Genomic DNA, 144,179 nt, shown 5'->3' on the forward strand with positions numbered 1-144,179 from the left:
ACGAATCTCAAAGTCGTAATCATTCAACAACTCAATCCACCTACGCTGCCTCATGTTCAGTTGTTTCTGATCAAATATATGTTGGAGGCTTTTGTGGTCGGTATATATAATACTTTTGACCCCATATAGGTAGTGCCTCTAAGTCTTTAATGCAAAAACAACAGCGCCCAATTCCAAATCGTGAGTCGTATAATTTTGCTCGTGAATCTTCAATTGTCTGGGTGTATAAGCAATTACCTTTGTTCGTTGCATTAATACACAACCGAATATATCATAAAATCATCATTCCCTTCAGGCAATGACAATATAGGTGTCGTAGTTAACTTTTTCTTCAACAATTGAAACGTTTTCTCTTGCTCATCCTTCCATTCAAATTTCTTCCCTTTATGCGTTAATGCAGTCAAGGGTTTTGCTATTTTGGAAAAATCTTGGATGAATCTTCTGTAGTAACCAGCCAATCCTAAAAATTGACGTATATGCTTCAGAGTTTTCGAGGTTTCCCAGTTTTCAACGGTTTCAATCTTTCACGGATCAACCTGAATACCTTCTTTGTTTACTATGTGACCGAGGAATTGAACTTCTTTCAACCAAAATGCACACTTTGAAAATTTAGCGTATAATTTTTCCTTCCTTAACAATTCTAGCACTTTTCTCAAATGTTCACCGTGCTCTTGATCATTCTTTGAGTAAATAAGTATGTCATTGATGAAAACAATGACAAACTTGTCAAGGTATCGTCCACACACTTGGTTCATGAGGTCTATGAACACAGCTGGTGCGTTAGTCAAATCAAATGGCATAACCATAAACTCATAATGACCATAACACGTCCTAAAAGCAGTCTTTGGAATATCATCCTCCTTCACCCGCATTTGATGATAACCCGAATGTAAATCAATCTTCGAATAAATAGACGAACCTTACAGTTGATCAAATAAGTCGTCGATTCTCGGTAGTGGATAGCGGTTCTTGATGGTAAGCTTGTTCAACTCTCGATAATCGAGACACAATCTGAATGTACCATCTTTCTTTTTAACAAACAAAACATGAGCTCCCCACGGTGATGTGCTTGGTCGAATGAAACCACGCTCTAAAAGTTCCTGTAATTGACTCTGGAGTTCCTTCATTTCGTTGGGTGCGCGTCTGTATGGAGCACGAGCTATTGGTTTAGCTCCTGGTACTAGGTCTATTTGAAATTCAACGGATCGGTGTGGAGGTAGTCCCGGTAATTCTTTCGGAAATACATCGGAAAATTCTTTTGCGACGAGAACATCATTGATGTTCTTTTCTTCGGTTTGTACTTTCTCGACGTGTGCTAGAACAGCATAGCAATCTTTTCTTACTAGCTTTTGTGCCTTCAAATTACTAATAAGATTTAGCTTCGCGTTGCTCTTTTCTCCTTACACCATTAAGGGTTTTCTCTTTTCGCGCATAATGCGAATCACTTTTTTGTAACAAACGATCTCTGCTTTCACCTCTTTCAACCAGTCCATGTCGATTATCACATCAAAACTCCCTAACTCTACTGGTATCAAATCAATCTTAAATGTTTTGCTAACCAGTTTAATTTCTCGATTCCGACATATTTTATCTGCTTTAATTAATTTACCGTTTGCTAATTCAAGTAAAAATTCATTATCCAAAGGCGTCAATGGACAACTTATTTTAGCACAAAAATCTCTATTCATATAGCTTCTATCCGCACCCGAATCAAATAAAACATAAGCAGATTTATTGTCAATAAGAAACGTACCCGTAACAAGTTTCGGGTCTTCCGACGCTTCAACCGCAATAATGTTGAAAACTCTTCCACGGCGTTGCCCATTATTATTTTCCTGGTTTGGGCACATAGTTTTGTAGTGACCCTTCTTCCCGCATCCGAAACAAGTAATGTGAGCATTATTTGTTCTTTTAGTCGTTGGTCCATAAGCTTCACACTTTGTCGCACCTTGACCCTTTCTATTACATTTGGTACATACTACCTCACAGTATTTACCCGGATGATATCCTTCACACCGATAGCATGGAATTTTCTGATTGTTGTTGCCATTGTTGTTATTGAGATTGTAGTTGGGATTGATGTTGTGGTTGTTGTTGTTATTGGGGCGTTTGTTGTAGTTATTGTTGTTGGGACGTTTGTTATAGTTGTTGTTGTTGCGATTGATGTTGCGGTTGTTGGGATAGTTGTTGCGATTGTGGTTGTGATTGTTGTTGTTGTTGTTGTATTGGTGACTCTTGTCACCGTTTTCTTCTCACTTTCTCTTGACTTGCTTCATTTTGGCCTCCTCGGTCGCCTGCTCTTTAACTCTTCCCTCAATCTGGTTTATGAGTTTATGAGCCAATCTACTTGCCTTTTGTATGGAAGTGGGCTCGTTTGAACTCACATCCTCCTGAATCCTTTCTGGTAACCCTTTTACAAACGCGTCGATCCGCTCTTCTTCATCTTTGAACACTCTTGGAAACAATAGGTACAACTCTGTGAATCGTCGTTCGTATGTGGTAATATCGAATCCTTGCGTTCGTAGTTCTCTAAGCTCTACCTTGAGCTTATTGACTTCATTTCTGGGACAGTACTGCTCATTCATCAAGTGTTTAAATGCTGACCACGATAGTGCGTAAGCAGCATCTTGTCCCACCTGTTCGAGATATGTGTTCCACCAGGTTAACGCAGTACCTGTGAAGGTATGCGTGGCGTACTTTACCTTGTCTTCTTCAGCACATTTGCTTATAGCAAACACGATTAGACCTTCTCTGTCCATCGTTTCAGTCCGACTGGTCCTTCAGTTCCATCGAATTCCAGAGGTTTACAGACAGTAAAAGCCTTGTAGGAGCATCCTACACGGTTTCCTGTGGAGTTAACTCCACTGCTAGACCCTGAGTTATTGTTGTTGTTTTGCATTGCAGCCTGTACTGCGGCTATGTTTGCAGCAAGGAATGCACGGAAATCTTCTTCGCTCATATTCAAGTTCTGTCGAGTAGTCGGTGCCATTTCCTTCAAAAATAGCCAAAAGAGTTAAGTTAATCATATAGAATATTAGGAGTAGTCAATAGTATTTCATAGCATAATATGAACTTATTTATAAAAGCCTTTTCTTCATATTAGCGTTTTATAATTTTAGTTCGGGTAGTACCTACCCGTTAAAGTTCATACTTAATAGCTAGCGCAAAAATTAACTACTACTATCGAAATAATATTCTATCATGAAAAACTTAATTCATTAACACTTCATGCTTAAACTTTTGATACAATATTTTACAATCATACCATACCGCTATTTTACATGTAGCATAAAAGTACAAGCACGTTATCATACATATATTACACAGTATGATTACAACTCTTTATTCCGAATCACTTGTTTCTTCTACCTCGGACTCGGTTCGTTTTGCTAATTTCCTAGGGATACATGGTGCTCCTCTAATACGAGCCGTCCTTTTCACAAATGGACTGGAAAAACCTGGTGGCTTAGATGTTCCCGGTTTATAGTTAAAATTTAAGAAATACGGGTGTTTACGGTACACCCCATCAGGGTATTTCATGTTAACATAGAGTTCATCGGGGTTAGGATCAGGTTTCTCTATTTTGATGGCTTTTCCCTTATTGTTTTCTTTTGCTTTATTAAATTGAGCATGGGTAATTTCTATAACATCATCGGAATCCTCATCGGGATCCGATTCATCAGAAAATTGGTAATCTTCCCAATATTTTTCCTCCTCAGCAGAAACACCACAAACCATTTTTAGTTTTGGTCCATTGGTTGAAGATTTTCTTTTATTTAACGGTTTTTCTGTGATTTTTATCATTTCCTCCTCCGAAACTTCTTCTTCTTCCGGTTCCCCTTCTTCCGGTTCCTCTTCTTCTTCGGGAATTTGTGAATCTTCCCAATATACATTCGACTCTTCATTATTATTAGGTGAGTCGATGGGATTTGTATTAGAGGTAGACATCTATCACACAATATCAAACACGTTAAGAGATTAATATAACACATAATATTTACATGTAAAAATATATAGTTTCCAACAAAAGTGTTAAGCAATCGTTTTTAAAGTAAACACGGTCGAAGTCCAGACTCACTAATGCATCCTAACAAACTCGGTTAGACACACTAATGCAAATTTCTGGTTCCCCAAAACCAACGCTCGGATACCAACTAAAATGTCCCGTTCATATCGATTATAAATGTTTCATATTAATTGGTTTCGTTGCGAGGTTTTGACCTCTATATGAGACATTTTTCAAAGACTGCATTCGATTTTAAAAACAAACCATAACCTTTATTTTATCGATAAAGGTTTAAAAGCATAACATAGATTATCAAGTAATGATAATCTAAAATATAACGTTTTACACACGACCATTACATAATGGTTTACAATAATATTACACATCGATTTAAATCTCCGAATGCAGTTTTTAAATAATATTATACAAGCATGCAGACTCCAATTCCTGTCTTTATTTAGCATGCAACAGCGGAAGCTCTTAATAATCACCTGAGAATAAACATGCTTTAAACGTCAACAAAAATGTTGGTGAGTTATAGGTTTAACCTATATATTTATCAAATCATAATAATAGACCACAAGATTTCATATTTCCATTTCTCATAAACATCATGCATGCATAAAGCAATCTGCATAAAATAATTCATATGATGAACACCTGGTAACCGACCTTAATATGATGCATATAGAATATCCTCATCATTCTGGGACTCTCATCGGATATGATAAATCGAAGTACTAAAGCATCCGTAACTCGGATGAGGCTTGTTGGGCCAAATAGATCTATCTTTAGAATTCGCATCAATTTGTGGCAAATATAATAAATACCAATTCTTAGGCTACCAAGCTAAAAAGGGGCATATTCGGTTCGATAATTCAACATAGAATGTAACTTCGATTACTTGTGTCTATTTTGTAAAATATTTAAAACAAACTAAATGTATTCTCATCCTAAAAATAATAGATTTTAAAAGTGGGACTATAACTCACTTTCACGTATTTTCACTTCGTTGGAAAATAAGACTTGGCCACGGGTCGATTCACGAACCTATAACAAATATATATATATATATATATATATATATATATATATATATATATATATATATATATATATATATATATATATATATACACATCAAAGTATGATCGAAATATATTCACAACATATTTTATTACGCTTTAACGATTTAAGTTGTTAAGTTAGCAGTCCAATGTTAGTAGTCCACAATTAGTAGTCCACGATTAGTAATACATAAATCAATATATTTTCTCGAATCAATCCACGACCCAGTGTATACGAGTCTCAGACTCGATCACAACTCAAAGTATATATATTATTTTGGAATCAACCTCAACCCTGTATAGCTAACTCGAGCATTACCGCATATAGAGTGTCTATGGTTATTCCAAATAATATATATAGATGACGTCGATATGATATGTCAAAACATTGTATACGTGTCTATGGTCTATCAAGATTACATAATATATGTTAGAATACATGTATAATACAATATAATTTAGTTAAGTTATGGTTAGTATAGATTTGTTACAAATTTTCACGTAGCTAAAACCAGCAAAAATATCCAATTTTGTTTTACCCATAATTTCTTCGTTTTAAATCCGTTTTGAGTGAATCAAATTGCTATGATTTCATATCGAACCAAAGATTAATAATCTAAACAGAAAAAAGTATAGGTTTATAGTCGAAAATATAGGTTACAAGTCATTTTTGTAAGAGGTAGTCATTTCAGTCGAAAGAACGACGCCTAGATAACCATTTTGAAAAACATACTTCCACTTTGAGTTTAACCATGATTTTTGGATATAGTTTCATGTTCATAAGAAATATCATTTTTTCAGATGAACAACTTTTAAATCAAAGTTTATCATAGTTTTTAATTATCCAACCCAAAACAGCCTCTGGTTTTACTACGACGGCGTATATCCGGTTTTACGGTGTTCTTCGTGTTTCCAGGTTTTAAATTACTAAGTTAGCATATCATATAGATATAGAATATGCGTTTAGTTGATTTTAAAAGTTAAGTTAGAAAGGTTAACTTTGTTTGCGAACAAGTTTAGAATTAACTAAACTATGTTCTAGTGATTACAATTTTAAATCTTCGAATAAAATAGTTATATATATATATATATATATATATATATATATATATATATATATATATATATATATATATATATATATATATGAATCGAACAGGGTTATGAACAACATTACTACCACAAGTATAGTAGGTAAACCTACTGGAAATGATGAAAAAATAACTTGAGCTTCAAAGGATCTTTGATGGCTTGGAAGTTCTTGAAGTAGAATCATGACACAAAAATAAGTTCAAGTAAGATTACTACTTGAATTAAGATATTTATAGTTATAGAAATCGAATCAAAGTTTGAATATGAATATTACCTTGTATTAGAAAGATAACCTACTATAAATAACAAAGATTTCTTGATCTTAGATGATTTCTTAGAATGGATTAGAAAGCTTGAAAGTAGAATTGCAAACTTGAAAGTATTCTTAATTTTATGAAACTAGAACTTTTAGAATTTATGAAGAACACTTAGAACTTGAAGATTGAACTTGAGAGAGATCAATTAGATGAAGAAAATTGAAGAATGAAGGTGTTTGTATGTGTTTTGGGTCGTGGTATATGGATTAGATATAAATGATATGTAAGTTTGTTTTCTTGTAAATAATTCATGAATGATTTATAATATTTTTGAAATCTTGCTAAATAATTCATACTAGATTACAAAGAATGGTTACCACATGTTTGATGACTCATTAAGGCTGCTAAGGAGCTGATCATTGAGTGTATATACCAATAGTATATACAACTAGAAGCTGGGTATTGTACGAGTACGAGTACCGAACGAATACGAGTAGAATTCTTGATGAAAATGTATGAGAATGCAATTGTAACCAATTTTGTTAAGTACAAGTATTTTGATATGTGTCATGAATTCTTTCAAAAGTGTATTAACACATCTTAATACACTACATGTATATGCATTTTAACTCAGTCGTTAAGTCATCGTTAGCCGTTACATGTACATGTTGTTTCGAAACCTTTAACTTAACGATTTCGTTAAATGTAATAAATCCCATTGTTATTATATCTGATGAGATGTTAAATTGTTACATTATCATGATAACATGATGTACTAATATATCTTAATATGATATATAAATATTAAGACGTTATTACAACGATAATCGTTACGTATAGATATCGTTTTGAATTTCTTAAGTTAGTAGTCTTGTTTTATGTATAAAGTTCATTGTTAATATACATAATGAGATACTTAATTATCATTTCATCATGTTAAACATATATATATGTTCATATATATAATATCATGTCATATACAAGTTATAACGTTCGTGAATCATCGGACAAACTGGGTGGTCAAACGTTAACACAAAATCCGTTTCAATTAATCAAGTCTTAACAAGTTTGATTGCTTAACATGTTGGAAACATTTAATCATGTAAATATAGTTTTCATTTAATATATAATCATGGAAAAGTTCGGGTCACTACAAGTAAGCATATCCGCAGGATTCTTCGAACCAAGGACTTTTTTCAAAATTAAAGTACCATCTCTTATATGTTGTCGAATAAAATGGTACCTCAACTTGATGTGTTTCGTACGGCTATGAAACACCGGATTCTTCCCAAGATGAACCGCACATTGATTATCATAATACAAGACGCAATAGTCTTGTCTTTTACCCAACTCACTTAAGAAGTCCTTCAACCACACAAGCTCTTTAGTAGCTTCCGTAATAGCCATATATTCGGCCTTCGTTGTAGATAAAGCAACACTTCTTTGTAATCGAGACATCCAACTAATCGTTGTCTTCCCTAATGTGAAAACATAACCCGTAGTGCTTTTCCCCGAATCATCACATCCACCCAAATTAGCATCCGCATAACCTCTAAGTATGACATTATTTTTAGTAAAACACAATCCCATATTAGAAGTACCTTCTAAGTAACGATGCAACTATTTGACCGCTCGCATTTTTTAAAAAGTGTCTGTTTTAAACGTACTTTTTATCGTCTTGTTCATAAAATTATTTCGAGTATGACGCTCATGTCGAAAAAACTTAACTCGCCGCGAGCAGAAAGATACAGGCTGTCGTTGTGTTTAGCATTTTTTGAGAAGTGTCCTTTCGCGTATAGTTAGTCCCATTGGGTTCGTAAGATTTTTTAGAGTTGAACGGTGGTCTCGGAAAAATTTAACTCAAACCGAGCGAAAAGATAGGGACCGTTATAAATTTGGGTGGAATTAGTTTATTTTATTTTAATAAAATTATATATTTACACTTTTTACCCCTAAAAAGTGTAAACTTAAGAGGCCGTTGTGTAAATATAGCCGAAGTTGAGGGACCGTGTGTAATGTGAACGCAAATTCAAAATGACAATCGGATATAACTAAAACTATGAAAATGGGCACCACTCTAATTATTAATTATTAATTATTAATATTAATAATATTAATATTAATATTAATATTATTAATAATAATATATTAATTTTGAAAGGTCCAAGGCCCCTTCATTCCCCCTAAAGATCCGCCCCTGATAGTATGTACACCATATCTTAATTTCTACCCTATCATAAGAAGGCTGTAAAGCTACTCCTTAACTATACGAAACATCATTAAAGAAATTCATTACATTTACTTTGACACAAATAATATATGATGACATTTAATAAATAAATTAATAAATTAAATTTCTTCATGAAACCCGTAAATTTACAGGTCTTTAATCAAAGTGAACACAAGTTGAACAATTGCAACCTTAAATCCTGGTTAGTGAAATTTTATGGTTAAATACACATCCGTATACTAGTGACTAGTTGGGCTCACAACAGCCCACTTACTAAAAACGATATTTGGTTTATAGGCCATAATACTCGGATCCAATTCATTTTGACCCAGTAGCGTCAAACCACATCAAGTTCACAAGTTCGCGCCCATTTTATCAGAACAACAACGCTACTTGGAAGCCTTAACTTTTAATCAGTTTCATCTATCAATTTGATTTGTGCCAAAACTCGATGGCAATTGCGGCAGTTAGAAGAGAAGGAAGATGTTTCACACGTCTTATTTCGTCCCTAAACCCTACTATCAATCCGATTCGATCTACCCGTATTCCCTCTGAGTAAGTCATTTCTTGATCTATTTCATTTTTTGTGATTTTATTTTATTTTATTTCAAACTATTTTATATACATGTTTATCAATTTTTATGTTCATGATTTATGTAAAACTTTATGTGACAATGCTATTTGAAACCCTAATTTTTGATGAATCAATTTAATCAATCGAGTTGATTTGTGCCATAACTCGAGAAATCAAATGTAGTTTGCTACAGTTAGAAGAGAAATTCACACGTCGTTTTTCGTCTCTAAATCCTACCATCAATGCAATTCGATCTAACGTTGCTGCCTCTGAGTAAGTCGTTTCTGGATCTACCTCATTTATTGTGATTTTATTTTCTTTCGAAGTGTACATATATTTTTATCCATTTTTAGTTTCCTAATTTATGCTGAACTTTATGTGGTTGCAAATCCAAGTGCTACATATAGATGTTGAACACATATTCAATTTATTTTTTTATTTTTTTGATTAATCTGACCTAATTTTGTTTTAATTTTTTCTCAAATTCATAGGAGATTTTGGTATCAAAAAGTTTTTTTAGGGACTACGAGATTGGAAGCTTCGACGAGCCTAACAAACATACTATTAGGGATGACAATGGATGTCTGATCCATCGAATATTCATCCGATCCGATCCATATAAACGGATATGGATGACTTAAATGGATGATAAATGGATATGGATGATGTGAAAAATTAGTGCATCGGGTATGGATGATAATATCTCATCCATGGATATATCCATTTACCACCCGAAATACATATATACATATAAATATATACATATTTACTTAAATAAATGCGTTTACATTTACATATCCTTACATATGTATACTATAAACTACTAAAATGTTATTAAAAATATATATTGTGAAGATATAACTATTCGAATAGTATTAAATTCGTATATCTTACATATATAATATATTACATATCTTTTGTTAAAAGTAATTTGATGATTTCATTTTATAATAGAAATATATTTGAAAAAACTTAACACCCAACGGACATCCGTTTACCCGCTTCATCCAACGGATATGGATATGGATGGATGAAATACATTTAAATGGATATGGATATGGATATGAATATGAATATGGATTTTAAGATTAAATGGATACAGATATGGATATAGGCTCACCCGATTCATATCTGATCCATTGCCATCCCTACATACTATAGAGGATCTAAATTATACTACACTCACTACACTAACACTTTGACGTTAGTTAGCCTTTAATTTTATGAATCCTTAGTGCACAATCATACTTAGGCGACAGTGTCGACCATATATCATTCATGTGGTATAACCGATCATATATCACTTAGGTGGCAGAGCCGACCATATATTAAGAACAACACAAGTGCACTAAGAACTTAAACAGAAACTAAGGCTTAACCGAAAAACTTAACAATGAACACTTTTATTAATAAAAAATACAATTACAATATTACTTGCTTACCACACTATCTTATCTTATCTACTTATAAGTTTTATTTCTCTAACATACACTCTTCTTACTTTTTCACAACTTATCAACTTACACAAATGAAATTCTCACTCATATTTATACTACTCTATGGAAGTTTCTACAAACCAGATATTTCCATGATTATATAAATATCTAGATATTTCTATATACAAATATCTAGATTTGTTTTTTACATATTGATATCTAGATATTTCTTCCACATATAAATATCTAGATTTTTTTTTAATATATTAATATCTAGATATTATACTCTATTAAATATGCATTTTATTTTAACATCCGATTTTGAAATGTATAATTTAAGATGACGGTTTGGATTTTATGTGCATGGTAAGGTATGTATAGGTTGCAGATATGTTGAAATTAATTTGATGTAAATATAGAAATATCAGTAGACTCAAAAGAAGCTTATTATGCGTCAACATTTATTTCATAGTTAAGAAGTCCAGGATCCCGTTCTATATTTATCTTTAGCTTAAGGGCCTGTTTTGTATCTTTTTCATTTTGAGTCTGTTTCTTTATATTGGATTTGAAAGACGGTGTGCTAATATTGTCTTCTTGTCCAATATTTTTTCTTTTTTAATAATGCTAGAACATTAGACTTTTTCCATTTAACATGGATGTAAAACAGTTTCAGTTAATATTGTCTTCTTGACTAATATTTTTACCAATCGTCACTCGTTGTTGGTTCAATGTTATCAAAGGAACACTTACATACAAAGCTGAGCTGGATATCAGGATAGGGTCCGGGCTTTGCATTGGTTAAGGCAGAGGGATGTGGTGTTCATTTTCACACATTTTGCCTTAGAATGTCCGTATAAAAGGTTTAGTGTCTTGTTTTTAGAGTAAACTAGTTGAGCGACCTGGCTTTGCGCCGGTTCTTCACCCTTGATTAACATTAAATACATAGCTAATTATTGAAAAAGTAATTATTTATCATCTTTTTTGTTATATTTTTCGTTTTGTCGAGGAATGACCAAAAATACTTATGTGATTGATTTGTAATAAGGGTGAAAGTAATTATTCATCACTTTTTGTTTTAGTTTTCGTCTTGTCGAGAGAAAAGACCCAAATGCTCAATCAAAAAAGTGAGACGTACATCAACGATTGGTACAAACTATTTAATTTTATGGTTAACTGCCTTACCCATTTTCCAATTCTACGAATGTATTAACCTAATATCCTACAGTTAAAGGTCACAGAGGACCCAGTTACTTTCTTGCTAAGCATGTCTAAACTAAAATGATTTATAATTGTGCTCCTACAAGCTTTGTGTACTTGTACAATCACTAGATGCATATATTGATGTAGCCAATTAAGGTTAACAGGCCAAACTTCAAGTTATTGACAGACTCTATAACTATCTCATTTCATGTTAAAAGATATTTACGTGTTTGTTCATTATCACCTTCCCTACACTACTTAATGCTGCCACAACAAAACGATATGGCCATGTCCCATTTTTAAAAAGTCAACTAGCAACTTCAAAGACCAAAATAAGGTAAGTAAATAGCAAGACTACGTTTTATTTGTATGCTAATGTCAATTTTCACGCCCCGAACTAGCCAAGAACTACACATTTGTGTTAAAAAACAATGGAACCATGTAACATGTAAAGAAGTGTGTGAAGATGAGTTTTTAAAGAGCTTTTTTCACTTGAAAGAAGTTGGGCCGTTCCTTGTTTGCATCATCGACATCATCAGGTGATGTCACTGCCACCACAACACCTTTATCCTTGATAGTGTTAACAATATAATTAAAGATTGTAAAATGATTTGTATTTGATCAGTTTTTGATAAAGCTTTGAATTGATACAAATTGTGTTAGTTTGTTCATTACAGAGTGTGATATTTATACTCTAAGAATGTAACGGCTATTTCTCAAAGGATGGCTCCATAATAACTTTTGGAACCCCTTTACTAAATTGGAAAGGTTGCTTTGTCTGCTGATATATCCGTTGCTATGTCTGTTGTTGCTAAGGTGCCCTTGTGACTTTTCTAAAAAAGGGAAATGATGAGAATACAATCTGATCCCAATAAGTCAAATAACCATTTTTTGTTATTTGACTTATGTTGACTTCTTTTATTGCTGCAGTCTAACACTCCCCCTCAAGTTGAATAGTGGGGTTCCCGATATTCAACTTGCCAAGAACTTCACTGAAGAGACTTTCGTTGACTGATTTGGTGAGGATGTCGGCCAATTGGTCTTCTGATCTTATATGTGGTAACGAAATTATTTCTGCATCCAACTTTTCTCTGATAAAGTGTCTATCCACTTCAACATGTTTTGTTCGATCATGTTGAACTGGATTTTCTGAGATAGCGATTGCTGCTTCATTATCGCAAAGGATCCGAATAGCTTCTTTTGGAGGGAATCCTATTTCTATCAAGAGTTTTCGAATCCATAAAGCTTCCACCACTCCCTTTGCGATTCCTCTAAATTCTGATTCAGCGCTTGATAAAGAAACGACCTTTTGTTTCTTACTCTTCCACGCAACTAAGTTTCCTCCAACTATTGTGAAGAAACCGGAAGTTGATCGTCTATCTCCTTTTTCTCCGGCCCAACTTGCATCTGTATAAACTTGCGCTTCAAGGTGACCATTCTTTTTGAATACAACTCCATTGCCTACTGTTTTCTTTAAGTATCTGATGATCCTCATTACAGCTTCCGTATGGTGAACCTGTGGTTGATGCATAAATTGGCTCACAACTCCAACTGCATGTGCTATATCTGGCCGAGTGTGAGCAAGATAGATGAGTTTTCCCACCATCCTTTGATATTGCCCTTTGTCAGCAAGATCAGCTTCGTCTTCCATATATAACTTTTGGTTTGGAACCATTGGAGTATCAGCTGGTTTGCAATCGATCATACCTGTTTCTGCAAGAAAATCAAGAACATACTTCTTTTGACAGATAAATATTCCCTGTTGGGATCGTAATACCTCAATCCCCAAAAAATACTTAAGTCTGCCCAAATCTTTCATTTCAAATTCTTTAAATAAGTTCATTTTTAAGTTAGAAATTTCCTCATTATCATTTCCTGTTATTATCATATCATCAACATAAATGATTAAGCATGTAATCAAATTTCCTTTTCGTTTAAAAAAGAGAGTATGATCCGAGTTGCTTTGTTTAAAATCGTATTTTTTCATAAACAGTGTAAATCTCCCAAACCAAGCCCGTGGTGATTGTTTTAACCCATATAAAGCCTTTTTAAGTCGACAGACTTCCCTGTTTTTAAAGCTGTCGGTGAATCCAGGTGGTGCTTCCATATAGACTTCCTCTTTTAATTCACCATGGAGAAAAGCATTCTTCACATCAAATTGATGAAGTGGCCAATCTTCATTTGCAGCGATAGAGAAGAGAACCCTAATGGTATCAATCTTTGCGACTGGTGAAAAAGTTTCGGAGTAATCAATCCCGTATGTCTGAGTGTACCCTTTCGCAACCAGTCGTGCTTTGTATCTTTCAATAGTTCCATCGGGTTTATATTTTATCGTAAATACCCATCGACATCCCACTGGTTTCTTTCCTTGAGGTATGACACACTTTTCCCAAGTGTCATTATCATTCAGAGCTTTCATTTCAACTTCTATTGCTTTTTTCCAGTCTTTCGATTTGAACGCTTGTTCAACAGAAGTTGGAATATTTTCAGAGTAAATTGCGGAATTAAATTTTTGAGCTTCTTTTGACAGATTTCCTTGTGCTATATTAGCCATAGGATATCTAGATCTTTGTGCTTCTTTTTCTGGAGAGTACCGTTCAGGTGGGACACCTCTATTGATTCTTTGAGGTAGGACATATCGTTGGGTGGTTTCATCGGAATTGGTGTCATTTTGTTCCTCATGGGGTTGAGGTTCATTGTTCGAGGAGGTTTCAGTAATCTCATGGTTTGGAGAGATAGTTTCTGTGGGTTCATGGTCTGGTGTTGGCTCGGGGTTTGGTGTTGGAGTTTGTATAGGTTCGGGGTTTTGTGTTGGCTCGGGCTCTTGTGTTTGAGGTGGTTCAGGGTTTTGAGTTTGAGGTATTTGATGTGGGACCCATGTCATCCAACTGTGAGTGTCATTACTTTCATTCTCCCCCTCACTCGTGAGTTGGGTGTTATTGTAAAAGTATTCAGTTTCAACAAAATCACAGTTCATTGTGGTAAAAACATGACGTCTTTTTGGACTATAACACCGATATCCTTTTTGGTTTATTCCATAGCCAACCATGACACATTTTTCCGCACATGGATCTAGTTTGGTACGCTCATGTTTTGGAATATGGACGAAGACCGAGCACCCAAATATTCGAGGTTCAATGCTAAATGAATTTGGAAGGGTATGGAATTGGGAAAGCGTATCCTTAGGGGTTTTTGTGCCCAAAACCTTAGTAGGTAAACGGTTGATAAGATAGGTAGCGGAAGCAAGAGCTTCGGGCCAAAAACTTTTCGGAGCCTTGGATTCAATTAATAAGGCTCTTGTCATTTCTAAAAGTAGTCGATTTTTACGTTCGGCTACGCCATTTTGCTCGGGAGTATGAGCGCACGAGGTTTGATGAATAATCCCATTATTTTCGCAGAAAAGTTTCATTGATGAGTTTACAAACTCACCCCCGTTATCGGACCTTAACATTTGTATGTTTTTATTAAATTGAGTTTGTACCATTTTATAAAAGTGAGAAAATTTCTCAAAAACTTCTGATTTGTGGGTTAGAAAATAAATCCAAGTCATTCGGGTATGATCGTCAATAAATAAGACAAAATATCGAAAATGTTTCCCCCCTATGACTGGTGCAGGACCCCATACATCCGAATGAATTAAAGCAAAGGGTATATCCTTCCTTGTATTACTCGGTTTAAAAGTATTTCGGTGGCTTTTAGCCAAAATACAAGTCTCACAATTTAATTTAACATTAGATGAAAATAAACTAGGAAATAAAGCATGTAAATATCCGGCTGATGGGTGACCCAATCTCCTATGCCATAACCAGGCTTCCCTAGTAGGTGTTCCGTGAGCCAGAGACACGGTACCTTGCTGAGAAACCTCATCGACATAGTACAACCCCCCTATCTCAGTGCCACGCCCAATTAATTGTCCTGTCCGAATGTCTTGCAAGATGCAAAAAGTCGGGTAAATCAGGACTTTACAGTTTAATTCTTTTGTAACATGACTTACCGACAACAACTTATGGGATAAAGTTGGAATATATAGACAATTAGGTAGTTTAATTGTAGGTGAAATTTCAATAGTTCCACCACTTTTAACTTCAGCAATCCCACCATTAGCCGTTTGTACTTTACTTTTCCTAGGTTTAGTTTTAAAAGGAATGTCATTTTTATCAAAAGTCATAGTGTCCGTTGCTCCACAATCAAGAATCCATGATGTGGATTTTGAATTATTTGAAACAACGTTTACTTTGGGTAAAGAATCTTGCATTTCGGATAAGACGGAGTACGTGTTTTGACACGGAATAGTGGAGACGGGTTTCATAACCGTTTTAATTTTTGGTCCAACACCTTTAGTCCAACCAGATTTATTAAACCCAACTGGTTTAGTGGGCTCACTAAGTTCAGTTTTTCTTTTGAATAGGCCCATCCCATATTTAAACACATCAGATTTACTATAACAGGCCATGTTCTTATCTTTAGAGCCCACCATCCCTAAATTCGGCCCAATATTGGCCCGATTGCTTTTAGTGGGTATTTTATTAGTAATTACCTTACCTGTAGGTGGTATCCCACGTGTATTGGTCCCCTGTGTACCTTTATTGATTTTTTCATTACTTTTCTTGGGTGCAGATATGTTATCTTCCCCAAATTTCTTATCCCTAAAATTCTTATCCCTAAAATTACAGATCTCTTTATTATCTGGGTTTTTATTCGTATGAACCCTAGATCTATTTTTTTCAATATCTGTAAAGAGAGAAATAAAGGGTTCGAGCTTTGTACCATCGGTTTCTGGTGTGGTGACAGCTCCGGCGAAGCCACGATCATTGATGGTGGTGGTTGGCTCGTTTGCCGCCGCTACCGGTGCTGCTTTGCCAGGTACACTCGATGATAGTCCTTTGCCGTCACTTGCTAATTTTGTAGCAATTTCATGACTGGTTGAAGGTACACTCGATGATAGCCCTAATTTTTGATCTAATTCTTTCAAAAACTGAATATTGCTTTTCAGGAGATTAGCCAATTGACCCATTAGGTCATTAATTTGGCTGATATGGGTTAATTGGGTTGAGGATGGTAACTGGCTGCCGTCCAATCTTGACATGGCAGCTTGATTTGAGCTGCCGTCAATTTTGGACATGGTAGCTTTATTTCCGGTAGATGATTGAGCCATAAACAAGAATCTTGATCAATGGATCGATTCCTTCAGCTCTGATACCATGTTAACAATATAATTAAAGATTGTAAAATGATTTGTATTTGATCAGTTTTTGATAAAGCTTTGAATTGATACAAATTGTGTTAGTTTGTTCATTACAGAGTGTGATATTTATACTCTAAGAATGTAACGGCTATTTCTCAAAGGATGGCTCCATAATAACTTTTGGAACCCCTTTACTAAATTGGAAAGGTTGCTTTGTCTGCTGATATATCCGTTGCTATGTCTGTTGTTGCTAAGGTGCCCTTGTGACTTTTCTAAAAAAAGGGAAATGATGAGAATACAATCTGATCCCAATAAGTCAAATAACCATTTTTTGTTATTTGACTTATGTTGACTTCTTTTATTGCTGCAGTCTAACAGATAGCATCAATTGCATTTGCAAAGTCTTGAAAGTCACTCAACCTAAAGAAATAACATAATATCAGATTAATATATTTAATAATAAAAGTATCTATCTTTCATAGTATTTGGATTGTACCTTGTAGATAGTATCTCCTCATGTCTTATTTGCCTTTCTTCCTCTGTAACTCCCAACAAGTATCGTAATAAGCTGTAAACCAAGAAATTGAAAAGTCATCCCAAATAGATTATCGTTGTAAGACAAGACATATATGGTTTTGCAGTCACTTTTAGCAAATTTCTTATTATCTTACCTACTATATCCTTTGGAATCGGGTGAGTTGTATGAATCTACATCACCAATTGTCCCAATAATTGCCTTTGTAAGCGTGTCATCATCCATTTCCATTTGACGAAGGAAATCACTGGTTCCGTCATATATATCTAGTGTCTTGAGCAAATTTGGGTCCCGGTGAGATAAGAATTAGAATATTCCTGTTTAAAAAAGTTGGTTATAAAAAAAAAAAAAACAGTAATAAAGCAAAGTTGGTAAGGGAAACACTAGTGTAAGCAAAGAAAATTGTGTGATTATATTTATACCTGAATAAGGGTTGAAATCACAAAACCCATTATAAGCCCCACCACTAACGCGCACACGGTCCCACAACCAAGTATTATTTATGAGCTTAGATATAACATACGCACTTCCCTTAAGTTGATACCCAGTTTCATACAAATTTGCTGCTTTTCCAACATAATTTACCTGCAATTATGTGTAATCAACTTAATGCTGACAAGTTAAAGGGTACAAAATGGAGCCTATAACATAAACCAACCTGGGTTGGTATCACGATAGCTTCATTTATTAATGGAATTCGTTTATTATTCCAAGAAGGTGATGATGCAACTTGAGATGATGTACTTGGAAGCCAATCAAGAAACTCCTCAACATATTTTTCAGAATTTTTAAGTGTATTATAACCAGATGTAAGATTCACAAGGCAATTGTTCTTTGACAACACGGTTTTACGAATCTCTTCAAGTGACGCCAAAATTGCACTCCAGTCATTTTCAACTTTCTCTTCAAGATTCTTAAATGTTACCAGCAAATTATTTATAAAATATAATAATAATAATGAAAATATCGAACCTGAGACCACCCATTTGTTCCTTGATCCACCCTGCACTGTTAAACTTTGCATCTATCCTTGCAGCTGCAATATCATGACCACTATCCTTCAACCGATTCTAAATAGACAAAATTACCAATTTACCCTTCAACTGATTATATGATATACGAATTGTCGACTACTACCATAAACAATACCTCCATAATAGCTTTACTTTGGGAGACAAACTGCTTAAAAAGCTTTTGATCATCAAATTGGACATCCTGGAGAACACAGTTGACCTAAAATAGAAGTGAATCAAGAGCGTGTTATGAATGTACAATTAAAAGCCTTAATTAAAATATAAATGTTTTATATTCACCCCCCATTAATTAAAAAAGCACATACCAGATCGAAAAGATTTTGAGTGTAGCATGGTGCATCAATGGCTTTTCCTCGAACAATAATATAACTGACCGGACTGTCTGACCCTCGTTTTGATGATGTAAAAGGAAATACGGATAAGCCCCTGGTCTTAATTCTAATGTTAGAATTGTAGTGTATTTAGATTAATTGATTAGTTTTAATCTAGATGTTATATAATAGTGATGGATGTTAATTTAAATGTTATGAGGGGATTTTTATAGAAGAAATGGTGAAGACTAGTTTTTAGAAAGAAATTCTTTATTGCTATTGAATTGTGTTTGTGTTTGTGTGTACATAGAATTTGGAAGGCATCAAACCTATTTATAGGCTTCAATGGAGGCTTCCATTTTTATCTAGAATCTTCTGATTTTTTTTGTCTAGCTATTCTTCTATTACCTTCTAGTTAACATCTTCTAAAATATCTAATTATCAATATCTAATATCACTTTTAATTCTAGATTAGTCTAGAAAAACATTAGTATTTTAACACTCCTCCTTAATATTTTTCGGTGTTACTCCGAGCATGTTACGTAGGAACTCGAACTTTGATCTTGGGAGTGCTTTGGTGAATATGTCTGCTATTTGCTCTTCAGTCTTGCAGTATTTTAATTCGATATCTTTCCTGGCTGAGACTTCTCGTAGAAAGTGATATTTGATGTCAATATGTTTTGTTCTGCCATGAAATACTGGATTCTTTGCCATAGAAATTGCAGACTTGTTGTCGCACAATATTTGAGTAGCTTCGTCTTGTTTCTCGCCCATGTCTTCAAGTATTCTTCTTAGCCATATAGCTTGATTTGCTGAGTTAGCGGCTGCGACGTACTCGACTTCGGCTGATGATTGTGCCACCGTTTCTTGTTTCTTTGATGTCCATGAGAATACACCAGATCCAAGTGTGAATGCATATCCGGAAGTACTTCTCATGTCATCCACCGTTCCGGCCCAATCACTATCTGTGTATCCATGAAACTTCGCATCTATAGTGGGCTTGTACCATATTCCATAGTCCATGGTACCTTGCAAGTATCTTAATATTCTTTTAGAAGCTCCATAATGTATTTGAGTCGGATTTTGCATGTACCTGGATAATAGACTGGTTGCGTACATGATGTCTGGTCTTGTTGCTGTCAGATAGAGTAGGCTTCCAGTGAGACTTCTGAATCTTGAAGCGTCTGCTTTCTCGGATCCATCTTCTTGTCTCATCTTCTCATTGGCAACTAGTGGTGTGGCGACGGTTTTACAACCTTATAGTTTAAACTTTTTCAGGAGATTTTCAGTATATTTCTTTTGGCATATGAAGATGCCTTCATTTTCTTGACTGATTTCGTTGCCAAGAAAATAGCGCATCAAACCAAGGTCGCTCATCTCGAATGTTTTCATCATGTCTTCTTTAAATTCTTGTATCATTCTCTCATTGTTTCCCGTATATATAAGATCATCGACATACAAGGAAATAATGAGAGTGTCAGAGTTACCTTGGGTTTTGATGTAGAGTGTGGGCTCACTTTGGCTCCTTCTGAATCCTGAACTTGTGAAGTAGCTATCAATGCGGCTATACCAAGCACGTGGTGCTTATTTAAGTCCATATAAGGCTTTCTTTAGTTTTAGGACTTGATTTTCTTTTCCTTTCTTAATGAACCCTTGTGGTTGCTCCACATAAATTTCTTCTTCCAGAAATCCATTTAGAAATGCTGATTTTACATCTAGTTGGTAAATCTTCCACCTTCTTTGAGCTGCTAGCGCCACAAGTGCTCTTATAGTATCAAATCGTGCTACAGGTGCGAAAGTTTCGTTGTAGTCGACTCCAGGCTGTTGCGAATAGCCTTTAGCTACTAGCCTTGCTTTATGTTTTTGTATAGAACCATCAGGGTTGAGCTTTGTTTTATAAACCCACTTAACTCCAATGATTTCTTTATTTTCGGGATGATCAACTAACTCCCATGTGTTGTTTTTCTCGATCATTCTAATTTCTTCGTTCATAGCAGCCACCCACTTTTCATCTTTGAATGCAACTTCATAGCTTTCAGGTTCTATAGTTGTGAAGTTGCAAGTCTCGTACATCTCTGCTAACTTTTTAACTCTTCCCGGTGTTGACTCCGGACTTGAATCTTCTTGCGCTATGGGTAATGTGGCCGTCGGAGAAGTTGGCGTAGTAGGGCTCGTTTCTCCGGTACTTTCATCTTGTTCAGACTGCTCCATTTGTAGTGGTTGTTGAGCTGGAGTTTCTATAGATATCCGTGGCAGATATGTTTGTTTTTCAACTTTGTCCTTCTCCCAGTTCCAAGAAGCGTCTTCATCAAACACCACATCTCGGCTAATCACGATGTTATTAGTCTTCAAGTTGTAGACTCGGTAACCTTTTGATTGTGTACTATAGCCCAAGAATATTCCCTTCTCTGATTTTTCTTGGAGCTTGTGACGTTTCTCCTTAGGAACATGGATGTAGCAGATAGATCCAAATACTCGTAGATGTTTCGTCGACGGTTTCCTTCCACTCCATGCCTCTATCGGAGTCTTGTTTTCTACGGCTTTCGTGGGACATCGATTTAGTATATATACAGCTGTGTATACAGCTTCAGCCCAGAAACTGTTTGGAATGCCTTTTTCATGTATCATCCATTTCCATTACAGTTCTATTTTTGCGTTCAGAGACGCCATTTTGTTCTGGGGCGTAACCAACAGTAAGTTGGCGTTTAACTCCTTCGTCTTCACAGAATTTGTTAAACTGTGTAGAGGTGTATTCTTTTCCTCTATCACTCCTTAGTGTTTTTATATGATGGCCACTACTCTTTTCTACAAAATTCTTGAACTTCTTGAATATAGTAAATACTTCAGATTTTTCACGCATGAAGTACACCCACGTCATTCTAGAATAGTCATCGATGAAGAGAATAAAGTACCTATTTTGGTTAAGTGACGGGGTTCTCATTGGTCCACAAACGTCAGTGTGCACCAGCTCCAGTATACCTTTCGCTCTCCAGGCTTTGTCACGAGGGAAAGGTTTTCGATGTTGCTTACCCATCATACAGCTTTCACACGTGTCGGTGATCTCTTCTATGTTCGGCAAGTCTCTCATCATATTCTTCTGTTGGAGGATTTTTAGTGCGTGAAAGTTAAAGTGGCCAAATCTTCGATGCCATAGCCATGACTCTTCAACTTGTACTTTTATGGCAGGGTCTCTGATATACTGCCAACGAAGCAGAAAGTTGCGGTTCTCCATTGGCACTTCAGCTATTAATTTGTAGTTGTTTTTCTTGTCACGGATAACGCATGATTTATCTTCGAAGAGTAATGAGTATTCGTGCTCCATCATTTACTTGCAAGGCTTGGTACTAGAAGAACATCATTAACAGATCGAGTGACGTTATTAGTTTGAACAGTTATCGTATGAAAGGATCCGTTCATATACATTATAAACGATTCACAATAGTTGATTACATCGCGAGGTATTTGACCTCTATATGATACGTTTTACAAACATTGCATTCGTTTTTAAAAGACAAACTTTCTTTACATCAAAAATTGACGGCATGCATACCATTTCATATTACATCCAACTATAATTGACTTAATATTAACCTTGATGAACTCAACGACTCGAATGCAACGTCTTTCAAAGTATGTCATGAATGACTCCAAGTAATATCCTTAAAATGAGCTAATGCACAGCGGAAGATTTCTTTAATACCTGAGAATAAACATGCTTTAAAGTGTCAACCAAAAGGTTGGTGAGTTCATTAGTTTATCATAATCAATCATTTCCGTAATAGTAATAGACCACAAGATTTCAGTTTCTATAAATATCCGTACACTCGCAAGTGTATAAAAGTATTCTATAAGTTGTAGGCACCCGGTAACAAGCCTTAACGTTCATGTTTTACCCTCTGAAGTACACCAGATCAGGTGTGTTTAAAATAACCTCGAAGTACTAAAGCATCCCATAGTCAGGATGGGGTTTGTCAGGCCCAATAGATCTATCTTTAGGATTCGCGCCTACCGTACATAGACAAGTAGTTTAATGTTACCAAGCTAAGGGTATATTTCTAGTTTAAACCCACATAGAATTAGTTTTATTACTTGTGCCTATTTCGTAAAACATTTATAAAACAGCGCATGTATTCTCAGCCCAAAAATATATATAAAAAGGGAGTAATGAAACTCACCATACTGTATTTCGTAGTAAAAATACATATAACGTCATTTAACAAGTGCAAGGTTGGCCTCGGATTCATGAACCTATATTAATTATATATATTTATATGTTGGTCAATATTTGTCTAACAATTTTTGGTCAAGTCATAGTGTACCACAATCCTAATGCTCGAGACTAATATGCAAAAGTCAACAAAAGTCAACTTAACCCAAAATGACTTCTAAAATTTATACGTGTTTATTATATAACTTAACTATAGTCATTTTATATATTTAAATATATTTATTAGATTTTATAATAATAAAAGTCATTTATTAATAAAAATTTATATTAACGTTTATATATGATAAAATATACTTTTATATATCTTAAGCAGTAAAATTTATAAAGTTCACTTAATATCGTAAAACTATAGTGGTAAGTATTATTAATGTAATTATATTACGCGTGGTGAAAAATATCTTTGTATCCCCTATTTATTTGATAAAATAATATTGATCATAATAATAATAAGTAAAAGTTGTATTATTTTGTAATAATAATTATTATTATTCTATACAAAAATAACAATATTTATATTTACTAAAAATGTTATTATGATAAAATGATAATACTAACATAATACTCCCTCCGTCCCGGATTAATTGTCCAGTATTCCTTTTTGGGACGTCCCAGATTAATTGTCCACTTCCAAATATGAAAAGTAAATTTGATAAAGTTTACAATATTGTCCCTAATGAATTAATTAAATTACAAAGGTGAGAGGGATTTCTAATTAAATATTTGAGGGTAAAACAGTAAAGTAAGAAAAAAGTACAGAAAGAGTACAGTGTGATAATGACATTTCTTAAACTGTGTGTTTTTTGTCTGGGGACAATTAATCTGGGACGGAGGGAGTAGTAATAATGATATTTTATAATAACAATGATATTTCTATTAAAATAATAACGACGATAGTAATAATAATCATTTTAACAATAATACTAAAATTCAGTTGACTATAACTTCTAATCCGTTCATCGAAACCATTCGATATCTAAATGAAAAGTTCTTAATTTTTTGCTAGCTTTCCAATGACATGCATATCATATACCCTATCTCAGTAGCATATGTATCTAATTCAGGATTCAACAAACCTATCTAAGGACAATATCGAATGTACAAGCATGCATAATCCTATATACTCGAGCACTAGTCAGGGATACACTATTGAAATATAAAAGTTAAGTTATGAGTGCTCACGTATCAATATTGAGATTCAATATTGCAGGAAAGTACGTAGACGAAACGAAAATGATAAACGTTAGGTTGACCTCACGAGCAATACCCTCGATCAATACCCATAACCTCCATAGCTATAACCCATAATTTCCTTAGCTCTATTCCGTTTGAAAACTTATTTTAAAATCGTCTGAATATAACTCCGTCGTAGTATTTTATGTATACTAATAATATCTTGAAATAATACAAAGAAAATATATATGTGTAATTCGATTGAGAGAGTTTAGAGAAATATATTTTCAAGTTTCTATGAAATAATAAAACCTATTGAATTCTATTTATAATAGATTTTTGAATTATTAAAGTGAATTATTAAAGTATGAATTATTAAAGTGAATTATTAAAGTATGAATTATTAAAGTGAATTATTAAAGTATGAATTATTAAAGTGAATTATTAAAGTATGAATTATTAAAGTGAATTATTAAAGTATGAATTATTAAAGTTAAAGTAAAGTAAAAGTAATTAAAAGTAAAGTTAAAGTATAGTAAAAGTATAAAACTATGTACGTATAATACGCGTATAAATATATATAATATTAATTTAAAGCGTTATATATATTTGATAAAATAAAATATAAATATCGTTATTTTATCATACTAGTTAAGTAATGAGTGGTCAAAAAGAATAGATTTCTTAAATCACAGTGGACCTCATAACATAGGCCCGTAATCATATCATAATGTATCTGATAATTCAATCATTTGATATTATCTCTTAATTCTGTCAATAAATATATCGAAACAAATACGTTCATGTAAAGTATCATATATCTAATACTTTGTTAATGTTTTCAGTTAATATTATATATTATATATACATATCTATATACACATAATTGTTCGTGAATCGTCGAACACGGTCAAAGGATAATTGATTACATGAATGTAGTTCCAAACTTTTTGAGATTCAACATTACAAATTCTGCTTATCGTGTCGGAAACATATAAAGGTTAAGTTTAAATTTGGTCGAAAATTTTCGGGTCGTCACAGTACCTAGCCGTTAAAGAAATTTCGTCCCGAAATTTGATCGAGGTCGTCATGGCTAACTATAAAAATGTTTTCATGACGAATATGAGTTGATAAATAGAGTTTTATCATCATTGAGTAATATAGATAAAACAATTTGATTACGCGAAGAGTATAAGTGAAGTTATCGCAAGAGAGTGAAATGAGTAAACGTATATTTATTTTAACCGATGACGTAGTTATGATTGATTTCCAGAATTCATTGGATTTAAAGAAAATCTTTGCAATAAGATTTGGTTCTTCGGCGATTAAGAAAATCATGACCTTCTTTGATTAAATGCGATAATCTGTCTCGATTTCTCTGTCTGATATTTTACTATAAATCCACCCCCTTCGTTTCTTTATTTCCACAGCTCACACCTTCTAGTCTTTCTCCCCAATTCATACTTTAAAGCATTCGTTAATATGCTTCATCCAGTATTGATTCTTGATATACTCTTAACTTTTATATCTGTCATTCTTCTTTTTCATCTACCACCGGAGGAAGTTATTTTCTTCTACCATTACCTTGGGGTTATTGTGTTTTTCATTCTCCCGTGTCTTTATATTTCTATACGCATTGATATACACGGTTTGTAATTTCGAGGTTGTTATCGGGCTTTATATTCTCCATTATATTTCGGAGCTTCATGCTTTCATTTTCTCTTCCCAGCCTTAAGTCAAGCGGATAATGGTCCAGAATTCGTAGATATGAATTTTTGGATGAACATAGTTAATGTTCCAAGAAGAAAATCGTAATGGCACGATCTTAATTTGGCAACTTACCAGAATATCTGAAAATATAGAGCTATCAAGATGATATGTTCTTAATATGTTTGGAAATTGGGTAGAATGTAAGAGTCGTGTAAATAGTACATGATGACGGTATGTTCTATGAATCATCACGTTCCATTAGAAACTCAGCATGACTTACTGTAATATAATCACGTTGATCAAGTGTCATTATATTATACTAACTCATGTTTCAGTTCCCAACACTGCTTTAAAAACATTCATATTTTAAATTCGAATTTTTTTTTCTTCAGAATTTAGAAACTAACACAGTTTCTTTTTATGTTGTAACGCAGATATTGCGAAGAGATAAAAGATTTCGGATAAGAATGGTTGTGAAAATATCTTCAGGAATATCGAAGATATTTATAATAAAAGATACGATAATATCTTAGAATTCTTAACATAGATGGATGATGAAGAAGATTTGTCTGTGAAGGTTTAGAATAAGAAGTAAGGTGTTTGCTAATGATTTCAGTAGAACTGAAACATTTGGATCCTTTGAAGGCAGGTTTAGTCTTTGTGATTTGTCCACAGCCTCCTTCATGGTCTGCTCAATCCATTTTCCAGTTTCAAACCTTCTCTTTTTCTCAGCTTTACCACCATACTATTCTTTATCATCAAACTTTTGACTGTTAAAGTCGTTTACAGTTTTTGCTGCTTCATCAGCATTTTTCCAATTTCGGAGAACTAGTTCATAGTTTGGGGATGTTTTTCAGAAAATTCACATTCGAAGTATGTAAGTCTAGGAGATAGACGTTATATGTATACATATAACTTTTAACATAAAATTGTCGCGAAATTCAAAATACTGATTGCTAATTCCCAGAGTTGGTGTGACAATTATTGTTACAGGATGTAGGTGAGTACATGATGGGGTTTTAATGAATAAGTATAGTGGATTTTAGGAGAGGCTTAAGTCGAAGGTTAATGAAGTTGTTGATAAGTTTACTGCTAATGTGACGAGATATGAAAGGTTCCCCGGTAACCATGATGAAGGGTTTATTCTTATAAACAAATGAAGGTGAGTTGCTGGAGCTGTGACAAACCTGTCTATTTTGGAAAGAGATTGAAAAATTATATTTGGTAATAAATATCAAAGGATTTGACATGTATACGTGTTAAACTATAACTTTGGTTTCGAGAGCTTTTCAGGTGCATGACAGTAGGTAATGTGTGGTTGGATAATCATCTCGCATGTCTTTAGGAATTTCGAAGTATTTGAACACATATTGTAATTGTTAATATACATATGATGTTCTAAGATTTTGAATGATACAAATATTTTTGTGAGTTCCATGAATAGAAATGAGGTTCTAGGACAGTTTTGAAGTCAAAGTATAGTTTTGAAAGATGTAGGAATCTAAGAGTGATGATTTCGGTTATATCTTGAATCGAATTCTGAGATTTTAAAATCAGAATATGTAATTAGATTTTGAATGAGTATGGTTGTTTTGATTTCTATAAAAGAATGTATATTGTTGTGAAAGTAGGGAGTATAATGGATGACTTGCTGAATCAGATTCGAAGAATGTAACATATTAATTGTGAATTTATATATCTCTCGGGTATTACCTACCCGTTAAAAAAAAAAATTCACAATTAATATTTTGTACAAAAGAATTTTATTACAGTCTTTATGGAAATATATATGTGTATATTTCTTCAGATGTAATATAGATTTAATGAGTTAATATTAAATTAAACTCATTTGATTTATGGTTAAGGCTAGGATAGATAATTTCTAAACTTTAGAAATTACATAATCACCGTAGAATGTTTCCCCAATGAAGTTATGAATCAATACTTAATCGTTGTGGTATTCCTTGGTATCTACATGGCATATGACGTCGATGCTCGTGGGACAGATTGTGAAGTTGAGATTTGCAATGCGGTTGTTGTTGGTGGTGGTAATGGTACTGTTGATGTTGTTGATGGTGGTACTGGTTATGCTGCTGGTGCTGCTGCTGGTGTTTGTAACCTTTGTACCATATTCTCCAAAGCCACTACCCGAGCGCGAAGCTCGTTGACTTCTTCTATTACATCGGGGTGATTGTCGGTTCGGACGAGCGGATAAATAAGATCTAGAATTTGGTGTAGTATATAATCATGACGAGATACTCTGGAAATGAGAGAGAAAATGGTGTTTCGGACAGGTTCGCCAGTAAGTGCTTCAGGTTCATTGCCAAGAGGGCAATGTGGTGGATGAAAGGGATCACCTTCTTCTTGTCTCCAATGGTTAAGTAGATTACGAACCCATCCCTAATTCATCCAGAATAGATGATGGCTAATTGGTTGATCCATTCCGGTCACGCTGCTTTCGGAGCTCATGTGGAAATCCATATCGACATAGCTGTCGGAATCCGAGGAACTCAAACTGGTTGAGGGATCCATCTTGTATGATCAGGGAAAGAATTTTTTTGTATGAAATAGATTATAGAATTTAGATTTGGTATTCTTCAATACATAATTTACATATGTATATATAATACCAAAATCCCATAAATTACGGAGGAATCTTTGAAAGATGTCAGTCAAAGTTCACAGTAACAGATATGCTAAGATAAGAATTCGTCTATACACTATTATGCAATAAATGTAGGAAAACGCATCTAGACTTAAGAATGATAAGCAGGTAATTTCCTAAAGGTGGTAAGTAGATGATTTCAGACTAAAAATGATAAGCAAAACTTTTGACATGCAGACACGGTCGAAGTCCAGACTCACTGATGCATCTTAACAACTATCAGTTAGACACACTAATGCAAGACCTGGTTCGCTAAGACCACCGCTCTGATACCAACTGAAAGGATCCGTTCATATACATTATAAACGATTCACAATAGTTGATTACATCGCGAGGTATTTGACCTCTATATGATACGTTTTACAAACATTGCATTCGTTTTTAAAAGACAAACTTTCTTTACATCAAAAATTGACGGCATGCATACCATTTCATATTACATCCAACTATAATTGACTTAATATTAACCATGATGAACTCAACGACTCGAATGCAACGTCTTTCAAAGTATGTCATGAATGACTCCAAGTAATATCCTTAAAATGAGCTAATGCACAGCGGAAGATTTCTTTAATACCTGAGAATAAACATGCTTTAAAGTGTCAACCAAAAGGTTGGTGAGTTCATTAGTTTATCATAATCAATCATTTCCGTAATAGTAATAGACCACAAGATTTCAGTTTCTATAAATATCCGTACACTCGCAAGTGTATAAAAGTATTCTATAAGTTGTAGGCACCCGGTAACAAGCCTTAACGTTCATGTTTTACCCTCTGAAGTACACCAGATCAGGTGTGTTTAAAATAACCTCGAAGTACTAAAGCATCCCATAGTCAGGATAAGGTTTGTCAGGCCCAATAGATCTATCTTTAGGATTCGCGCCTACCGTACATAGACAAGTAGTTTAATGTTACCAAGCTAAGGGTATATTTCTGGTTTAAACCCACATAGAATTAGTTTTATTACTTGTGCCTATTTCGTAAAACATTTATAAAACAGCGCATGTATTCTCAGCCCAAAAATATATATAAAAAGGGAGTAATGAAACTCACCATACTGTATTTCGTAGTAAAAATACATATAACGTCATTTAACAAGTGCAAGGTTGGCCTCGGATTCACGAACCTATATTAATTATATATATTTATATGTTGGTCAATATTTGTCTAATAATTTTTGGTCAAGTCATAGTGTACCACAATCCTAATGCTCGAGACTAATATGCAAAAGTCAACAAAAGTCAACTTAACCCAAAATGACTTCTAAAATTTATACGTGTTTATTATATAACTTAACTATAGTCATTTTATATATTTAAATATATTTATTAGATTTTATAATAATAAAAGTCATTTATTAATAAAAATTTATATTAACGTTTATATATGATAAAATATACTTTTATATATCTTAAGTAGTAAAATTTATAAAGTTCACTTAATATCATAAAACTATAGTGGTAAGTATTATTAATGTAATTATATTACGCGTGGTGAAAAATATCTTTGTATCCCCTATTTATTTGATAAAATAATATTGATCATAATAATAATAAGTAAAAGTTGTATTATTTTGTAATAATAATTATTATTATTCTATACAAAAATAACAATATTTATATTTACTAAAAATGTTATTATGATAAAATGATAATACTAACATAATAGTAATAATGATATTTTATAATAACAATGATATTTCTATTAAAATAATAACGACGATAGTAATAATAATCATTTTAACAATAATACTAAAATTCAGTTGACTATAACTTCTAATCCGTTCATCGAAACCATTCGATATCTAAATGAAAAGTTCTTAATTTTTTGCTAGCTTTCCAATGACATGCATATCATATACCCTGTCTCAGTAGCATATGTATCTAATTCAGGATTCAACAAACCTATCTAAGGACAATATCGAATGTACAAGCATGCATAATCCTATATACTCGAGCACTAGTCAGGGATACACTATTGAAATATAAAAGTTAAGTTATGAGTGCTCACGTATCAATATTGAGATTCAATATTGCAGGAAAGTACGTAGACGAAACGAAAATGATAAACGTTAGGTTGACCTCACGAGCAATACCCTCGATCAATACCCATAACCAAAAATACTTGATGTTGTAGGGATGGGGTACGAAATACTATTAAATATGCTACAATTTTACACAAGTTATTTATTTATTTATCGAGTGGATATACTTAAACCTTGCTACAACACTTATAGGCAGTGTACTTAATCGTATTATAGTATAGTTTTTAGTAAGTCCGGTTCGTTCCACAGGGAAAGCTCGAGAAGTTTAACGCGCACAAAATAGAAAAATAGAAAAATATATATCTATAAAGTAGTAGTATTATTATTATAAAAAAGGGGGGGTTTTACCGTTTAATGACCGGTTTGTCGATTTTTAAAACTTAAAACACAATTAAAACCTAATGCAAAATATAAAAATAACTAAAACTTAATTTAAAGAGTAAATTAAATGACGATAATTAAAATGACAGAAATTAAAGTGCGAAAATTAAAAGTGCAATTAAATAACAATAAATAAAAGTGCGATAATTAGAAGTGCAATTAAATATAAAATAAAGGAAATTAAATATGAAATAAAAGAATTATGCTTATTTAAACTTCCGTAATCATGATGTTTGACGTGTTGATTTTAGTTTTATGCCCATGGGTTAATTGTCCTTTGTCCTGGATTATTTAATATGTCCGTCTGGTTTTTGTCCATAACAGTCCATCAGTCATAAATATAAAGTGCGAGTGTCCTCGTCAAATTATCCTTATACCCGAAGTTAAATATTCCAACTAATTGGGGACTTAAACTGTAACAAGATTTTAATACTTTGTTTAATAATTACACCAGGATGTCGACTGAGTGTAACCCAAGGTTTTAATATTTTGTTATCAATTATACCAAGTGTCCTTGTACATAATTTCACCCCTGTTTTAATTATTCTAGTGGCTATTAATCCATTCCCGTGTCCGGTTAAATGAACGATTATTCGTACATATAAATACCCCGCCCATCGTGTCCGATTGAGTGTATATGGTAATTTATAGGGACGCCCAATTGTAAATCTTTATATTAACATTAACAACCTATCATTTAGTTAAACAAATATAAAGCCCATTAATAGCCCATAGTCTAATTTTCACAAGTGTCGTTCTTTTGTCCAAACCCCAATTATGGTACAAAGCCCAATTACCCAATTTTAGTAATTAGCCCAACATCATGATTACTTCGTTTTAAATAAGCATAATAATAACTTAGCTACGAGACATTAATGTAAAAAGGTTGAACATAACTTACAATGATTAAAAATAGCGTAGCGTTACACGGACAGAATTTCGACTTATACACTCAAACGATCTCTATCATAAATCTTATTATTATTATAATTTAAAATTAAAATTAAGATTATTGTTATATCTTATTACATTAACATTATGATAGAGATATAGAATATAGATATTGATATTTGATATTGGATCGGTAGAAAGATATATGAGAAAAAAAAGTGTACCGATATCATAAAACTACATCGCCTTTTATAGGCAAAAGTATAAATTGAATTTTCACTTACGACCCCTGAACTATACTAAATTAACAACTTTTTATTATTTAATATTATTCTTATTATGAATTATTTAAATATTATATTTTATTCTTGTGCATAGTTGACTCATAATTTTTACACCGTTGCGTCGAGCGTTGAGAGTTGACTCATGTCCCGGTTCCGGATTTTCGAACGTCCTTTCGTACAATTTTATATTGTGTACTTTGCGTTTTGTAACTTGTACTCTTGTCATTTTTAGACGTTCTTCATCAATAATTTGAACCTTTTTGATTGTATCTTGCACTTTTGAGCTTTTTGGACCTTTGTGTCTTCAATTCGTCGTTTTCGCCTTTTGTCTTCGCACTTATTTAATATAAACGAATATTACTTGAAAATGGAACAATTGCAACTAAAATCTTGTCTTTCTTGGGGGATAATGCTATGAAATATATGTTCCTTTTTAGCCTTATCAATATTCCCACACTTAAGCGTGGCTTGTCCTCAAGCAATATAGTCTTGAAAAACACTTGAATCACTTATTTATTCTTCACACTTTGTACATCAGTGACTTCAATACGGCGGTATAAACAATGGTAGTAACGATGTGGTTAAAGGTGGATGTGTCATTCACAGTTGCCTTGGGTTTAGGTCAACGACACTTTCAATCAAATAGCCGATTTACTTTCGGTTTCCAAAGCAAAGTGCACATTTGAAAGGCGGTTTACAGTCCCACATGACTATAAAAATTTAGATCCTTTAAGGAAATTAGATCTTTATGAAAATATTTTATCTTTTGAAAATTCAAGCTAGATTTTACCCTAGACAAGTTTTCTGATTTGATCCATCATTGGTGTTGCAAAATATATTTGTGGATCAATATTTTGGCTAAAACTTTTAGGCTCGTGTAATCCACTGCTATCCCGGTATCAGAAAGCACACATCCAGTTTACTTGTTCCGTATATTACCTTTCGGTAAACTACCGTCCGGTTGTAAAGGAAAGCGATGAACAAGAAACTGTTAAGGCAATGTCCAATGACATGCAGATGTTTATGGTCTTTTTTAACGTGTCGGATGCTAGTACTATCCTTGGTAGGAGCAATAGTAAAGATCATCCTATAATTTTTTCGGTCTGGCACAAGGTCCTGTCTCCGACCATGCTATGCAAACACCGTTCTTACGGTTGCCACCCAATTTTGTTCAGGTGACCTAATGAATTCCAGGTGAATTCCTAGGATTTTACGTTCAATGGTAATGAACGCATTGAAAATGGATTTTCAGAAAACAAATCGGTTTGTATTTTTGATCAAAATATTTTCTCGTTCAAGCTCGAGTTTAGATATCATTGAATTCCATGAGTTTGAATTCTCAATCTTTAAGGTCAATCTCAAGGATTGAGTAATATCAGTCTTAAAAGCTGATTTTTAATCTTTAAGGAGATTATCCTTTCTGGGGATCTGATTCATTAGTCTTATCAAGCTAATTTGCACGGTGCCTCCCCATTGTACGAGATAAATCCTTCTCATGGTTAGGATAAATCTGACCACATGGCGACCCTGTTTGATGCTGAGGTCCGTGGATTTCCAACCGATTTTAGTGATGACTTTTCTAGATTTTTCGTCAACCTACAGCTGGTCTGGACGACAACTTCCTGACCTAAATCAAGAAGCGCGTGTCTTTTTCGGAAGACTTTACTTCCTTTTAAATGATGGAATTGATTCATCGTGTAGATCCATCTCTTCTTTTCTTTCCTCGGGTAAAACAGTTGATTATCGTCCAAAACAAAAGTATTTTCAATTGTTTGTACAATAATATGTGATATATGTTTTGAATAACTTGGTAAAGTTTTCCCACACTTGGCTTTTATTTATGTTTTTCTTTGCCTTTTTCTCCTCTATTCCATTCTTAAATGAATTCTAACATTTTAGTTGTTTCTCAATTTATGTCCTTTCCGAGGTAACGATAATTTCAGCTCAATGACCTAGTTTTCATCGTTCATAAATATGTATAAACATGATTTTGAATTCATTTTGTTGAAAATTTTGAAAAATTTACTAGAAGTGGGTAGTCAGTATATAAGACTAGGGCTGTTCCTTGTTATCGGAGAGCACTAGATTCTAATACAACTACTGCGTTACTAGTATTTTTAATGGTAACCAAGTGTTTAAATCAAAAAAATTTTAAAATCCGAAAGAATTTAACCCCTTCCCACACTTAAGATCTTGCAATGCCCTCATTTGCAAGAAATCAGTAACAATTTAAATTATTGAGGGTGATAAGCGTAGAAAAGTGATTAAATTTTACCAAAGTTTCAAACATATTGTTGTTTGTTTGTTGAATGATAAATGGTGCACGTCATTTGTTTATCCCGTCTTGTTTGTTATTTCACACATATTTTGCATCTTGTCGTCAAAATTACTTGCTTTTGCTGAACTTAATGCCAGTCTTTGAAAACGCGTTGTTTTACCCTGTCTTGTAAGATAAACTACAAACAAATATATACATACTATTTTTTTTTTTTTATAAAACCTTTAACTTATAAAACAAATATTAATTAATTTTAAAATTTTGTTTCTTTTAAGAATGAGGGCGTTTCGGAACGATGCCCTAGTCCGTCACTCGACAAAATTTTAAAATTTGTCATTTTCAAGCAATTGTTTTAAAAGCTTAGATTTTTGGATTTTTTAATTTTTTTGGCATACTTTAAATCAATAAGATTAAAAATAATGATAATAAAAGTTCTCGTCCCTCCCTCGGGTAAAGCAATTTCGGTTCAATGACCTAGTCTTCAACTTACGACGAATTTTAAAAATCATATTTTTAACTTAATGAGATAAAGTAAATTTTTGTTTTTAAATTCACACAATTTAAATATAAAATTCAAAATTAATATTAAAAATTCACATCAAACTTAAAATTTGAAATGCCTAAAATTAAAAAATTCATATTTTAAAAATTAAAAATTCACACCAAACTTAATTTAAAAATTCATATTATAAATTCACACCAAACTTATATTAATTTTTCAAATATTTACAATTTTAAAAATATTATTTTTACAAAGTTTACAATATTAATTTAAGATTTAAATATTAATTTTAAAAACATGGTAAAAATAAAATTAAAAATCTTTTTGACTTTTTATCCCACTTTTATCAATCAAATATTATCAAAAATATGCGCCCCTCTTTTCGGTAAAGTAATTTCGGTTCCAAGACCTAATTTAACTCATGACGAATTTTGGAAATATTTTGGGTTGATTGATTAAAGATATTTATACCTTAAGAATAAACGTTAAATTTCGCAGTGATGTAATAAATTTTTGAATGATATCAATAATTTCGGTCGCCAAACCTAATTTTATTTAATACCATCGGGACAACTTTTAAACAGATGTGGATCTTCCCAGAAATAGTGTTTTATATCACTGAAGAATTTCTTTCGTCTTTGGTACGATAATCCTTTTTCAAGGAATCCACAAACTAAGTAGTTTGCATAGTCTGCAAACCATGGGATTTCTTTATAATCTATCTTCAATAGATATTCATCAGGAAAATTTTCTTGTATGGCTGATTCATTTAGAACTTCTAAATTGGGATTTTCAAGACGAGAAAGATGATCGGCGGCGAGATTTTCTGCTCCCTTTTTGTCTCGGATTTCAATATCAAACTCTTGTAATAGTAAGATCCAACGAATTAATCGTGGTTTGGCATCTTGTTTCGAAAATAGGTATCTAAGAGCAGAATGATCGGTATAGACCACCGTTTTTGCTAGAACGAGATATGAACGAAATTTGTCAAAAGCAAAGACAATAGCAAGGAGTTCTTTTTCAGTAGTTGTGTAATTCGTTTGTGCTCCTTGTAACGTCTTACTAGCATAATATATAGGTTGAAATCGTTTTTCAATCCTTTGTCCTAAAACGGCTCCCATTGCAAAATCACTTGCATCGCACATTAGTTCAAATGGTAGATTCCAATTTGGTGTTATCATGATCGGCGCATTAGTTAGTTTCTCTTTAAGAATATTAAAAGATTTGATACACTCATCTGAAAAGATGAATGGAGCATCCTTTTCTAGGAGTTTATTCATAGGAGTGGCAATTTTAGAAAAATCTTTTATGAAACGTCGGTAAAAACTGGCATGCCCTAGAAAACTCCTAACTCCTCTAACATTGGTGGGATGTGGAAGTTTAGCAATTACATCTACTTTAGCTCTATCCACTTCAATTCCTTCTTTTAAAATTTTATGTCCAAGAACGATGCCTTCTTTAACCATGAAATGGCATTTCTCCCAATTAAGAACTAGATTTGATTGTTCGCATCTAATTAGCATTCGTTCCAGATTAACTAGACATGATTCAAATGTATCACCGAAGACTGAAAAGTCATCCATGAAAACTTCCATGCATTCTTCTATCATGTCGTGAAAAATCGCCATCATACACCTTTGAAAGGTTGCAGGGGCGTTGCAAAGTCCAAATGGCATGCGTTTGTAAGCAAAAGTACCATAAGGGCATGTGAACGTGGTTTTCTCTTGATCTTCGGGTGCTATTGGAATTTGAAAATATCCGGAAAATCCATCTAGAAAACAATAGTAACTATTTCCGGCTAATCTTTCCAACATTTGATCAATGAAAGGTAAGGGAAAGTGATCTTTTCTGGTGGCGTCATTTAATTTTCTATAATCAATACACACACGCCATCCTGTTATAGTCCTAGTAGGAATAAGCTCATTTTTCTCATTTGTAATGACAGTCATGCCACCCTTCTTAGGTACGCATTGAACTGGGCTTACCCATGGACTATCAGAAATTGGATAAATTAAACCTGCATCTAACAGTTTAATAATTTCCTTCTTAACAACATCTTGCATATTAGGATTTAGTCTTCGTTGGCGTTGCACATACGTTTTATGACCTTCTTCCATAAGGATTTTATGTGTGCAATACGAAGGACTTATTCCTTTAATATCATGAATCTTCCATGCAATGGCTAGTTTATGAGCTTTCAACACAGAAATGAGTTGTAATTTCTCATTTTCAGTAAGAGAAGACGATATTATTACAGGTAATTCAGATTCACCATGTAAATAAGCGTATTCCAAATGGTTTGGAAGTGGCTTTAACTCTAATTTCGGAGGTTCTTCTATCGATGATTTGTATCGATATTTGTCTTCTTCTTTTAGCATTTGAATTTCTTCTGTTGTTGGTTCATATCCATTAGCTATAAGTGTAGCTAACATTTCAGCTTCATCAATTGGTTCATTACCTTCTCCTAAAGAACATTCTCCTGTTCCTTGTAATTCTGGAAATTCTTCTAATAATTCTGCATGTGCATCTATAGTTTGAATATAATAACATGTATCATCTGCAGATTGCGGTTGTAGCATTGCTCTATCAACTTAAAAGGTAACACTCTCGTCCTCTATACTTAGGGTCAGTTTCTTACCGAACACGTCTATCATTGCTTTAGCCGTGTTTAAGAATGGTCTTCCTAATATGAGAGGAACTTGAGAATCTTCTTCCATGTCCAAAACAACAAAATCTACTGGAAATACTAAAGTACCAACTTTAACTAGCATGTTCTCCATTATCCCTCTAGGATATTTTATTGATCGATCGGCTAGTTGTATGCTTATTCTTGTTGGTTTCAATTCTCCAAGGTCTAGTTTAGCGTATAGTGAATACGGCATTAAATTTATACTAGCACCTAAATCTGCTAATGCTTCTATTGAACTAAGACTACCCAGAAAACATGGAATTGTGAAACTTCCTGGATCAGATAGTTTTACTGGTATCTTATTCAACAGTACTGCTGAACAATTAGCATTCATAGTAACAGCCGAGAGTTCTTCCATTTTCTTTCTATTCGTGATCAGATCTTTCAAGAATTTAGCATATCTAGGCATTCCTGAAATCACATCAATGAAAGGAAGATTTACATTTATCTGTTTAAACATATCCAAGAATTTAGATTGCTCGGCTTCAAGTTTCTCTTTCTTCATTTTACTCGGGTAAGGAAGTGGTGGTTGGTATGGTTTAACATAAGGTTTATCCTTAACTGTGTTATCTTCATTAACCTTTTCAACTACCAGTTCTTTTTCCTTATCTTGATCAGGTTGTGGTTCTTGTGGAGTAGGAATAGTTTCATCAGAAGTTACAGGTATTTCAGGTGGTTTAAGTGTTGTACCACTTCTTGTGGTAATAGCTTTAGCTGTTTCATTCCGGGGGTTAGCATTTGTATCACTAGGTAGACTTCCCGGTTTTCTTTCACCTATTAATCTTGCTAGGTTACTTACTTCTTGTTCCAGATTTTGAATAGAAGCTTGTTGATTTCTAAATGCTTGAGCATTTTGTTCATTGGTTTGTTTTTGAGATGTGAAAAACTGCGTTTGAGTTTCAACTAGCTTCGTCATCATATCTTCTAAATTCGGCTGTTTATCATCGGTTTGTTGTAGTGGTTTGTTTTGAAAATTAGGTCTTTGCTGGTTGTAAGTATTATTGGATACTTGTTGATTGCTAGGACCTTGTTGGTTGTTGTATGGAATATTTCGGTTATAATTTTGGTTTTGATTGTAAATCGGTCTTGGCGGTTGATAATTATTCTGATAATTATTTCCAGGCCTTTGGTTTATGTATGAAATATTCTCTCTTTGTTCCATTGTTAATTCAATACTGAGACAATCTTTTGTCAAATGTGGTCCTCCACACTGCTCACAACTAATTCGTATTGAGTGAATATCTTTAGTCATCTTTTCCATTCGTCGTTCCACAGCATCTATCTTTGCGGAAATGGAATCTAAGTCATGGCTAGAATCGGCTCTAGCTGCTTTAGATGATCTAATGATATCTTTTTCTTGGTGCCACTCATGTGAGTGGGAAGCAGTGTTATCAATAATTTTGTAAGCATCAGTTTCGGTTTTCTTCATAATAGAACCACCAGCTGCTATATCTATGTCTTTCCTTGTAGTGATGTCGCATCCTTGGTAGAATATTTGTACTATTTGACAGGTGTCTAAACCATGTTGCGGACATCCTCTTAATAACTTTCCATATCTTGTCCACGCCTCATATAGAGTTTCATTTGGTTTCTGTGTAAACGTAACAATTTCTGCTTGAAGTCTTACGGCTTTAGATGCAGGAAAGAATTGTTTAAGAAATTTTTCAACTAAAACGTCCCATGTATCAATCGCCCCTTCAGGTAACGATTCCAACCAATCTTTGGCTTCTCCCTTTAAAGTCCAGGGAAATAACATGAGATATATCTGTTCATCCTCAACTTCTCGGATTTTAAATAGTGTGCAGATTCTATTAAAGGTACGTAAATGTTCATTTGGATCTTCCTTCGGCGCACCACTAAATTGGCATTGATTAGTCACCATATGTAGAATTTGTCCTTTGATTTCATAATCTGGCGCATTAATGTCAGGATGAGTAATTGCGTGACCTTGGCCAGTGCGTTTAGCTCTCATTCGGTCTTCCATACTTAAAGGTTCCAGATTTTCCATAATTGAATTTGTTGAATCTGAATCACTAGAGGTTTCTGATTTAATGGTTTCTTCCTCAACAATCTCTGTTTGAATGATTGGTAGTTCCGGAGGAATGATTAGTGGATCAGGGTCTCGGAATTGTCCCTGAGTATTCTCCGGATTCTCAATTGTGAGGTTTGTTTCAAAAACTGGATTATCAGAAATTTGAGTTTGAGTATTTGGTTGACTGGATGAAGATTCTAAAGAAAAATCAACGGCGGCGATATTTGCTAGATGTCTTGATCGAGTTACAGGTGGTGAACGTACAAAAGGTGGTGAACGTCTTGCTCGGTGCATTCACTGAATATCCTATTAGTTTTTAAAAAGGAAAGAAAAATTATATAAGTTATCCAATCAATAGACTTTTCTGATTTTGCCCACGTTTCGAATAGCCAAAAGATGCAGCAGAGGGGCAGGATTCGTTTGGTCTCAATATAATTGAGTACTGTTTGGCTCCAATAACCCGGTCCACGTACAAATCCAACTATTACTACGAACCAGAAAATTTTGATGTCTATCAATTTAACCACTTAAAATAAATTTTCGTAATTTTAAGAAATTTAGAGAAGAAGTAGAAAAAATTCTAAGTCCTAAAAACTAGAATGACGAGAAATAAGGAAGAAATAGATTGCGCGTCGAAAAGTGTCGAAAAAAAATGAAAAAAGGCGAAGAGTGGCTTAAAAGACTTTAAAACACACAACTAATCCAACCTTATAACGATCACTATTTTAAAATTAAAGCTACAAATGGAGATCACTAATTGGAATTGTAATTGATACATAGGTAAACGCGTCGAAAAATAAAAATAAGAAAATAGCACGAAAAATGGCGTCGCAAAATTCTAAAGCGCCTAAAACTTAGTTTAAGGAATAAGCACTTAAGGAATTTTACGGCAAAGCCTAAAAATTCTAGAAGTAAAAAAAAATACTACGGCAAAAAACTAGACTTAATACTAAAAGTTGTAACTAGATTCTAAAAATCTAAAGGTAATAAAACTTAAATTTTTTTGTTTTTTTTTAAATTTTTTTTTTTTTTTTAGTACAATACTTACAACTAATAAAAAGAAAATATTACGGAGTAGGCAAAAATGGGTTGGCAGAATCTTTCTTTGAATGCTTTGAACTTGTAAATCACATGGGGTTGAATATTGGTTTTTGTGTGTGATTCTTTGAATTTTGTGTAGGTAGTCACAAGTCCCAGTGAACTAGCTAGCCTACTGATTCTATCACTCTTTTATTTTTATTTTTATTTTAATTTTTTTTTTTTACGGTAGATTTTTGGGAGTAGTTGGCCATAGGGTGTCACCAAATTGTACGAATTTAAATGTAGACAATTTAAAGAATTAGAAATCAAAAATTGTCACCAAATTGCTTCTTACTTGCTTTCTACTTTATGTTGGCCGAGATAACCCACAATTGGAACAAGCCAATTGAAATCCCTTTTTGTGATTTTTTTTTAATAGAAACAACCAATTATTGGTTTAAAATATTGTTTGATTGAATAACTACAAACAGTGGCGGAACTTGACTCCGACTAGAGAGGGGGCGAAACTAATTAAATGGGGTAAAAAACTAATCGAAGGGGGGGCAAACACTAAAAAAAACCTTATTTTTTCGTAAAAAAAAATTTTTTTTTTTTTTAGTGTAAATTTTTTTTTTTTAATTTTTTTTTTTAAAAAACGAGATTTTTTTTTCTTTTTTAAATTTTTTTTTTTTTTTTTAAAAACGAGATTTTTTTTTTCTTTTTAAAATTTTTTTTTTTTTTCGAATATATCTTAAAATAAGGTAACTAGTTGTCTAGATTCCTTTTTTTTATATAGCGTTTCGCTTCGGCGCTCCCCGGCAGCGGCGCCAAAAATACTTGATGTTGTAGGGATGGGGTACGAAATAGTATTATTTTTAGTACGAAATACTATTAAATATGCTACAATTTTACACAAGTTATTTATTTATTTATCGAGTGGATATACTTAAACCTTGCTACAACACTTATAGGCAGTGTACCTAATCGTATTATAGTATAGTTTTTAGTAAGTCCGGTTCGTTCCACAGGGAAAGCTCGAGAAGTTTAACGCACACAAAATAGAAAAATAGAAAAATATATATCTATAAAGTAGTAGTATTATTATTATAAAAAAGGGGGTTTTACCGTTTAATGACCGGTTTGTCGATTTTTAAAACTTAAAACACAATTAAAACCTAATGCAAAATATAAAAATAACTAAAACTTAATTTAAAGAGTAAATTAAATGACGATAATTAAAATGACAGAAATTAAAGTGCGAAAATTAAAAGTGCAATTAAATAACAATAAATAAAAGTGCGATAATTAGAAGTGCAATTAAATATAAAATAAAGGAAATTAAATATGAAATAAAAGAATTATGCTTATTTAAACTTCCGTAATCATGATGTTTGACGTGTTGATTTTAGTTTTATGCCCATGGGTTAATTGTCCTTTGTCCTGGATTATTTAATATGTCCGTCTGGTTTTTGTCCATAACAGTCCATCAGTCATAAATATAAAGTGCGAGTGTCCTCGTCAAATTATCCTTATACCCGAAGTTAAATATTCCAACTAATTGGGGACTTAAACTGTAACAAGATTTTAATACTTTGTTTAATAATTACACCAGGATGTCGACTGAGTGTAACCCAAGGTTTTAATATTTTGTTATCAATTATACCAAGTGTCCTTGTACATAATTTCACCCCTGTTTTAATTATTCTAGTGGCTATTAATCCATTCCCGTGTCCGGTTAAATGAACGATTATTCGTACATATAAATACCCCGCCCATCGTGTCCGATTGAGTGTATATGGTAATTTATAGGGACGCCCAATTGTAAATCTTTATATTAACATTAACAAACTATCATTTAGTTAAACAAATATAAAGCCCATTAATAGCCCATAGTCTAATAATCACAAGTGTCGTTCTTTTGTCCAAACCCCAATTATGGTACAAAGCCCAATTACTCAATTTTAGTAATTAGCCCAACATCATGATTACTTCGTTTTAAATAAGCATAATAATAACTTAGCTACGAGACATTAATGTAAAAAGGTTGAACATAACTTACAATGATTAAAAATAGCGTAGCGTTACACGGACAGAATTTCGACTTATACACTCAAACGATCTCTATCATAAATCTTATTATTATTATAATTTAAAATTAAAATTAAGATTATTGTTATATCTTATTACATTAACATTATGATAGAGATATAGAATATAGATATTGATATTTGATATTGGATCGGTAGAAAGATATATGAGAAAAAAAAGTGTACCGATATCATAAAACTACATCGCGGCAAAAGTATAAATTGAATTTTCACTTACGACCCCTGAACTATACTAAATTAACAACTTTTTATTATTTAATATTATTCTTATTATGAATTATTTAAATATTATATTTTATTCTTGTGCATAGTTGACTCATAATTTTTACACCGTTGCGTCGAGCGTTGAGAGTTGACTCATGTCCCGGTTCCGGATTTTCGAACGTCCTTTCGTACAATTTTATATTGTGTACTTTGCGTTTTGTAACTTGTACTCTTGTCATTTTTAGACGTTCTTCATCAATAATTTGAACCTTTTTGATTGTATCTTGTACTTTTGAGCTTTTTGGACCTTTGTGTCTTCAATTCGTCGTTTTCGCCTTTTGTCTTCGCACTTATTTAATATAAACGAATATTACTTGAAAATGGAACAATTGCAACTAAAATCTTGTCTTTCTTGGGGGATAATGCTATGAAATATATGTTCCTTTTTAGCCTTATCAACCTCCATAGCTATAACCCATAATTTCCTTAGCTCTATTCCGTTTGAAAACTTATTTTAAAATCGTCTGAATATAACTCCGTCGTAGTATTTTATGTATACTAATAATATCTTGAAATAATACAAAGAAAATATATATGTGTAATTCGATTGAGAGAGTTTAGAGAAATATATTTTCAAGTTTTTATGAAATAATAAAACCTATTGAATTCTATTTATAATAGATTTTTGAATTATTAAAGTGAATTATTAAAGTATGAATTATTAAAGTGAATTATTAAAGTATGAATTATTAAAGTGAATTATTAAAGTATGAATTATTAAAGTGAATTATTAAAGTATGAATTATTAAAGTGAATTATTAAAGTATGAATTATTAAAGTTAAAGTAAAGTAAAAGTAAATTAAAAGTAAAGTTAAAGTATAGTAAAAGTATAAAACTATGTACGTATAATACGCGTATAAATATATATAATATTAATTTAAATCGTTATATATATTTGATAAAATAAAATATAAATATCGTTATTTTATCATACTAGTTAAGTAATGAGTGGTCAAAAAGAATAGATTTCTTAAATCACAGTGGACCTCATAACATAGGCCCGTAATCATATCATAATGTATCTGATAATTCAATCATTTGATATTATCTCTTAATTCTTTCAATAAATATATCGAAACAAATACGTTCATGTAAAGTATCATATATCTAATACTTTGTTAATGTTTTCAGTTAATATTATATATTATATATACATATCTATATACACATAATTGTTCGTGAATCGTCGAACACGGTCAAAGGATAATTGATTACATGAATGTAGTTCCAAACTTTTTGAGATTCAACATTACAAATTCTGCTTATCGTGTCGGAAACATATAAAGGTTAAGTTTAAATTTGGTCGAAAATTTTCGGGTCGTCACATCGTACCTTTGCCTTTAGTGTCAACAAGCGCTCCATTCCCTAGTTTGACGCGAGATTTTACGGACGTGTTGATACTATCAAATAACTTTTCATCTCCTGTCATGTGGTTGCTGCACCCATTGTTGATCAACCAAGTATCATCCCTCTATTTATTTGCGACATGGCAGACATAGAATAGCTGATTTTTGTTCTCCGGTATATCTTCACTTTCTTCTGTGAAATTAGCTCGATGATTTTGTTTTAAACGGCAATCTTTTTCTATATGCCCAAAAAATTTTTTCAATTATTGCATTGTGGCTTCCCTTTGTGAAAACAATCTTTCTCCAAGTGGTTTATCTTTTTGCAGATACCACATGGAGGATAGTTTTTTCTTCTCTGATCAAACCCGGTTCTGGGTTTTTCTCCTCCTCTCGACTTTACTTCGAGATTTCTTTTCCCCTCATTATTAGATTTCTGAGACCTTATTTTGAGTTTAGACTGAAACGCACTTTCAAGTGAGTTTTCACTGCGTCGACTCAGTCTAGCCTCGTATGCTTCTAGAGAGCCAACTAATTCCGTTACTGACAGAGTCTCGATGTCTTTTGACTCTTCAATAGCGGTAATGAAATGATCGTATTTTTCGGTCATACTGATAAGTATCTTTTCTACGATCCTTTTGTCAGTTATATTATCTCCATAGGCTCTCATTTGATTTACTATTTCTTTAATTCTAGAATATGTACATGTTGCAAGTAGTCATAGAACAATACTCAATATGCATCGGTTTGATCGGAACAGCTTACGGACACACACTTTTTATTTTTAGAAAGTTTCTATTTTTGGAAAGTTTCTATTTTTAGAAAGTTTCCAAATTTAGGAAGTTGCTATTTTAGGAAAGTTTATAAGTTAGGAAAGTTTCCTTAATTAGAAAGTCAACAAAAGTCAACTAAAAGTCAAAGTCAACCGAAAGTCAACTCAAAAGTCAACCTTGGTCAAACATGGTCAACGTAAATTTTAAAAGTGTAAGTTATAATAATAATGTAAGTTATAACGTTTGCTAAAGTTAAATATGTCTAATTATGTCATAACATAAGTTTAATTAAATTAAAATGAATTATTAAAGTTAATATAAGTTTAAATGATATATTTAATATAACATAAGTATTTAATTAATTAATTAAATATTAGTCATAATATAAGTATTATTAATTAATAATAAATTATTAATCATATCATAAGTTTCTAATTATAATTATTAAATCATAAGTATTTAATAATTAAATTATAATTAAATAATAACTAAGCCTTATAATAATTAAATAATTAATTAATCCTTATTATAAGTCTTATAATAGTAATCTCATAATATAAGTTTAATACTTATCATAAATAATTTCCATTAATAATAAAAGTATCATTAATCATGAGTTTAATTAAATGTTAATTAAATCATATGTATTAATTAAATGATATAATAAATATATATCATAAGTCTTAAATAATAATAATTACTTTTTTATCATAAGTAATTAAATGATAATGAAACCCATTATTTATATCATAAGTTTATTAATTAGTCACAAGTTTTAAATCAAAAGTTCATCGGGTCGCATCTTGAGCCCCGAGTGTCGGTTTTCGGCGAGCCTTACATATATCTCCGCCTAATCAAACCACCCGACACTTCAGTACACTCAAGAACACACCAAGAAGATCCCACAAGTCGTGATGTACAGCTAATACACTACTTGGAACTTCAATTCAATCAAAATCGTGTTTTAGACGTAACGGGTGATTCGTGGCTCGGATTAAGATGACCCGAACATGAAAGTTCATCCACCATCAGTACTAACACACTAACACACCCTAAAGTCAACAAATATGGTCACAAAGTCGGACCAAACCTGGTTCATACCAATATCACAATTCAATCTTACCAAAATACCATTTTGATCATATTTAGGGCTCCGGGAATCGAAACGACATGAATCTGGAGTCTAAAATTAATGTCTTGATGAGAGGAACTCATCTAGATACTTTATTTTAACTTTTATAACAGTTACAATATCATAAATACACGAAATAGCTGCTGTCCCAATTTTATCAAACCGAAAACATGTGTTTATGAGTAATTCTATGCATACAAACACCATTACAACAACAAATAATCATCATACTATTAATATATAATCAAAATGCAAAAATATAATGAAAAATCAAAAGTTCTAGGGTTAGGGTTTATACCCTAATCAAGAATCAATGGATGTTAACGCGTAGAGGATGACGAGTAGAACACGATTATGCAAACCATATGATGATCCAAGCAAGATTGAATGATGGTGATGATGTTGTTGTGGGAGGTAGGCGACAGCAAAGGGAGCAAAAAGGGAGGAGAATAGAGAAAATACAAGTATTAGGTTTTTAGAAATTTAGGTGGAATGAAAAAAATAATAACAAAAAAGAAATCAAGGGAGTAATACTCCCTACCTCCCCTATTCGGCCAAAAATGGATGGGGTAGGCCCCATGGTGGGCCAACTTGCTAAAAGTGAAATCCCTTGTGGCCCGGAAGCCCGAACGAAACCCGAAACGCGAAAACACGCTTACGCGATTTAAAATTCGGAGAGATAACAAACGCGCGACGAAAAATAAATATAAATACTACATATAATTATATGACTTTAAAATATCATATTTAAAATAATTAGGATTTAAATATCCCAAAAACGTGACCGTTGGTTTGAAAACCGAAAAGATTCGCCGGATAGAAATCCGCGAAACGTAGAAACATATATCTCAAAATATGAATACAAATATTCACATAACACACAATAATTAATATATTATTATTAATTTAACAATATAGGCCATAGAAATGACGTAGCACAATTAACAGTTAACGGTCGTTAAATAATTAACGATAAAAGATAACTTAAAAAGTAGGGTCGTGACAGTACCTTCCCGTTACGGAAATTTCGTCCCGAAATTTAAGCAGGTGCAGGGGTTGACTCAGCATCTGGGAACAATTGCGGGTACTTCTGCTTCATCTGATCTTCACACTCCCAAGTGAACTCGGGACCGCGTCTGGTGTTCCATCTAACCCGGACAATAGGAATTCGGATCTGCTTAAGAGTCTTAACTTCTCGATCCATAATTTCAATGAGTTCCTCAATAAAATGAAGTTGCTTATCAACATGAAGTTCTTCTAAAGGAATAGTTTTGTCGGCCTCTGCCAAACACTTCTTTAAATTCGATACATAAAAAATATCGTGAACAGCACTGAGTTCTTGTGGCAACTTCAAACGATAAGCCGCCGGTCCAACTCTCTCAACAATCTCAAACGGTCCAACAAAACGAGGACTTAACTTTCCCCTTTTACCAAAACGGATCACACCCTTCCAAGGTGAAACCTTTAACATAACATGATCTTCAACTTGGAATTCCACATCTTTCCTTCCCCTATCGGCATAACTCTTTTGCCGACTTCTAGCGGTTCTCAACCTTTCCTTAATCTGTACAATCTTCTCGGTAGTCTCGTGAATAATTTCTGGACTTGTGAGTTGAGCATCCCCAACCTCATTCCAACAGACAGGAGACCTACACTTTCTACCGTACAGAGCTTCAAACGGTGCGGCTTGAATACTTGCGTGATAACTGTTGTTATAAGAAAACTTAGCTAGCGGCAAATATTTTTCGCACCCATTACCAAAATCGATAACACACGCTCGTAACATATCTTCTAGAGTCTGGATGGTCCTTTCACTCTGACCATCTATTTGAGGATGTTAAGTGGTGCTCATGTCCAACCTAGTTCCCAAGGCTTCCTGTAAGGATCGCCAAAACCTCGATACAAATCTACTGTCTCGGTCTGAAATAATGGATACAGGAACACCATGCCTAGAAACAATCTCCTTCAAGTACAACCGTGTAAGCTTCTCCATTGAGTCTGTTTCCCTAATCGAAAAAAAGTGAGCCGACTTAGTGAGTCGATCTACAATCACCCAAATAGTGTCATAGCCACCCGCAACTCTCAGTAACTTAGTAATAAAATCCATCGTAATTCCTTCCCACTTCCACTCGGGAATTTCAGGTTGCACCAACAGTCCAGACGGTTTTTGATGTTCAGCTTTAACCTTAGCACAGGTCAAACACTTAGCCACATACGTAGCCACATCACCTTTCAAATTAGGCCACCAATACAGCTCTTTAAGATCATGATACATCTTTCCTGAACCAGGATGAATAGATACCTAGACTTATGAGCCTCATCCAAAACAAGTTGTCGCAGTTCACCAAACTTCGGAACCCAAAGACGTCCTGCGAAGTATCTAGTACCATCAGCTCGTACCTCAAACTTCTTAGCCATACCTCTTACTTCTCATTCACAAAATTCTCTTCCTTTAAGGCTTCTTGTTGTGCCTCAAGAATCTGCCTTGCGAGGTTTGTTCTAATTGTCATATTCAAGGCCCTAAACCTGCGAGGTTCAGCCCTTTTTTACGACTCAACGCATCCGCCACAACATTGGCCTTACCCGGATGATACAAAAGTTCACAATCGTAATCATTCAACGTCTTAATCCATCTTCGTTGTCTCATGTTCAACTGTTTCTGATCAAGGATGTGTTGAAGACTTTTGTGATCTGTGTACACAGTACTCTTGACCCCATACAAATAATGTCTCCAAATCTTGAGCGCAAAAACAACGGCCCCCAACTCTAAATCATGAGTTGTATAGTTCTGCTCGTGAATCTTCAATTGACGTGATGCGTACGCAATAACTTTCTTTTGTTGCATCAAAACACAACCAAAGCCTTGACGCGAAGCATCACAATAAACAACAAAATCATCATTACCCTCAAGTAGTGACAATATCGGAGCGGTAGTCAACTTCTTCTTTAAAATCTGAAAAGCAGCCTCTTGTTCATCCTTCCACTCATACTTCTTCCCCTTGTGCGTTAAAGCAGTCAGAGGTTTTGCTATACGAGAGAAATCTTGAATGAACCTTCTATAGTAACCTGCTAATCCTAGAAACTGACGAATCTGAGTAGGAGTTTTTGGAGTTTCTCGCTTTTCAATCGCCTCAATCTTAGCAGGATCAACTTGTATCCCTTGTTTACTAACAATATGTCCAAGGAATTGAACTTCTCGTAACCAGAATGCACACTTAGAGAACTTAGCGTACAATTCTTCTTTTCTCAACAGATCAAGAACTAACTTCAAATGTTCTTCGTGCTCTTCATCATTCTTCGAATAAATAAGGATGTCGTCGATGAACACAATAATGAACTTGTCCAGATAGGGTCTACACACACGGTTCATGAGGTCCATGGATACAGCAGGTGCATTTGTCAATCCGAACGGCATAACAAGAAACTCAAAGTGACCGTAACGGGTGCGAAAAGCAGTTTTCGAAACATCCGATTCTTTAACACGTAACTGATGATAGCCGGAACGAAGATCGATTTTTGAATAAACAGATGAAACCTGAAGCTGATCGAACAGATCATCAATTATAGGAAGGGGATAGCGGTTTTTAATAGTAAGCTTGTTCAACTCACGATAATCAATGCACAAACGAAAAGAACCATCCTTCTTTTTAACAAACAGAACAGGAGCTCCCCAAGGGGACGAACAAGGACGAATGAAACCCTTGTCCAACAACTCGCGGAGTTGACTTGACAATTCTTGAAGTTCAGAAGGCGCAAGACGATAAGGAGTACGTGCTACAGGAGCAGCACCCGGAACAAGATCAATTTCTTGTCTGCATTTCTTGTCTCCAAAAACCATCAGCGGCTCTCCAACCACATTAGTAATACGAATAGCTTTATCATAACACACAATCTCAGCACGATTCACAGATAACCAATCCATCTCAATGACAATGTCAAAACTACCAAGTTCAATCGGTACCAAATCTATCTCAAAATCTCTACCCGCCAGATTAATGTTACACTTACGATACACAGTCTTAGCAGTGAGCACTTTACCATTAGCTATTTCAACAACATAAGTATTGTCTAAAGGAGTTAACGGTGTTTTGATTTTTGGACTTAATTTACTCGACACAAAACTCAAATCAGCCCCTGAATCAAATAGTACATAAACTGATAAATCGTTGACCGAGAACGTACCAGTAACAAGTTTAGGATCTTCCTCAGCATCCCTAGCGTTAATGTTAAATGCTCTTCCTCGAGCAGTCTCTGCAGTCTTCTTGTTGGGACAGGCATCACGGAAATGCCCCGGCTTCCCACACTCGTAACAAACTCTCGGATTACCACCATTATTCGGCTTTCCATTACCATTGCCATTACCATTCCCACCTCTATTACCAGCATTATTACCATTATTACCACCTGCAGTAGGAGTAGCAGAGCCTGGCAGAAGCACCGTACAATCCTTAGCAATGTGTCCCTATTTGGAACACCTCTTACAAGTCACGGTACAGAAACCATCATGAGCCTTGTAACAACGTGGACACACACGCTGACTGCGGTTATTTGAACCAGAAGTATCCTACTTTTTCTGCTGACCTTGGCTTTGATTGCGGTTATTATCCTACTTTCTCTTCCCATTATCAGCTTTCTTAACAGTCTCTTCACTGGGTTCGGTTACAGCAGCCTTGCTTCTTCTCAAGATCTTATCATTCAACTTATGAGCCATAGACATCGCGACCTCAATAGTCTGGGGCTCACTAGATTCAACCCCATGCTCAATTTTCTCGGATAGCCCATCAATGTAAGCTTCAATTTTAAGATTCTCATCGGCATAAACATTAGGACACAACAAAGTCAACTCAAAGAATCTCTGCTCGTAGGCATCTAATTCGGTGCCCCTTCATTTTCAAGTTTTTAAGTTCAACCTCTAACTTCTTAAGCTCACCCCTAGGTCAGTAGCGGGTGATCATTCTTTCCTTGAAATTATTCCAAGTTAAACCATAAGCCACATCATTTCTCAAACTGTTAACCAAGTTGTTCCACCAGGTCAATGCACTATCCTTAAGAGTGCAGCTAGCAAAACTAACCTTGTCCTCCTATCGGACTCGACTAACCCTGAAAATAGACTCGATTTTCTCGAACCAGCAGGTAAGTCCTATGGGTCCTTCTGTACCACTGAATTCCTGTGGGCGACTTGCCATGAACGTTTTGTGGGAGCATCCCACCTGATTGTTGTTCGCATTAGCATTAGCATTAGCATTAGCATTTGCTGCCATAGCAGCAGCTATCCCTTCGGTAATAAGACGTTGGATACGGGCTTCGTTGGACTCTCTATGAGGCATGATCTTCAAAATAGAATAACACAACCGTTAGTACTAAGAATAATACCAGTGTTATAAAGGAATAGATCGAACACGAAGAGATTAACCATTAAAATAATAGTCAGTAACCACTATGAGTAATAACATGACAGTTATGATTGTTATAGAAATAACCACCACATGCATACATATTTTATGATAACATCATACAACATACATAGCACCTAACATACATGATCTACATTACGCATAATATAACATACCAAGAGTCACAACATCAGAAATAAAATATGATAATGATAATAGATGTCATAAAAATAACCATCCATACATAATGAAAAACATCCCATAACAAAACCTTAATAAAATCCTAGGCAAAACGTCGTACATAATCCAAAAATGTATGTATGAAAGGACATTAAGTCTTATGAAATAAGTAATCAATCATGAATCATCATATCACATCTGCTTAGAGCAGGTGTGATAAGCTGGGCCGGCATGAGTCTCGGCAGGAGGCTCATACTTCCGCAACTTTCCTTTCACTTCTTCGAACTTAGCATCAACTTCACGGTTACGCTTACGATTCTCGAACCCAACATTGTTCTTGAAGCTAACAAACGAATCCATACTAGCTCGAATCTGGTCCATCATCTCGTTATGTGGCAAAGTACGCATACAATCACTGAGAGCATTAATACGCGTCACTTCATTGTAAGCCCTGTTCATGTGAGTAAGGGTGGAAAAGTAGTAGTGAACGGGATCGTCGATCAAAGGTTGACCAGCACGACGTCTGGCAGCAGCCGGAGGAGCAGGAGCAGCAACGGAATTATCGCTCGAAGTCGACATTTGCAAACAGTAAAACCGCAAACCACATACCAAAAGATATAAATGCTTATGATATAACTTATATGAAATGAAATGCATAATAATGCTATAGCAAAAGGGTCGGGCTGTAGACTAGACTCTAATGCACCCTAAGAACTACGGGTTGACCACATTAAGACCGCCTAGTTCCCTACAACCAGAGCTCTGATACCAACTGTGATGGCCCCGTCAATACACTTAACGGCTCCATCACTTGGTCCCATAGGTTGATCGCACTTAAATGAATTTAACAAACGACATTGCATTCTTTTATTTCAAAAGTTTCCCAAAAAGGAAAGCATACCAAAATATGTAGTTTAAAAGTAACCCAACATATTAATAATATAAAGTTGACACAAAACATTGTCAACAACCCACAAGTATTAATTATTCAAAAACCGAATGCAAGCCAAAGTTTCATAAATTGTTTCATAAAAATCTGCCCAAATGCATGCAGACTCTTCTAAACACAGCGGAAGCATCACATAAACTCAAGTACCTGTGAAAACATGCGAGTAAACTATTAACACAAAGGTTGAGTGAATTATAGGTTTAAATAATTGAATAAACTTTAGACCACAAGATTTAAAAATGTTAGAAAACATTAAACATTATTCCATTATCAATGAGCCACCTGGTAACCACTTAACCCTTTATTTACTCTTGCCAAACACAATAAAAATATACACTGGACAGTGTACCTACAACAAAATATGAAGTACTAAACATTCCGATTATAAATTGCTAGTGCGACTAGCTCGAAATGGGGTTGTCAAAGCCGATAGATCTATCCGTAGGATTTGCGTTCACCGGTAGAAACCAATGATTACAGTTACCAGACTAGAGAATATTTTTGTCCAACTCACAATGAATAATTTAAATTTAATTGTCACTTGTGTCTAAACATGAAATAAAATGCATGTAATCACATCCCAAAAATATACTTTGAAAAGTGTGTAAAAACGGGACTATAACTCACCTTAATAGCAAAAGAAGAAACCACACAAATAAAGCGAACAACAACAAAGTAAAGTGATCAGGAATGATCACAACGCCGACCTATAAATACAGCAGGTCAATATAAATAACTAACTTAGGTCAAGTCTTAGTATGATAGCTATTGTACATGTTGCAAGTAGTCATAGAACAATACTCAATATGCATCGGTTTGATCGGAACAGCTTACGGACACACACTTTTTATTTTTAGAAAGTTTCTATTTTTGGAAAGTTTCTATTTTTGGAAAGTTTCTATTTTTGGAAAGTTTCCAAATTTATGAAGTTGCTATTTTAGGAAAGTTTATAAGTTAGGAAAGTTTCCTTAATTAGAAAGTCAACAAAAGTCAATCGAAAGTCAAAGTCAACCGAAAGTCAACTCAAAAGTCAACCTTAGTCAAACATGGTCAACGTAAATTTTAAAAGTGTAAGTTATAATAATAATGTAAGTTATAACGTTTGCTAAAGTTAAATATGTCTAATTATGTCATAACATAAGTTTAATTAAATTAAAATGAATTATTAAAGTTAATATAAGTTTAAATGATATATTTAATATAACATAAGTATTTAATTAATTAATTAAATATTAGTCATAATATAAGTATTATTAATTAATAATAAATTATTAATCATATCATAAGTTTCTAATTATAATTATTAAATCATAAGTATTTAATAATTAAATTATAATTAAATAATAACTAAGCCTTATAATAATTAAATAATTAATTAATCCTTATTATAAGTCTTATAATAGTAATCTCATAATATAAGTTTAATACTTATCATAAATAATTTCCATTAATAATAAAAGTATCATTAATCATGAGTTTAATTAAATGTTAATTAAATCATATGTATTAATTAAATGATATAATAAATATATATCATAAGTCTTAAATAATAATAATTACACTTTTTATCATAAGTAATTAAATGATAATGAAACCCATTATTTATATCATAAGTTTATTAATTAGTCACAAGTTTTAAATCAAAAGTTCATCGGGTCGCATCTTGAGCCCCGGGTGTCAGTTTTCGGTGAGCCTTACATATATCTCCGCCTAATCAAACCACCCGACACTTTGGTACACTCAATAACACACCAAGAATATCCCATAAGTCTTGATGTACAGCCAATACACTACTTGGAACTTCAATTCCATCAAAATCGTGTTTTAGACGTAACGGGTGATTCGTGGCTCGGATTGAGATGACCCGAACATGAAAGTCCGTCCCACCATCAGTACTAACACACTAACACACCCTAAAGTCAACAAATATGGTCACAAAGTTGGACCAAACCTGGTTCATACCAATATCACAATTCAATCTTACCAAAATACCATTTTGATCATATTTAGGGCTCCGGGAATCGAAACGACATGAATCCGGAGTCTAAAATTAATGTCTTGATGAGAGGAACTCATTTAGATACTTTATTTTAACTTTTATAACAGTCACAATATCAGAAATACACGAAATAGCTGCTGTCCCAATTTTATCAAACCGAAAACATGTGTTTAAGAGTAATTCTGTGCATACAAACACCATTACAACAACAAATAATCATCATACTATTAATATATAATCAAAATATAGAAATATAATGAAAAATCAAAAGTTCTAGGGTTAGGGTTTATACCCTAATCAAGAATCAACGGATGTTAACGCGTAGAGGATGACGAGTAGAACACGATTATGCAAACCAAATGATGATATAAGCAAGATTGAATGATGGTGATGATGTTGTTGTGGGTGGTAGGCGACAAAAAAGGGAGCAAAAATGGATGAGAAGAGAGAAAATACAAGTATTAGGTTTTTAGAAATTTAGGTGGAATAAAAAAATAATAACAAAAAAGAAATCAAGGGAGTAATACTCCCTCCCTCCCCTATTCAGCCGAAAATGGATGGGGTGGGCCCCATGGTGGGCCTACTTGCTAAAAGTAAAATCCCTTGTGGCCCGGAAGCCCGAACGAAACCCGAAACGCGAAAACACGCTTACGCGATTTAAAATTCGGAGAGATAACAAACGCGCGACGAAAAATAAATATAAATACTACATATAATTATATGACTTTAAAATATCATATTTAAAATAATTAGGATTTAAATATTCCAAAAATGCGACCGTTGGTTTGAAAACCGAAAAGATTCGCCGGATAGAAATCCGCGACACGTAGAAACGTATATCTCAAAATATGAATACAAATATTCACATAACACACAATAATTAATATATTATTATTAATTTAATAATATAGGCCATAGAAATGACGTAGCACAATTAACAGTTAACGGTCGTTAAATAATTAACGATAAAAGATAACGGAAAAAGTAGAGTCTTGACACTATCCATTTCCTTTGCATCGTTCCCGGTTAAAATAATATCATCAACATACACAATCATGTATAGAAGAGTGTTCCCATTAGAGTAGATAACCAGGGAAGTATCTGTTTTTGATCCATGAAATCCAAGAGATTGAAGTGCCGTAGAGAGTCGATGAAACCATGCTCTAGGTGCTTGCTTTAATCCATATAAGGCTTTGTGAATGAGGCACACATGATTTGGTTTAGCTGAATTGACAAATCCCGGTGGTTGTTGTAGATAAACAGTTTCCTGCAGATCACCATGTAAAAAGGAATTCGAAAAGTTTAGGCACATGTGGTGGCGCGTGGCAGCGCGCGTGTGATGGGTTTGGGCTGAAATTTGTTTGCGTGCGTTCGGAGATTAATTCCGCATTTAGTGTTAGTCTTGGTTGATTAGTGCTTTGAGTGACGGTGATTTTGTGGGTTGAGCGGATTTAGTTGTTATGACCTGAAAAACTTGTTTCTGATGTGAACGTTCCAACAACGCTGCATTCACAGAGCATACTTTAAGTTTTAAAGGTCAAAATTTTTTTTTTTTGAATTGTTGCCGGAATAGTAGCTGCCGGTTTTGTGACCGAAATAGTGGCTGCCGGAATTGTTGCCGGACTTAGGCCTTTACAGCTCTTGATACCATATTAAATGATATAATAGAGGAAGAGAGATATTGAATTGAACTTGTATGTTCTGTGTGTTTATTATCAGTACATAAGCCTCCATTATATAGGAGTAACAATTACATAATATATCCCTACACTATAGCAATAACATAGCCTTATACAATTATATTTGTCTAATATTCCCCCGCAAGCTAAGGGCGGGAAACGACATGTAGCTTGGATCGTAACAGGTGAAATCTTGGTGAGGACAGCGGCTTGGTGAAGATATCTGCAATCTGATCATCCATAGTTATAAACTGAACTGAAAGTTTTTGTTGAGCAACTCTTTCTCGAACAAAGTGAAAATCAACTTCTACATGTTTTGTACGTGCATGAAAGACTGGGTTAGCTGAAAGATACGTAGCACCAAGGTTATCACACCATAAGGTAGGAACCGATTTAACAGGAACATGAAGTTCACGTAATAGATCTTGAAGCCATGTTAGTTCCTCAGCTGTGTCAGCTAGGGCCTTGTATTCAGATTCTGTTGAGGATCGAGAGACAGTTTTTTGTTTTCGTGCAGACCATGATACTAGATTTGAACCTAGATATATTGCATATCCTCCCGTGGATCGACGGTCATCTGGACAACCTGCCCAATCAGCATCAGAGAAGCTAGTCAGCGAGTTGTATGTTGAATCAGTGTAGGCATGAAGCACTGTTCCGGAGTCGTGAATAAAACGTAACCCATAATTGGCAGTACCCTGTAAGTAACGGAGAATTCGTTTAACTGCTGACCAATGATTTATCGTGGGACAATGCATATACTGACAGACTTTGTTGACTGCGAAAGTGATGTCCGGTCGAGACAATGTAACGTACTGAAGAGCACCGACAATTTGACGATATTGAACGGGGTTGTCAAATGTGGCACTATCACCAAGAGCAAGGTTTGCGTTGGTTGTCATCGGAGATGAAACTGGCTTAGCATTAGATACGTCAACACGTTCCAAAAGTTCATGGATGTATTTGCGTTGTGATAGAATCATATCGTGACCATTCCTTGTGACTTCAATCCCCAGAAAATAAGACAAGTTACCCATATCTTTAACAGCAAATGAGCGGCTAAGACTTAGTACCACCCTATCTATTTCCTTTGCATCATTCCCTATTAAAATAATATCATCAACGTACACAATCATGTATAGAAGAGTGTTCCCATTAGAGTAGATAAACAGGGAAGTATCCATTTTCGATCCATGAAATCCAAGAGATTGAAGTGCCGTAGAGAGTCGATGAAACCATGCTCTAGGTGCTTGCTTTAATCCATATAAGGCTTTATGAAGGAGGCACACATGATTTGGTTTAGCTGAATTGACAAATCCTGGTGGTTGTTATAGATAAACAGTTTCCTGTAGATCACCATGTAAAAAAGAATTCGAAAAGTTTCGGCACCTGTGGTGGCGCGTGGCGGCGCGCGTGTGATGGGTTTGGGCTGAAATTTATTTGCGTGTGTTCGGAGATTAATTCCGCATCTAGTGTTAGTCTTGGTTGATTAGTGCTTTGAGTGACGGTGATTTTGTGGGTTGAGCGGATTTAGTTGTTATGACCTGAAAAACTTGTTTCTGATGTGAACGTTCCAACAACGCTGCATTCACAGAGCATACTTTAAGTTTTAAAGGTCAGTTTTGTTTTTTTTTTTTTTGAATTGTTGTCGAAATAGTAGCTGCCGGTTTTGTTACCAGAATAGTGGCTGCCGAAATTGTTGCCGGACTTAGGCCTTTACAGCTCTTGATACCATATTAAATGATATAATAGAGGAAGAGAGATATTGAATTGAACTTGTATGTTCTGTGTGTTTATTATCAGTACATAAGCCTCCATTATATAGGAGTTACAATTACATAATATATCCCTACACTATAGCAATAACATAGCCTTATACAATTATATTTGTCTAATATTCCCCCGCAAGCTAAGGGCAGGAAACGACATGTAGCTTGGATCGTAACAGGTGAAATCTTGGTAAGGACAGCAGCTTGGTGAAGATATCTGCAATCTGATCATCAGTAGTTATAAACTGAACTGAAAGTTTTTGTTGAGCAACTCTTTCTCGAACAAAGTGAAAATCAACTTATACATGTTTTGTACGTGCATGAAAGACTGGGTTAGCTGAAAGATACGTAGCACCAAGGTTATCACACCATAAGGTAGGAACCGATTTAACAGGAACACGAAGTTCACGTAATAGATCTTGAAGCCATGTTAGTTCCGCAGCTGTATCAGCTAGGGCCTTGTATTCAGATTCTGTTGAGGATCGAGAGCCAGTCTTTTGTTTTCGTGCAGACCATGATACTAGATTTGAACCTAGATATATTGCATATCCTCCCGTGGATTGACGGTCATCTGGATAACCTGCCCAGTCAGCATCAGAGAAGCTAGTCAGCGAGTTGTATGTTGAATCAGTGTAGGCATGAAGCACTGTTCCGGAGTCGTGAATAAAATGTAACCCATAATTGGCAGTACCCTGTAAGTAATGGAGAATCCGTTTAACTGCTGACCAATGATTTATCGTGGGACAATGCATATACTGACAGACTTTGTTGACTGCGAAAGTGATGTCCGGTCGAGACAATGTAACGTACTGAAGAGCACCGAAAATTTGACGATATTGAACGGGGTTGTCAAATGTGGCACTATCACCGAGAGCAAGGTTTGCGGTTGTTGTCATCGGAGATGAAACTGGCTTAGCATTAGATAAGTCAGCACGTTCCAAAAGTTCATGGATGTATTTGCGTTGTGATAGAATCATGTCGTGACCATTCCTTGTGACTTCAATCCCCAGAAAATAAGACAAGTTACCCATATCTTTAACAGTAAATGAGCGGCTAAGACTTAGTACCACCCTATCTATTTCCTTTGCATCGTTCCCTGTTAAAATAATATCATCAACATACACAATCATGTATAGAAGAGTGTTCCCATTAGCGTAGATAAACAGGGAAGTATCCGTTTTCGATCCATGAAATCCAAGAGATTGAAGTACCTTAGAGAGTCGATGAAACCATGCTCTAGGTGCTTGCTTTAATCCATATAAGGCTTTGTGAATGAGGCACACATGATTTGGTTTAGCTGAATTGACAAATCCCGGTGGTTGTTGTAGATAAACAGTTTCCTACAGATCACCATGTAAAAAGGAATTTGAAAAGTTTCGGCACCTGTGGTGGCGCGTGGCGGCGCGCGTGTGATGGGTTTGGGCTAAAATTTGTTTTCTTGTGTTCGGAGATTAATTCCGCATCTAGTGTTAGTCTTGGTTGATTAGTGCTTTGAGTGACGGTGATTTTGTGGGTTGGGCGGATTTAGTTGTTATGACCTGAAAAACTTGTTTCTGATGTGAACGTTCCAAAAACGCTGCATTCACAGAGCATACTTTAAGTTTTAAAGGTCAGTTTTTTTTTAATTATTGCCGGAATAGTAGCTGCCGGTTTTCTGACCGGAATAGTGGCTGCCTGAATTGTTGCCGGACTTAGGCCTTTACAGCTCTTGATACCATATTAAATGATATAATATAGGAAGAGAGATATTGAATTGAACTTGTATGTTCTGTGTGTTTATTATCAGTACATAAGCCTCCATTATATAGGAGTAACAATTACATAATATATCCCTACACTATAGCAATAACATAGCCTTATACAATTATATTTGTCTAATAGTTGGTAATGGTTGAAGTAACAAATAGCAGTGGGGTGAATATAGATAGGTGGTTATTAGTTTTGCATGTGTTTAACATAGTAGCAGTTACTAGATACAAGTTGTTATTTTACTATATATATCAAGAGGGAAGCACTTTTTAGGGGGAAGGGGGAAACAATTTTTTTTTTTTTCGTTTTTTGAAAAAACTTTGTTCACGAACATTATAGATCAGATAAAAATATGAACATTTAAAAAAGACATTTTGTGATGAATGTCATTATTTTGGCGGGAAAACGCTCGTAGAAAAAAATAAAAACATTCAATGCAAGACTACGTTTTATTTGTATGCTAATGTCAATTTTCACGCACAAAAGAAGTGTGTGAAGATGAGTTTTTAAAGAGCTTTTTGTAAGGATATTAGGACCCAAAACAACGCAAGTGATTCAACAAGATCACTCACCGATAGTAATTCTACAAGATTACTAATCCACTTAATGAACGAAAGATTATAAATGCAAGAAATGTAAATCGACACAAGAGATAACGTGGTTATATGCAATCGTTGTGATTGCTTTAGTCCACGGTCCAACTAGAGAATGTATTTACTGAATATTTGTGGTGTGTTTACAATGAGTGATAATGCTAAAAACGAACATATATTTCATAGCATTATTCCTCAAGAAAGACAAGCTTTTAGTTGCAATTGTTCTATTTAAAAGTGATATTCGTTTAAATAATAAAAGGTGAAGACAAAAGACAGATTCGACGAATTGAAGACGCAAACGACCAAAAAGCTCAAAAGTACAAAATACAATCAAAGAGGTTCCAATTATTGATAAGAAACGTCTCGAAATTACAAGAGTACAAGATTCAAAACGCAAAGTACAAGATATTAAATTGTACGCAAGGACGTTCGAAATTCCAGAACCGGGACCAGAGTCAACTCTCAACGCTCGACGCAACGGACTAAAAATTACAAGTCAACTATGCACATGAATATAATAGAATATATAAATAATTCTTAAAAATTATATATATATTATATTAATATTTATAAACCGTCGGTAAACAAAGAGCCAAAATGGAGTGAGCTGTATTTACAAACTCCGCGACTCGCGGAGTTTGAAGGCAAAAAGGGCCGTGAGTCGCGGAGCCCCAAATTCTGAAACTCCCTATAAAAGCAAACGAATTCTGATCGCAAAAACCAACTCATATATCCATCCTCTCTATATCTATACGTAAATATTTATATTTTAATTTTAATTTTAATTTTAATCCTAATAATAAAGGTATGTTAGCAAATGTTGTAAGGGTGTAAGTCGAAATTCTGTCCGTGTAACGCTACGCTATTTTTTAATCATTGTAAGTTATGTTCAACCTTTTTATATTAATGTCTCGTAGCTAAGTTATTATTATGCTTATTTAATCCGAAGTAATCATGATGTTGGGCTAATTACTAAAATTGGGTAATTGGGCTTTGTACCATAATTGGGGTTTGGACAAAAGAACGACACTTGTGAAAATTAGACTATGGGCTATTAATGGGCTTTATATTTGTTTAACTAAATGATAGTTTGTTAATGTTAATATAAAGATTTACAATTGGGCGTCCCTATAAATTACCATATACACTCGATCGGACACGATGGGCGGGGTATTTATATGTACGAATAATCGTTCATTTAACCGGATACGGGAATGGATTAATAGCCACTAGAATAATTAAAACAGGGGTGAAATTATGTACAAGGACACTTGGTATAATTGATAACAAAATATTAAAACCTTGGGTTACACTCAGTCGACATCCTGGTGTAATTATTAAACAAAGTATTAAAATCTTGTTACAGTTTAAGTCCCCAATTAGTTAGAATATTTAACTTCGGGTATAAGGATAATTTGACGAGGACACTCGCACTTTATATTTATGACTGATGGACTGTTATGGACAAAAACCAGACGGACATATTAAATAATCCAGGACAAAGGACAATTAACCCATGGGCATAAAACTAAAATCAACACGTCAAACATCATGGTTACGGAAGTTTAAATAAGCATAATTCTTTTATTTCATATTTAATTTCCTTTATTTTATATTTAATTGCACTTCTAATTATCGCATTTTTATTGTCATTGTATTTAATTGCACTTTTAATTATCGTACTTTTTAATTATCGCAAGTTTATTTTATCGCACTTTTATTATTCGCAATTTCATTATCGTTATTTACTTTACGCTTTAATTTAAGTCTTGTATTTATTTTTCATATTTTACATTTGGTTTTAACAGCGACTAAAGTTTTAAAATCGACAAACCGGTCATTAAACGGTAAAAACCCCCTTTATAATAATAATATTATTTATATATATATTTGTATTTTTACAAAAGTAAACTAATATAGCGTTAAGCTTTGTTTAAAGATTTTCCCTGTGGAACGAACCGGACTTACTAAAAACTACACTACTGTACGATTAGGTACACTGCCTATAAGTGTTGTAGCAAGGTTTAAGTATATCCATTCTCTAAATAAATAAATATCTTGTGTAAAATTGTATCGTATTTAATAGTATTTCCTGCTAAAAATATAAAGCTATTTTATATACACTCCGCTACCACATCAAGTTATTTTTGGCGCCGCTGCCGAGGAACTCAATTTCTTGCTTAAAAGCCGGAAGCGCAACGCTATATAAAAAAAAAAGATTATTATTTTTAAGTTTACTTTTATAAATAAAATACGCTTTTGTAAAAATACGTTTTAAATATTCTAAAATATAAAAAGAAAAAAAAATATAAATATTTTTAAGAGTTTGTTAAATATTTAAGTTCTATAAAAGTTTCTTTATCTTTATTTTATAAAAATATAAGTTTTATTTAATTTATATAAATATATAAAACAGAAAAATAAAACACTAGAAAAAAAAACCGTCAAATTTAAAACTGTACAAGAGTTGAATTTTGGAACCCCGCGACTCGCGGGGTTTGCTGCTTGAAATATCGCAACTCGCGGAGCCACTCTGACACCGACAGAAACCCTAATCTGCATTTAATTAGGAGTAATTAATTATTATTATTATTTTAACCCTAATTAGTTTAATTATTATTATAATATAGTTTAAGTTTTAATTTAATTAGTATAATTAATTATAATTAGTTTTAATATATATAAAAATTAATGCTTTTATAAAATAATATAAAAATAATATTTTTATAAAAATTTGTAACTTTTTACAACTTTTTGTATATTTTTATATTTTGTCCCTTTTTAATTGTTTTAGCGTAATATTTGTATTTTTAGCTCATATTTAGTTTTAAACTCAGTTTTTGCCATATTTATTTTTACTTCTAGATTTTTAGGCTTTGCCGTAAAATCCCTTAAATGCTTTTTCTTTAGACTAAAATTTAGGTGCTTTAGAATTTTGCGACGCCTTTTTAAGTTTTAGTTTCTTTTTAAGTTATTTCCATTTGGGATATAGTTTTTCCTGTAAGCTTTAATATTTTTAGACGACTTTTACCTATGTATCAATTATCATTCCAATTAGTAATCTCAATTTGCGATTATAATTTTAAGTTAGTTGTAGTAATAAGGTTAGGTTAGTCAAGTGTTTTTAAGTGTTATAAGTTTCTTTTATTTTTCCGTCACCTTTTATTTTTCAACCATTTTTCTTTTTCGACCTTTTTCGACGCGCTCTTTTTCTTTCTTATTTCTCGCTATTCTAGTTTTAGGACATAGATTGTTATTCTACTTCTTATCTAAATTTCTTAAAATTACGAAAATTTATTTTAAGTGGTTAAATTGATAGACATCAAAATTTTCTGGTTCGTAGTAATAGTTGGATTTGTACGTGGACCGGGTTATTGGAGCCAAACAGTCATCAATTATATTGAGACCAAACGAATCCTGCCCCTCTGCTGCATCTTTTGGCTATTCGAAACGTGGGCAAAATCAGAAAATTCTAGTGATTGGATAACTTATTATAATTTCTCTTTCCTTTTAAAAACTAATAGGATATTCAGTGAATGCACCGAGCAAGACGTTCACCACCTTTTGTACGTTCACCACCTGTAACTAGATCAAGACATTTAGCAAATATTACCGCCGTTGATTTTTCTTTAGAATCGTCATCCAGTCGACCAAGTACTCCAGTTCAAATTTCCGATAATCCATTTTTTGAACCCGACCTCACAATTGAGAATCCGGAGAATATTCAGGGACGATTCGTAGATCCTGAACCACTAAACTTTCCTCCGGAACCACCAATCATTCAAACAGAGATTGTTGAGGAACGAACCATTAGATCAGAATCCTCTAGTGATTTCGATTCAACAAATTCAATTATGGAGAATCTGGAACCTTTAAGTATGGAAGACCGAATGAGAGCTAAACGCACTGGCCAAGGTCACGCAATTACTCATCCAGACATTAATGCGCCAGATTATGAAATCAAAGGACAAATTCTACGCATGGTGACTAATCAATGTCAATTTAGTGGTGCACCGAAGGAAGATCCAAATGAACATCTACGTACCTTTAATAGGATCTGCACACTATTTAAAATCCGAGAAGTGGAGGATGAACAGATATATCTCATGTTATTTCCCTGGACTTTAAAGGGAGAAGCCAAAGTGTAACATCCCGTGTTTTTCCGTTAAATTTAATTTTAACACCGTCTTTTTTTTTAAACAAAATCTTTCGTATTTAAATTAATAGTTTCCGTGAGTAACGTTCATTATATTTCCGCTATTTAATTTTGACATCACCCGTTTACTCGAGCGTTTTAAAAATATTCGTTTGGTTAATTCCCGCACCCGACTACAAACATGAGGGACTTAAGTTGACAAGTGGGCAAAGTGGTGACTAGGTCAACTAGTCAACCACTTCACCTCCTCCATCCATTTCCATCCATCTCCCTCATCTCTCTTTCTCTCTAGCAAGAACACACACACACAACACCCAATTCAATCATTCATCATCTAAATTCGATCTAGGAGGCTTACAACAAAACAAATTACATATTTGGAATCCTCTCTTCATCCTCTACAATTTGATACCAACTTCATCTCGTTTGGGTAACATTTCTAAAACTCTAGATTTCTCTAAATTCGTGTTTTTGATTTGAAATGGTGTTAGTTAGTGTCTATGGCTCAAGTCTAACATGAATATATGTTTGGTTTGCTCGATTTGTTGTTTTTGGAGTAACTAGCATGAACTTGAAATGGGTTTGCTTAATCCTTGATTTTGGATGAGTTAATGTTGTTAGATTGTTAAAGTGCATGTTTTAATTGTGTTACTAGTATCACTAGCTTCGTTTTGATGCGTAGGTTGATTAAGAAAACTTCAAAAACATGAATATTGATTTTGTGATGTTTGACTAGGGTTTGATAGTTCTTGACATGAACTTTTGATGCTTGAATGCCATGGAATGTTAATTTTTAGTGATTAGTTGTAATGTATGCTTAATTACCTTCGAAACGGCATATCGTATGTGTAAATTGGATTCCCGAAACTTAAAATGCAATTGATGAACTTGAAACTTTGAAAATGGACTTTTAAACGATCACTTGACGAGAAATCGGTTATGGAAAATGTTGTTTTTGTTTGATGAAACATGTTTAGTTGTGTTCCTTGTTAAAAGAGCTTTCCAACGGTATAAGATACGCTTTCTAATTGTTTACGGTTTGAGTTTTGCGCTTGTTTGAAATTTTATCAAGCCTTGAACAAGTGAAACAGGCCTGGGACCAGGCCACGGCCATTGTCGCGGCGCGACAGGCCTGGCCGCGGCGCGACATTTGCCTTGTTCAGGGGCTGACCAACTTTGCACTTTTTCGTTTAATTCCAACTATGCTACGCACCTCCGATTAACATGTAACTTGGCCAACATGCTCATATATGACTTCTAAGCTTAGAAAAATAGTTTGGGACCCGACCCGAACGTGTTGACTTTTTCGTTGACTTTGACCAAGTTTGACTTTTAGTCAAACTTAACCAAACTTTTATACAATCATTCTAACATGCTTTTATACTTGTTTCTTGTATGAAACTTGACAACGTGATTCACATGCTATACTTAATCGAGTCGTAACGAGCCATAGGACTAATTGAACACATTTCACCCGACCTTGTGTCGTAACCGGTTAATTGATATAACTTACTTGTTTAGGTCAAGGCTAAGCAACTTTCATGCATACGTTACTTTGTGAAGTACTTTTATACTCGTGCACTCGAGGTGAGATCATAGTCCCACCTTTTCAACAACTTTTTATACTTTTAAATTGTGGGCTGAGAAACATATACTTTGTTACATTTTGTACTACTTACTTTTATACTTTGAACACAAGTACAAGGAAAACAAACATTCTACAGCGAGTTTAGAACAAAAATCCTCAATTCGATTATCATTAGTTACACTTGCCGGGTGTAAGCGAGAACTTATGTTATATGGCCATATGGGTTGACAACCCTCATCTTTGACGGTTCGCTACCGTCTACGGATGAAATATATTTTCGAGAATCAGTGTTTGTTCTAGCACTAAGTGATGGGGTATACAATGGAAGGAATGTTAAGCTTTGATAATTGGGTGCTCGCGAACCAACTTTTGGAATGCAACTTTTGGATGATCAATTTATGGAAATACTAAATCTTGTGGTTCAAAATATAACATTTACTAATACACCTATGATTTCACCAACGTTTTTCGTTGACAGTTTTCTATATGTTTCTCAGGTTCATACATGGCTATTTGATACCTGCTTCCGCGTACATTCATACTTGCTTTGTAACACCCTAGGCAAATCCCACATCGCCCACGGACATGAGTGATCATGGGATTATAAGGTAATACTCACGCTTAAATGACACAACGCGTTTTGGGATCACAGGCTGAGTAGAAGTGCGAGTACGTTATGGTTAAGCGTGCTCGGGCGAGAGCACTACCAGGATGGGTGACCTCCTGGGAAAGTGCTTCTCGTGTGTGGTCGCCAAGAAAAAGCCGTGCGCCTGCGGGCAAAGCGGACAATATTGTGGTCATGTTAAGCTGGGGTGTTACAGAATGGTATCAGAGCCACTCATGTGATGTTGGGGGTGGTGGGGCAAACCTCATCGAGGACGATGAGTCCCTAAGGGGGGGGGGGTGAATGTAACACCCTAGGCAAATCCCACATCGCCCACGGACATGAGTGATCATGGGATTATAAGGTAATACTCACGCTTAAATGACACAACGCGTTTTGGGATCACAGGCTGAGTAGAAGTGCGAGTACGTTATGGTTAAGCGTGCTCGGGCGAGAGCACTACCAGGATGGGTGACCTCCTGGGAAAGTGCTTCTCGTGTGTGGTCGCCAAGAAAAAGCCGTGCGCCTGCGGGCAAAGCGGACAATATTGTGGTCATGTTAAGCTGGGGTGTTACATGCTTGGGGTCAAGCATACATGCATACACTCTGATTTCTTGCTTGGAGTCAAGCATACATACATGCATACGCTAGTGATAGCACCTTTGGATTCAAACATATTGTTTACATACTTACGCTATTTATAGCAACCGTGATTTTAAACTAATTATGTCGCAAGATATTTCATTTGTACTTTACTACTTTTGTAAACTTAAACTTGTTGTCGATCCGTTTGGTGAACTAAACTTTGCAAGTCATGCACGTTTCAAATGAATGCGACATAATTTTGGTCAAACGCGTCTCATATAGGGACTATGACCACGCAACGGGACCTAAGTAGCGGCGCCGTCAATGACGATTTGGTCGGGTCGCTACAGATGGTATCAGAGCGTTGGTTGTAGGGAACTAGGACGTGCATTAGTGTGTCTAACAGAGTCGTTAGGACGCATTAGTGAGTCTAGACTACAACCGGATAGTTAGCATTTGCATTCTGACATACATTTGCTATAGATAGCACTTACTTGACTACTTGTGCATTATACTTGAATCATTCTTAGGAAAACTTTTTAATGGTACCCAACCTTCATTATACGAACTCGTATCCTGCCACTTTAGTTCGGGAACTCTGACTCCTTGGTTGTTATTTCCCCCGTCTCATCTTACTATCCATGAATATTGTAAAGTCACTGTCACTACTCTAGATGAGTATCGTCATCACTATTTATCGCTACGGTTGCGTACTACTCGCTATCATGACTCGTTACTCTTTTCATACCTGAATACCTTATTGTCTGACTCGAACCACATTGCCGTGAACAATCATTTATACACTTCCCTCGGGGAACGCTTCTTTATAGTTGCACTAATTCTTTCGATTCAATACGAGTCACGTTAGGGACGTCGTTACACTTGTTTATTTTAAACTTCACGATTACACGAACTTGAATCTATAGAGTGATGTGGGAATGGAGGTATGAGTTAGCGTAATATAACGACACTCGATCAACGTGGTTATATTACGGTAAGACATACCAAAGTTCAAGTGACGCGTGATGGTGGTTAGACTCGATCAACCTAAACACCACCATGTGCCATGTACATGACTTCATCTTTTCAGGTTTGGACATCCGAAAACTCCGAGAATATTTATAACAACCATACCGGGGACACACCTTCAATTATTGTCAAATTATATTTATGCTTCCGAATGAATTACCGATTCCATTCGACTTCAACCGTATGTCACACGGGTATACTAGCTCGTCCTCGCGCAGTCTTATTGACTAACTACAATTTGCTCGTTATGCTCACATCGGGGCGGAAACTTCTCTTGCATCACCCGTACGTACTTTCGGTTCAGGAGGTCCTTATTCTAAATTCTCAATGGAGAGCGACTCTTCACGTCAAACAAGTATTCGCCGCGAGGGTGAATAGTCCTGACGAACGTTTTTGGGAAACCGATAAATCTTCCGCGACGCGAATTTCTTGAGAAACTTGTTCTAACTAACGTTTTCGAGTCCTAACGGACTTGTTCAAATATACCTTACGGAATGTACTCCGTTTCGGATCGAGATCCTCGTTTCACTTCTAGATTTTGGAGTACCTTACAAAAAGCCTCGGGACCGCGTTTAGACATGAGTACCGCGTACCATCCACAACCCGACGGACCGAACAAACATGCGATTTAAACCTTGGAAACCATAATACAAGTTTGTATTACCAACTTCAAATTTACTTGAGAAAAGTATTTTCCTTAAACCGAATCCTCGTACTACAATGATTTTCATTCGAGTTTTAACGTCACTCCTTTTGAAACCACATGTGACCGGAAACGTCATTCTCCTTTGTCGAACCAAGTAAACGATGATCAATTCACCGGGGCCGAGGTTATTCATGAGCAACCGAGAAAATTTATTCATATTCGGGTAAAACCCTACGCGACTCGTAATCACCAAGAGCTACGCCGATGTTAGACGTAAACATTTCAAATTCCACGTGGGAAACCGCGTCACGTTAAGAGTCGCACCTTGGAAAGGTGCAATCCGTTTCTGGAAACGTAGGAAGCTAAATCCGCGATATTTTGATCCTTTAAATTCTTGGGGTGTTTTGGACCCGTCGCTAGCCGTTTAGACTTTTCCGACTCATTTTGGGTCTCCGTTTATCCTACATTCGATATATCAACTCAAAGACGTGTTTTGCGAAACGAGAACTTGTTATCTCCTTTGATGAACTCACTATCGATGATAACCCTCACTTCCTAGGAGGACCGGTTGAAACCATAAATCGTGAAGCCAAACCTAAAAACAACACATGATCCCGACCGTCAAAATTCGTTGAAATACCTTAGAACGTACTTCTCCCTCATTCGTAGAATTGGCAACACAAGATCTCGAGGAAGATTCAACGACTACTACTTCCAACTAAATTTCGGGACGAAATTTCTTTTGAGGTGTGGATAATGTAACATCCCGTGTTTTTCCGTTAAATTTAATTTTAACACCGTCTTTTTTTTTAAACAAAATCTTTCGTATTTAAATTAATAGTTTCCGTGAGTAACGTTCATTATATTTCCGCTATTTAATTTTGACATCACCCGTTTACTCGAGCGTTTTAAAAATATTCGTTTGGTTAATTCCCGCACCCGACTACAAACATGAGGGACTTAAGTTGACAAGTGGGCAAAGTGGTGACTAGGTCAACTAGTCAACCACTTCACCTCCTCCATCCATTTCCATCCATCTCCCTCATCTCTCTTTCTCTCTAGCAAGAACACACACACACACAACACCCAATTCAATCATTCATCATCTAAATTCGATCTAGGAGGCTTACAACAAAACAAATTACATATTTGGAATCCTCTCTTCATCCTCTACAATTTGATACCAACTTCATCTCGTTTGGGTAACATTTCTAAAACTCTAGATTTCTCTAAATTCGTGTTTTTGATTTGAAATGGTGTTAGTTAGTGTCTATGGCTCAAGTCTAACATGAATATATGTTTGGTTTGCTCGATTTGTTGTTTTTGGAGTAACTAGCATGAACTTGAAATGGGTTTGCTTAATCCTTGATTTTGGATGAGTTAATGTTGTTAGATTGTTAAAGTGCATGTTTTAATTGTGTTACTAGTATCACTAGCTTCGTTTTGATGCGTAGGTTGATTAAGAAAACTTCAAAAACATGAATATTGATTTTGTGATGTTTGACTAGGGTTTGATAGTTCTTGACATGAACTTTTGATGCTTGAATGCCATGGAATGTTAATTGTTAGTGATTAGTTGTAATGTATGCTTAATTACCTTCGAAACGGCATATCGTATGTGTAAATTGGATTCCCGAAACTTAAAATGCAATTGATGAACTTGAAACTTTGAAAATGGACTTTTAAACGATCACTTGACGAGAAATCGGTTATGGAAAATGTTGTTTTTGTTTGATGAAACATGTTTAGTTGTGTTCCTTGTTAAAAGAGCTTTCCAACGGTATAAGATACGCTTTCTAATTGTTTACGGTTTGAGTTTTGCGCTTGTTTGAAATTTTATCAAGCCTTGAACAAGTGAAACAGGCCTGGGACCAGGCCACGGCCATTGTCGCGGCGCGACAGGCCTGGCCGCGGCGCGACATTTGCCTTGTTCAGGGGCTGACCAACTTTGCACTTTTTCGTTTAATTCCAACTATGCTACGCACCTCCGATTAACATGTAACTTGGCCAACATGCTCATATATGACTTCTAAGCTTAGAAAAATAGTTTGGGACCCGACCCGAACGTGTTGACTTTTTCGTTGACTTTGACCAAGTTTGACTTTTAGTCAAACTTAACCAAACTTTTATACAATCATTCTAACATGCTTTTATACTTGTTTCTTGTATGAAACTTGACAACGTGATTCACATGCTATACTTAATCGAGTCGTAACGAGCCATAGGACTAATTGAACACATTTCACCCGACCTTGTGTCGTAACCGGTTAATTGATATAACTTACTTGTTTAGGTCAAGGCTAAGCAACTTTCATGCATACGTTACTTTGTGAAGTACTTTTATACTCGTGCACTCGAGGTGAGATCATAGTCCCACCTTTTCAACAACTTTTTATACTTTTAAATTGTGGGCTGAGAAACATATACTTTGTTACATTTTGTACTACTTACTTTTATACTTTGAACACAAGTACAAGGAAAACAAACATTCTACAGCGAGTTTAGAACAAAAATCCTCAATTCGATTATCATTAGTTACACTTGCCGGGTGTAAGCGAGAACTTATGTTATATGGCCATATGGGTTGACAACCCTCATCTTTGACGGTTCGCTACCGTCTACGGATGAAATATATTTTCGAGAATCAGTGTTTGTTCTAGCACTAAGTGATGGGGTATACAATGGAAGGAATGTTAAGCTTTGATAATTGGGTGCTCGCGAACCAACTTTTGGAATGCAACTTTTGGATGATCAATTTATGGAAATACTAAATCTTGTGGTTCAAAATATAACATTTACTAATACACCTATGATTTCACCAACGTTTTTCGTTGACAGTTTTCTATATGTTTCTCAGGTTCATACATGGCTATTTGATACCTGCTTCCGCGTACATTCATACTTGCTTGGGGTCAAGCATACATGCATACACTCTGATTTCTTGCTTGGAGTCAAGCATACATACATGCATACGCTAGTGATAGCACCTTTGGATTCAAACATATTGTTTACATACTTACGCTATTTATAGCAACCGTGATTTTAAACTAATTATGTCGCAAGATATTTCATTTGTACTTTACTACTTTTGTAAACTTAAACTTGTTGTCGATCCGTTTGGTGAACTAAACTTTGCAAGTCATGCACGTTTCAAATGAATGCGACATAATTTTGGTCAAACGCGTCTCATATAGGGACTATGACCACGCAACGGGACCTAAGTAGCGGCGCCGTCAATGACGATTTGGTCGGGTCGCTACACAAAGATTGGTTGGAATCGTTACCTGAAGGGGCGATTGATACATGGGACGTTTTAGTTGAAAAATTTCTTAAACAATTCTTTCCTGCATCTAAAGCCGTAAGACTTCAAGCAGAAATTGTTACGTTCACACAGAAGCCAAATGAAACTCTATATGAGGCGTGGACAAGATTTGGAAAGTTATTAAGAGGATGTCCGCAACATGGTTTAGACACCTGTCAAATAGTACAAATATTCTACCAAGGATGCGACATCACTACAAGGAAAGATATAGATATAGCAGCTGGTGGTTCTATTATGAAGAAAACCGAAACTGATGCTTACAAAATTATTGATAACACTGCTTCCCACTCACATGAGTGGCACCAAGAAAAAGATATCGTTAGATCATCTAAAGCAGCTAGAGCCGATTCTAGCCATGACTTAGATTCCATTTCCGCAAAGATAGATGCTGTCGAGAGACGAATGGAAAAGATGACTAAAGATATTCACTCAATACGAATTAGTTGTGAGCAGTGTGGAGGACCACATTTGACAAAAGATTGTCTCAGTATTGAATTAACAATGGAACAAAGAGAGAATATTTCATACATAAACCAAAGGCCTGGAAATAATTATCAGAATAATTATCAACCGCCAAGACCGATTTACAATCAAAACCAGAATTATAACCGAAATATTCCATACAACAGCCAACAAGGTCCTAGCAATCAACAAGTATCCAACAATACTTACAATCAGCAAAGACCTAATTTTCAAAACAAACCACCACAACAAACCGATGATAAAAAGCCGAATTTAGAAGATATGATGACGAAGCTAGTTGAAACTCAAACGCAGTTTTTCACATCTCAGAAACAAACTAATGAACAAAATGCTCAAGCATTTAGAAATCAACAAGCTTCTATTCAAAATCTGGAACAAGAAATAAGTAACCTAGCAAGGTTAATAGGTGAAAGAAAACCGGGAAGTCTACCTAGTGATACAAATGCTAACCCCCGGAATGAAACAGCTAAAGCCATTACCACAAGAAGTGGTACAACACTTAAACCACCTGAAATACCTGTAACTTCTGATGAAGCTATTCATACTCCACAAGAACCACAACCTGATCAAGATAAGGAAAAAGAACCGGTAGTTGAGAAGGTTAATGAAGATAACACAGTTAAGGCTAAACCTTATGTTAAACCATACCAACCACCACTTTCTTACCCGAGTAAAATGAAGAAAGAGAAACTTGAAGCCGAGCAATCCAAATTCTTGGATATGTTTAAACAGATAAATGTAAATCTTCCTTTCATTGATGTGATTTCAGGAATGCCTAGATATGCTAAATTCTTGAAAGATCTAATCTCAAATAGAAAGAAAATGGAAGAACTCTCGGCTGTTACCATGAATGCTAATTGTTCAGCAGTGCTGTTGAATAAGATACCAGAAAAATTATCTGATCCAGGAAGTTTCACAATTCCATGTTTTCTGGGTAGTCTTAGTTCAATAGAAGCATTGGCAGACTTAGGTGCTAGTATAAATCTAATGCCGTATTCACTATACACTAAACTAGACCTTGGAGAATTGAAACCAACCAGAATAAGCATACAACTAGCTGATAGATCAATAAAATATCCTAGAGGGATAATGGAGAACATGCTAGTTAAAGTTGGTACTTTAGTATTTCCAGTAGATTTTGTTGTTCTGGACATGGAAAAAGATTCTCAAGTTCCTCTCATATTAGGAAGACCATTCTTAAACACGGCTAAAGCAATGATAGACGTGTTCGGTAAGAAATTGACCCTAAGTAGAGAGGATGAGAGTGTTACCTTTTCAGTTGATAGAGCAATGCAACAACCGCAATCTGCAGATGATACATGTTATTATATTCAAACCATAGATGCACATGCAGAATTATTAGAAGAATTTCCAGAATTACAAGGAACGGGAGAATGTTCTTTAGGAGAAGGTAATGAACCAATTGATGAAGCTGAAATGTTAGCTACACTTATAGCTAATGGATATGAACCAACAACAGAAGAAATTCAAATGCTAAAAGAAGAAGACAGATATCGATACAAATCATCGATAGAAGAACCTCCGAAATTAGAGTTAAAGCCACTTCCAAACCATTTGGAATACGCTTATTTACATGGTGAATCTGAATTACCTGTAATAATATCGTCTTCTCTTACTGAAAATGAGAAATCACAACTCATTTCTGTGTTGAAAGCTCATAAACCAGCCATTGCATGGAAGATTCATGATATTAAAGGAATAAGTCCTTCGTATTGCACACATAAAATCCTTATGGAAGAAGGTCATAAAACTTATGTACAACGCCAACGAAGACTAAATCCTAATATGCAAGATGTAGTTAAGAAAGAGATTATTAAACTGCTAGATGCAGGTTTAATTTATCCAATCTCTGATAGTCCATGGGTAAGCCCAGTTCAATGCGTACCTAAGAAGGGTGGCATGACTGTCATTACAAATGAGAAAAATGAGCTTATTCCTACTAGGACTGTAACAGGATGGCGTGTATGTATTGATTATAGAAAATTAAATGACGCCACCAGAAAAGATCACTTTCCCTTACCTTTCATAGATCAAATGTTGGAAAGATTAGCCGGAAATAGTTACTATTGTTTTCTAGATGGATTTTCCGGATATTTTCAAATTCCAATAGCACCCGAAGATCAAGAGAAAACCACATTCACGTGCCCTTATGGTACTTTTGCTTACAAACGCATGCCATTTGGACTTTGTAACGCCCCTGCAACCTTTCAAAGGTGTATGATGGAGATTTTTCATGACATGATAGAAGAATGCATGGAAGTTTTCATGGATGACTTTTCAGTCTTCGGTGATACATTTGAAACATGTCTAGCTAATCTTGAACGAATGCTTATTAGATGCGAACAATCAAATCTAGTTCTTAATTGGGAGAAATGCCATTTTATGGTTAAAGAAGGCATCGTTCTTGGTCATAAAATTTCAAAAAAAGGAATTGAAGTGGATAGAGCTAAAGTAGATGTAATTGCTAAACTTCCACATCCCACCAATGTTAGAGGAGTTAGGAGTTTTCTAGGACATGCCAGTTTTTACCGACGTTTCATAAAAGATTTTTCTAAAATTGCCACTCCTATGAATAAACTCCTAGAAAAGGATGCTCCATTCATCGTTTCAGATGAGTGTATCAAATCTTTTAATATTCTTAAAGAGAAACTCACTAATGCGCCGATCATGATAACACCAAATTGGAATCTACCATTTGAACTAATGTGCGATGCAAGTGATTTTGCAATGGGAGCCGTTTTAGGACAAAGGATTGAAAAACGATTTCAACCTATATATTATGCTAGTAAAACGTTACAAGGAGCACAAACGAACTATACAACTACTGAAAAAGAACTCCTTGCTATTGTCTTTGCTTTTGACAAATTTCGATCATATCTCGTTCTAGCAAAAACGGTGGTCTATACTGACCATTCTGCTCTTAGATACCTATTTTCGAAACAAGATGCTAAACCAAGATTAATCCGTTGGATCTTACTCTTACAAGAGTTTGATATTGAAATCCAAGATAAAAGAGGAGCAGAAAATCTCACCGCTGATCATCTTTCTCGTCTTGAAAATCCTGAGTTAGAAGTTCTAAATGAATCGGCCATACAAGACAACTTTCTTGATGAATATCTATTGAAGATAGATTATAAAGAAATTCCATGGTTTGCAGACTATGCAAACTACTTAGTTTGTGGATTCCTTGAAAAAGGATTATTGTACCAAAGACGGAAGAAATTCTTCAGTGATATAAAACACTATTTTTGGGAAGATCCACATCTGTTTAAAAGTTGTCCCGATGGAATAATACGCCGATATGTATTTGGAGATGAAGCTAGTAAAATATTAAACCATTGTCACACAGGACCAACAGGAGGGCATTATGGGCCTCAACTAACAGCAAGAAAAGTTTATGATGCTGGATTCTATTGGCCTACAATTTACAAAGACGCACACCTTCTTTGCAAATCCTGTGATGCTTGTCAAAGGGCCGGAAAAATAAGTCAACGTGATGAAATGCCACAAAATGTCATCCAAGTATGTGAAGTATTTGACATTTGGGGTATTGACTTTATGGGTCCATTTCTAAAATCTCATAATAATCTATATATACTCGTAGCCATTGATTATGTATCTAAATGGGCGGAAGCACAAGCTCTCCCAACTAACGATGCACGAGTTGTAGTCAACTTTTTAAAACGTCTTTTTGCAAGGTTTGGAACACCGAAAGCTTTAATAAGTGATCGGGGTACTCATTTCTGTAATAATCAACTTGAGAAAGTTCTTAAAAGATATGGAGTAACTCATAAAATCTCCACCGCATATCATCCACAAACAAGTGGACAAGTTGAAAATACCAACCGAGCTTTAAAACGTATTCTAGAGAAAACCGTAGGATCAAATCCGAAGGAATGGTCCATTAAATTGGAGGATGCACTCTGGGCTTTTAGAACAGCCTACAAAACTCCAATTGGAACCACACCTTTTAGACTTGTTTATGGAAAAGCATGTCATCTTCCAGTAGAAATTGAACACAAAGCATTTTGGGCTTTGAAGACATGTAATCTTGATTTACATGAAGCCGGACGTCTACGGTTAAGTCAACTAAACGAATTAGAAGAATTAAGACATGAAGCATACGATAATTCGTTAATCTATAAGGAAAGAAGTTCAAAAGAATTTAAAGAAGGAGACATAGTTCTTCTTTTCAATTCACGATTCAAGCTATTTCCTGGAAAATTGAAATCAAGATGGTCTGGACCATTCATAGTTAAAAGAGTTTTTCCATACGGAACAGTAGAATTGATAAATTCAAATGGGATTGAATTTAAAGTTAATGATCACAGAGTTAAACACTACATAGATAGCCCGATGGAAGTCGACAACGAAGTTAATCACAATTTCGACACCATAGCTAACTAAGTGTGGGGAGAATCAAGTCTTTAAAGGATAATATGTATTTCTGTTAGAGTTAGATTGTCTGTTTTCGTGTAGTTCTCGAAAATGGAACCTGAATGGTCTTTCCCTAGCAGACCCTAAAGAACTAGTCTTCTCCCCCCATTCTGAATTTTTATTTTTTTTAGGTTTTTACAAAATGAAGACTGCCTATGAACTAAACCATGGTCTAATGCTACACGCTTTGATCACTAAACGTAATAATGACACACTACCGAGTGAAATAGTATCAGTAATCAGAGAAAGATTGGACGGAGTTAGAAAAGAATCCAGATGCGAAGATAATAAGTTACAATTTGGTAAAGGAAAATCAAAATCCGCAGCGAAAAGAAGAGCACGACACCTAGAAAGATGTCACAAATGCGGAAAATGGTCACATGGAGGTAAATGTTCAAATAATCAAACCTATTCAAATACCGAATTTGTTACTTTATGCAGAGACGGACCGTTCATATGTTTAGAAGAAAAGACACTGAATGCTCGAGGTTACGCCTATGTAGCCATGGAAAACCAATTAAACCGACTATCTTATGAATGGGATAGATCATATAACTAAGAAATCTATTTCACAGGTATGTTTGTACAGTTTTTTTTTTATTTTTTTTTATTTTTAACCTTTTGATAATAAACGCTAATTTGTTCGCTATAAAGTATTAAATTGGTATTGAATAAAATTAGGTTTGGCGACCGAAATTATTGATATCATTCAAAAATTTATTACATCACTGCGAAATTTAACGTTTATTCTTAAGGTATAAATATCTTTAAACAATCAACCCAAAATATTTCAAAAATTCGTCATGAGTTAAATTAGGTCTTGGAACCGAAATTACTTTACCGAAAAGAGGGGCGCATATTTTTGATAATATTTGATTGATTAAAGTGGGATAAAAAGCCAAAAAGATTTTTAATTTTATTTTTACCATGTTTTTAAAATTAATATATAAATCTTAAATTAATATTGTAAACTTTATAAAAACAATATATTTAAAATTGTAAATATTTGAAAAATTAATATAAGTTTGGTGTGAATTTATAATATGAATTTTTAAATTAAGTTTGGTGTGAATTTTTAAAATATGAATTTTATTTTTATGCATTTCAAATTTTAAGTTTGGTGTGAATTTTTAATATTAATTTTGAATTTTATATTTAAGTTGTGTGAATTTAAAAACAAAAATTTACTTTATCTAATTAAGTTAAAAATATGATTTTTAAAATTCGTCGTGAGTTGAAGACTAGGTCTTTGAACCGAAATTGCTTTACCCGAGGGAGGGACGAGAACTTTTATTATCATTATTTTTAATCTTATTGAATTAAAGTATGTCAAAAACATTAAAAAAAACCCCAAAAATCTTAGCTTTTAAAACAATCGCTACAAAAAGACAAATTTTAAAATTTTGTCGAAGGACGGACTAGGACATCGATCTGAAACGACCTCGTCCTAAATAACAAGGGAAACAAAATTTTAAAATTAATTACTTAATTGTTTTAATTAGTATAAGATGTTATAAAAAAAAAAACAAACTCCGCGAGTCGCGGAGTTTGAAGGGTAATATACCGCGACTCGCGGAGGGACCAAAAATCAGAAAAAAATAAAAACGCAGAACTGATCAGTTGAAAAACCCACACACCAAATACTGCGAAGAACAGCCGCAAAAACCCGAAAATACACGAGAAAACACCCCCAAAATCACAATTTTTAACCGTTAATCATCAAATCTTTTACTAAAATCATGTTGAAAAGGATGCTATCAAGGAATTACTCAAGAAAAACGGTAAATTTCTACATCTAAACACTATTTAATCCGAAAATTAGTGTTCTTGAGCAATTTTTTTCCCAATTTGATTTTGATGCTTTTTAGTGTAATTATGCTTAAATTGTTTATGTATGATGCTTGTATAACCTAGATTGATGCTATTTAACATGATTAGAAGCCTTAAACTTCAAATTTTGAGTAATCTTGTAACACCCCAGCTTAACATGACCACAATATTGTCCGCTTTGCCCGCAGGCGCACGGCTTTTTCTGGACGACCACACACGAGAAGCACTTTCCCAGGAGGTCACCCATCCTGGTAGTGCTCTCGCCCGAGCACGCTTAACCACAACGTACTCGCACTTATACTCAGCCTGTGATCCCAAAACGCGTTGTGTCATTTAAGCGTGAGTATTACCTTATAATCCCATGATCACTCATGTTCGTGGGCGATGTGGGATTTGCCTAGGGTGTTACATTCACCCCCCCTTAGGGACTCATCGTCCTCGATGAGGTTTGCCCCACCACCCCCAACGGCACATGAGTGGCTCTGATACCATTCTGTAACACCCCAGCTTAACATGACTACAATATTGTCCGCTTTGCCCGCAGGCGCACGGCTTTTTCTTGGCGACCACACACGAGAAGCACTTTCCCAGGAGGTCACCCATCCTGGTAGTGCTCTCGCCCGAGCACGCTTAACCACAACGTACTCGCACTTATACTCAGCCTGTGATCCCAAAACGCGTTGTGTCATTTAAGCGTGAGTATTACCTTATAATCCCATGATCACTCATGTTCGTGGGCGATGTGGGATTTGCCTAGGGTGTTACAAATCTAGGGTTTGTGTTCTTGAGCAAATTTGGGGCTTTTTGATATAAATAAGTTATGGCCGATTTTTGTCATGAATTGTTGCTAAATTAAGTAGTGTAACATGTTTAGGTAGTTAAATGATCCAAACTTTGAGCCTAAACATGATTTTGAGAATTAAAGTGGACTTTTTCAAGTCTAAAAATTCATGAACTTGATTTTTGAAAGATAATGCCATTTGAAACTTGTTTAATTGCTAGTAATGATTATTTTGACATGTTATTTGAGTTAAATGCTTATGAACTTGGCGAACATTTTCGTATATGCTTATTTGAAAAAGTGTAGATTTGATGAAAATATGAAAATGAGCTTAAGTTTGATATAAATTGATCATGTCATTGTAATTATTTTGATTGATGATTTTGCTGACACTAATGCATATTTGGATGCACAAAAATTGTGTTTGATGTGTTTTGCAGACTGAAAGGGGTGAATCTTCATCCCAAGCTCGCAATGCTCCTGCTGAGAATGCGGAACAACAGGAGGTGGATAACTACTACAAGCAAGATATACCTCATCCAGTCATGACATTTTCTGATATGCACTTGGAAGATTTGCACCCGAACCTGAGATTTGACAGACTTTGGATAGATTATCCAAAATACCAAAGGGGTTTGTATACTCTTCATTCTAAAGTTGTTGAGGTACCTAGGGTCATAGAATGGGGACCATTAGAAGCTGTAGAATTGGTCGGGCCAATTAGGGAATTACTTGCACAGAGGTATGGTAATTCTACTTTTAACGACTGGGTACGTTTATTCACCATGCGTAGACCTGTATATAAAGTATGGTGTGAAGAATTATTGTGTAGTATAGAATTAAATGATCGGGTAGCTAGTTTAACCGATCGATCTTTTATTAGATTTTTGTTAGGAGGTTCGATGCGCCACATGTCTTTACTAGACATGGCTCAGGCTTTACGTATATATACGCCTGAGGAGTTAGCATCTGCCGATTGTAGAGGGTTGATACTAAATGGTAGAAAGATAGATGAAAATTTTGATACACATGGTGTATGGAGTCAAATGACAAGCCATCACCGATTCAAAGGGGGAAATTACTCTTATTTGGATATAGATAGAGCTGAATTAAGAGTAACTCATAGGTTTTTAGCTAATTCGATTACACAAAGAGGTAAGAACAAGGAAAAGGTAAATGAACAGGATTTGTTTTACCATATGTGTATTCGAGACCCACAAAGCGCTGTAAGTATACCTTATTGTGTGGGTTATTATTTATCAGCTATGGTTAGGGGAATGAGACCGCATAGCATAATAGGAGGTGGTATTTTTATTACTTTGATTGCTGAATATCTCGGTGTGGATATAAGTCGGGGGGAATTATTAGTCGAAGAACCAGAACCCCGCGATACAATAGGTTTAAATGTATACCATGGTGCGAAAGTTTTGAAGAGGCGAAATAACGCCGCAGTACAATACCATGGTAGACATCCACAGGTTGAGAGAAACCAACAGCAAGGTAATGTAGGAGGGGGAAATGAAATGCAAGAAATGCAAAGGTTTATAGCTTCACAGGAGTACGAAAATGCTAGACAGAGAGCATTTGAAGATTGGAAAGTTCATCAAAACCAAATCATAGCTCATTGCCAACATATAGGTAGAAACTATATTCCTACTCCAAAACCCATATTCCCTCCCTGGTCTATAGAGATGCAACCACCGTATCCTACATATAACCCAGCCGAAGCATTCTATAGCACCTATGGTTATGTATGGAACCCCTATTGGTATCAGTATCATCCCTAGTCTACTTAGTTTTATTTATTTTGTAATTTGTAATGTTGATACGTTTAATACTTATGTTAATATTGTAATAGTTTTTATAATTTTCTAACTTTTATTCTTAGATTTTAATAATTTTTGAATGTGGAGTAATATACCAACCTTCAAAAATATGTATATATGTTTGCAGTTTATCTTATGTACACAACAGGGTAAAACAACGCATTTTCAAAGACTGGCATTAAGTTCAGCAAAAGCAACTAATTTTGACGACAAGATGCAAAATATATGTGAAATAACAACAAGACGGAATGAACAAATGATGTGCACCATTTATCATTCAGCAAACAAACGCCAATATATTTGGAAACTTTGGTAATTTAATCATTTTCACACAAATCACCCTCAATAATTTAAATTGTTACTGATTTCTTGCAAATGAGGGCATTGCAAGATCTTAAGTGTGGGAAGGGGTTAAATTCTTTCGGATTTTAAAATTTTTATCTTAAACACTGGGTTACCATTAAAAATACTAGTAAAGCAGTAGTTGTATTAGAATCTAGTGCTCTCTGATAATAAAGAACAGCCCTAGTCTTATATACTGACTACCAAATTTTAGTAAAATTTTTCAAAATTTTCAATTAAATGAACTCAAAATCATGTTTATACATATTTATGAACGATAAAACTAGGTTTTAACACCGAAATTATTGTAACCTCGGAAAGGACATAAATTGAGAAACAAACCAAAATGTTAAAATTCATTTAAAATGGAATAGAGGACAATAAAAAGGAAAATAAAAGCCAAGTGTGGGAAAATTCTCCAAGTTATTCAAAACATATATCACATATTTTTGTACAAATAACTGAAAATACTTTTTCTTTGGACTAAACTAAAAAGTTTTACCTGATTTACTATAAGAAAAATGGATCTACACGATGAATCAATTCCATCATTAAAAGGAAGTAAAGTCTTCCGAAAAAGACACGCGCTTCTTGATTTAGGTCAAGAAGTTGTCGTCCAGACCAGCTGTAGGTTGACGAAAAATCTAGAAAAGTCATCACTAAAATCAGCAGGAAATCCACGGACCTCAGCATTAAACAGGGTCGCCAAGTGGTCAGATTTATCCTAACCATGAGAAGGATTTATCTCGTAAAATGGGGGGCACCATGCAAATTAGCTGGATAAGACTAATGAATCAGATCCCCAGAAAGGATAATCTCCTTAAAAGATTAAAAATCAGCTTTTAAGCCTGATATTACTCAATCCTTGAGATTGACCTTAAAGATTGAGAATTACAAACTCATGGAATTCAATGATATCTAAACTCGAGCTTGAACGAGAAAATATTTTGATCAAAATTACAAACCGATTTGTTTTCTGAAAACCCTATTTTCAATGCGTTCATTACCATTGAACGTAAAAACCTAGGAATTCACCTGGAATTCATTAGGTCACCTGAACTAAATCGGGTGTCAACCGTAAGAATGGTGGTTGCATAGTGGCCAAAGACAGGACCTTGTGCCAGACCAAAAAATCATAAGGGTGAGCTTTACTATTGCACCTACCAAGGATAGTAATTGCGTCCGACACGTTATAGACCATAATTAAAAGCATGTCAGGGGACATTGCCTTAACAGTTGCTTGTTCAACGCTTTCCTTTACAACCGGACGGTAGTTTACCGAAAGGTAATATACGGGACAAGTAAACTGGACGTGTTGCTTTCCAAATACAAGGTTAGCAAGTGGGTGACACAAAACCGCAAGTTTTGAGCTAAAATTTTCAAATCTGAAACCCACCAAACCCACAAAAATATTTTGCAAACACCGGTAAAGGGTTATTCCGGAAAACTTATCTAGGGTAAAAACTAGATTTAATTTTCAAAAGATCAAATGTTTTCATAAAGATCCAATTTCCTTAATGGATCTAAATTTTTATAGTAATGTGGGACTGTAAACCATATCGTTACTACCATTGTTTATACCGCCGTATAGAAATCACTGATGTACAAAGTGTGAAGAATAAAGAAGTGATTCTAGTATTTCAAGACGATATTGCTTGAGGACAAGCAACGCTTAAGTGTGGGAATATTTGATAATGCTAAAAACGAACATATATTTCATAGCATTATTCCTCAAGAAAGACAAGCTTTTAGTTGCAATTGTTCTATTTAAAAGTGATATTCGTTTAAATAATAAAAGGTGAAGACAAAAGACAGATTCGACGAATTGAAGACTCAAACGACCAAAAAGCTCTAAAGTACAAAATACAATCAAAGAGGTTCCAATTATTGATAAGAAACGTCTCGAAATTACAAGAGTACAAGATTCAAAACACAAAGTACAAGATATTAAATTGTACGCAAGGACGTTCGAAAATCCGGAACCGGGACCAGAGTCAACTCTCAACGCTCGACGCAACGGACTAAAAATTACAAGTCAACTATGCACATGAATATAATATAATATATAAATAATTCTTAAAAATTATATATATATTATATTAATATTTATAAACCGTCGGTAAACAAAGAGATAAAATGGAGTGAGCTGTATTTACAAACTCCGCGACTCGCGGAGTTTGAAGGCAAAAAGGGCCGCGAGTCGCGGAGCCCCAAATTCTAAAATTCCCTATAAAAGCAAACGAATTCTGATCGCAAAAACCAACTCATATATCCATCCTCTCTATATCTATACGTAAATATTTATATTTTAATTTTAATTTTAATTTTAATTTTAATTTTAATTTTAATCCTAATAATAAAGGTATGTTAGCAAATGTTGTAAGGGTGTAAGTCGAAATTCTGTCCGTGTAACGCTACGCTATTTTTTAATCATTGTAAGTTATGTTCAACCTTTTTATATTAATGTCTCATAGCTAAGTTATTATTATGCTTATTTAATCCGAAGTAATCATGATGTTGGGCTAATTACTAAAATTGGGTAATTGGGCTTTGTACCATAATTGGGGTTTGGACAAAAGAACGACACTTGTGGAAATTAGACTATGGGCTATTAATGGGCTTTATATTTGTTTAACTAAATGATAGTTTGTTAATGTTAATATAAATATTTACAATTGGGCGTCCCTATAAATTACCATATACACTCGATCGGACACGATGGGCGGGGTATTTATATGTACGAATAATCGTTCATTTAACCGGACACGGGAATGGATTAATAGCCACTAGAATAATTAAAACAGGGGTGAAATTATGTACAAGGACACTTGGTATAATTGATAACAAAATATTAAAACCTTGGGTTACACTCAGTCGACATCCTGGTGTAATTATTAAACAAAGTATTAAAATCTTGTTACAGTTTAAGTCCCCAATTAGTTGGAATATTTAACTTCGGGTATAAGGATAATTTGACGAGGACACTCGCACTTTATATTTATGACTGATGGACTGTTATGGACAAAAACCAGACGGACATATTAAATAATCCAGGACAAAGGACAATTAACCCATGGGCATAAAACTAAAATCAACACGTCAAACATCATGGTTACAGAAGTTTAAATAAGCATAATTCTTTTATTTCATATTTAATTTCCTTTATTTTATATTTAATTGCACTTCTAATTATCGCATTTTTATTGTCATTGTATTTAATTGCACTTTTAATTATCGTACTTTTTAATTATCGCAAGTTTATTTTATCGCACTTTTATTATTCGCAATTTCATTATCGTTATTTACTTTACGCTTTAATTTAAGTCTTGTATTTATTTTTAATATTTTACATTTGGTTTTAACTGCGACTAAAGTTTTAAAATCGACAAACCGGTCATTAAACGGTAAAAACTCCCCTTTATAATAATAATATTACTTATATATATATTTGTATTTTTACAAAAGTAAACTAATATAGCGTTAAGCTTTGTTTAAAGATTTTCCCTGTGGAACGAACCGGACTTACTAAAAACTACACTACTATACGATTAGGTACACTGCCTATAAGTGTTGTAGCAAGGTTTAAGTATATCCATTCTCTAAATAAATAAATATCTTGTGTAAAATTGTATCGTATTTAATAGTATTTCCTGCTAAAAATATAAAGCTATTTTATATACACTCCGCTACCACATCAATGAGTTACAAGAAGGTCTATTTATAGAATGGTTTAAGGAGTAAGCTAAAAACAATTTCTTGAAGCTTCATGTGAGTTTCCTGACAGCTTCATGGAGGCTTCATGTGAGTTTCCTGACAGCTTCGTGGAAGCTACATGTGAATTTCCTCACAACTTCGTAGAAGCTAAATGTGAGTTTCCTAACAACTTCGTAGAAGCTACATGTGAGTTTCCTAACAACTTCGTGGAAGCTTCGTGTGAGTTTCCTGGAATCTTCCCTCTAATTGTTTAAAGTTCTCCATATCTCCAACAATCTCCCACTTGGAGACTTTGAACAAACCCAACCTTCGTCAACCCATAATATCAACGATCTAACCAAGAACGTTAAACCACCATTATACCGCCAAACTCCATTTGGGACACGCACACTCAACACATACTTCGGATGAGCAGACTTTCGATACAAGGTCTTCAACACTACTTGTTAGAATATTAACTCTCTAATTCTCTAGTTGGGGTCTTCTCTCATCAATTCATTAGAAGACCAATTGAGGTAATGCAAAACCTCAATTTCTCTTTCGTAACAACCTTAGTAAACATATCAGCAGGATTCTTCGTACCAAGGATTTTCTCCAATAATAAAGTACCATCATTTATATGTTGTCGAATAAAATGATACCTTATCTTGATGTGTTTCGTACAACTATGAAACACCGGATTCTTCCCAAGATGAACCGCATTTTGATTATCACAATTCAAGACGCAATAGTCTTGTCTTTTACCCAACTCACCTAAGAAGTTTTTCAACCAAACAAGCTCTTTAGAAGCTTCTGCAATAGCCATATATTCGGCTTCGGTGGTTGATAAAGCAACACTCTTTTGTAGTCGAGACATCCAACTAACCGCCGTCTTTCCTATTGTGAAAACATAACCCGTAGTGCTTTTTCCTGAATCGTCACATCCACCCAAATCAGCATCCACATAACCCCTAAGTATGAGATTGTTTTTGGAGAAACACAATCCCATATTAGAAGTTCCTTTCAAATAATGAAGCAACCATTTAACCGCTTCCCAATGCTCTTTCCCCGGATTAGACATATAACGACTTACAACTCCCACTGCTTGAGCAATATCGGGTCTTGTACAAACCATGGCATACATAATACTACCCACGGCCGATGCATATGGAACCTTTTCCATATTCGTTTTGTCTTTTACCATCTTTGGTGATTGACTTTTCGATAACTTAATCGTTCTACCCAAAGGCATAGAACGAGCTTTTGAATTCTCCATATTAAACCTCTCTACTAGTTTCTCAATATATTTGGATTGAGACAAGTATAGAGTACCTTTCACACGATCATGCACAATACTCATGCCAAGTATTTGCCTAGCACCACCAAGATCTTTCATCTCGAATTCACGGGAAAGTAATCCCTTTAACTTGTTAATTTCAGACATGTTGGAACCTGCAAGTAACATGTCATCAACATAAAACAATAAGATTATATAAGAAGACTTAAGTTTCTTCAAGTAGCAACAGTGATCCACTTCACATCTTAAGAAACCAATCTTTTTCATAAAATCATCAAACTTCAAGTACCATTGCTGAGGTGCTTGCTTCAATCCATACAAACTTTTCTTTAGCTTACAAACCCACTTCTCTTTACCCTTTACCTCAAAGCCCTCGGGTTGCCTCATGTAGATCTCTTCAACAAGATCACCATGCAAGAATGCGGTCTTCACATCTAGTTGCTCTAGATGTAAGTCTTCGGATGCAACCATAGAAAGTACCAAACGGATAGTAGTCATTTTAACTACTGGTGAAAATATCTCTTTGTAGTCAACCGCTTTCTTTTGTTGAAAGCCTTTGACTACCAAACGAGCCTTGTACCTTTTCTTGCCATCCAACTCATTCTTGATTCGATACACCCATTTACTTTGCAACACCCTTTTATCGTGAGGTAACTTCACTAGTGACCAAGTTTTATTCTTCTCAAGTGACCCCATCTCTTTTTTCATGGCAAGCTCCCATTGTATGGATTCTTTTGTCTTCCTTGCCTCAAAGTAACTTTCGGGTTCACCATTATCGGTATAGAGCAAGTAGTTTGCTGATGGAGAATACCTAGGATTAGGTTTGGGCACTCTAGTCGAGCGTCTTAGTGTAGGAGCAACCGAAATGGTTGGACCGGTTTCATTTGTGTCCTCCTCATCACTAGAACTCGCACTATGTTCAGAATCATCACCGCTTTCCGAATCATTTCCATCATTAGCATTTTCTGACGCCTCACCGTTAATTGGCAATTCATTGTTACCCGTACTCCCACTAGAACCTGCAAGATCATCAATAGAAACATCGTCAAAAGTAACATGTGTAACATCCCGCGTTTTTCCGTTAAATTTATTTTTAACACCGTCTTTTTCTTTTAAATAATACCTTTCGTTATTTAAATTCGTAGTTTCCGTTGACTAACGTTCATAATAATTCCGTCATTTAATTATAACATCTCTCGTTAACTTGCGTTTTAAAAATATTCGATCGGTTAAATCCCGCACCCGCTTTGAAACTCGAGGGACCGGAGTTGCCAAATGGGCAAACTAGTTGACTAGGTCAACTAGTCAACCCATTTCATCCATTCCATCATCTCCCTCATCCCTTTTCTCTCCATCTCAAGAACACACACACAAACCCATTCCATTCATTCATCATCTAAATTCAATCTTGGAAGCTCACAACAAATCCGATTACATATTTGGAATCCTCTCTTCATCCTCTACAATTTGATACCAACTTCATCTCGTTTGGGTAACATTTCTAAAACTCTAGATTTCTCTAAATTCGTGTTTTTGATTTGAAATGGTGTTAGTTAGTGTCTATGGCTCGAGTCTAACATGAATATATGTTTGGTTTGCTCGATTTGTTGTTTTTGGAGTAACTAGCATGAACTTGAAATGGGTGTGCTTAATCCTTGATTTTTGGATGAGTTAATGTTGTTAGATTGTTAAAGTGCATGTTTTAATTGTGTTACTAGTATCACTAGCTTCGTTTTGATGCGTAGGTTGATTAAGAAAACTTCAAAAACATGAATATTGATTTTGTGATGTTTGACTAGGGTTTGATAGTTCTTGACATGAACTTTTGATGCTTGAATGCCATGGAATGTTAATTGTTAGTGATTAGTTGTAATGTATGCTTAATTACCTTCGAAACGGCATATCACATGTGTGAATTGGATTCCCGAAACTTAAAATGCATTTGATGAACTTGAAACTTTGAAAATGGATTCTTAATGATCACTTGACGGGAAATCGGTTATTGAAATTGATGTTTTTGTTTGATGAAACGTGTTTAGTTGTTTTCCTTGTCAAATTACCTTTCCGACGATATATAGTATGCATTTTGGATGTTTTCGGTTCATAAAATAGGTTAATTTGAGTTTTGGTTCGTGACTTGGTCTTTTTCTGCAAACTGCATGTTTCCCAGGTATTGCGCGCCGCGCATATACCCGCGCGCCGCGCAAAATTAGAAATCCCAGATGTTTGCCTTCGTGGTTAAGTTCTGACCAGGATTTACACTTGGGTGCGCGCCGCGCAACCCTTTGCGCGCCGCGCATATGCCCAGCTCATTTTAGTTTTTATTTTTCCTTTCACAAAATGTTTCCCGCTTAACCGTAACTCCGATTAACATGAAACTTGGCCATTCTGCTCATAAATGATTTCTCATCATGAGAAAATTGTCGGACACCCGATCCGACCCCGTTGACTTTGACTTTGACCAAGTTTGACTTTTAGTCAAACTTAACCAAACAATTATACGATCGTTCTAACATGTTTTTATACTTGTACCTTGCATGAAACATGACAATTTGATTCACATGTTATTAGGATCGAGTCTTAACGAGCCATAGGACTAATTGAACATCTTTGACCTATCGTGTTTACCGTTATTGATACAACCTATTTGTTTAGGTCAAGACTAGCATTGTTCTTGCACACATTTACTTGTTGAAGTACTTTACTACTCGTGCATTCAAGGTGAGATCATAGTCCCACTTTTTCAATCACTTTTATTCTTTACATCGTGGGCTGAGAAACACATACATTTCACACTTATTTTACTTTTCATGCTTTTACATTGTGAACAAATACGAATACAAGGATGCATACGAGTTTGAACAAAAGTCCTCAATCCAATTATCATTAGTTCCACTTGCAGGGTGTAAGTGTAAGCGTGTAATTATGTTGTGTGGCCATACGGGTTTAACAAACCCTCATTCAGACGGTTCGCTACCGTTAGTGAATGAAATATAACTTCAACAATGTATAGTGTAAGTTCTAACACTAAATTCAAAATTCAGAGGGAAGATTCGGTTAAGCCTTGATAATTGGGTGCTCGTGATACAAATACTATTTTGGAATGTGAACGATTCTGGTTGAACAATTCTTAAAGAACCTTGTGGTTCAATACAATTTACTTGCTAAACCTATGATTTCACCAACGTTTTCGTTGACAGATTTCTATGTTTTTCTCAGGTCTTGCACGATATGTGATACATGCTTCCGCTCATTATTTGATACTTGCATTGGATGTCGAGTATACATGCTTTTCAGGGAGCGTCTTTTGACTTTACTTTAAACCGTGTCGCCTAGATTTCATTTGTACTTATAACCTTGTAACTTAACTTTTGGTTGAACAATTCTTGTAAACTTTGAATAAATCTTTATTTTGAAATGAAGGCGACATATTTTGGTCAAACGTTATCTTAAAGACTTATAATCAGGTAATGGGACCCACGTAGCCGACGCCGTCACTTGACGATTTGTCGGGGTCGCTACAACATGACCCGGTTTAGGACTCTTCGTTTCCGGTTTGCCATAAACCGAATCTTCCTCAAAGGTAACATCACGAGAACGAATCACTTTTCTAGCCTCGTTATCCCAACAACGATAACCCATTTCATCCGACCCGTAACCTATGAAAGTACACTTCTTTGACTTAGCTTCAAGCTTGTCTCTATCCGCATCTTTGGTCTTCACATAAGCATTACACCCAAAGATCCTAAGGTGATTATAACTCACCTTCTTACCTTGCCATTCTTCCTCGGGAATTCGGAAACCCAACGGTTTTGAGGGTCCCCTGTTTATCAAATAAGCCGCCGTATTAACCGCATCTGCCCAAAAGATCTTAGGCAAACCGGCATGTAGTCTCATACTCTTAGCCCTTTCATTTAACGTACGATTCATACGTTCGGCGACCCCATTGTGTTGCGGTATCTCCGGTACCGTTTTCAACATTCTAATACCGAGCTTTGCACAATGGTCTTTAAACTCAAGACTCCTCCATTATCCGACTTCAAGCACTTGACTTTCAAATTAGTCTCATTTTCTACCATAGCTTTCCACTTCACAAATGTATTAAATACATCAGATTTAGCTTTAAGAAAATAAACCCATACCTTTCGAGTGGAGTCGTCAATGAAGGTGACATAATAGCGAGAACCTCCATGTGATTCTACATTGGTTGGACCAAACACATGCGTATGAACGAGCTCCAATTTCTCTAACTTAGGTGCATTCCCTGATTTCCCAAAAGTCACCTTCTTTTGCTTCCCATATACACATGGTTCGCAAAACTCAAGTTCTACCTTTTTCAAATCCAGAATTCTCCCACTCGAAACAAGCATCTTCTTACCCTTCTCACTCATATGCCCGAGTCTTCGGTTCCATAGAGTTGATTCGGACTCAACATTAACTGTAGCAACTACCGTGTCTTCATCAAACACTTCAACCATATAAAGAGTTCCCCTTTTATGTCCACGAGCCACTACACAACTACCTTTAACCACCTTCCATTGGCGGTTTTCAAAAGTAACCGCGTTACCTTCATCATCTAATTGACCAACCGAAATAAGTTTCCTTTTTAATTTAGGAATGTACCTTACGTTTTTCAAGGTCCAATTAGAGCCAAGAGTAGTCTTCAATACAACATCTCCAATACCCTCTATATTGAGTTATTTGTCGTCCGCTAATCTCACATTGCCTTGATATGAACGAAAATTCTTCATCATGCTTTTGACATGAGTAGCATGAAACGAAGCTCCCGAATCCAAAATCCAAGACTCCATAGAATTTTCAACACTACATAAAAGTGCATCATCACTTTCTTCCTCGGTCAAGTTCACACCTTTCGCCGGACCATTTTTACAATTCCTTTGAAAGTGTCCTTTTTGATTGCAACCCCAACAAACAGCTTCACTTCTATCTTTCGATGGATACGTCTTTTTAGTCTTCTTTCTACCCTTCTTCTCACCGCGATCAAATTTCCTACCACGGTTGTCGGTACTTAACAAAGAACCGGATGTTGATTCCCCCGAGTTTCTCCTACGAGTATCTTCACCAAGAATCAAATCCCTTATTGCTTCAAACGCTAGCTTAGTAGTTCCCTTAGAGCTACTAACCGCGGTAACCGTACCCGACCAACTTTCCGGTAATGATGAAAGCAAGATTAGTGCTTTTAGTTCATCATCAAACTTAATTTCTACCGATTCAAGCCTTGAAACGATAATATTAAATTCATTGATATGATCCGTTGCACTCGTACCTTCCTTCATCTTTGTATTGAACAATTGACGCATGAGAAATACCTTATTAGAAGCGGTAGGTTTCTCATACATGTTAGAGAGTGCTTTCAAGCAAGCAAACATCGTCTTCTCATTCACAACGTTGTATGCAACGTTCTTAGCAAGTGAAAGACGAATATCGCCCAAAGCTTGACGATCCAAAAGCATCCAATCGGCATCGTTCATGATTTCAGGCTTGGTCTCTAACAAGGTTTGGTGTAGCTTCTTTTGATACAAGTAATCTTCAATTTGCATCTTCCAAAAGCCAAAGTCTCTCCCATCGAATCGGTCGATTCTAAACTTTCCGTCTTCCGCCATCGTTCCTTTAACTAAACCTTGTGCTCTGATACCAGTTGTAAGGATATTAGGACCCAAAACAACGCAAGTGATTCAACAAGATCACTCACCGATAGTAATTCTACATGATTACTAACCCACTTAATGAACGAAAGATTATTAATGCAAGAAATGTAAATCGACACAAGAGATAACGTGGTTATATGCAATCGTTGTGATTGCTTTAGTCCACGGACCAACTAGAGAATGTATTTACTGAATATTTGTGGTGTGTTTACAATGAGTTACAAGAAGGTCTATTTATAGAATGGTTTAAGGAGTAAGCTAAAAACAATTCCTTGAAGCTTCATGTGAGTTTCCTGACAGCTTCATGGAGACTACATGTGTTTCCTGACAGCTTCGTGGAAGCTACATGTGAATTTCCTCACAACTTCGTAGAAGCTACATGTGAGTTTCCTAACAACTTCGTAGAAGCTACATGTGAGTTTCCTAACAACTTCGTGGAAGCTTCGTGTGAGTTTCTTGGAATCTTCCCTCTAATTGTTTAAAGTTCTTCATATCTCCAACACTTTTTTCACTTGAAAGAAGTTGGGCCGTTCCTTGTTTGCATCATCGACATCATCAGGTGATGTCATTGCCACCACAACACCTTTATCCTTGATAGCATCAATTGCATTTGCAAAGTCTTGAAAGTCACTCAACCTAAAGAAATAACATAATATCAGATTAATATATATATATATATATATATATATATATATATATATATATATATATATATATATATATAGTGGTAGGATCAAGAAGGAAGTAACCATTCGGGGGGAAGCGGGGGGAAGCAAAAACTTTTTTTTTCTTTCGTTTTTTGAAAAAACTTTGTTCACGAACATTATAGATGAGATGAAAATATGAACATTTAGTAGACACACTTTGTGATAAATGTTTTTATTTTGGCGAAAAAACGCTCGAAGAAGTAATATATAACAATTATCGTGTTTTTCGAGCATATTTTGAGGTTTTAGCTATTGGGGTTTAGATATTAGAGTTTATAGGGTTTAGATATTAGGGTTTAGAAATTTAGGGTTTAGGGTTTAGATTTAGGGTTTAGATTTAGGATTTAGATTGAGTTTTTAACACGAAGGGTTTAGAGTTTAGGGTTTAGGGTTTGGACTAAACCCTAAACCCTAAACCCTAAACTCTAAAAAGGGGATAAATTTTACTTCACAAAACATGAAAAAAAAACGTTCATATTCTTCACGAACAATATTATCTTGAATGTTATTTTTGTCGATCGTTTTCCCGCCTAAATAATAACATTCATCACGAAGTGTCTCTTCTAAATGTTCATATTTTTGTGTGATCTTGATGCCGGAAAAAAAATTCCAAAAAAACGAAAAAAAAAATAAATTTTGCTTCCCCCGCTTCCCACCGATTGGTTACTTCCTCATTGATCCTGCCCATATATATATATATATATATATATATATATATATATATATATATATATATATATATATATATATATATATATATATATATATATATATATATATATATGCAAAAGATAGGTAAACATAAGAAGTAAAATTGAATAAGAAACAAATATTATAGTGCGATAATGATATTCCAAAAATTTTGTTGTGTTTTAACTTTTTCCAATACAATTAGTGTAAGTAGTGTTATCTTACCAAAAGAGTGGAACCAGTGGAAGAAGTTCTTGCTTCAGAGAACTCATATCAAATGCTAATTCACAGTAAAGGACACATCTTGTGAAAATCTCATGCTTCAATACTTTCACTCCATTGATATCTCCAACCTAAAAATGTAAAAAAAAATTTTAGCTTCCTAAAGATCATCGAGCCAAAAAACGATTCCAAGTGCTCAAGCAGAAAATAGATTTCAAGTTGATGCTACCTCAATAGGGATTTGAATAAGTTTCTTAGGAATGTCATTAAGAGATAGACTTGGAACATTTCTCAAAGCTTCTAGCACGGCAGGAGTTTCTAACACTTCATTTCCTAATAATTAAACATAATTAATTTCAATACGAAAAAATCTTTTCTTAGGCAAACAAATCACACCATATAATAATCAGATGAACAATTTTACAAACAATAGGCGCAGGCATAGCCTGCCCAAAAAAAACAGAATGTAAACACAAGTCTTGAAGCCAAACAATAAAATTAGACATCAACATAATATTTAACCATCAACCACATGCAAATAATCCTAATATAAGCCACCCCATTTTTCATGACATGCTACAATTAGGATGATACAACACTAGTTACACACAATGAAATCTCATATTTTCCCATTTTAGCTCCCATACAGTTCTTGCTTTGAACACAGTAGAACTTCTTTTGACTTTCAAAGTCAAAACAATCTAAGATCACTCCTAATGGGGCGTGAGTTTTTTTAATCAGATAAGGTGTCAGCACATGTGGCCCAAACTAACACCAACTGACACTTCTAATGGAGTGTCAGTTTTGACATTATAGGAGTCTTAGTTTTGTGACGGATTTGTTTATATAAGTGAGTTATGCATGGTCCAATCACAAAATTTCCAATTTTAATTTATTTATTTATTCCACCTCATTTCCAATCAGATTTTACCACATCACCCTACCAATATTTAACACAAGAAACTGACACAAATGTCAGAGAAACTGACATTGCCAAATCACAGTTGAATTTCACTTTTTGGCCAAACTGCCCGTGATATCATCGCCACGGTTAGGAATGATCTAATAACAATTAAAATGGTGATAACATATATAATATATACATGTGTGTTTATAATTCAGTGATGATAAAGTTTAACAAATAATAAACATGAATAAATAATACTTAGTAAATAATAAATAATAAATAGTAACATATTACTAGTGGCGTGCGTACCAGTAGAGAATTGTGGAGATGTTGCGATGGATTTGAGAGATATATGAGAGAAACAAGAGCTTAATTGGATGTGCGACGGAACGGCGTTGGAGATGTGGCGGCGGAGGTGGTGGCGGAGAGGAGAACGGCGGTGGAAGTTAGGGATACCAGAGCGAAGAAGAAAAGCTCTCACCATTGTTAATGGAGGTTTTGAGAAGAACGGTGAGAGATGTTAGGTTGCAGAATGCAGAGGGCATCATCAGAGGCTTTGCTACTCATTAGGTTGAGTGGGCCCGTGACACAAAAACAAATTATCCGGCAGTTCACATTTTAACGGCCCATGTATCCAAAATTAGGTTTTACAGTGTTTGGCAGCACCCAAAATCAAACACAAAATCTGAAATCAATTTCTACAAAAAATGAATACTCTCATATCCCTCAGATCATCATCATCCAAAAAGCTGACTACTACTCTCTCTTCCGTCACCACCAGTTCATCTAAACACCTTTTAATTCCATCATCATCATCATCATCATCAGCAGCAGTAACAACACCATCACCTACGTACCACCACTGTCAATTTGTTAATCAGTCTCAAAGTTTTCTTCCCAAGTTTGGATTTTCAACAAGCCTTCATGGTTCTCAATTGGTGAATATTAGGGCCTTCACACAGGCTGCCGGATTTTCTGTTACCGCAGATCCTTCGTAAGACAGCGATACGACGCCGTCTTCCGACGATGGTCTTGAAATTTCAAATCTTGGGATTTCTCAAGATATTGTTTATGCTCTGGCTAAAAAGGGGATCACCAAGTTGTTTCCCTTTCAGGTAGCAGTTTAAATGTTATTATATATGGTTTTGTTATGTATTTTTATTTATTGTAAGTATGTATATATTATATTTATATTTATATAACTTATATAATATATTATATATTGTATGTATATATCTGAAATTAAAGTGAGGGCTAGTTAAGGAATGTTGTATATAAACGGGTTTTTTAAACCTGCTTTATGTGTATTGTATATGCAACAGATGAGTAGTTGTGACATCTGAGTATGTTTGCCCAAACTGTTTATTAACTTAGCTTTTGTGTTATATAATAAAATAATAAACCACAATGAAACTAATAATAATATACTCTTAATTAATAAGAGAGCTTTGCTAGAGCCAGTGATGCAGGGGCGTGATATCATTGGTCTTGCTATGACAGGAACTGGAAAGACTCTTGCTTTTGGAATTCCTATTCTCAATAAGATCATTCAATACAACGAGAAGCATGGGTGTGGGACCCGGATTTTTTATTTTTTATTATTATTTTGTTTTTTTTTTTCTTAATAGTACGTTTGCTACTGTTATTGAAATCGTTTGGATGTTTGGTGAAAATATGACAGGAAAGATGGGAATCCATTGGCCATTGTTATGGTGCCTACTAAGGAACTTGCTCTTCAATCTGAAAAGGAGTTATATGAATGTGCCCCAAATTTGGTTACTCTTTGTGGTTATGGTGGTAGATCAACTCAGCGTCTGATACGTACTCTTGATCGTGGTGTTGATGTGATTGTATGCACTCCAGTATGTGTTCTTAATCTCCTAAAAACAGGTGCTTTGAATTTGTCAAAAGTTAAGTTTGCTGTTCTGGATGAAGCAGATCAGATGCTTAGAGCTGGGGCTTTTGCTGATGATGTTGAAACAATCTTATTAGAATATCTCCCAAAACAGCGTCAAACTATGATTTTTTTCACCTACTATGCCAAGTTGGATTGTCAAACTTACCCAAAAGTACTTAAACACACCTCTAACTATTGATCTTGTAAGTATGTATGCTCTTAAACACATTTTCACATTATTATATCTAGCTTCCTAAGTCTCTAACTTTATTACTTGTGTTTGGTTGGCTGTTATGAGTAACTAACTAGTAACTACCAATGTGAATTCCTTTTTTCTTTTATCATAGGTGGGCGATTCAGACCATAAATATTGATTGACTGATAGTAGTTAAACACTTGTATACAACTTGCTTGTTATTTATTCTTAGAAGATCGTTTCCTAAGGTGTAAACGAGCCAGGACAAGCTAAGCTCGGCCATGCTCGAGCTCGGCTCGTTTAAATTTTATAGGGCTCGAGGTCGGGTCGGTAAGTTTCATACAGCTCGAGGTCGGCTGGGTTCGAGTATAATATTTTAAGCTCGACCTCGACTCGTTTAATATTTTACAAGCTTGCCCTGTTTGTCCTCAACGAGTAGGCGCAAGTTCGATTCCAGGGTCGGGATCTAATTGGTACTGCCAGCAATTCCTCCTAACGTGTGTGTGTGGGTGGCGTATGATCGCGAAGGTGGTTAAGTCCTCTTGGGTGATGCCGATATTGTCGTTATTATTATTATTTTTTTTTTTTTACATAATCTTATTTTTCTTCATATTTTTTAATTTTGTTTTATTTCAAAAAAAAAATAATACATAATCTTATAATAAGATTTACTATTACTATTATCTTTTCAGCTATTACTGAGTAATTTTTTTTAAGGCAGGCCCCCAAAGTGTAGCAGGTGGAGATTGAACCTGGGTTCCTTTGGAACTTTCCGGAGTATATTATTACGGAGTATATTATTGATATAACTATTTAGTGTATATATATGAAAAGTTCGTTTTGGCTCACGAGCTTGAGATATTCAAGCTCGTTTACTAAACGATAAACGAGCTTTAAAGAATATCTCGTTTACTAAACGATAAACGAGCTTTAAATTAAGTTCAAGCTCGGGCTCGAGCCCGTTAACGATCGGCTCGGATCGAGCTTTTAACGAATCAAACCCGAGTAGCTCACCAGTGACTCGACACATTTACTGCCGTGCTGCCTACAACATCAATAATTATTATTTTTATATCCCTAGATATCAACACAAGGATCCTAACAATATGTTTTATACGAATCATCAGAGGATGTTAGCTACGGCTGCTAATTGGACCGATGAAAAATCTCCATATGATACTCTTGGTATATATATATATATATATATATATATATATATATATATATATATATATATATATATATATATATATATATATATATATATATATATATATATATATAATTTCATTATTATTATTATTTGTTATACTTTTCTATTATTAACATATTGATTAATATTGATTGATTGATTGTAGCAGAAAACATGCAGCAGTATAAACAAATAGCTGAGACTAAGAGTGAGACTGATGATGCTGATTCATATAAACCAGTCTTGACAGGTACGTTCTTGTTCTTCTTCAATTAATTAATCCCAACTAATTGAAGGAGGTTTAAGAATTTACTGTCGTATGATATGTAATACTATGTAGGATATATAGTACTATAGTACTATGTCGAATGACATGTACGTTCATGTGTCTTAAAACTGGTATTTAGTTCAATTTCAATCAAATTAAACCCTTTTCGATAGGAAGTCAGAAAGAATATCAAATAATCATCGAATTATTTGACACTTTAGAATTAAACAAATAAGCAAAAGTGACATAAGCATGTCATTCACCTCTTGAATTTCAAATTCATCACTAGTTGCTTTATTATCCAACATTCAATTGGTTTGGTGTAACTATGATTTTACAACCTAAATTGTTGCTAATTTAGTACTCAACTGAAATTGATCACTCATACGGATAAATCAAAGATATGAAAAAGGAGATATACTTTAACATATAACCACCCAAAAGTGTAAGATATAATAAATAATAAATTACTTTGTAAAGAACATTAAATAACTACAAAACAACAAAATTTGCATATATCAGTCGTTGCCCCCAAATTCTGTATAATGATTATTCTCCCGATATCCACTCTGACCACAAAAATTTGATGACTAGAAAACAAAATGGTTAAAGCCATAAATATGCCATATACTTTCATTTTTGTCCCAATGTAGGCTATATACTCCGAAAAATACCAATGTAGGCTATATATTTTCATAAAGTGTACTAATATTTTTTTTATTTTTTATTTTTTATTTTATTTTTTATTTTTTAGAAAGGCAAGTTATATAAGAACAAAAAAGAAAACAGAACAAGGCCCCGGTCAAAAATTAATGACCGACCCAAAAAGAAAAACACGAGAATACAACAAGAAACCACGAAGAAGCAAAACGAAAACAAGACTAAACATCTAAAAAGACTTGGGGATTTACAAGCCAATTTGACCAATCGATAACTTTATCTTTCAAACGACCCGAGATCCATTCAAAGGATTTAACTTGAATCTCACTAACTATAACCGGAGCACTCCACGAGTCATTACGGAAGACCTTTGAGTTACGATTTTTTCACAAATAATAAGCGCAAACCCAAATCACGGCTTGCCAAATTTTTTTCCCAAGAGCGGAAGAAGAATGAGATAACTTTCCTTCAATATCATCGACATTTAAGACGGAAGACGAGTTGAGATTCCACCACTTATGAACACGAGACCAAACATCGCTAGCAAACTTACACTTGATAAGGGAATGATCAACCGATTCGACATCTTCATCACAAACAGGGCATCGAACACTATCAAGATCAATACCCCTTTTGTCCAATTCGACCCGAACCAGAATCCTCTTCTTTAAAGATCGCCAAACAAAAATTTCTACTTTTTTAGGAACAAGATTGTTTCTCAAAGTTTTTTTATTTTCGTTCGGATTCCCAAGAATATGCTCATCTAGGATGGATGATAATTTCTTAACCGTGAAAACGCCATTATTATCAAGGCTCCATTTCCATGAAATGCGGTTGTTGGAATCAAATTGAAAGGAATTAATTAAGTTTTCGATCTCAGCCAATTCATTAAGACTTCTACCTGAATGGTTTCGAATCCACGACCATGAAGGAACACACTTGAAATGATCAACACGAACCAAAGTAGAAGAAACATCACCTGCATCCTGGCCCACACCTGCATTACCATTCAGCCTATTAACAGCCGGAACCAAACTGAACCGAAGCATTTGCTGCAGAAGGAGGAACCAGAACAGAAGCACCAGCATGCAAGCCTGTCTCCATGTCATTTGCAGCAGAAGCCACTTCTGGGACAGAAGGCTGAACGAGCCTGAACAGGGACCTTAGAAATACGATCGCTAACCGACACCTCTTTATTAGACTCTAGCATGAAAAGCCTTGGGAACATATCCTTGAAACATTATGACCCGCACCAATTTTCTTTCCAAAACGAAGTGGAATTGCCATCACCAATAGACTTCATGAAAGAGTTTTTGAAAGGGACACCAAATTCTTCGATAACATTTCCTGCAAAGATTATATTATTCCAAATGCCCGAGGTCGAGCGATGAGCAAGCCCATCTCCCAACCGCAAGCCATCGTCAATTCCATATATACTTCGAATAATGTTGGTCCAAAGGCAATTGGTTTTGGTTTTAAACCTCCACTACCACTTGCCCAAAAGAGCAAGGTTCTTACCTTTTAAGGAACCAATGTTAAACCCTCCCGCTCCATAAGGTAAACATGTGTAAGCCCATTTAACCCAAAAAATTTTAGAGCCCGAAATATCCCCGCCCCAAAAAAAGATACGTCTCACACTCTCAAGAAGTTTAAGCACACAAGGCGGGGCACGAAAAAGCGCGAAGTAATACAACGGGAGACTATTAAGCACCGATTTTAGAAGAACTAATCTACCCCCGAAAGACATCGTCCTCATTTTCCACTCCGATAGCCGTTTTTTGAATTTTTCAATAACCGGGGACCAATCACTCAATTTCTTCATTTTAGCTCCGATAGGAAGACCAAGATAAATAAACGGAAATTTACCGGCTTGACAACCCATACGACAAGCCAAACTTTCAACTTCATCCGAGTCAACACCAACCTCATATAAACAACTTTTATGAAAATTAACCTTTTATAAAGTGTACTAATATGAACGAACAAAACTTATTAACCAGATAAACAACTAAACGATGACGTGACATCCTAAGTGGAGAATGACGTTGGTGATACATCGGAACAAAACTGAAAGTATATAGCCTACATTGGAACAATACTAAAAGTATATAGCATACATCGGAACAAAACTGAAAGCATATGACCTATTTGTAGCCATATAAAATGGAAAAAAAAAATTGTTAAATAATTAACTTTACCGGTTCAGCAGGTAACTTGTTAAATTTGTGTACATCGATACAACTTCTAAGTGTATATAACCTATATTGGTATTTTTTGGGGTATATAGCCTACATTGGAACAAAACTGAAAGTATATGGCCTATTTATGACTCTAACTCAAAACAAAAACAAAAGTTTTTAATAAATTTGAAGCAAATAAACATGTACTACAGCCTATGGAACCATGCTAAAGCATCTATTGCTATTTTAGATGACCAATGTATATAGGCATGATCAGATGCACCAATAATTTATTAACTTTGTTACATTAACTTTCCTTCAAATATAACTTTTGGTGGATATCCGTTTAGAAATATCAAATCTAATAAAAAAAATTAGTGGCTTTGATTATCAGAGAATTAATAATTAGACCACCTTGAATCTCATATAATTTCTCAGCTTTCATCATATTCACTATGTCTTGTAAAAATAGCAGCCTCTATATAAATAAATCAAAATGACCATTACATTACATTTACATTTAATAATAATAATAAAATAATAATATTAATTATAATTATAAGTTTAAAATAAACAAAATATTAAATATTAAAAAAAAAAATTGGACCACCTTGAGATTTGTTCACATCTAACTCTCCTTTTGCCTTCTCGATGAGATCTGGCCACATCTGAATCAATCATCCAGATACTTTAAAACTTTACTAAGGTCACTTCATATCGTAACTAAACTATTCATCCTCTTAATCTTCCACATCAGCGCCACATCAACACCAATATCACATAACTAACTCATAACTAAACACTCCATATCATGGCTAAAACAATACTCCTCTTAATATACAACGTACAAGCAATAAAGCATCAAGTCCAACAATAAAAAGCCACTGGGATCCGCAATTCCTATAACTAACCTAAACACTTCCATTAAATCCATGGTGAATGCGGGTAACTAATCCGTGCCTATGGTTCATTACGGGTAACTACAGGTAATGAGCGGGTAATGACGGGTAATGAAACCATAAGAAGTGGTCTAAGTAAATATAAATTCCCAAAAAGGCAAAAACACACGTGTCTCATTTTGATCAACACAACAGAAACTGAAAAAGATTTTGTTACAAATGTATACATATAAGCATCATCACTTTGAAACACAAAAAGGCAAGAAACAATCTTCATATATGGGCCGATGATGACGCGCAAACAATACAGTAATCAAAGTGAATCGATATATAATAAGCAGATCCAACTTGATAAATTAAAAACATAAGCAAGTCACTAAACTATTGCAAAGATAGTATGAACTACTTGATAAAACACTAAATTGATCGAAATTTCCATCTATGAACAAAACTATAGTAAACAAAGCAAGCAGTTCTATCGATTATAGTGGAGACGAATCCACTATAGTTCATGATCAAATACAGGTCTTAAATCCAAAAACATTGACATTGACATTGACATTGACATAGATGGTTTCCATTGAAGCATTTAATCAAACAGTTAGAGTGCAAAACAGTTATAGTTCATTATCAAATACAGGTTTTAAATCCAAAAACATCCATCAAGTGATCAAACACCCAATTTCATTTAACTTACTGAGGACAAAAGAGTATGATACATCATTACGATAAGACTTTTAATTACCTTCAAAAAATTATATATAAGCCAACTTTTTTTTTTTTTTTTTTTTTTTTTTTGAAAAGCAGAAAATTTTATATAACTCAAATTATTCACATTACAAGAGTGATATTCTCACAGTTAACTATCTAAACATTATAGATGTCAAGGTGACATCTTTGAATAAAACACACAATATATGTTGTAGGTATCTCACTGGAGAAAAACTTGAGGGTTATGAATCCAATTGTGCCAATCGATATGCTTGTCTTTGCACCTCTTCGCGACCCATTCGTGACTTTTGACTTGTATCTCATTTAGAGCAATCGGTACATTCCAAGTTTTATTTGAAAAAAAAATTTGGTTACGGTTTTTCCAAATAAGGTAGCTTGAGGACCAAATTACCGCTTGCCAAATGTTTTTTCCCAATGTCGAGTTTGTTTGCCCTATGCCCGCCAATGGGTCCCCTAAGTTATGGGGATCGAGCTTGTCACAACCCCACCACTCAAAGACCTTGTTCCATACCTCCAACACATGTTTGCACAAAAAAAGAGCGTGTTCAATTGATTCGATACCATCATCGCAAAGTGGACAACGCACCGTGTTTAAGTCTATTCCTCTTTTGTCTAACTCGATTAAAGTAGGAAGTCTCTTCCTTTTTGCCCGCCACACGAACACTTCTATTTTTTTTGGAACCAAGTTGTTACGCAAAGTCTCAACATTACCATTACCATTTCCCCGAGATATCATTTTTTCATCGATTATCTTCCGCAACGATTTTGTTGTGAATACGCCATTGTTAGCCGCACCCCATCTCCACGCGTCTTGTTTTGTTGGGTTAATAACCGCGCATGCTAGAAGTTCATGGAGCATTTCCATTTCGCCACTAGCACGCCCGGATGGAGTTCTAGCCCATGACCAAACACCTATGCATTTCGAACCATCATAATGTACTCGATCTCGAACCGTCGCCTCTAAGTCGGTTTCAAGTCTTGCTAGTTTCTTGAATCTATCTTTCAACGCCATCCCACCAATCCAAACATCATTCCAAAACGAAGTGGAAGCACCATCACCTACGACTTTGACAAAAAATTCCCTAAAGGGAATGTTAGCTTTTTCAATATCCCACCCACACTTAATGATATCATTCCAAATTGATTTGAAGGAATCAACTTGAGATGATCCATTAAGTGAAAGTCCCCCCGAAGAGCCGTATGTAGTGACCTGGAAAATTTCGACTAATTTTAAACCAAACTCTCGATACGATATTATATTGTTGACACGATAAGCAAAGTCTGTAATGTTGAGTCTCAAGAGTTTTGAACTATTTACATGGATGCATATAACCTTTGACTATTCCTGACGATTCACGAACAATTGTGTGTACATGATTATGTATGTATATATATATATATATATATATATATATATATATATATATATATATATATATATATATATATATATATATATATATATATATATATATATATATATATATATATATATATATGAAACTAGATAAGTATAAAAGATTATATTATTATTACTGATAATATTATTATTATTATCAGTAAAAATTAATATTATTATAACTAATAATATTATTAGTACTATTAATAATAAAAGTATTTTTTTATCATTATTAAAGTTAATGTTAGATATATTGTTAATATCAATAGATAATACATAAATATGAAAGTTGATATATATATATATATATATATATATATATATATATATATATATATATGTATATATATATATATATATGTATATATATATATATATATATATATATATATATATATATATATATATATATATATATATATATATATATATATATTGATATATTATTATTATCATCGGTATTATTGTTATTATTAACAATATTAGTAAAATTAGTATTATTGTTATAAATAAAATTAGTGTTATACATTTCATAATAATTATTATCATTATCATTAGTAATATTATTATTATTATATTTGTATTACCATTATTTATAATATTAAAGAGTATTATTATTATATTTACATTTATTAATAAGATTAAATTATAATCTATATAAATAAGTATATAACAATAAGAAATATACAATTAGGGATATATATACAAATATATAGACACTGATATATATAGATTATAATACATATACTGAATACAGATATCTATATAAATAAATACATATACAGATTACAAGAATATAAATATGATTAAAAACATAAATGCATACAGAAAAATTACGTATTCTGTTTCAAATCACTTTTATCCCTTTGAATGATTTGTTCTCTGTCTCCAATCCAGTACAACTCATAATTCATATCGATCCAAATTCTGTTAGCCATCATTGTCCAATTTCAATATTTTCTTCTTTGATTGAAGATTATGTCAACCCTTTAAGTTTTGTTTGATTCTTCTAAACCCCAATTTTTGTATTTTCTTTTTGGATTAGGAATCACGTAAACTGCATTCTATAATCTTTGATTATATACCTACTTACACATACATAGATGCAGGAATATAGATAATCACACATCTCTCTCTTTCTCTTCACACATCTCTCTTTTTCTCTACGATAAATCATCACCTCTGTTCTAGAGTGAATTTTACCAAAACCACCATCGTAAATCATACACCACTTGAAAACGTCACCACCTTGTGCAGCCATAACACCACCATTACCTTCTTTGACCCGACCCCGAACCATCTTTGAGTTAAGATTCTGGTTCGAACAAAACTATACCGAACAACCCTTGTTACTTGTCTTCTTTTAACATGCTTATTCTCATGCTCGATCGAACACCATAACCCATCATCTCCCTTTCTTTTCTCTTTCTCTCTTCCTCTCACATTCTTCTTTTCCTTTTTGTAATTCACGACTGCAAATATATCTGTTATGCTGTTACGTATATTTTTTTTTCTGATTCTATTCGCACATACAAATCACCACTCACGTGAGAGAACCTCGAACTATTTAATTATAAATTGATCGCCAAGCTCTTAAACCAAAACAGCCAAAAAGGAATCCATTAAAACACGCTGCTACTCGCCACTGTTTTCTGGTTTTTGCCATTCGAGAACTATCACCAATGATAGTTTTTTTATCTTTATTTTCCCTTCTCTCTAACTAATTAAAGAGTGCTATATATCATTGAGTATTAGTTGTCAAATGGGTCCTAAATAATAATACTTTATAGTAACTATTAAAGGTGCATATGGATCCAATTAGTAAATCATGGCCGACAAATTTTTTTTTTGCTGTTGGTGTCTCCTTTTTCATGGGGGACCAGAGGGAAAGAAAGCCACCAATTTTCTTGATTATAGTAAGAATTTATATAACAAGACTTTTTAGCTTGTGAATAAATCTAGATGGAGAAGTTTATTAACGATGATGATGATTTCGTTAAAGAGAGGATATAATAATGATGATGAAGATCGAATATAAAAGGTGATGGCGAGAAAGATAATGGTCACGATGATGATGATTATGATATAAATTATGATATTGATGGTTAGGATTATGAAAGAAGAAAGGTGGGACAGTGTTCATTTTCTGTTTTCCTAGTTACTGTTACTGATGATACGTGGGTTTAAGAAAAAATGGGAAAGCAAACAGATTCGTATAGGTTAAGTATATAGGTCATGAGAGTAATTACAAGAATAGAGTAATGGTTCAGTGGTTAGGGAGGGAATGATTAAACAGCAGGTCGCGGGTTCAATCCTAGCCCGGTGCATTATATTTTTTTTTTAAAGAAAGAAGGATGTGAAACCATTCCAGCTAGGCGATTCTGTTTAAATACGACATTCCACGAACTGGGCTTGTAAGAAATTACTAATTGGGCTTATGAGATAGAATGGGCCACGAAAGATCAAGTCCATCATCTAAGTTGGTGATGTTAGTGAAGGAAATGAGGAACAGTGTATATATGTTATATATTTATACACGCGAACAAATTTAAGAAATAAGAAGTAGAGGAATGGTTGGGTGTTGTCAAGTTAGCAAGAGGTCTTAGGTTCAAACTCAGATTTGGGCATTTTTCTTAAGGGCTAGACCTGGGCATTTTTCTTAAGGGCTACATTTTTGAGGTAGTTTACTTATTATTTATTATTATTATTATTATTATTATTATTATTATTATTATTATTATTATTATTATTATTATTATTAACATAAGTATCATTATTATTTTTATCATTAGTATTAGAATTATCATTATTAGTAAAGGTATAAGTTTTAATATTATTATCATTACTAATATTATTAAAATTTGCATTATTATTAAAATTATTATTTTTAGAAAAATTATCATTTTTGTTATTATCATTATCTTAGTATTATTATAACTATTATTTTAAAACAAATAATATTATATAAAATATACTTAATACATATAAAATATCTATATTAATATAATTATTTAAAATATATAAAATGAATATATTTTTAATGAAACATATAAGTTATAAAATGATGTCCTTAATAAATATATATATAAATTATTCGATTTCGATTATATGTGTTAATATATATAAATGATATAGGTTCATGAATCCAAGGCCAACCCCACACTTGTTCAATAACGTTATATGTATTTTTACTACAAAATACAGTATGGTGAGTTTCATTTGCTTCCTTTTTACTCATTACATTTTTGGGCTGAGAATACATGCAAATGCTTTATTAACTGTTTTTACAATATTTATATGCGTGAGTTTCATTTGCCTTTTTACCCTTTATATTTTTGGGCTGAGAATACATGCGCTGTTTTTATAATTGTTTTACGAAATAGACACAAGTACGTGAAACTACATTCTATGGTTGAATTATTAAACCGAATATGCCCCTTTTTAGTCAGGTAATCTAAGAATTAGGGAACAGACACCCTAATTGACGCGAATCCTAAAGATAGATCTATCGGGCCCAACAAGCCCCATCCAAAGTACCGGATGCTTTAGTACTTCGAAATTTATATCATGTCCGAAGGAGGATCCCGGAATGATGGGGATATTCTTATATGCATATTGTTAATGCCGGTTACCAGGTGTTCAATCCATATGAATGATATTTTTGTCTCTATGCATGGGACGTTTATTTATGAGAATTGGGAATATGAAATCTTGTGGTCTATTAAAATTATGAAATGATTATTTATGATAAACTAATGAACTCACCAACCTTTTGGTTGACACTTTAAAGCATGTTTATTCTCAGGTATGAAAGAAATCTTCCGCTGTGCATTTGCTCATTTTAGAGATATTACTTGGAGTCAATCATGACATATTTCGAAAGACGTTGCATTCGAGTCGTCGAGTTCATCAAGATTATTATTAAGTCAATTATAGATGGATATATTACGAAAGAATATGCATGCCGTCAACTTTCGATGTAAATGAAAGTTCATCTTTTAAAAACGAATGTAATGTTTGTAAAATGTATCATATAGAGGTCAAGTACCTCGCGATGTAATCAACTGTTGTGAATCGTTTATAATCGATATGGACTTCGTCCGGATGGATTAGGACGGGTCTCTACAGTTGGTATCAAAGCGGTGGTCTTAGCGAACCAGGTCTTGCATTAGTATGTCTAACTGATAGTCGTTAGGATGCATTAGTGAGTCTGGACTTCGACCGTGTCTGCATGTCAAAAGTTTTGCTTATCATTTTTGTCGGAAATCATCTGCTTATCATCCTTAGAAAATTACCTGCTCATTATTCTTAGTCTAGACACATCATATTGCAATGATTGCATGAATAGTGTATGGATAAAATTCATATCTTAGCGTATCTGCTGATTCATATCTTAGCGTATCTGTTATTGTTACCTTTGCCTGACAGCTTCCGTATATTCCTCCGTAACTTATGGGATTTTAGTATTATATATGCATATGTAACTTATGTATTGTAGGGTACTAATCTACATCCTATAATCTGTTTCTTATCAAAAATCCTTCATCTGATCGTACGAGATGAATCCCTCAACCAGTTCAAGTTCGTCGGATGCCGATAACTATTCCGATATGGATTTTCACTCAAGCTCCGAAAGTAGTGTTACCAGAATGGATCAACCGTTTAGCCATCATCTATTCTGGATGAATTGGGACTGGGTTTGTGGCCTCCTCAATCATTGGAGACAAGAAGAAGGTGATCTTTTTCATCTACCACATTTCCCTCTTAGCAAAGAACCTGAAGCACTTACCGGCAAACCTGTCTGAAACACCATTTTCTCTCTCATTTCCAGAGTATCTCATCATGATTATATACTATATCAAATTCTAGATCATATTTATCCGCTCGTCCGAACCGACAATCACCCCGGTAAAATAGAAGAAGTCAACGAGATTCGCGCTCGGGTAGTAGCATTGGAGAATATGGTGCAAAGGTTACAAACACTAGCAGCAGCACCAGCAGTACCACCATCATCAACGCCAACAATTACCACAACCAACAACAACCGCATCACAAAACTCAACTTCACAATCTGTCACACGAACATCAACGTCATACGTACCATAGATACTAAGGAGTAACAACAATGAACGATGAAGTACTAATTTATAACTTCATTGAAGAAATATTCTGCGAAGAATAGGTGGTTTCTAAAAGTTTTAGAGATTATTTATTCTAGCTCAAATCGAAAATCAAATGACTTTAATATCATATCGACTCATTAAATTAATAATTACATCTGAAGAAAATATATATGTATATATATTTTCATAATGATTGTAATTGAAAAATTCTTTCGTACAAAATGTTAATGATGAAAATATTTTAACGGGTAGGTAATACCCGAGGAATATTTAAGATTTCACATTAATAAGTTACACTGTACAATCTTTAACTCAGATTCAGTAGCCATTAACAATACTGTTCAAATCCACACATATACGTATCTGTTCACCAAAGAACAACTATTTTTCATCCAAGTTCAATTTCATATTCGAATTTTGACCGATCAAAATCCAAGTCAAGATTTGACAAGTGGCATAATGAAGAAAATAATGAACAAAATAAAATTTATTAGTAACCAATTAATTAACTACGTAAAACTTTAAACCTATACTAAAGAAATCCTAGCTAACTGTTCCTATATCCGTTATGACTATTTTCTTATAATATACTAGCCTTGGTTGAACTATTGGACTATTGAACTACTATCATTAGACAATTAAAAGGTAATAAAAGAGTAGGGAATAATAATTACAACACCTTTTGACTTGAATATCGTTAATAAATTACATCCACTACAGTTAAATATCTCCTCAAGTGTGCCACTTGATTTCATCTTAAACCTCATTTGTATCTTGACGATTCCAATTTGCGTTCAAACCTCTCATGATTCTTGAAAACACCTCAATCGGGAGGATGAATCAACCGCACTTCATCTACAAAAGAAAAGATTTACGCATATAGTTATGCACCTGAAAAATTCTCGGAACCTGTATAAATGTTTAACACATATCTGTGCTAGCTTCTTTGGTATTGTTATTTTCGAAAATAACAACGCAATTTCTTTTCAAATTAGCCAATTTTGTGACAGCTCCAGCAAATCAACTTCAAATTTTTCATTCGTATAAACCCTATTATAAAGATTACCCCTTCATCATCGTTACCGGGGAACCGTTTATATCTTATCACATTAGCAGTAAATTTACCAACAACTCCGTTGATCTTTGACTTTCCGAAGAATCACTATATTCAGTGAAACCCTATCATTTACTCATTTACATCTTATAACGAGAATTACTATACCAACTACCGAGAATTAGCAAATCAGTATTTTGAAATCTCGCAGCATATCAACATCAACAGTTATAAGTATACATATAACCCTTATCTCTTAGAATTATGATCTTCCATTCTGAAATTTCAAAAAGCACCCAGTATACAAATCAATACTCCAAATTCTGAAAAAGCTGAATACAGCAGCAAAAACTGTACAAGCTGAATACAGCAGTAAAAACTGTACAAGCTGAATACAGCAGCAAAAACTGTACACAACCTTAACCGTCAAAGGTATAAAGATAAAGAATAGTATATTGGCAAAGCTCAGAAAAGTTGGAACTGGAAACCGGATTTAGCAAACCATGAAGGAGACTCTGAACAAATCACAAGGACTAAACTTGTACATAAAGAATCCAGATGATTCTGTTTCTGATGAAATCTTTAGCGAATACCTTACTCCTTAACCACTCTAAATCATCGTGAATGAATTTCTTCATCACAATTTGATTCTGAAATCCTAAGATATCATCGTACCTTTCTTTATTAATATCCTCAATATTTCTGAAGATATCTTCATAAATATTCTCGTTCGATATTAATTATCTCTCTGCGCTATCCGTATTATATCATAAAAGGAAACTATTTTAGTGTCTATATTCTGCGAACCTTCGAATTTAAAATACGAATGTTTTGAAGTAGTGTTGGAAACTAATGCATGAGTTAGTATAATATAATGACACTTGATCAACGTGATTATATTACAGTAAGTCATGCTGAGCTTCTAATGAAACATGATGATTCACAGTACCGTCATCATGTGCCATGTTACACGACTCTTACATTCTATCTAATCTCTAAACATATCAAGAACATATTTTCTTGATAGTTCTATCTTTTCTCATGAATTCTGGTAACTTAACCAATTAAGATCATGCTATTACAATTTCTCTCTTAGAACATTTGTCATGTCCATTCCAAACCGCATACCTACGAATTCTGGACCATTATTCGCTTGACTTAAAGTCGGAAGAGAAAACAAAAGTATGGAACTCCAAAATATAAAGGAAACGAAAAGGATGAATTTATAGTGAAATATCCGACAGAGCAATCAAAACAGATTATCGTATTTAACCAAAGAGGATCCTGATTTCCTAAATCGCCGAAGAACCAAATCTTATTACAAGAATTTTCTTTAAATCCCTTAAATTCCGAAAATCAATCGTAACTACGTCATCGGTTAAAAACGAATATACATTTACTCATTTCACTCTCTTGCGATAGCTTCACTTACACTCTTCGCGTAATCAAAATTGTTTTATCTATATTACTCAATGATGATAAAACTGTATATTCGTCATGAAAACATTTTATGATTTGCCATGACAACCTCGATCAAATTTCGAGGATGAAATTTCTTTAACGGGTAGGTAGTGTAGTGACCCGGAAAATTTCGACTAATTTTAAACCAAACTCTCGATACGATATTATATTGTTGACATGATAAGCAAAGTCTGTAATGTTGAGTCTCAAAATTTTTGAACTGTTTACATGGATGCATATAACCTTTGACTATTCCTGACGATTCACGAACAATTGTGTGTACATGATTATATATATATATATATATATATATATATATATATATATATATATATATATATATATATATATATATATATATATATATGAAACTAGATAAGTATAAAATATTATATTATTATTAATGATAATATTATTATTATTATCAGTAAAAATTAATATTATTATAACTAATAATATTATTAGTACTATTAATAATAAAAGTATTTTTTTATCATTATTAAAGTTAATGTTAGATATATTGTTAATATCAATAGATAATACATAAATATGAAAGTTGATATATATATATATATATATATATATATATATATATATATATATATATATATATATATATATATATATATATATATATATATATATATATAAATTGATATATTATTATTATCATTAGTATTATTGTTATTATTAACAATATTAGTAAAATTAGTATTATTGTTATAAATAAAATTAGTGTTATACATTTCATAATAATTATTATCATTATCATTAGTAATATTATTATTATTATATTTGTATTACCATTATTTATAATATTAAAGAGTATTATTATTATATTTACATTTATTAATAAGATTAAATTATAATCTATATAAATAAGTATATAACAATAAGAAATATACAATTAGGGATATATATACAAATATATAGACACTGATATATATAGATTATAATACATATACTGAATACATATATCTATATAAATAAATACATATACAGATTACAAGAATATAAATATGATTAAAAACATAAATGCATACAGAAAAATTACGTATTCTGTTTCAAATCACTTTCATCCCTTTGAATGATTTGTTCTCTGTCTCCAATCCAGTACAACTCATAATTCATATCGATCCAAATTCTGTTAGCCATCATTGTCCAATTTCAATATTTTCTTCTTTGATTGAAGATTATGTCAACCCTTTAAGTTTTGTTTGATTCTTCTAAACCCCAATTTTTGTATTTTCTTTTTGGATTAGGAATCACGTAAACTGCATTCTATAATCTTTGATTATATACCTACTTACACATACATAGATGCAGGAATATAGATAATCACACATCTCTCTCTTTCTCTTCACACATCTCTCTTTTTCTCTACGATAAATCATCACCTCTGTTCTAGAGTGAATTTTACCAAAACCACCATCGTAAATCATACACCACTTGAAAACGTCACCACCTTGTGCAGCCATAACACCACCATTACCTTCTTTGAACCGACCCCGAACCATCTTTGAGTTAAGATTCTGGTTCGAACAAAACTATACCGAACAACCCTTGTTACTTGCCTTCTTTTAACATGCTTATTCTCATGCTCGATCCAACACCATAACCCATCATCTCCCTTTCTTTTCTCTTTCTCTCTTCCTCTCACTTTCTTCTTTTCCTTTTTGTAATTCACGACTGCAAATATATCTGTTACGCTGTTACGTATATTTTTTTTTCTGATTCTATTCGCACATACAAATCACCACTCACGTGAGAGAACCTCGAACTATTTAATTATAAATTGATCGCCAAGCTCTTAAACCAAAACAGCCAAAAAGGAATCCATTAAAACACGCTGCTACTCGCCACTGTTTTCTGGTTTTTGCCATTCGAGAACTATCACCAATGATAGTTTTTTTTTCCCTTCTCTCGAACTAATTAAAGAGTGCTATATATCATTGAGTATTAGTTGTCAAATGGGTCCTAAATAATAATACTTTATAGTAACTATTAAAGGTGCATATGGATCCAATTAGTAAATCATGGCCGACAAATTTTTTTTTGCTGTTGGTGTCTCCTTTTTCATGGGGGACCAGAGGGAAAGAAAGCCACCAATTTTCTTGATTATAGTAAGAATTTATATAACCAGACTTTTTAGCTTGTGAATAAATCTAGATGGAGAAGTTTATTAACGATGATGATGATTTCGTTAAAGAGAGGATATAATAATGATGATGAAGATCGAATATAAAAGGTGATGGCGAGAAAGATAATGGTCACGATGATGATGATTATGATATAAATTATGATATTGATGGTTAGGATTATGAAAGAAGAAAGGTGGGACATTGTTCATTTTCTGTTTTCCTAGTTACTGTTACTGATGATACGTGGGTTTAAGAAAAAATGGGAAAGCAAACAGATTCGTATAGGTTAAGTATATAGGTCATGAGAGTAATTACAAGAATAGAGTAATGGTTCAGTGGTTAGGGAGGGAATGATTAAACAGCAGGTCGCGGGTTCAATCCTAGCCCGGTGCATTATATTTTTTTTTTAAAGAAAGAAGGATGTGAAACCATTCCAGCTAGGCGATTCTGTTTAAATACGACATTCCACGAACTGGGCTTGTAAGAAATTACTAATTGGGCTTATGAGATAGAATGGGCCACGAAAGATCAAGTCCATCATCTAAGTTGGTGATGTTAGTGACGGAAATGAGGAACAGTGTATATATGTTATATATTTATACACGCGAACAAATTTAAGAAATAAGAAGTAGAGGAATGGTTGGGTGTTGTCAAGTTAGCAAGAGGTCTTAGGTTCAAACTCAGATTTGGGCATTTTTCTTAAGGGCTAGACTTGGACATTTTTCTTAAGGGCTACATTTTTGAGGTAGTTTACTTATTATTATTTATTATTATTATTATTATTATTATTATTATTATTATTATTATTATTATTATTATTATTATTATTAACATAAGTATCATTATTATTTTTATCATTAGTATTAGAATTATCATTATTAGTAAAGGTATAAGTTTTAATATTATTATCATTACTAATATTATTAAAATTTGCATTATTATTAAAATTATTATTTTTAGAAAAATTATCATTTTTGTTATTATCATTATCTTAGTATTTTTATAACTATTATTTTAAAACAAATAATATTATATAAAATATACTTAATACATATAAAATATCTATATTAATATAATTATTTAAAATATATAAAATGAATATATTTTTAATGAAACATATAAGTTATAAAATGATGTCCTTAATAAATATATATATAAATTATTCGATTTCGATTATATGTGTTAATATATATAAATGATATAGGTTCGTGAATCCAAGGCCAACCCTACACTTGCTCAATAACGTTATATGTATTTTTACTACAAAATACAGTATGGTGAGTTTCATTTGCTTCCTTTTTACTCATTACATTTTTGGGCTGAGAATACATGCAAATGCTTTATTAACTGTTTTTACAATATTTATATGCGTGAGTTTCATTTGCCTTTTTACCCTTTATATTTTTGGGCTGAGAATACATGCGCTGTTTTTATAATTGTTTTACGAAATAGACACAAGTACGTGAAACTACATTCTATGGTTGAATTATTAAACCGAATATGCCCCTTTTTAGTCTGGTAATCTAAGAATTAGAGAACAGACACCCTAATTGACGCGAATCCTAAAGATAGATCTATCAGGCCCAACAAGCCCCATCCAAAGTGCCGGATGCTTTAGTACTTCGAAATTTATATCATGTCCGAAGGAGGATCCCGGAATGATGGGGATATTCTTATATGCATATTGTTAATGTCGGTTACCAGGTGTTCAATCCATATGAATGATATTTTTGTCTCTATGCATGGGACGTTTATTTATGAGAATTGGGAATATGAAATCTTGTGGTCTATTAAAATTATGAAATGATTATTTATGATAAACTAATGAACTCACCAACCTTTTGGTTGACACTTTAAAGCATGTTTATTCTCAGGTATGAAAGAAATCTTCCGCTGTGCATTTGCTCATTTTAGAGATATTACTTGGAGTCAATCATGACATATTTCGAAAGACGTTGCATTCGAGTCGTCGAGTTCATCAAGATTATTATTAAGTCAATTATATATGGATATATTACGAAAGAATATGCATGCCGTCAACTTTCGATGTAAATGAAAGTTCGTCTTTTAAAAACGAATGTAATGTTTGTAAAATGTATCATATAGAGGTCAAGTACCTCGCGATGTAATCAACTGTTGTGAATCGTTTATAATCGATATGGACTTCGTCCGGATGGATTAGGACGGGTCTCTACACCGTATATGCTCGAAATGACTTTGAACCACAAAGTGTTGGGCTCGGTTAAAAACCTCCACCACCACTTGCCAATCAAAGCCATGTTTTGACATTTTAGAGAACCCAAATTTAACCCACCCTCACAATATGGTAGAATTGTATCCTCCCATTTGACCCATGAAATTTTTGATTTACAAACTCAAGATGTTTAATCACACAAGGCGGAGCTCGGAAGAGTGAGAAGTAGTACAACGGGAGACTATTAAGAACCGATTTCACAAGGATCGAACGTCCACCAAATGACACCGTACGGGCTCTCCAATCCGTGAGTCTTTTCTCAACTTTACTTATGACCAGCTTCCAATTTTCTTCCTTTCTCATATTACCTCCAACCGGGAGACCTAAGTACATGAAGGGGAGTGATCCGACCTTACAACTGAACAAGTTCGCCATATTCTCAACCATCACCTTATCCACCCCAACCCCAATTAGATTACTCTTATGATAATTGACCTTAAGGCCCGAAGTAAGCTCAAAACACTTAAGTATCTTCATGAGGTTGCGAATATTACTCTCATTCCATGTGCCAAAGAAGATCGTATCGTCCGCGTATTGGAGGTGTGATGAAATGTCCCGTTCATATTGATTATAAACGTTCCATATTAATTAATTTCGTTGCGAGGTTTTGACCTCTATATGAGACATTTTTCAAAGACTGCATTCATTTTTAAAACAACCATAACCTTTATTTTATCAATAAAGGTTTCAAAAGCATTACGTAGATTATCAAATAATGATAATCTAAAATATACTCTTTACACACGACCATTACATAATGGTTTACAATAGAAATATATTACATCGACATATGTTTCTTGAATGCAGTTTTTACATAATATCATACAAACAAGGACTCCAAATCTTGTCCTTATTTTAGTATGCAACAGCGGAAGCTCTTAATATTCACCTGAGAATAAACATGCTTTAAACGCCAACAAAAATGATGGTGAGTTATAGGTTTAACCTATATATATCAAATCGTAACAATAGACCACAAGATTTCATATTTCAATATACATCCCATACATAAATATAAAAATCATTCATATGGTGAACACCTGGTAACCGACATTAACAAGATGCATATATAAGAATATCCCCATCATTCCGGGACACCCTTCGGATATGATATAAATTTCGAAGTACTAAAGCATCCGGTACTTTGGATGGGGTTTGTTAGGCCCAATAGATCTATCTTTAGGATTCGCGTCAATTAGGGTGTCTGTTCCCTAATTCTTAGATTACCAGACTTAATAAAAAGGGGCATATTCGATTTCGATAATTCAACCATAGAATGTAGTTTCACGTACTTGTGTCTATTTTGTAAATCATTTATAAAACCTACATGTATTCTCATCCCAAAAATATTAGATTTTAAAAGTGGGACTATAACTCACTTTCACAGATTTTTACTTCGTCGGGAAGTAAGACTTGGCCACTGGTCGATTCACGAACCTATAACAAATATGTACATATATATATCAAAGTATATTCAAAATATATTTACAACACTTTTAATACATTTTGATGTTTTAAGTTTATTAAGTCAGCTGTCCTCGTTAGTAACCTACAACTAGTTGTCCAACGTTAGATGTACAGAAAAAAATTGATATATATTATCTTGAATCAATCCACGACCCAGTGTATACACGTCTCAGGCTAGATCACAACTCAAAGTATATATATTTTTGGAATCAACCTCAACCCTGTATAGCTAACTCCCACATTACTGCATATATAGTGTCTATGGTTGTTCCAAATAATATATACACATGGGTCGATATGATATGTCAAAACATTTGCATACGTGTCTATGGTATCCCAAGATTATATAATATATTAGAATACATGTATAATACAATATAAGTTAGCTAGGATATGATTAATATAGATTTGTTACCAATTTTCACGTTGCTACAACAAGAAAAATTATCCAATCTTGTTTTACCCATAACTTCTTCATTTTAAATCCGTTTTGAGTGAATCAAATTGCTATGGTTTCATATTGAACTCTATTTTATGAATCTAAACATAAAAAGTATAGGTTTATAGTCGGAAATATAAGTTACAAGTCGTTTTTGTAAAGGTAGTCATTTCAGTCGAAAGAACGACGTCTAGATGACCATTTTAGAAAAAACATACTTTCACTTTGAGTTTAACCATGATTTTTGGATATAGTTTCATGTTCATAATAAAAATCATTTTCCCAGAAGAACAACTTTTAAATCAAAGTTTATCATAGTTTTTAATTAACTCACCCAAAACAGCCCGCGGTGTTACTACGACGGCGTATGTCCGGTTTTACAGTGTTCTTCGTGTTTCCAGGTTTTAAATCATTAAGTTAGCATATCATATAGATATAGAACATGTGTTTAGTTGATTTTAAAAGTCAAGTTAGAAGGATTAACTTTTGTTTGCGAACAAGTTTAGAATTAACTAAACTATGTTCTAGTGATTACAAGTTTAAACCTTCGAATAAGATAGCTTTATATGTATGAACCGAATGATGTTATGAACATCATTACTACCTCAAGTTTTCTGGATAAAGCTACTGGAAATGAGAAGAATGGATCTAGCTTCAAAGGATCCTTGGATGGCTTGAAAGTTCTTGAAGCAGAATCATGACGCGAAAACAAGTTCAAGTAAGATTTTCACTCGAAATAAGATTGTTATAGTTATAGAAATTGAATCAAAGTTTGAATATGAGTATTACCTTGTATTAGAAAGATATCTTACTATAAATAATAAAGATTTCTTGAGGTTGGATGATCACTCTACAAGATTGGAAGTAAGCTAGCAAACTTGGAAGTATTCTTGATTTTATGAAACTAGAACTTGTAGAATTTACGAAGAACACTTAGAACTTGAAGATAGAACTTGAGAGAGATTAATTAGATGAAGAAAATTGAAGAATTAAAGTGTTTGTAGGTATTTTTGGTCGTTGGTATATGGATTAGATATAAAGGATGTGTAATTGTTTTTACATGTAAATAAGTCATGAATGATTACTCATATTTTTATAATTTTATGAGATATTTCATGCTAGTTGCCAAATGATGGTTCCCACATGTGTTAGGTGACTCACATGGGCTGCTAAGAGCTGATCATTGGAGTGTATATACCAATATTACATACATCTAAAAGTTGTGTATTGTACGAGTACGAATACAGGTGCATACTAGTAGAATTGTTGATGAAACTGAACGAGGATGTAATTGTAAGCATTTTTGTTAAGTAGAAGTATTTTGATAAGTGTATTGAAGTCTTTCAAAAGTGTATGAATACATATTAAAACACTACATGTATATACATTTTAACTGAGTCGTTAAGTCATCGTTAGTCGTTACATGTAAGTGTTGTTTTGAAACCTTTAGGTTAACGATCTTGTTAAATGTTATTAACCCATTGTTTATTAAATCAAATGAGATGTTAAATTATTACATTATCATGATATCATGATATATTAATATATCTTAATATGATATATATATACATTAAATGTCGTTACAACGATAATCGTTACATATATGTCTCGTTTCAAAATCATTAAGTTAGTAGTCTTGTTTTTACATATGTAGTTCATTGTTAATATACTTAATGATATGTTTACTTATCATAATATCATATTAACTATATATATATATATATATATATATATATATATATATATATATATATATATATATATATATATATATATATATATATATATATATATATATATATATATATATATATATATATATGTCATCATATAGTTTTTACAAGTTTTAACGTTCGTGAATCGCCGGTCAAGTTGGGTGGTCAATTGTCTATATGAAACCTATTTCAATTAATCAAGTCTTAACAAGTTTGATTGCTTAACATGTTGGAAACATTTAATCATGTAAATATTAATTTCATTTAATATATAAAAACATGGAAAAGTTCGGGTCACTACAGTACCTACCCGTTAAATAAATTTCGTCCCGAAATTTTAAGCTGTTGAAAGTGTTGACGAATCTTCTGGAAATAGATGCGGGTATTTCTTCTTCATCTGATCTTCACGCTCCCAGGTGAACTCGGGTCCTTTACGAGCATTCCATCAAACCTTAACAATCGGTATCTTGTTTTGTTTAAGTCTCTTAACCTCACGATCCATTATTTCGACGGGTTCTTCAATGAATTGAAGTTTTTCATTGATTTGGATTTCGTCTAACGAAATAGTGAGATCTTCTTTAGCAAAATATTTCTTCAAATTCGAGACATGGAAAGTGTTATGTACATTCGCAAGTTGTTGAGGTAACTCAAGTCGGTAAGCTACTGGTCCGACACGATCAATAATCTTGAATGGTCCAATATACCTTGGATTTAATTTCCCCCATTTACCAAATCGAACAACACCTTTCCAAGGTGCAACCTTAAGCATGACCATTTCTCCAATTTCAAATTCTATGTCTTTTCTTTTAATGTCGGCGTAGCTCTTTTGTCGACTTTGGGCGGTTTTCAACCGTTGTTGAATTTGGATGATCTTCTCGGTAGTTTCTTGTATTATCTCCGGACCCGTAATCTGTCTATCCCCCACTTCACTCCAACAAATCGGAGACCTGCACTTTCTACCATAAAGTGCTTCAAACGACGCCATCTCAATGCTTGAATGATAGCTGTTGTTGTAGGAAAATTCTGCTAACGGTAGATGTCGATCCCAACTGTTTCCGAAATCAATAACACATGCTCGTAGCATGTCTTCAAGCATTTATATCGTCCTTTCACTCTGCCCATCAGTTTGTGGATGATAGGCAGTACTCATGTCTAGACGAGTTCCTAATGCTTGCTGTAATGTCTGCCAGAATCTTGAAATAAATCTGCCATCCCTATCATAGATAATAGAGATTGGTATTCCATGTCTGGAGACAACTTCCTTCAAATACAGTCGTGCTAACTTCTCCATCTTGTCATCTTCTCTTATTGGCAGAAAGTGTGCTGACTTGGTGAGACGATCAACTAGTACCCAAATAGTATCATAACCACTTGCAGTCCTTGGAAATTTAGTAATGAAATCCATGGTAATGTTTTTCCATTTCCATTCCGGGATTTCAGGTTGTTGCAGTAGACCTGATGGTTTCTGATGTTCAGCTTTGACCTTAGAACACGTCAAACATTCTCCTATATATTTAGCAATATCGGCTTTCATATCTGGCCACCAAAAATGTTTCTTAAGATCCTTGTACATCTTCCCCGTTCCAGGATGTATTGAGTATATGGTTTTATGAGCTTCTCTAAGTACCATTTCTCTCATATCTCCAAATTTTGGTACCCAAATTCTTTCAGCCCTATACCGGGTTCCGTCTTCCCGAATATTAAGATGCTTCTCCGATCCTTTGGGTATTTCATCCTTTAAATTTCCCTCTTTTAAAACTCCTTGTTGCGCCTCCTTTATTTGAGTAGTAAGGTTAGTGTGAATCATTATATTCATAGATTTTACTCGAATGGGTTCTCTATCCTTTCTGCTCAAGGCGTCGGCTACCACATTTTCCTTTCCCAGGTGGTAACGAATCTCAAAGTCGTAATCATTCAATAATTCAATCCACCTACGCTGCCTCATATTCAGTTGTTTCTGATTAAATATGTGTTGAAGAATTTTGTGGTCGGTATATATAATACTTTTGACCCCATATAAGTAGTGCCTCCAAGTCTTTAATGCAAAAACAACCGCGCCTAATTCCAACTCATGCGTCATATAATTTTGCTCGTGAATCTTCAATTGTCTAGACGCATAAGCAATCACCTTCGTCCGTTGCATTAATACACAACCGAGACCTTGCTTTGATGCGTCACAATAAATCACAAAATCATCATTCCCTTCAGGCAATGACAATATAGGTGCCGTAGTTAGCTTTTTCTTTAATAATTGAAACGCCTTCTCTTGTTCATCCTTCCATTCAAATTTCTTCCCTTTATGCGTTAATGCAGTCAAGGGTTTTGCTATTTTGAAGAAATCTTGGATGAATCTTCTGTAGTAACCAGCCAATCCTAAAAATTGACGTATATGCTTCAGAGTTTTTGGGGTTTCCCACTTTTCAACATTTTTGATCTTTGCCGGGTCCACCTGGATACCTTCTTTGTTCACTATGTGACCGAGGAATTGAACTTCTTCCAACCAAAATGCACACTTTGAAAACTTAGCGTACAGTTTTTCTTTCCTCAATACTTCTAGCACTTTTCTCAAATGTTCTTCGTGCTCTTGATCATTCTTTGAGTAAATAAGTATGTCATCGATGAAAACAATGACAAACTTGTCAAGATATGGCCCACACACTCAGTTCATAAGGTCCATGAACACAGCTGGTGCGTTAGTCAATCCAAACGGCATAACCATAAACTCGTAATGACCATAACGCGTCCTAAAAGCAGTTTTTGGAATATCATCCTCCATTACTCGCATTTGATGATATCCAGAACGTAAATCGATCTTCGAATAAACTGACGAGCCTTGTAGTTGATCAAATAAGTCGTCAATTCTCGGCAGCGAATAACGGTTTTTGATGGTAAGTTTGTTCAACTCTCTGTAGTCAATACACGACCTAAATGTACCATCCTTCTTCTTGACAAACAAAACAGGAGCTCTCAATGGTGATGTGCTTGGTCGAATTAAACCACGTTCTAATAGTTCTTGCAGTTGGCTTTGCAGTTCTTTCATCTCGCTGGGTGCGAGTCTATAAGGAGCACGAGCTATTGGTGCAGCTCCTGGTACAAGATCTATTTGAAATTCAACAGATCGATGTGGAGGTAGTCCCGGTAATTCTTTCAGAAATACATCGTGAAATTCTTTTGCGACGGGAACATCATTGATGCTCTTTTCTTCAGTTTGTACTTTCTCGACGTGTGCTAGAACAGCATAGCAACCGTTGCTTATTAGTTTTTGTGCCTTCAAATTACTAATAAGATGTAGCTTCATGTTGCCCTTTTCTCCATACACCATTAAGGGTTCTCCTTCTTCTCGTACAATGCGAATTGCATTTTTATAACATACGATCTCTGCTTTCACCTTCTTCAGCCAGTCCATGCCAACTATTACATCAAAACTCCCTAACTCTATGGGTATCAAATCAATCTTAAATATTTCGCTACCCAGTTTAATTTCTCGATTCCGGCATATATAATCTGCTGAAATTAATTTACCGTTTGCTAATTCGAGTAAAAATTTACTATCCAACGGCGTCAATGGACAACTTAATTTAGCACAAAAATCTCTACTCATATAGCTTCTATCCGCACCCGAATCAAATAAAACGTAAGCAGATTTATTGTCAATAAGAAACGTACCTGTAACAAGCTCCGGGTCTTCCTGTGCCTCTGTCGCATTAATATTGAAAACTCTTCCACGGCCTTGTCCATTCGTGTTCTCCTGGTTCGGGCAATTTCTAATAATGTAGCCCGGTTTTCCACATTTATAACAAACTACATTGGCATAACTTTCTCCGACACTACTTGCTCCGCCATTACTCGTTCCGACACCATTTGTTCCTTTCGTTCTGTTAACCCCTGGTCCGTAGACCTCACACTTCACCGCGCTATGACCATTTCTTTTACACTTGTTGCAAAATTTGGTGCAGAACCCCGAGTGATACTTTTCAAACCTTTGGCATAGCTGCTTCTGATTGTTGTTGTTGTTGCGGTTGTTATTGTTGTTGGGATGATTGTTGTAGTTGTTGTTGTTATTGTTGTTGTTGTTGTTGTTGTTGGGCCGTTTATTGTAGTTGCGATTGATGTTGCGATTGTTGGGATAGTTGTTGCGATTATTGTTGTAATTGTTGTTGTTGTATTGGTGATTCTTATCACTGTTTTCCTCCCACTTTCTTTTGACTTGCTTCACATTGGCCTCTTCAGCTGCCTGTTCTTTAATTCTTTCCTCAATTTGGTTCACTAGTTTGTGAGCCATTCTACATGCCTGTTGTATGGAGGTAGGCTCGTGTGAACTTATATCTTCTTGGATTCTTTCCGGTAATCCTTTCACAAACGCGTCGATCTTCTCTTCCTCATCTTCGAATGCTCTCGGACACAATAGGCACAATTATGTGAATCGTCTTTCGTACGTGGTAATATTAAATCCTTGGGTTCGTAACCCTCTAAGTTCTGTCTTGAGCTTATTGACCTCGGTTCTGGGACGGTACTTCTCGTTCATCAAGTGCTTGAATGCTGACCACGGTAGTGCGTAAGCATCATCTTGTCCCACTTGCTCTAGATAGGTATTCCACCATGTTAACGCAGTACCTGTGAAGGTATGCGTAGCTTACTTTACTTTGTCCTCTTCAGTACACTTACTTATGGCAAACACCGATTCGACCTTCTCGGTCCACCGTTTCAATCCGATCGGTCCTTCGGTTCCATCAAATTCCAAAGATTTACAGGCAGTGAATTCTTTGTAGGTGCATCCTACACGATTTCTTGCGCCGTTAGCTGCATTGCTAGATTCGGAGTTATTGTTGGTATGTAGCGCAGCCTGTACTGCGGCTATGTTTGAAGCAAGAAAGGCACAAAATTCCTCTTCGCTCATATTCAAGGTGTGTCGAGTAGTCGGTGCCATTTCCTTCAAAATAGTCAAATGAAACGAGTTAATCATATAGAATATCAAGAGTAGTCAATAGTATTTCGTAGCGTAATATGAACTTTTTTATAAAAGCTCTTTCTTCATATTAGCATTTTATACTCTTTAATTCGGGTAGTACCTATCCGTTAAGTTCATACTTAGTAGCTAACATACCATTTCAACTACTACAATTCTATATGAAAAACTAATCACAAAAAAAAAAAATTATCATATTCAAACCTTTATACAATAACTTGCAAACTTACAATACCGCTTTTTTTTACATATAGCATGAAATATAGCACATAAAACTTTGATACAAAGTAGTTGCGAAGATAATTCTAGTTAATAAATAAGGCGTTCAGCAAAGGCAATAAAGACACGTAATTCATACGTCCAGAAACAAGTCATGCATTCTGGTTTTACTAATACCACTTCCCATCCTTGGTTTTGTGGAACATAACCGTTGTGACCGATAGTAAGACAATGACCAACCTTGTTCGTGAATCGCTATATATATATGTCATCATATAGTTTTTACAAGTTTTAACGTTCGTGAATCGCCGGTCAACTTGGGTGGTCAATTGTCTATATGAAACCTATTTCAATTAATCAAGTCTTAACAAGTTTGATTGCTTAACATGTTGGAAACATTTAATCATGTAAATATCAATTTCATTTAATATATAAAAACATGGAAAAGTTCGGGTCACTACATGTGATACCATGACCTTATCATTCCCGATTTCCACCCCCTTGAAAACATTCTTTTCAACCACATTTTTGGCTAACACATTTAGGCCTTCCGTCGCAAGAATAAAGAGAAACGGGGAAAGTGGGTCGCCTTGTCGAACCCCCCTTTCAAGTTTAAATTCGCTAGTCGGGGATCCATTTACAAGAATGGAAATGGAGGCCGATTGGAAGCATGCCATTATCCATTTTCTCCATTTTAGTCCAAATCCCATTACACTCATCACTTCAAGTAAGAAATCCCAATTGAGACAGTCGAAGGCTTTTTCGAAATCCACCTTGAACACGAAGCACTTTTCTTTTTTGCGTTTGAGGAATGCAAGTGATTCATTTGCAATTAGCACACCATTAAGAATATTCCGCCCTTTTATAAACGCACTTTGCTCGGTCCCACGAGATTTGGTACCACCTTTTTGAGACGATTTGAAAGTATCTTCGCAATGACTTTATAGTAACTACCAATCAAACTAATTGGGCGGTAGTCACTTAAGCCGAGTGGATCTTGCTTTTTAGGAAACAAAATGATAAAGGAGGCGTTGCACCCTTTAGAAATTTCCCCGGTATCCCAAAATAAATTAATTGCCTCGATTAGTTCCGCCTTGATGACATACAAAAATTTCTTAAAAAATCCCATGTTAAAACCATCCGGGCCGGGGGCTTTAGCGCTACCACAACCTTTAACCACTTCCCATATTTCCGATTCACTAAATCGTTCCTCAAGTGCCATCGATTCCTTTTCACATAATCTGTTTAAAGCAGATCCTACCCTCCTTGTATCTCGACTGGCCCACTCCACAGAATTCCCCAGCCCATTATCTGTAACCGGCCTACACGAATTATGCAACCCAGCCGGGCCCAACTGAACAGCACCTGGTGGCGTCAGGCTGCCTGGACCAACAGGCCCATCTCGCATTGAATCTGTTTCCACCAAAAGTGACGGCCTGAGCACCTTTTTTTTTCTCCCAAATATTGATTTGTAATGCTCCAGAACAGCGTGTTTTATCACAGATGGGCCCTCACACCACGAACCATTTATACATAGTCCTCGAATATTGCTTTTATTGAGCTTTCTACGAATAACGGAGTGAAAGTATTTGGAGTTCTCGTCCCCATCTAAAATCCAACGAAGCCTAGCCTTTTGCTTTAACATTCTGGACTTAATTTTTTTCCTTTTCAACCCAGCGTCTACGATTTTCTAACCAACGTGCCCGCTCCTCATCACTTATTTTCCCCGACTCAGCTAAATCTTCCAACATAGCAACACACTTTTTTAGCTCAATAATTTCGCCCTCTAAATTCCCAAATTCTCTTTTACTCCAAATCTTTATTTCATTTTTAACATTCTTCAATCTATCTCTAAAAATGCAATCTTTTCTAGAGCTACTAACCGGTTTCGCCCAAGCTTCCATAATAACCTTGTCCACCCCTTCCTTATTAAACCACTCATCAAACAACTTAAACGGTTTAGGACCGAAATTGATAACTCGATCCCTAAGCATAATCGGACAATGGTCCGACTCTCTACAATCGATTGGAACCACCGAAAGATCAACCCAAAGACCAGCAAACTTGTCATTCACAAGGAAACGATCTAGTTTACTAAACTTCAAACCATCATCACTAATGCGCGTGAACCTTTTCCCGAGTAGAGGTATCTCGATTAAATTGTTCTTGAGAATGAATTCATTGAATCGAGATGCCCTAGCCGGATGAAAAACACTATTCAACCTATCCTCATGGCATCTAACTTCATTGAAATCCCCGCAAACTACCCAAGCCGACTCAATCTTTTGAATAATGTTATCTAGGGCACACCACATCTTTTTTTTTCTTTTCATCATTATGTGGCCCGTAGACGTTCACAACGATTGATTCATGACCTGACCCGCACCATTTTCCCCGAATAGCAATGAAAAAATCATTGGCTACTGCCTCTTCAAAAATAAAGCTCGATGTATCCCAAACCATTAGTAGTCCCCCCGAGTTCCCAATAACATCTTTTTGTATAAAACCACAACTATCCTTACCCCACAGATTACGCACCCAACTATCCCTTATGCTTCTACACTTCGTTTCCTGAAAAGCCACAATATCCGGCCTTTCTTTACAACAAATTTCTTTAACCCACCCAAATTTACCCTTAACCCCAAAACCGCGAATGTTTAATGAAATAATCTTCATCATTAACCACAACAGACGAGATACACAAGAAAGACTTACATAGGGTTGAGGTTTGGCCACCTCAACCCGATTTGTTCCCCGAACGCTTTTAGCTCCTCATTGTTAATTTATTGTTCCCCCGATACTTCTGCACCACATGAACCGCCCTTGGAGGGTTGCCCCATATAAGACTTTGATTTTGATTTGACCTTTGTTTTCAGTTTGTTACGACATCTTTTGCACTTGTAGCGATTGTCTTTGGAGATATCCACACCACTTCTAGCCATGTTTTTAAGACGCAACAACAATCTGGAGGATGCTTTCCAGTTACCAATCGCTTCCCAGTAGCAGCCATTGCAAAGAGAAACCTCTTCTGAATTAGCACATTGTTGTGAACATCGCGATTTGCATTTGTTTTCCATGGTTTGGGCATTTTTTCCCAGGCTACCTGACCTAGCAAGACCATCGTCATTTGCAACATTACCAGGGAAAGGCCCACACGAGTCAGGCCCAACTAGATGACAAGCCCCACATGACCTGGGCCTAATAGGATGGTTGGTATTTTGAGGCCGGCCCACTGGATTCTTAGAAGAATACTCTTTAAAATTAACTGAGTTACAGCTGTCACACGTGCCATGGAGATGCGTATCACCAGGAGTCGAATTATTACCACCGTAATTGTTTACGTTAATTTTCTTGGGACTAGGGTTTGTAGCCGAATTACCAACAGTATCTGCCACAACCTCTTCATTTTCCTCAAACAATTTATCCATCCCAATACATCTAGACTCTTGGTCTTCTTCACTGGAAACCTGATTTTTCTCATCGGAATTAATATCCTCCTTCTCCTCACCGGCCATCTTGTCGGAGTGCACAGACTTTGGATCAACAAAGAAGCCATCGCCATTAGAATTTGCAACTTTCTCAGTATCGTGCTCCCCGAATGGTGGAACCCAATCTTCATCATTATCACTATCTGTTACCTCATCAGAGTCCAGTGACTCATAACTTTCCTCAGAACAAGATGACCCAGAATTTTCTTCACTATCTTCATCATCCACTTCCATCCATTTAGTGAAGTGTTTTGCTTCTTCCACCACATTTATGAAGTAAAGAGACGATATGTGTTTAAGAGTTATTGAATCATTTACAACCTCAGGATCGGACAGCTTGACCAACACCCTTCCATATGATAGGATTTGATGTCCTTCGAGTTCACAGTTCTCTAATTCGTAGGGTGTTCCCCACCATTCTGCAATTGAACTAAATGTATCATTGGACCAACAATGAATAGGTACACCAGATATTTTCAACCACGCCATTCTTCCATCGGGCCAAGAGGAGGAGTCCCATCTAGTAATTTTATGCACCCATTTTTTTATGGGATGATGCATCTCTTCCAGAACTTTATTCGCATCTTCTACTGACCCAAATATAATCAATAAACTTAGACCCCCCAGTATTTTAACCTGTAAATCCAAGAAACCTTCTTCTTTGGCGATCACCTGGAAGTTCCTAAGAATCCCCAAATTGAACGCTTCACATACCAAAGCTTTCTTCAATAACTCGCTGTTACACGCTTTTTCATCAATCACAATCATCTAGGTTTTCCATTCTCACCCTTCGACTCACCAATGCTGTGTTGTTTGCTCTCATTCGCCTTTTTTGCATTGTTCACAATATCATTAAACTTTCTGCCTTCTTGAAACTTCGATCCTTCAACCGGCAATCTTCTGTTTGTGTGTGTTCTGTCTTCTTTCCCCAACCCATTAATACCTTCAGACGGTTTAGGGTTTCTCCTAGTAGCCCTAAAAATCTTGATATGCAACCCATTGAACTTGACCTCCTCCAATTTTTTCAGCATACTATCCCCATCCCTAATATCAGCAAACCTTACAAATGCAAACCGACCGCCGTCACGAAGTCTTTTGTTGGCTATGTAGACATCACGTACAGCACCGTAAGGTTTAAATGCCTTCCATAAGTCCACCACTTTCCAATCCTCAGGGAAGTTGAAGAACATATACGATGTGAGATGCTTTCTGTTAGACCACATGTGTCGATTCCTAGAGTCGCCGTTGTACTTCTCCCATGCTCCATCCTTGCTCGCCTGTTCAACTCTCTCTCTCTGAATATTTTCTCTCTCTATTTTCTCTCTCACCCATTTACACTTCACTTTTTCTCACTCTCTTTTACTGATTTTATCTATATATAAGCCAACTTAGCCAAGGAAAAGATAGTTGAAAAATTATACAATACGAGTAAAATTGTTGAAGCAGTCGCACTAGTGTTGGGGCTGTAACCGCTGTTCAATTACTATAATTAAATACTCATAATAAATAATCATCAACTACTCTATTTACTAAATGAAATGCTGTAAAAATACAATAGCGTAGTTGTCATAAATTGGCTTTGAAAAGAATATAAGTGTCAACATAACTTCCCAATGACCGTATTGACATGCTGGCATCAAAGCAGTCGATCTGTTCACGAGAAAACGATGACGTAATTTAATTTTAAGTCAACATGGTAACATTTACAAGTTTAATATGACTAGTGGTGACAATTATGACCCCTTTTATCTATGAATGGGTAATTTGAGTAGCTAGCTTTCAATCAAGTAAGCAGCATCATGTCATTACCTTAGATCAAGGTTGAAGAACTCGGAATTCGGGGACTTCTCGGTGGAGCAATTTTTAGGAGTTCTTGGAGAATTTGGGGAGAACTCGGTGGTTGACTTTCGTTAACTTTTCATATATATATATATATATATATATATATATATATATATATATATATATATATATATATATATATATATATATATATATATATAGTGGTAGGATTAAGAGGGAAGTAACCAATAGGGGGAAGCAGGGGGAAACAAAAACTTTTTTTTTTTTTCGTTTTTTGAAAAAACTTTGTTCACGAACATTATAGATGGGATGAAAATATGAACATTTAGTAGAGACACTTTGTGATAAATGTTTTTATTTTGGCGGGAAAACGCTCGAAGAAGTAATATATAACAATTATCGTGTTTTTCGAGCGTATGTTGAGGTTTTAGCTATTGGGGTTTAGATATTAGGGTTTAGATATTAGGGTTTATAGGGTTTAGATATTAGTGTTTAGAAATTTAGGGTTTAGGGTTTAGATTTAGGGTTTAGATTTAGGATTTAGATTGAGTTTTTAACACGAACGGTTTAGGGTTTAGGGTTTGGGGTTTAGGGTTTGGTGTTTTGGGTTTATGGAATAAACCCAAAACCCTAAACCCTAAACCCTAAACCCTAAACTCTAAATCGGGCTAAATTTTACTTCACAAAACATGAAGAAAAAAAAACGTTAACATTCTTCACGAACAATATTATCTTGAATGTTATTTTTGTCGAAGGTTTTCCCGCCTAAATAATAACATTTATCACGAAGTGTCTCTTCTAAATGTTCATATTTTCGTGTGATCTTGATGCCGGAAAAAAAAATTCCAAAAAAAGCGAAAAAAAAAAATTTGGCTTCCCCTCGATTGGTTACTTCCCCATTGATCATGCCCCTATATATATATATATATATATATATATATATATATATATATATATATATATATATATATATATATATATATATATATATATATATACATATACATATATATATATATAGTGGTATATATATTAGACTTTTGAGATAATTTCCGAGATTTGACAAAGAAATTCAATAAAATCCGATATTGACCGAGAAGTTGATCGATTTTTTTCGAGAAATCGGTCGTTGACCGATAAATTACGCTCTGACCGATTTTTTACCGTTTCACAAAACGAGTTCTCGCCAGGATTAAGTTTTCGAGTACTCGACGATTTTTTTCGATTTTTGCAACCATGCCTTAAATATAGACAAGTAAGTAAAAGTGACATAATTTGTTAGATACTATATATATATATATATATATATATATATATATATATATATATATATATATATATATATATATATATATATATATATATATATATATAGTAGGATCAATGGAGAAGTAACTAATCGAGGGGAAACGGGGGGAAGCAATTTTTTTTTCGTTTTTTGAAAAAACTTTGTTCACGAACATTATAGATTGGATGAAAATATGAACATTTAATAAAGACACTTAGTGATGAATGTTTTTATTTTGGCGGGAAAACGCTCGAAGAAATAAATGATAAGAAATAATGTTTTAATTAGAGTTTTTTTCATCTTATTTGAAGTTTTTTTTTTTTTTTTTTTTTCAAAATTTAGCCCGATTTAGAGTCCAGAGTTTAAGGTTTAGTCCCTAAACCCAAAACCCCAAACTCTAAACCTTTCGTGTTAAAATTCAATCTAAACCCTAAACCCTAATTTCTAAACCTTTAAAAAGCAAATTATAATTAAAACGTTACATATGATACATGTTATCATTTATTTTTCCGAGCGTTTTCCGCCAAAATAATAACATTTATCACAAAGTATCTTTTTTACATGTTCATATTTTCATGTGATCTAAATTTTGAAAAAAAAAAGAAAAAAAATTACTTCTCCTACTCCCCCAAAAAAGTGCTTTTCTCTTGATTAAAGCACTATATATATATATATATATATATATATATATATATATATATATATATATATATATATATATATATATATATATATATATATATATATATATATTAAAATAGTTTCAAATCATTTAATAACATAAAATTAATGACATGGTCAAACTAAAGAGAGTGGCTAAGTCATCATCATGACATCAACAAAAACTCTCTTTTAAATTTACAAGTAATACAAATTTAAAAGCTGATTATTACATAAGCACAATTAACCACCAAGTGACACATATGCATGACTTATTATAATAGAGGTACAAATAAGCAAAGATGACATCATCAAATAACACATTTATTAGATAGTGTAGCTTACTTTATTATTATTAACAAAACTTGATTGATTGATTGTAACAGAAAACATGCAACATGATGAACAAATAGCAGCGACTACTGAAATCGAAAGCAGCAATAGAAAAATGATGTATCTTGTTTGTAAGGACAAGACACGCTTTGATGCCAGGCTCTTTTACAAGGAGTCTCTAAGGGTCCAAGACAGTTATAAGTACGACAAAGATAACGTTAGTGTTAAAAGCAATGGTGAAATTGTTAAGAAGATTGAATTGTTCTGTGTGCAACGTGCGAAGATCCAAAATGATAATGCCCATGATGAAACCCTCGTCCGACATAAGTTGAATGATTTCAATTCCAGTTTTCGCCAAGTCAATCAGATGCATGCTCTCGATCTTATGTTTGTACGTCTCTTTTTTCTTCTTCTTTTTTTTTTTTAAATCGTGACTGTTAGAAATTTTTTTGTTTTTATAAGGATCCCAATCATTCATCGGGTATGTTTAGCTAAAAGCTTTTTGGAGTTTCTAGCTTATATGAAAAACCTCATATTTAATTAAAAAATCTGTTTTGTTAAAAGAGCTTTAAGCTTTTAGACGGAGAGAAAAAGTTAAAAGCTCCTATAACTAAGGTTTAAGAAAGAACTTTTTATTTTATTTTATCATTTTAATCTTTATTTCAAAGATAAATACATCTAAAAACCCAACAATTATTTAGTTAAAAGCTACCAACTACTTTCGCGAAACATATCCATATTCACATTAAAGAAGAAACTTGTTCCGAATTTGGACTTTCTTTTTTCCTTCTCATATGCCTTAACAACTTTAACCTTAGGTCCTAGTTAGTTAGGGATTTATTTATGGATAATTAATTAATAATTTTGACGCTAATTGATAAACACAACTGCATGTGTCTGCTACATATATATCTCAAACCTGTACACAACACTTTACCTTTTTTATGTTATTTATGCATAATGGATAATTAATTTTCTTCATAGTTTTGTGTTTTCATTTCAGGCTGCTATTGATATGCAAATAAGAAGCCTCCTGGACTTGATGATTGAAGACGTTCTTGACATTTTTGCCAAAATGACTACTGATGATGAGGCTTACGAAATCTTATACAAGAATTTGAAAGATAATTATAGCTATGCTGAATTTGATAGGATGAATAAGCATGTCAAGCTTAACAGCTGGGCTTATGAAGGCCTTTAAGTAGGTATAGCTTTTTGTTGTTGCTTTGTCTTTATTGTAACTTATCATCATGATGATTAAGTGCCAATGCTATAGATGTGTTTTTTTTTTTTTTTTTTTTTTTTTTTTTTTTTTTTTAAGTGTGTGATGAATGCTTAAAATAATTGGTTTGGTTATATTTAATTTGATTTTAATGAGTGTTTAAAATAAAATGGCTTCATGGTGTCCCATTTTATATATCTCCTTGAGTAAGCTTTTATATCTAGTTCTTGTAAAAAACATTCTACATCATCATCATCATCATCATCATCATCATCACACACTGAACTTAACCTTACGAAAGAGCCCTTGCAATATATACCGGATTGACTTACTGCGTGCGTTTGTTTGCACACACATGGAGTTCTGGACTGGGCCTTTATAAGGAGGAGGATAGGATAGTGAACACACACACTACTATACTAACTAACTATATTACAAGAAGTTACCCCATTAATTAAATACCCATCAAATCAACTGAGTTAAACAAAGATGAAAGAAAGAAATTTCTTCTTTTATTTTTTTTCACGTCAGTATTGGCATCACCCAGAAAAGGATCAACCACCTTTGCGATCATATGCCACAAACATGTCGGGGAGAAACTGCATTGGGAAAAAAAACACCAGAGAATCGAACTAGCAGTTTGGGCATTGACAGGCATCAAGCTAGTGACCTCTTGAAATCCACACATGGGGTACCGTTCGGGCATTGCCTAATTCGTTTGTAACTTGGTCGGGCTTGTGACTTACCATCTCATCAAAGAGTTTGCATGCATCTACACATCGTCTAAGCAAAGTAATTGGCAATAATGGGTATGACTGAAATTGAAATTCCTTTTAATCATTGTGTGAGACATAACTACATCTAATAACGTTCACAAAGTAGTTTTAGAAACTTTTAGTTTGATGAGCTTCTTCTTGGATAATCAATCTTGTTGCTTTAACAATCCTCATATCTTCCTCCATCTAAGAGTGAGTGTACACACCAGCCAGCCAGCCAGATATAAGGGGTGCAAAATCATTACCCGTGTAATGTAAGTGACAGTACACTTGATAAAAATATTTATTATTTATGATATTATTAGCAGTAACACACTAACACTAACTTCACACCAACTTCACACAACTGCACACGTAGCAACTACATGGGAGATGTGTTGTAGCCCAAAAAGCTTACGAAATGCTTTTCACATACAAGACGGATAGCGGGATAAGGCAGTTACACTTAAGGGAAGGTTTTCTTCACGGTTATGTTGTGATGACAAGGTGCATGCCATAAGCCACTCGGTTTAATCCAAAGCACACCGGGTACGCATTGCGCGATGGTGTGTGAGGAGTTTCATTCTAACGTGTGAGTGTGTGGCATATGATCGCAAAGGTTAGCCGTAAACTTTTCAAACCCCGGTCATGTGACTTCACACACAGGTCAACACAAATCCTTAAGAACGTGAGCATGATGATGGACACACAAAATAAAGTGCAGATAACAAACAGCTCTGCCCTAGTGTCTTCTGTTGTTGCTTATCTAACCAATGAAGATGGAAGACATTTTCTGAAGACGTAAACATGCCCTGTATTCTTTCTTTATCACCACCATATCTTCATTATCACCCAAATGTGAAATGCCTCCCTGCACGTTTATAATTCAAATCTAACCATCCATAACCAAGAATTACTTGCTCAAATTTTGTTCATTTGACCTCAAAAGTCAACATACAGGCTCACATATACTACAAGTCTTACCTCTGCAATCTGTAACCCAATTGTAAAGAAAATATTTGATTTTTATCGCCCCAGATTATCAATCTTATTTGGCTGCAGTTTAAAAATCAATGACAAATATGTAAGTCAGCAAACAAGGTTTTGAACACCAGTTCACACTGATTCAAAACTCGGGTTTCATAACGTTAGCTCAGATGCGTAAGTAGTTGATGATTCACCACCACTGCTATGTTACTCTGAACGAGGATGTTTGATGCTTGTGGTGGGTTCCAAATACAACTAAAGCATTTTATTTTAAACATTCATCAAAATCAAATACAACATAACCATTTTATTTTAAGCATTCATCAAACACCATAGTGTAAGGGGAAAAAAAAAAAAAAAAAAAAAGTAAACACATCCATTTCACTTAATCATGATGATGATAAGTAAAATACTAGAAGCAAGCAAGCAACTGCTTTACTTCTTCTTCTCCTGGTTCAAGAAGCGTAAAACTACTCTCCCTCTCGGTATATTGAAGATAGTATTCAACTAAAGGGGCATTATTACTACAATGAAATCGCCGGGGTCATCAATAAACAAAAAAGTAAGTATGAGATTGGGAACATATAAGAAATATTAGAATTGGATAAATCTGGATACATAATAAAAAACTGACAGAAAAAGAATTCTCACCGTTCTCTTAAAAGGAAATGTGTAACGACCCTGGATTTTCCAACGTATATTTATTAATATTTATTATTAATGCTTGCGTTTTAATAAACATGTTCTTATACGTATTACTTGTTACCGTATTTAACTTTTCATGGCCCGACTTGTCTTTGTGACACGCATACTTTTCACGAATAATATTTTGAATATTATTTACGTTCATGATTATTTATTATTAATCATTTTTAATTAACGAATGTTAGTAGTTAATTACTTGGGCTTTGTTTATTTATTTGTTACATACTTACATACTTGGGCTTTATAAATGTACATGGACTTAGAAGCGCACCCTACTCCTCTTAGGATTAATTAGGACCCATTTGTTACTAGTAACTTATTAAGGCTTAAGCAAGGATTAATTAGTGAATGAGAATCTAGTTACATGCACACTTACACCTCATTCCCATACCATTTAACTTTTATACCATTTTGAGCTTCACCTTCTCCCCATACATGAAAGCAAGCATTTGACCCTTCCCCTTTTGCCCTCTAAACCGTCGGCCAACACTAGGGGTGAGGGAGTTCATTTTTAATTTTTTTTTTTTTTGTATACTTATTTACTAGTATTCTTCATTTCTCACACACACTTCATTTCACACTTTCATTCCTCTCTCATTTTCTCTCAAACTTGTAAGTAACAAAACTTGGTTTTCTTTCTTTTTCTTATCCAAAAACCTCCACCATCAATCATCATTTACTTGTCTTTGTTTGTTGTTTAATTACTTGTAGTTGTTTGTTGTTGTTAAGAATCAAACTTTCTAGTTTTATTCTTCATATTATCTTGTTATTTCAAGAACAAACAAGAACCAAGTGAGGATCAAGTTTATAGTTTGATTCCTCCATAACACTTGTTAAAAAGAAAGTTCATGAGTTTAAAAATCATACTTGTGTTCATGTTTGTAAACTTAAGGTTTACTTTCTTAAAGATCAAAGCCTTGGCTTGAATCTTTCTAAGTATGAACAACCATGAACTTATTACTTGTAGATTTAATTTATTTCTTCATTTTATGTACTTTAAAGTTGTGATGTTGTTAAATTGGTCAAGTGTTACTAGTTAATCTTGATCTCATATTTCTTGAAACTAAAAGTTAACTTTATAAGTTCAAGAACATGGAAGTATAACTTTCTAGTTATAACTTCATATACTTGTGTTGGATCTAAGCTTCTATAGCTTATGGTCTTCTAATTTTGTTGTAAATAAGAGCTTACAAGCTTACATACATTTTACTAGTTGAAAATCTAAGTTTCATAACTTATGGTTTCATTAAAGTGAAGATCCAAGTTCTATAACTTAGGATCTAACTTAAGAACACTAGATCTAGACTTTCTAGTCTAGGATCTTTAAAATCTAGCTAAGATCTAAGTTCTACAACTTATGATCTTGATTATTTAGTTTACTTTCAAGTTTGTAGCTTAATATTACTAGTAGAACTCATGTATGTGTCGGATCTAAGATCTTGATGTAACTTTGGTTCATCAAACTACATACAACTCTTAAGTGAGTTGTGCTACATATCTTAGACTTACACTAGTGTTATGATGGTCAAACCTTGGTTAAGATGATGCAAACCCATCAACGAGTTGTATACTTGAAGCTATACGCATCAAGGATGAGAACCGTGATGAGCATCAAGTACCAAGAACCCACCAGAACACCTTTACTTACTGTTTCTGGAACTGATCCTACTACCCGGGCTACTGGAAAGTTTATTTTCAGTTAGTTCGGTTTGAGTAGATGATTTTCCGTTTAGACCTCGTCTTAATCCGAGTTACGGTTTAAGATCTATGGCCTCCCGAAAGTCACTACACCCTATTAACGTTGTGCTGAAATTTCTGAGCTACTCGCACTTAAACCATCACCACGGTCAAACAAAGACGAGTTTGGTTCTGGAAATTGGTCAGTACCTAGGGGACTCATATACGGAGCCATGGCCACTGATCTCACCTCATTTCAGTTTGTATATAGGCCGTGGCGACTGAACGAAGTCAGCCTTTATTTCAAACCCTAGTCTTGACTTAAAACTTACTTTACACTTTTTGCTTAATGATGAATGATGATGGTACTTAAGACCTAATTTACATACTTTTAAAACTTTGGGAATGATTTACTGACTTATTAACTTTTGACTTAGGTTGAGGACCTTCCGGACCAACCATTTGCTTACTATTCCCGCGTATCGACTTTTACTACTTTCCACTGTGAGTTATAGCATCCCTTTTTACTTTAACTATTTTGGGACTGAGAATACTTGCGCATTTTACATTTTACATACTAGGCACGAGTACTTAAACTTTATATATGTGTGGGTTATACAACGGCATAAACTTTCCCCTTAGCTCGGTAACGTTTAGTCATTGGTCTTTGAACCGGTGAATGCGAATCTTAGATATGGATCCATAGGGTTTGACATCCCCACTCGGGCTAGTAGCGCTATCATTTAACGGGTGTTTAATACTTCATAAACTTACGCACTCGCCAAGTGTACTATTAGGGGGTGTTATTTACGTTAAGTTAGTTACCAAGTGCCCACGGTTATACATATACTTTTCATACTGTTTTGAAACGCTGTTGAAGCACTGAAATCTCGTGGCCTACCTTACATTACTGTTATACTTAAACTATAGCTCACCAACCTGTGTGTTGACGTTTTTAAGCATGTTTTTCTCAGGTGCTTAAGGTTTGCTTGCTTCCGCTGTAGTTGTCATGCTTCGTAGACTCCCGCTGCGCTTATTAGAGATGTCACCGCATGAAACATTTAATTTGCATTCAAACAGTGTTATTTTTGAAACAATGTATTTGTAACGACCTATGGATCACGTACTATTATTTTTGCTTGCTATTCGTAGAAGCATACTTTCGGATGTTAAACATTTGACGTTGGTTAAAACGTCACCTTTTATCATGAATGCAAACTCTTTTTGAAACAGCATATAGTATTTGACCTTGTAATGATCCTGTTGTTGATGATTCGTACACGATGGTTTTGTACGGGGCATCACAAAATGTGGTGTTAGCCATTGTCGTCTATAATAAATTAAATTAGGATGAAGACACAATTAGGCAGGCAGGTGTATCTATCTATATCTTTATATAAAAGAGAGATTAAAAAAGCTTAGTTGTCATTAGAACCATAATTAAAGGTTGTTGCCAAGTGTATAATCCACATGTCTTATCCACAATATTTCTAATTTTGAATTAATTAATTAATAGAAAAAATATATTTGGTTAATTTAATTAAATTTAATTAAATACAAACAATGAAAATAATAAAAAGCTTTTACCCTTTTCGTGACATCAGGAAGCTATTTACAACCTTGGTATACGAGATTTCATTGTTTCAGTACAATAGACAATGCTACTCTATTTCCTTCGTGTAAATTTGATTAATTTGTAGATTAAAATTCAAATAGAGAAAGAGAACATTGAAAACTAAATTTCAATAAAAAAACAATTTTAAACTTTTTCCAGTCTTCCGATTATTCACATAACGGAATGCAAACTTTCACTTAAAGTACATAAAGATTATTAATTGAAACATTTTGATGTTTCTTATAACGCATTTTAAGTTATATGATACAAATGGTATGAGATACTCATTATATGTTTTTTTTGTTTTTTCCTTTTTACTCACCGGTAGTCCTAACTCCCAAGTTGTTAACTATAAGATTAATATAGTTTGCTCCAATTCCTTCTTTTGTTATTACGGAGTTTCAGAAGTAATAACTTTTTTAAACGGTATTTTGAGTAGCCGTGCAACGCACGGGCTCAAAACCTAGTAAGTATATATGTAACGTAATTTAAAATTGTAACACCATCGAAAAATATCAAAAGAGTAGAGTAGTATTATATATTATAGAGTAGTAACTCACCTTTGTTCATAGGGTAGGGTTTTATACTCAGAGAATGACACTTTCAATAACTTATAGAATGGCAATTTCAATAACTCGAGAACCCAATTAATGTTTTCCTTGGCTACAATCAATCAAACAAACAAGCTGTTACGGTTATTAATACGAAAAAATTTAACAATTGGGATCAATTTATTTATTTTTTTTATTTATTTTATTGAAAATAACCTTTCAAGCCTGGTTTATGTGAATCATCATCAAAAGCCCAACGGCAATGCGGGAGAACCCTTTTCACCATGCATTCAAATTTACGAAGTGAATAGTCTACTCTCAAATTCACGAATAAGATTTTGTACGCTTCATCATCACTAGTCATTTTGTTGAACATGTCATCGGTGTCTTCCATCATCGGGTCGATTAGGCATTTTATTCTCAACTCAAAAGCAGCCTGAAATCAAATAACAAACAAATTAGATAAAAAATGATCAAGAATACAATAGAAAATAAAACGACTAAAGTATTTTGTGATTAGTATTATGACTCTGATTTCACACCTCATAATAAATCAAACAACAAAAGAAAAAAGAGGGATATATATATATATATATATATATATATATATATATATATATATATATATATATATATATATATATATATATATGTACATGTATATATAACATGTATATATATGTATATGTATATATACATGTATATATGTACATGTATGTATACATGTATATATGTATATATGTACATGTATATATACATATATATGTACATATATATGTATATATGTACATATGTATATATGTATATATAACATGTATATATATGTACATGTATATATGTACATGTATGTATACATGTACATGTGTATGTACATGTGTATGTACATGTATACATGTGTATGTACATGTATACATATATATGTATATATATATATACATACATATATATATGTATATATATATATATACATACATATATATATATATGTATATATATATATATATATATATATATATATATATATATATATATATATATATATATATATATATATATATAAACAACGAGGCGTACAATCATAAGGTCGATAGCATAGATTCGATTGTCTTGGCAAAAGAAGGAATTGAAAGAATCCAACTTGTGTTGTAGGAGGTAATGATCATGGGCATAATAATCCTGGATTTTCGCACGTTCCGCACAAAAGAATTCAACCTTCTTAATGATTTCGCTATTGCTTTCGACTTTTATGACGTCAGAGCCCTGCCTGTAATTGTCTTGGATACATATAGACTCCCTCTCAAAGTGCTTGGCGTCAATGCATATCTTGTCTGAACAAACAATATTCTCGATGATTTTGCAATTGTCTTCGTCTTCATCATATGCTACAATCAACCATCAATGAATCAAGTCAAGTTGTTAATAATATAAAAATAATATATTCTTAAACCTCCTTCAATCATGCGGGATTGAGTATTGTTGTTGTTGTGGACTAAAATTTTGAGATTTCAATATTTTATGTTCTTTACAATGAGGAGCTTCAGCATGAGTTGGGAATTTTTCTTCATAACGAGGAGTTTATTTGGTTCATAAATATCTCAAATGGTTTACATACCAATTTCAAGTACTCAACAAACAAACAATTTATTTTAAAATCCAAACATGTAATTTAAACGGATTAGTGCCAAGTTGAAATTCAAAAGAACCTGAGTTTGAAGAAACTATCTCAAGAATGCTTTGACTACAATGAAAAGGTCGCCGTCGTCGACAACATACAAAAAAACAGGTATGATCAGGAATATATAAGAAAAAGCAGAATTAGAAAGAAAAAAAAAAAAATACTCACCGGTTTCTTAAAATGAGATGCGCTATCAGCCATAGTCATCTACAATATTTCAATTCGAAAGGATAACACAATTAGGTAGGTAGGTAGGTAGGCAGGTAGGCAAGCATGGTTTAAACGTATATGTGATGTAATTACAATAGTAACCACCAAAAGAGTACATTAAAATTTTAATATTAATAGTATAGTAAACTCACTGTTTTTCATGGGATAGGGTTTTAGACTCAAGGAATGTCATTTTTAATAATTGGCTATCCCAATTATTGCCTAAAATCAATCAATAAGTTGTTAGTTGTTAAGAATAGGAAAAAAAATTTAACAATTAACAATAATTTATTAATTGTTGAATGAGAGAGAAAAAATAAGTATGCAAGTACGTACATCTCAAGACTGGTTTATCTGAATCAAACATTGTTAGTCCCAGGTTCGAATCCTGTGGTAGCCAGCGAAGAGTTGGAAACAACCATGGAGTAACCCTGCTGGGCTGCGTACATCAGAGTACAAGGTTGGATTACTCGCCATCTCGGATAACTTGAACGAGAAAAAAGGTTACAACTTTTTAGCATCATGATTCTCAGTCAATCAATAGGTTGTTAATAATATTTTGTTTGATCAAAAATATTTTGTTTTTCAAAATAAATTAGGTTACAACTTTTGTTCATGGGGTTGCTTCCTCAACAACGTTACCCAGCAGTAAGTACCTGCTTAGTCAACAGTAGCCATATTATTTTTCATGTTACTGTCGAGATTTACTTTGTAGCCATAAGGTCTTAACTTGCTGCTGCTGCTGCTGCCTGTAAATACTGATTTTGGCTTTAAGAAATAACAGACCACTTTTATTTATTTCAATGTGTTAGGAAATAGCAACAGATTACATTTATTTTACGGCTGTGCTTTTTTCCTAACTGACTACAAATTAGAATCGGTTGTGCTTTTTTCCTAACAGGCTACAAATTTTGTTTAACAGACTTTCATTATAATAAGAATCTTTAATTTTAATTATAGGTTTTACCGTTTTACTATAAAAAATAGATAAAAAATTATTATTATCAGATGTTATCCATGCACTATTATATATATATATTTTCAAGAAACCCAATGCATTATCAAACCAAACAGAACCACTAATATTTGGTCCAGTCCTTGATCCTACATTTAGCTAAAGATTGGGACAGTCAAAGAACCAAACCAAGCTTTCGGTCCGGTTCTGCCAAATGATTAACTGCTGGATGAGAAATGAAATGAAATACAAGTAATATGAAATCGATGTAATAGCGGCTGAATGAGAACTAAGACTGTGCGTGAGACCAAAGTCGGTCAAAGGTGAGCCATAAAACCGAGAAAGAGTTTAAAACTGATATTGAAAACAAATCAAACCTTGATAAGCTTTGCTTGAGATGACA

At 34.2% G+C, this 144,179-nt stretch overlaps 1 protein-coding gene and 2 pseudogenes across 1 annotated transcript; 1 reads left to right on the plus strand and 2 right to left on the minus strand.

Annotated features, from left to right (window-relative positions):
- Window positions 1-12,336: 12,336 nt before the first annotated feature.
- On the minus strand, window positions 12,337-96,074 carry LOC139848998 (presequence protease 1, chloroplastic/mitochondrial-like; annotated as a pseudogene).
- Window positions 96,075-96,297: 223 nt separating this feature from the next.
- LOC139848999 (DEAD-box ATP-dependent RNA helicase 53, mitochondrial-like) lies at window positions 96,298-100,077 on the plus strand (annotated as a pseudogene).
- Window positions 100,078-127,504: 27,427 nt separating this feature from the next.
- Window positions 127,505-128,167, minus strand: LOC139849000 (uncharacterized). Its single transcript, XM_071838677.1, has one exon. The coding sequence runs from the start codon at window positions 128,165-128,167 to the stop codon at window positions 127,505-127,507; it is 663 nt and encodes a 220-aa protein (XP_071694778.1).
- Between the last annotated feature and the right edge of the window lie 16,012 nt (window positions 128,168-144,179).

Source organism: Rutidosis leptorrhynchoides, chromosome 5 (assembly GCF_046630445.1).
Source record: "Rutidosis leptorrhynchoides isolate AG116_Rl617_1_P2 chromosome 5, CSIRO_AGI_Rlap_v1, whole genome shotgun sequence".
Lineage (NCBI taxonomy): Eukaryota > Viridiplantae > Streptophyta > Magnoliopsida > Asterales > Asteraceae > Rutidosis > Rutidosis leptorrhynchoides.

Excerpts from the sequence above, each read along its gene's own strand:
- LOC139849000 (XM_071838677.1), bottom strand. The coding sequence starts at position 128,167 with ATGTGGTGTGCCCTAGATAACATTATTCAAAAGATTGAGTCGGCTTGG.